Source organism: Capricornis sumatraensis, chromosome 16 (assembly GCF_032405125.1).
Source record: "Capricornis sumatraensis isolate serow.1 chromosome 16, serow.2, whole genome shotgun sequence".
Lineage (NCBI taxonomy): Eukaryota > Metazoa > Chordata > Mammalia > Artiodactyla > Bovidae > Capricornis > Capricornis sumatraensis.
This window is the reverse complement of record NC_091084.1, coordinates 31119058-31261762: the sequence shown is the minus strand read 5'-3', so window position 1 is coordinate 31261762 and position 142705 is coordinate 31119058. Positions and strand designations below refer to the sequence as shown.

Sequence of the window (142705 nt, the reverse complement as noted above, 5' to 3'; positions counted from 1 at the left end):
GTTCACTCAAACTTGGGTCCATCGAGTTGGAGATGCCATCCAGCCATCTCATCCTCTGTCGTCCCCTTCTAACTCCTGCCCTTGAATCCCTCCCAGCATCAGAGTCTTTTCCAATGAGTCAACTCTGCATGAGGTGGTCAAAGTACTGGAGTTTCAGCTTTAGCATCATTCCTTCCAAAGAACACCCAGGACTGATCTTTAGAATGGACTGGTTGGATCTCCTTGCAGTTCAAAGGACTCTCGAGTCTTCAACACCACAGTTCAAAAGCATAAATTCTTTAGCGTTCAGCTTTCTTCACAGTCCAACTCTCACTTCCATACATGACCACTGGAAAAACCATAGCCTTGACTAGACGGACCTTTGTTGGCAAAGTAACGTCTCTGCTTTTGAATATGCTATCTAGGTTGGTTATAACTTTCCTTCCAAGGAGTGAGCGTCTTTTAATTTCATGGCTGCAATCACCATCTGCAGTGATTTTGGAGCCCCCCAAAAAATAAAGTCAGCCACTGTTTCTCCATCTATTTCCCATGAAGTGATGGGACCAGATGCCATGATCTTAGTTTTCTGAATGTTGAGCTTTAAGCAAACTTTCACTCTCCTCTTTCATCAAGAGGCTTTTTAGTTCCTCTTCACTTTCTGCCATAAGGGTGGTGTCATCTGCATATCTGAGGTTATTGATATCTCTCCCGGCAATCTTGATTCCAGCTTGTGCTTCTTCCAGCCCAGTGTTTCTCATTATGTACTCTGCATATAAGTTAAATAAGCAAGAGGACTCTTAATTTCAGTTCAGTCGCTCAGTTGTGTCCAACTCTGCAACCCCATGGACTGCAGCATGCCAGGCTTCCCTTGGCCATCACCAACTCCCAGCTTACTCAAACTCATGTCCATCAAGTTGGTGATGCCACCCAACCATCTCATCCTCTGTCGTACCCTTCTCCTCCTGCCCTCAATCTTTCCCAGCATCTTTTATCAGGGTCTTTTCAAATGAGTCAGTTCTTCACATCAGGTGGCCAAAGTATTGGAGTTTCAGCTTCAGCACCAGTCCTTCCAATGAATATTCAGGACTGATTTCCTTTGTGATTGACTAGTTGGATCTCCTTGCAGGCCAGACCTAATTTCAAGGAAATTGTAAATTCAGTTTTCACTACAATACACTGTGAAGAAATGACAGACAAGCCACCAGCCTTTTCAGAGAATGGGTATGTACAGTCTAGCCTAAGATGAGCCACATAAATATTTCCCCTGATTGCTGGCTTGCATTTGGGTTTACTCAACAGAGATTCACATAGGAAATTAGATGAAAGAGGGAGTTTGTGCTTAGTTGCTCAGTCGTGTCTGACTCTGTGACCCCATGGACTTATAGCCTGCTAGGCTCCTCTGTCCATAGGGATTCTCCAGGCCAGAATACTGGAGTGGGTTGCCATGCCCTCCTCCAGGGGATCTTCCCAACGCAGGGACTGAACCCAGGTCTCACATTGCAGGCGGATTCTTCCCATCTGAACCACCAGAGAAGCCCAAAGAGGGAGTTTGTATTCCTTTAATTTCCACCCTGTAAGATGCCTCAGGGCTTCCCTGGTGGTAAGGATCCTGCTTGCCAATGTAAGAGACAGAAAAGAGTAATTCAATCCCTGGGTCTGGAAGATCCCCTGGAGGAGGGCCTGGCAACCCGCTTCATGGACAGAGGAGCCTGGTGGGCACAGTCCATAGGATCGCAAAGAATCACGCAACTGAAGTGACTTAGCACACACCCATGCAGAAGATGCCTCTAGCCGCTTTGTTCCTCACCTGGAGATCTCTGCAGCTAAGTGTCACTCTGCCTCCATTTTCTGGTCCCCTCCCCTTGGTAGATTTTCCCTACACCCACGGCTTTGTAAATAAGCATGATGAAAATAATTTCCCAAATTTTCCTACTACAAGTGTGCCATCTGTTTCTTGTTGGGACCCAGACAGAATAATTGATACCAGAAGTGGTCCCAGAAAACAGACTCTTAAAATGAGATTCTGGCATTGGGTTATTTATATTTGATGAGCTCAATGATAACCTCCTTAGCAGGGTTGGTGGATGGGCTATTCATGGACGTGGTGGCATCACAGTTTGGATTTTTGTTGGTAGTACCATGGGATTAAGTGCAGGTAAAGGATGAGACAGGAAAATCAAGGGTCTGTGACAATCAGTAATAATACAACCTGCAGACGGGGAGAAAACACTTGCAAGTGACGTGACAAGGGATTAATTTCTACAATATACAAATAGCTCATATGACTCAACAACAGAAAAATAAACCCAACTGAAAAATGGGCAGATGATCTAAGACACTTCTCCAAAGAAAACATACTGATGGCCAAAAAGCACATGAAAAAAAATGCTCAATATTGCGAATTAGAGAAATGCAAATCAAAACTACAATGAGGGTCACCTCTCTCCAGTCAGAATGGCCATCATCGAAAAGTTTACCAACACTAAATGCTGAAGAAGGTATGGAGAAAAAGGAACCTTCCTAACACTGTTGATGGGAATCTAAATTGGTGCAGCCACTATGGAAAACAGTATGGAGGTTCCTTTAACAACTAAAAATAGAGTTACCATAGGATCCTGCAATGCTGATCCGGGGCACATAACCAGAGAAAACTGTAATTAGAAAAGATATATGCACCCCAATGTTCATAGACACACTATTTATAATAGCCAAGACATGGAAGCAACCTAAATATCCATAAAAAGAGGAATGGGTAAAGAATATATGGTATGAATGTGTATATGTGTGTGTGTATGTGTGTGTATGAAATGGACTATTAGCCATAAAAAATGAAATAATGCTATTTGCAGCAACACGGATGGACCTGCCGATTACCGTACTAAGTGAAGCGAGCCAGAGACATATCATATGTTAGCACTTACATGTGGAATCTGAAAAAAGATACAAATGAACTTATTTATAAAACAGAAATAGATCCACAAATATAAAAAATTTATGGTTACCAAAGGGGTAAGAGTGGGGAGGGATAAATTAGCAGGATGGGTTTAACATATACATGCTGCTATATATAAAATAGATTACCAACCAGAGGTCTTAATTCCCAAGAGAGAAATGCTTCCTCCAGAGAACTCATCAGAAGTTCCATTAAACTGGAAATTGAGCCTGCCACACTGGACTTCTGCCTACTTTGGGCTTCTCCTGCTACCCAACCAACAGGCTGCCTTGTGACCCTAATTTGAAAGGGAGAAATTGGGTTGTGATTACACAGAGAGAACAAGGAAGACTTGGTCTGGAATGCAGATCTCCTGGGGCTACTTTTAATATACCATCTGATGTGATAAATGTTAATGGAAAACTACAACAGTCTAGTACAGACTGGATCAGTAATAGTCCAGACTCTTCAGAAGGCTTGGGTCCTTCCACCAGGCAGAGAATCAAGATTATCCAAGATACCTGCAGAGGACGAAGGGCATACGGAATGGGTAGTGGAAGAAGGAAGTTACTGATACCATAGGACCACATGACTAGTTGTAGAAATGAAGATTATAATACTTATGAGTATTTCTTCCTTATTTTATTTTATAATAAAATCTATTAGGTATATATCAACTAGTTATTTTTTTCTCCTCTCATTCTCCTACCATCGAAGGTAAGATTTATTAATAGGTGTCAAAAAGAGTTTTGACCCACTAGAAAGGGCTTGAACTAGCCTGAAAATATAAAGTGACATATAGGAATTTGTATCCTCTTTGGGGAGAGGGTTAGAATGTTTTTGATTTTCTGCTGGACAGTGGAGTATTTAATCAGATGCATAATTTTGCAAATTTTTTAATTTGGAAGCTAAATACGGTTAATCGGAGAAGACAATGGCATGCCACTCCAGCACTCTTGCCTGGAAAATCCCATGGACAGAGGAGCCTGGTAGGCTGCAGTCCATGCTAAGAGTCAGACATGACTGAGCGACTTCCCTTTCACTTTTCACTTTCATGCACTGGAGAAGGAAATGGCAACCCACTCCAGTGTTCTTGCCAGGAGAATCCCAGGGACGGGGGAGCCTGGTGGGCTGCCATCTATGGGGTCGCAGAGAGTCGGACATGACTGAAGTGACTTAGCAGCAAATATGGTTAATAGAAGTGACTGAATGTCATATTAACATGAGATGGTATGTTGTGGTTTGTTTTTTTTTTAAATTGTCCATTTAGCTAATCTGCAACTACCTTTCCTACAATCTCCTGTCTTGTTAAGTTCTGCTTTGGTAGATTTGTGATATACTAACTTGGTTAAGCGCAAATTAAATTTCCCACAATTCCCTTCCCTATTTGGCTCAGAATCAGAGCTGGCCGAAAGAAAATTTGCACAATATTTGGAAGGTGAAGCTGAAGCAGCAGGAATCACAATCTGAAGGTTATCATGGTCAGAGGTGATGAGAGAGGTGCCAGAAAGTTCCAACTTCCCCTTGCTCTTTATTTTTGCCGCACATTCATGCTCTTGCTTCATGCCCAGCTCTTTTTCCTTATTGGTAGCTCTGCTGACCAATAGCAACACCGATCTATTGCCAGACCACTTGGCTGTGAATGCACTAATTTATTCACCCAAACTAGTGATTAAGAGAGTCAATTAGTGATTTTCCCCTAGTTTTTTTTTTTTTTAACATCCTCATTTGGACCATTACTTCCCCAGTCTCTCCTCCAATTATGTAAAACAGTGGCTCTCAAACTTCAGACATCTGAATTACCTGGAGGGCTTATTAAAACCAACTTTCTGAGTCTACCCCCAGAGCTTCTGAGTTTATAGGTCTGTGGTGGGGCCTATACATTTGCATTTCTAACAAGCCTCCAAGTAATGCTGAGGCTTGATGCTGTTGATCCAGGGAACATACGCTGGAAACCACTGGAGTAAAGCCTAATTCCTCTAATAAATTCCTCATTCTATAGTATCCTTTGTAGTTCCACTTCCTCAATTTAACCCTGGCTAATATAGGGCTCTAGACCCTTGAGAGTCCCTTGGACTGCAAGGAGATCCAACCAGTCCATTCTGAAGGAGATCAGCCCTAGGTGTTCTTTGGAAGATATGATGCTAAAGCTGAAACTCCAGTACTTTGGTCACCTCATACAAAGAGTTGACTCAGGAAAAGACTCTGATGCTGGGAGGGCTTGGGGGCAGGAGGAAAAGGGGACGACAGAGGATGAGATGGCTGGATGGCATCACCGACTTGATGGACATGAGTCTGAGTGAACTCTGGGAGTTGGTGATGGACAAGGAGGCCTGGCTTACTGCGATTCATAGGGTCGCAAAGAGTCAGACACGACTGAGCGACTGAACTGAACTGAACTGAGACCATATAAGCTTCCTTTGTAGTACCTCAGTTAGCAAAGAACCTGCCTGCAATGCAGGAGACCCAGATTCGATTCCTGGGTTGGGAGGATCCCCTGGAAAAGGAACTGGCAACCCACTCCAGTATCCTTGCCTGGAGAATCCCATGGACAGAGGAGCCTGGCAGGCTATAGACCATGGGGTCGCAAGAGCTGGATACCACTTAGCAATTAAACTACCAGACCACGTAGGGGAAGAAAAGAAATTAAAGGCTATAAAAATGCAACTGGGGCTTCCCAGGTGGTGCTAGTGGTAAAGAACCCGCTTGCCAATGCAGGAGATGGAAAAGATCGGGTTTGATCCCTGGATCAGAAAGATCCCCTGGAGGAGGGCATGGCAACCCACTCTCGGGAAATCCCATGGACAGAGGAGCCTGGTGGGTGACAGTCCATAACGTCTCACAGAGTTGGACACAACTGAGCGAATTAGCACGCATGCATGCAAACACACAATTAGGAACTTGCCAGTGAGGGCAGTAGAAGAGGACTGCCTTCCAAGACTTCCTGCCAAGACAGAGTAATGGTGATCAAATCTACTCCCTTTCCTAAAGCAGCCAACAATGGACAATATATGAGGCAATAGTTTAAGACACCAGGCAATGAAAGACAGTGAAACCCAAAGATGGAGGTGCCATAACTATTGAATGAACAAACAGGACTTGCAGATAGATGCTACTTCTGCCCATGGCTGCAAAACCTAGGTTTTTCAAAGGTCTCCTTTGCATTATTAAGCCTTTGACCATATGGAGAAAGGCAAGATGAGCCCTGTGATTATGAACACCCAACCTACTGCTTTGAGAATGCTTTCCAGCTGTGATGCAGGGAAAGGAACCCAAGTGGAACCCAGCAAGCTACGTGGGTTGAGAAAACAGAGCTGAGGTTCTGAGAAAAGCAAGCAGATGGAGACTGCAGGACAAAGTGCCACAGAGGAGAGGGCTGCAGAGAAAAAGAACTCCAGAGATGTGCAGAGGATCCCCCTTGAGTCTTTGGCTGAGCATTGATTTACCCAAGCATGCCTGGAAACTACTTGAGACTAGAGAAAGAACCACCCAAAAGGATTAGGGGGGTGTAGTGCCCACAGCTCACCCAGGGTTGGGAATAACCCTAACCTGATTCATGAGGCATTGGATAGAGTACTGAGAAAGGTCTTGCCGTAGTAATGGGGAATCATTAGAGTGCTGGTAAGTCCCCACCAAATGCATCTTAAGGGCTCGCCTGGCAGCTCAGTGGTAAAGAACCTGCCTACAATGCAGGGGACTGGGTTCCATCCCTGGGTCAGGAATATCCCCTGGAGGAGGGCCTGGCAACCCACTCTAGTACTCTTGCCTAGAGAATCCCATGGACAGAGGAGCCTGGCAATAGGGTGACTCAGAGTCAGACATGACTGAAGCAACCAAGCAGCAGCAGCAGCAATGCAGATTAAACAGCAAGAACTGAGACTTCCCTGGTGGCCCATGGCTAAGACTTTGTGCTTCCAGTGCAGGGGACCCAGGTCTGATCCTTGGTCAGGGAACTAGATTCCACATGCCACAGCTAAAGATTCCGCATGCAGCAACGAAGCTCAAAGATCACACATGCTGCAACTAGAACCCAGCACAGTCAAATAAGTAAATATTAAAGTTTTTTAATTAAAAAATAAGACCCCAAAGGATTTAACTTTTTCCAAAATAACTGCTTCCCAGAAAAAAATTCAAGAATATTTATGAGAATATAAAAAAAATCCAGCACCCAAACTAAAATTAATAATGCCTGACAACTAATTAATACCAAGCAAGCATGCAAATCAAAACCACAATAAGATTATCACCTCAACCTGCCAGAATGGCTATCATCAAAAAGAGGACGAATAGCAAGAGTTGGCAAGGATGTGGAGAAAAGGGAACTTTTGTGCACCGTTGGTAGGGTTTTAAATTGATGCAACCACTGTGGAACCAGTATGGCAATTTCCCCCAAAATTAAAATCAGCACTACAATATGATCTAGCAAATTCCCTTCTAGGTATTTATTTACCCAAAGAAAACAAAAACACTAATTCAAGATGATATATACACACCAATGTTCATTGCAACATTATTTATAATAACTAAGGTAAGGAAGCAATCTGAGTGTCCATCCATAGGTGAATGGATAAACATTTGAAATACACATACACACACAATGGATTATTACTCAATCAGAAAAAAGGACATTTACCATTTGCAATAACATGGATGGATCTAGAAGGTATTAGGGGCTTACCTGGTGGCTCAGACAGTAAAGAATCTGCCTGCAATACAGGATACCTGGGTTGAATCCCTGGGTGGGAAAGGTCCCCTGGAAAAGGGAACAGCTCTAGTATTCTTGCCTGGAGAATTCCATGGATAAAGATATAGTCCAGGGGTCACAAAGAGTCAGACAGGACTGAGTGATTAACACTTTCAGAGAGTATTATGCAAAATGAAATAAATCAGACAGAGAAAGACAAATACTGTTTCTCTCATTTACATGTGGAATCTAAAAAATAAAACAAAATGGAAACAGACTAAGATACAGAGAACAAACAGGCGGATGCCAGAGAGGAAGGCAATGGGGGTAGGGGTGAAGGGAATTAAGTGATACAAATCCTTACTTACAAAATAAATAAACCATGGGATGGAATACACAGCATAAGGAGTATGGTCAGTAATATTGTAATAACATTGTATGGGGACAGATGGTTACTAGCCTCACTTTGGTGATCATTTCCTACTGTAAGCGAATGTCAGAATCATGTAGTATACCTAAAGACTAACAATACTGAACATCAACTATATTTTAATTAAAAAAATTAAAAAACACAAAATAAATTCTAGAAAATGCAAGCTCTTAGGGACAAGAAGCAGATTAGTTGTTGCCTGTTGGGGAAAAGGTGGGAAGGAGGGGAGGATTATAAAGATATGCAAGGCAACATTGAGAGATAGATGTGTTCAGTATTTTGATTGTGATGATGGCTTCACAGGTATATACTTGTTAAAATATTAAATTACAGACTCTAAATATGTGTAGTTTATTGTAGGTCAATTGTGCCTTAGTAAAGCTCTTTAAAAAAAAAAAATAGAGCATGCAGAAAGAAGCAGAAGGCCTTAAGGGAAGATTTGAAGGAGTCATATGTGGTCCTAGGGCACAGAAAACTGAAGACCAAGACCTGGGTTTGACTGCAAGAATCCTAGAACCACAGGATCCACTGCAGTGCACAGCCTACCAGGCTTCTTGTGTTACACAGCACTGACGGGGAGGGAGGAGCCCTCTGAGATGTGGGATGGGGCATTTGGACATACATAAACCAGGCTCCAAAATCACTGCAGATGGTGATTGCAGCCGTGAAATTAAAAGACACTTACTCCTTGAAAGTTATGACCAACCTAGACAGCTTATTGAAAAGCAGAGACATTACTTTGTCAATAAAGGTCTGTCTAGTCAAGGCTATGGATTTTCCAGTGGTCATGTATGGATGTGAGAGTTGGACTGTGAAGAAAGCTGAGCACTGAAGAATTGATGCTTTTGAACTGTGGTGTTGGAGAAGACTCCTGAGAGTCCCTTGGACTGCAAGGAGATCCAACCAGTCCATTCTAAAGGAGATCAGTCCTGGGTGTTCATTGGTGGGACTGATGTTGAAGCTAAAACTCCAATACTTTGGCTACCGGATGTGGAGAGCTGACTCATTTGAGAAGACGCTGATCCTGGGAAAGATTGAGGGCAGGAGAAGAAGGGGACAACAGAGGATGAGATGGTTGGATGGTATCACTGACTCAATGGACATGGGTTTGGTTGAACTCTGGGAGTTGGTGATGGACAGAGGCCTGGTGTGCTGCAGTTCATGGGGTCACAAAGAGTTGGACACAACTGAGCGACTAAACTGAACTGAAACCAGGCTAAAATTTTTGAACCTTCTCCATTCTTTAAGAATGGGCTATATATAGTGACTCCCTTACAAAGAGGACAATGTGGAAAGGAGAGAAGGAAAGAATCACTTAACAGCAGAGAAATCGGACAAACATAACTCAGCCAGGTGATTCCGGTCAAGACCAACAGTAAAGAGCCATGTTGACCGTATACCCTTGAAATGATGCAATGTGAACAGCACTTTTCCTCTTCCTCCCCCAAACCCACAATTCCAACATAAACTATGAGAAAAACACCAGACACTCCAACTTGAGGGACATTCTAAAAATGTTCCTGGCCAGTACTGACCAGTACTCCTTGAAACTATCAAGGGCATCAAAAACAAGCAAAGTCTGAGAAATTGTCATAGCCAAGAGGAGCCTAAGGAGGTGTGACAATTAAATGAAAGGTAGGATTCTGGAATAAAGAAGTAAGGGAAATAAAGCGTAAGCGAAAGACTGAGGAAATCTGAATAAAGCACGGACTTTAGGTACCAATAATATATCAGTGTTGGTTCATCACTTGTGACCAATGTACCAGCAAATGTACATTATTAGTTATATGGGAGGAAGCGGGGGAGTATGCCTGTGTTTTTTAGATAATACAGGTCCTTGCCTTTTGTCTGTACTCACCAGCCATCCCTGTGCACTCAGATGAACCACCAGCACAAGGCTGCTGCCTTTAAACTAGAGAGAGACTCTGAGGTTAAGAGGATATTGTGACTATAATGGAAGAGAAATACGTCTCTCGTGGCAGTCAGCTGCCACAGAGCCCCACGTGCTAGTGGAGAGCCACCTTGGGATTGTCCTCACAACTTTCTGCTCCCCGTCCTTATTTCTAGATATGTCAGGGCTCAAGGGAGTTTCCTTGGCCTCCTGGTTAACCTGTCTTTTGGGTTCCATGCAGCAGGCTTGGAAACCTTGTATAATAACAGCCCAGCCAGGAGACCAAAGAACCCAGAAGCAGTGGCAGAGACATCAGCGGGTTATTAGATTGGGGATCTTACACTTTTGAAGCAAAAGGTCCTGGAGTGACACCCACTTTGTGTACAGTAGGTGGGAGCTAGCTGCTGCTGCTGCTGCTGCTGCTGCTAAGTCGCTTCAGTCGTGTCCGACTCTGTGCGACCCCAGAGACGGCAGCCCACCAGGCTCCCCCGTCCCTGGGATTCTCCAGGCAAGAACACTGGAGTGGGTTGCCATTTCCTTCTCCAATGCGTGAAAGTGAAAGTGAAAGTGAAGTCGCTCAGCCGTGTCCGACTCTTAGCGACCTCATGGACTGCAGCCTACCAGGCTTCTCCGTCCATGGGATTTTCCAGGCAAGAGTACTGGAGTGGGGTGCCATTGCCTTCTCCGGGGGAGCTAGCTAGACCTTCACAACTCAGGGGAGACGGAGGCTATCGTTTATAGGGGAAATTGCCGTAAGGTTGGCTCACCGTTTACCAGGGAAACCAGCGGCTGGGGCAGGGGGCAAGCATGTTGATAGTTACTGATTAAGCCCTGTAATTAAGAGGATTGGATAGTCACGTGAGTGAAGCAGGGTCTGGTCAAGCAGGAGATGTACAGACAGCAGGAAAACAGCCATCTTGAGTGGCCTGACCATACATGGCCCTAGATAGTTAAGATGCATAAGGAATAATTTCCATGAACCCACACTCTTGCATCTTTCCATACAGAGAAAAGCACTATGATCAATTGTTATCTTTAAATGTTTGACTGCACGTTTCTTTGTTTCAGGAAAATCTCCTATATATCCTGCTTCCTCTCTTACCTCTTCGGAGCAGTTCCTCCAAACTATCTGAGAGGCTATGGTCCTCAACAAGGTCCCCTAGCAAAACACAATTTACAACTTTTAGATTGTACATTTTTCTTCATTTGACGTGATTTTGTTACTTTATAACTATGTTTCTGATAACTTACAGGAGGTTTACACCAACTGCCACTTTGTTTACTGATTGCAGTGAGACTCAGGATTCACTCCTGGTCTCACTCAGCACCCTGGAAGACTCTGCCTTGATAGGATGGTGGAATCACCTGCTGAGAGACAGCATCCTGTAGGACTGGGCGCCATTCTGCGAGATACAGTGTATGCCTAAACTGCTGCTAATATATGGGGCCGTTTCCCCATAGGCAAGATGCACGGGTCCAAGAACCAAGAGCTGGAGATGAGAATGGCCCCTTTCAGGACTTCCCTGGTGGTCCAGTGGGGTTAAGACTCCACGCTTCTAATGCAGGGGGTTCCAGTTCAACCCCCGGTTGGAGAACTAAGATCTCACATTCCACAAGGCCAAAAAAAGGAAAGGAACCTTGTCCAGAAACATCCTGTCAGAGGTTAAACATCCTGTCTGAGAGCAGAGAATGGAAGGTGTAAGGAGGCAGCTAAGATTACCTTGGTCTTGGGGTCAGCTACAGAGATGGGAATGTAGCAGCCACATTTGATGAACTCTAACTGTTTCTTTTTCTTACCTTATCTGAAGAACGCCAGTGCTTTCAGCTGGAAGCGTAACTAACTGGTATCACCCCAAGATGATACAGTAGCTGATGGGACTTTATGAGTCCTTTGTGTTGGGGAAACAAAATTTTCCTGTGAACAAAGGTCTAGAGTAGATGCTGAGGGTCAAAGGGGTAGACTGTGCCATTTATCTTTTGTTTGCCCCTCCAGACCCCCCTGTCACCCCACCCCACATCCCCTTCGCCCTGACCTCTGACCCAGGAGGCTGATCTGTATGGTCCACATCCTGTGTCTTCAGCATGCTGGCAGAGCCCAACAGGAGATCAGAGAGAGAGAGACAGAAAATAGAGTGTGGTCAGGTTACTTATTCCCTCTCCTTGAGCTGGCCGTGTCCCTCAACCAATGACCATGACTTCTCTCACCACAGCCTTGAAGCACAGCTCTCCTCCAACCACTCCCAGCCTCATGATGGCCATGCCTGGCTGCTCCTAAACTTGGGTTACTGCCCTATCCTTGTGGTTCCCCAATACCCACGTCTGTTTTTGTAAATAAACCCTCCTCAAATTATCCTATTTTGAATGTGCCATCTGTTTCCTGTTGGGAGACAGACTGATGCAGTGGGATTTATGTCACGATTACTCCGCTAACAGTTTTGTGTTTGAACGTCAACTTGTGGTGTCCTGGCATTTTCTGGCCTTAAATGGGAGCTGTGTTGAGCCCCTAGAACTGTCTGAGCCCTGGCAGGCAAAAGGGTGAAATAAGACAATGAAATCACCTACCACAGTGCCTGGTGCAGACTCAATAAATGCTGGAAGAATCACCCTCCCCACTGCACCAGCCTCTGCACTGCAAACAAGAATAGTGGGGTTTGACATCTTGTGTGCCTGTCATGCATGTCAGTGATTTCAGTAGAGAGGGTTAAACCAGAGAGATTTTGCTCCAAATAACTATTTTATTAAAGTCCTGCTCAATTCTTAAATGTTGATACACCACAAAAGGCAAGAAGGAAACATATCTAATTTAAGATGTTTGGAAATAAACAATCGAACTCTAGGCAGGGCTCACCTAGTTGGGGGCAGCAGGGGTGCGTTTCCTGCCAAGTCAATGACACGTAAACCCAGGGCCTCTCTACAACTCTACGCCTAGTTTTGCACTCATAACTTGATTCCTTTTCTTAAAGGAGAAGTCCAAATTGTTTAGGCTTAAGGAGTCCAGGTTGTTTAAGGTGCCGTGATACCTGGGGACCCACGCTGCTGGGAAGTTATTACATTTGGGCTCCTTTCTGGGACAGGTGGAATGAGGGAGACTGAGAGGCCAGCTCACAGCCACTGGAAGTCACTCATTCTGGATGAACACAGACAAACCAAGGGCCGTGGGCAGATGTGAGCTGTGCTCAGGGACAGTGGTTCAGCTGCAGCTGTGACAGGAGAGCTCTTGGTCTCAGCTTCACCTACAGTCAAGACACCTGAATGTGTGAGACTGTAGACACTTCCCTACCTTCTCGGGGCAGGCTGTGCAACCACAAGCAGACACTTTTCAGAGCATGGGCATTATTCGACTTCCAAGTGAGAACGAGTTCCTCACCGTGGCCATCACCACCTCTAACCCATGCTGCTTCCCTTTACCGCATGAGAACTGTCCTCTACTACAAGCGGGCTCATTGCCTCCAAAGCCTAACCTTCTGTGAATCCTTTGACCCTGAAATTCCATGTGGAGGAATTTATTCTGAGGAAATACTACTACTGTTTATAATGAAATCAGTATAAAGGCATTCTCTCTTGCATTGTCTGTAATAGGAAAAAAGAATAAACTTCAATGTTTACGTTTATTCAGTGTCTGATGATAAAGCATTGATTAACTCATGGTCCATCCATATAATAGAATGTGGTGAGGCTGTTAACATTACACGGAAGTGTTAATAGAATACATAATAATATGAAATGATAAATACATTGTGGTGGACAGACCCTAGGCGGGACCTCATGAATCCTACCCTGTGACTTCCTGTAGCCAACAGAATGTGACAAAGATGAAGGGGGTTTGCATTTGTAATTAATGTCCTAAATGAGTTGATTTTGAAGTACAGCGTGTGTGCATGCTCAGTGGTGTCTGATTCTACGACCCCATGGACTCTAACCCGCCAGGCTCCTCTGTCCATGGAATTTTCTAGGCAAGAATACTGGAGTAGGGTGCCATTTCCTGCTCCAGGAGATCTTCCCAACCGTGGGATCAAGCTCGCGACTCTGTGTCTCCTGCATTCGCAGGTGGATTCTTTACCACTGAGCCACCTGGGGTACAGTAAGTCCCCTTTATATGAATGAGTTCCTTCCTGAAAGGATGTTTGTAAGTCTAATTTGTTCATAAGGCCAATAAAGTTAGCCTGACACAATTGGCTATATTGTACTGTACTGTAATAGGTTTATAATTCTTTTCACACATATAATACATTAAAAACAAACCAAAAAATGAAGAAAACATTTTTAATCTTGCAGTACAGTACCTCGAAAATTTCAGCAGGACCAGCTACATCACTGCTGATGCTGTGCTTGCTTCCAGACATCCTGGGCTTGAAATAAAGATACTGCATTGCTGTACTCTCTGCAGTACTGCTCAGTAAAGCATGCAAACGCACAGCCACTTGTAGATGTTGCACGCACATGACATAATACCCCAGACAGGTGAACTAACATGTGCTTGGACATGTGAGTGCATGTTCGCATGTTTGAAAATTCATAACTTGAAGGTTCATAGGGAGGAGACTTACTATAGTCAAAGGGAAATTACTGTGGCTGGGTGAGGCTGACTTAATCCGTTGAAAGGCTCTGAAAGAGGATCTAGGCTGTCTCAAGGTCAAAGACTCTCTCTAGTGCTGGTTCTGAAGCTTCCATACTGTGGCAAGCTGAGTGTCACCCAAACTGATGACCAGCAAAAGACAGACTGTACAAGCATAAAGAGATGAATTCAGCCAACAATCTGAATAAACTGAGAAAGGACTGTTTCTCCACTTGAGCCTCTGTTTAGATCATAGCCCCTGCCGACACCTGAGCTCTCGACAGATAACGCAGGTAAGCTGTGCCCAAACTTATGACCTACAGAAACTATGAGATAATGTGTATTGTTTTAAGCCACTAAGTTTGTGGTGGTTTATTACACAGGAGTAGAAAACTAATACAGATGATGTGTTGTTACATGAAAAAAAAGCACGTTATAATATGTATAGCGTGATCCCATTTTGATTTAGAAAATGAGATGTTGACATCTGCTTAGGAAAAACCCTGAAAGAACAAATGCCAAAATATTGGCCCAAGATGGTCGTCTTAGAGCATATGTCCATTTTGTTTATTTAAATGCTTCTAAATTTCCCACAGTGAACATGTAAGAAGTTATTTTTAAAGAGAAGAATATCAGTAAATGAGATTAATATTTTTCATTACTTTTTTAAAATGGAAGGGCTTCCTTGGTGCCTAAGACTCTGCACTCCTGATACAGAAGGCCCTGATTTAATCCCTGGTCAGGGAACTAGATCCCACATGCTGCAACAAAATGTTCACATACCGCAAATAAAACTATCCTGCATGCTGCAACCAAACCCAGGGCAGCCAAATAAATAAAAAAAATTTTTAATAAATAAAAATGGAATCCTAGACAATGGAGTTAAAAAGAAAAATCTAGACTTCTGTTTCTGAAAATATAAAAAAACCTCCCAAAACAATTGCCTAAAATTTTGGATAAAATGTAACAAAGATCCTTTTTCTTTACTGAGAGAGAGCTGACCTATAGCATTATATTAGTTTCAGGCATACAGCGTAATGAATCTATATACATATGTATATATATAGAGAGGAACGATCATCAGAGTAAGTCTAGGTAACCCTAGAATCTTCTAGGTAACACGTAGATACAATTTTTTTTTCTTGTGATGAAAGCTTCTGAGATCTACGCTGTTAGCAGCTTTCAAATATACAGTATTATAAACTATGATCACTATACCATACATTACGTCTCTATGACTTATTTTACAACTGGGAGTTTGTACTTTTTTACTCCTTACGTTCGTTTTGCCCGCTGCCCACCCCCTCACCTCTCAAAACCAACAAGCTATCCTCTGAGTATAAGGAAAAGCTTAGATTTTTTTCTTCCTGGGTATTTGTCTTCTCTGTGTCCCTTTTACCTTCACAGAAAACACTTCAGTTCTGACACTTCTGGCCAACAAATGTGTGGAGCAAACCTCTATGACACTCAGTTCAGTTCAGTTCAGTCGCTCAGTCGTGTCTGACTCTTTGTGACCCCATGAATCGCAGCACGCCAGGCCTCCCTGTCCATCACCAACTCCCGGAGTTCACTCAAACTCACGTCCATCGAGTTGGTGATGCCATCCAGCCATCTCATCCTCTGTCGTCCCCTTCTCCTCCTGCCCCCAAGCCCTCCCAGCATCAGAGTCTTTTCCAATGAGTCAACTCTTCGCGTGAAGTGGCCAAAGTATTGGAGTTTCAGCTTTAGCATCGTATCTTCCAAAGAACACCCAGGACTGATCTCCTTTAGAATGGACTGGTTGGATCTCCTTGCAGTCCAAGGGGCTCTCAAGAGTCTTCTCCAACACCACAGTTCAAAAGCATCAATTCTTCGGCACTCAGCTTTGTCCTACAATTTAACTCAGTTCTGACACTAGCCACAAATAGCATCAGGTCCCACAGCCTAAGGGCTCAGTTCCACAAGACCGCCCCACCATCACACACACACACACACACACACAGTCTCTTCAGATGCCAGTGCTTCTGACTAACTGGCATTGATCTGAAGTTCAACGATCCCCCTTCTTGGGTTTAATTAATTTGCTAAAGAACCTCTCAGTGTGCATATGTTCACCAACTGGAAGCTCTCCAAGCTCTGTATGTACTATTGGGATTTTATGGAGGCATCCTGACATAGGCATGATCAATTATTAACTTCATTTCAAGCCCCTGCCTCCTCTCTGGAAGATGAGGGTGGGGCTGAAAATTCCAAGCTTCTCATCATTGGTTGGTCTTTCTGATGACCAGCCGCCATCCAGGAGCCTCCAGGAGCCCGTTCTGGAGGCACTTCAGTAGAACAAAACATGCTTCTAGTTCTCATATCACTTAGAAAATTATCCTGCAAGGTAGTCAATAATACCCAAGGGCTGTGAAGTAGAAAGACGGAGCTGAGTCCTCACCTAGATCCATAATCCTCAGAGAGTTACAGCCTCAATGGAAAGGTGATCTAGGGAAGCAAATCTTCCCTAGCCCAGGAAAATAGCAAAAAAGGATGTCTCAGCTTGGGTTCTGGGTAGAAAATAAAATTCTCCTGTTTAGAATTTCTAAACATAGGTCTGTGTTTCCTGTTTGGGGCTTGAGTTGATGCTGCCTTCATGATTATTTAAATAGGATCCAGCAACAGGACAAGAGAATAATATTAAAGAAAAAAAAAAAAACTTTTCATAGTGAGTGATACTGTTGGGGTTCCTAAAAGAAGCAATCACAAAGTAACTCTGGAATATCATGCTCTCAACTCAGATCACCTGGAATCCCAAAGGATAAAGCCCCACTGAACATGAGCTTGCAACTCAGACTTATAAAAAAGAAAGAAAAGAGAAAGGAAGAGAGAGGGGGTGGGGGAGAGGGGAGGGAGGGAGGAAAAGAGAAAGGGAAAGAAAGAAAGGAAAAAAGAAAGGAAGGGGAAATAAGCCATCATAATGAAAGACTCAGCAGACTTAACCTCAGAATTAGAGTCTTAAGCATCTGAGATGTTATATGAAGACTAAAGATATTATACAATAGATATCATTAAAATGTCTAGATGTATGTAAGGCATTGAAAGCATAAGAAAAGAATAAAATACTATGAGTAGATGTAAAAGAACCAAATAGAATTTCCAGAAATGAAAAAAATAGCTGAAATATACAATTCAGTAAATAGGCTAAACACCAGATTCAATACAAATGAAGAGAAAAATAGTGAATTGGGAAACTGGTCTGAGAATATTACCCAGAGGAAGAAGAAGAAATAGAAATTACAAAAAAGAGGTTAAGTGACACAAAGAATATGATGAGAAGGTCTACCATTTGTCTAACAGGAATTTCAAAAGAGAAGGGATAGGCATTATTGAGAGATAACAGTTGATAATTTTTCAGAATTAATGAAACATACACCTCTTCAGGTTTCGTAAGAATAGTGATACTTCTAAGCTCTGCTACCTGTGTTTTGTCCATCTTTGTTAATGTACTTAAATCTTTTTTTTTTTCTTTTTTGGAACAAGATCAAATAGAAACAGAAATTTTAATTAGTTAATTTTAAAATAAATTAAATGAAAAGGTGAATGTAAAGTTTCACAGAGGAAGGACACCTGGATCAGGCTGGGCTGGGATAGGCATCAGTTAGTGCCGTTTCACTTGTAAATGGCATAAAAATCCATTTAGAACTGTCTCAAGGGACTTCCCTGGAGAAGGCAATGGCACCCCACTCCAGTACTCCTGCCTGGAAAATCCCATGGACAGAGGAGCCTGGTATGCTGCAGTCCATGGGGTCACTGAGGGTCAGACACGACTGAGCGACTTCACTTTCTCTTTTCACTTTCTTGCATTGGAGAAGGAAATGGCAACCCACTCCACTGTTCTTGCCTGAAGAATCCCAGGGACGGGGGAGCCTGGTGAGCTGCTGTCTATGGAGTCACACAGAGTCAGACACGACTGAAGTGACTTAGCAGCAGCAGCAGCAGCAGCAGCAGCAGTAAGGGACTTCGCTGGTGGTCCAGTAGTTAAGAATCTGCCTTGCAATGCAGGGGATGCGAGTTTGATCCCTGGTAGAGAAGGCAGTGGCACCCCACTCCAGTACTCTTGCCTGGAAAATCCCATGGACGGAGGAGCCTGGTAGGCTGCAGTCCATGGGGTCACTGAGGGTCAGACACGACTGAGCAACTTCACTTTCACTTTTCACTTTCACGCATTGGAGAAGGAAATGGCAACCCACTCCAGTGTTCTTGCCTGGAGAATCCCAGGGACGGCAGAGCCTGGTCTATGGGGTCGCACAGAGTCGGACACGACTGAAGCGACTTAGCAGCAGCAGCAGCAGCAGCAGGGGAACTAAGATCCCACATGCTGTGGAGCAACTAAGCCCACGCGCCACAACTACTGAGGCAGAGCGCCACAACGGGAGAGGCCAGCCTGCCCGCTGCAATGAAAACCCCACAAGGCAACGAAGATCCTGCGTGCCGCAACCAAGCCCTGGTGCAGCTAAATAATTTTAAACTGTCTTAAGAAACCATGGGCGGGGCTTCCCTGGTGGTCCAGTGGTTAAGAATCCACCTTGCAATGCAGGGGACGTCGGTTGGATCCCTGGCCTGGGAAGATCCCGCATGCCGAGGAGCAACTATTAACAAGCCTGTGCACCGCAGTTATTAAGCCTGCGCTCTAGAGCCCGCAGGCTGCCGTTACTGAGCCCCTGTGCCCTGGAGCCTATGCTCTGCAAGAGAAGCCACCGCAGTGAGAAGCCTTCACACCACAACCAGAGTAGCCCCTACTCTCCGCAACTAGAGAAAGCCTCAGCACAGCAACAAGGACCCGATGTAGTCAAAAGTAAACAAATAACCAAAATAATTTAAAATATTTATTAAAAAAAAAGAAAGAAACAAGGGGCAATGATCACTAACGTTACTGAAAATATAATGAGTAGGGTTGCCTTTAGGCATAGCATGGTGCAGGTTTCAACCACACATTCAAGCTTTGCTTTTCCCAAAACTTCAGCTCTGCTCTTCTGCACGCTGGCTTCATTCTCAGGCTCTGTGCCTGAGAACAGAGTCTCCCCCCATATGAGAATACAGTCTTCCTCTTTTTTGTTCACAGTTTAATTCCCAACACTTAGAATAATAGTATTTAGCACATAATAGATACTCCAAAAATATTTGTAGGAGTAAGAGGAAGAGAAGGCAGAAGCAGGAATATCAGCATACTTTCTGATAGGAAAAAGAAAAAGGAGACTCTACCAGATATGTTTTAGAGAAACTGCAGACCAATGGAGACAAACAGATGATTTTAAATCCCCTGACAGATTACCTACACAGGAAAACAATTCATAGCAGCCTTCTTGACAGCAGAACAGAAGACGGAAGTCAGAGGCATGCTACATTCGAAGTGGTGACAAAACCCTAGAACTCACCCTAGAGTTCAAACTCCCCTAAAATCCGCTCGAGAGGGCTCCAGTTGGCTCTTGCTGCATAGCAAACCTCTCCATAACATAGTGGCTTAAGGCAACCTCCCCTGGGTATTCGCTCACGGTTCTGTAATTTGACAGAGCAGGGACAGCTCATTTTACATTGTGTGTGGCGTTGGCTACGGTGGCCCATCTGAGACTGGAAGAAACGAGGCCACTTCACTCACACTCATGGCCCTCAGCGGAAGGGATGGGGAAGGGATGTCCCCTTGTCGTCGTTCATCCTCCAGGCTCCCTCTCTCTTTCAGTGGGGCAACTGCGCTTAGCTTCATGGTGGTCGGACCCCAACTGGGTAAAAGTGGAATCAGTCAGTCTTCTTATGACCTAAGGCTGGACCTGGCACGGTGTCACTTCCACATTCTACTGATCAAGGCAAGTCACAAGGCCAGCCCACATTTAAGGGCAGGGGAAATAAACTCCATCTCCTTGGGAGGAGTGACATGGCCATCACAGGGGTGGGCAGAACTGTTGGTGGCCACCTTTGCTAACAATCCAACACAAGGAGTGAAAGTGAAATAAAGACCTTTTCAGATGAAGGCTGAAAACACTTCACCATAACATCACCGGGTTAGGGCTGCCAATATGTTTATTTTAAGAGAAAGGAAATGGAACTCAGAAGGTGTGAGATGTAAAAAAGCAGTGAAGAGCAACAACACGGGCCTACTGCATTGCACAGGGAACTATACTCAATGTCTTGTAATAACCTGTAACAGAAAAGTATCTGAAAAAGAAAAAAATTATATATATATATATGTAACTGAATCCCTTCGGTGTACACTTGAAACTAACACATTAAAAATTAACTACACTTAAATTTTTTTTAAAAAGCAATGAAGAGAAAATACACTCTTGTAAACATGTGGGTAAATGGATATAAGCACCAGCTGTGGAAAACTGCAACTGTGATGGCAGCGAGTTGGAGGCGTGAAAACTAAGGCAGACCCACAATGCTGGATGGTGCTAGGGAAGGTGGAGGAGGTGATCAAAGTATTCCAAGTGCCCTTCCCCCATCAGGGGACAGTCATGTTCCTAATTAACTAGAACCAGTGTACATGTGAAAAGAAGGGGAGAGGAGCCCTAAAGAGTAGGAATGAAACCTACAATTTCCAAGAAAATGAATGAAAAAAGGAAGGAATAAAAGTAGAAAAAAATTACAAAAGAGGCTCTGATTTCCCTGATGGTCCAGTGGTTAAGAATCTGCCTACCAATGCAGGGAGCACAGGTTCTATCCCTGGTTGGTGAACTAAGGTCCTGCCTACCGAGTGGTGCAGCCAAAAAATAAAACAAATAAAAAAATTTGAAAAGGCTCACTAGATTAGATTGATATAGGAAACAAGAGAAAAATGAAAAAGAAAACCCATGAGAAAATTGAGGAGCACAAAATAAGACGGTAAAAATAAGTCCAAGTAATGACAATACTTAAACTTGTAAATTAAAGGACACAGATTCTCAGATTAGATCTATGCATTAATATGGCTGAAACTGAGAAACATACAAGCACCAAAGAAAAAAGAAAAAAAAAGCAATGAATTGCTAAATGACACAGTACAATACCCTCCATACATAGTACATAAGATTTTAAAACATGCAAAGCAGTAGGGGGTTTTCCTCAAACAATTAAACACAGAATTACCATATGATCCAACAATTCCATTTTTGTGTATGTCCCCAAAAGAACTGAAAGCAAGTACTTGAACAGATACTCATATACCTGTGTTCAGTTGCATTATTCACAGTTGCCAAAAGGTGGAAACAACCCAAATGTCCATCGAGGAATGAATAAACAAAGCTTGGCTGATATATGCAATGGAATTTACTCAGCCTTTAAAAGGAAAGAAATTGACACATGCTACAACATATGGGAACCTTGAAGATGCTATGCTAGGTGAGATAAATCAGACACAAAAGGAAAAATATTATATGATTCTCTTCACACCAAGAACCAGTAAGTCATTGTGATAGAAAGTCAGATGATGGTTTCCAGAAGCTGTGGGGGAGGAGGGAATAGGAAGCTTATTGACTGATGGACACAGAGTTTCAGTTTTGGAAGATTAAGTATTCCTAGAGCTGGACAGTGGTGATGTTACCCAACAATGGGAACGTACTTAGTGCCACTGAACCGTGCAATAAACCATGGTGAAAATGTTCAATGGGAAATGTTATTTTATGTGTTTTACCACAGTGAAAAGTAACATGCAAAGCTAATACTACATGTAGTTTGTCGATACATACAGCAAAAGTATGAAGGCGTGCATGAGAATAGGACACTGCAAATTCAGAGGAGCAGCAATGCCTGGGAGAGTCAGGAATGCAAGCAGGGACCTGTTTCAGCTCTAAATACAAAGAAGAAAATAAGGCAAAATCAGGTGGTAGGCATTCGCGTGTTTCTTGCCATTACACTCTCAACTTTTCAATACTCTGAGTTTCTCGTAAGCTGAAGTACAGGGTACCAGGTATGCCTGCTAAGGAGGAGTCATGATTCAGCCCTGTCTGGCCCACACAGACCCTTCGCCTCTTTGGAGACTCAGACCTAGGAATTAACTCCTCCCTCCTCGGGTCCAGAGCAGCCTCCACTGATTTGCCACGTGTAGAGCAGAGCCTGGAAATTTTTAATTGATGTATAATTGATTTGCAACATTGTGCCAATCTCTACTGTACAGCAAATGACTCCTAGACATAGATACATTCTTTTATATTCTTTCCTATAAATCCCAGGAGACTGGCTATAGTTCCCTGTGCTATACAGTAGGACCTTGTTTACTCATTCTAAATGCAGTAGTTTGCATCTACCAACCTTAAATTCCCCATCCATCCCTCTTCCTACCCCTCGCCCCCTTGGCAACCACATGTCTGATCTCTATGTCTGTGAGTCTTGTTTGTTTTGTAGACAGGTTCATTTGTGGTATATTTTAGAATCCACATGTAAGTGATATCATATGGTATTTGGCTTTCTCTTTCTGACTTATTTCACTTACTGTAATAATCTCTAGGTCCATCCATGTTGCTGCAAATGGCATTATTTTGTTCTTTTTTTATAGCTGGGTGGTATTCCATTGTGTGTGTATATATATATATATATATATGTATATACACCCCATCTTCTTTATCCATTCATCAGACATTTAGGTTTCCATATCTTGGCTATTGTGAGTAGTGCTGCTATGAACTTAGGGTGCATGTATCTTTTTGATTATAGTTTTGACCAGGTATATGCCCAGGAGTGGGATTGCTGAGTCATATGGTAATTCTATTTTTAGTTTTCTGAGGGCTCTCCATACAGTTCTCCATAGTGGCTGCACCAAATTGTATTCCCCCTGAAGCTGTAGGAGAGCTCCCTTTCTCCAACACCCTCCCCAGCATTTGTTACTCATAGACTTTTTGATGAAGGCCATTCTGACCAGTGTGAGATAGCTTTGATTTGCATTTCTCTAATAATTAGTGATGTTGAGCATCTTTTCCTGTGCCTAATGGCCATCCACGTGTCTTCCTTTGTAGAGCCTAGAACTCTCACTGTCAGAATATCCTTCCAGGCCCATCCTCTCCAAGCTGACCAAACCACATCCTTCTTGCAGGAATCCCCAGGAGTGGAGGGGCAGAGAGACAACCTGAGGAATGCAGCTATTAACAAGCCATGAGCCTGGACTGTGAGTGCCGCAGGAGGCCGTCTGCGGGGAATCCTGAAGCCTTCCAGTCCAGGGTCTCCATTGCCCCATGCTGGGCTGCAGGCCGCTGTGGGTGGCTGGCTCTGAGCAGCCTCCCTGCCACCCTTCACTCTACCCAGATTTCGAGGCCCCCAGAACAGCCCTCTTTTGTTGCCTGAAGATTGGCCTTTGCTTGTTCAACTGCCGGTTATTCTTGGCACGATGCTCACTCAGCTAGGCACCTGCTGGCCTACTGCCCACTGCAGGTCTGTGTCATACAAAGCTCAGAGCTGAAAGATCTGGAAGGACAGCCTCATGGGGAGTGGCTGACAAGATCTTCCAGGGGAGGGTGGGGCCTGAAGGAACCTTAACCTTACCTTCCCTCGAGCCCTCGGGGACCCTCATCCGCATGGTGTGAAGCCTGCAGGGGGCCTCGAAGAGAACAGTCCCGCTCCCGCCCCTCCACTGCTGGGATGGACTCAACTAGGGCATCTCCACTCACTAACAGCAGACGCTGCCCTTGGCTGACTCTGTACCTGAAAACACATCACGTCTGATTTTTACAACACGCCTGCAGGAGAGATAATAGTGCCACTTCACAAATGAGGACGCTGAGACTCAGAATGGTCACCTGACTTGCCCATACAGGGGAGCCTGTGTGTGACTGAGACCCCCACTCAGAGGCAGACTTGGCTCCGTGACCCTGGGGGGCCGGAGTGGGGTCGCGGGTCACGTGCCCTACACGTGCCAGCAGCACGGATGGAGGAAGACGTGTGGGTGGTGACAGACGGCGGCAGGAGTCTCAGGGCTGTGCCGGCTGGCATGTCAGAGGCAAGCTTGCCCTTTCATTTGTTTTTTTAACTACTTCTCACCACAACAGAAACTGCTGATCTGCAGGTGTGCAGCTATTCTGAGAGAATGAACTGGCTGATGCTCCAGTCCATGGAAGACTCAGGTCCTGCCCGCTCACCCTGCCCCTCCCCAGGAGGTCCCCCCGGCTGGCTCTTCAGGCCCCTGCTGGACCGTCCAGCCTGCGGCCACCGCCGACCCTCCCCCTCCTATCCAAATGGGCCAAATCCAGCTGACTGATGGCCTCTGAAATTTTCAAATGATTTTACTGTGAATTAAGATGCAAAGTGAGAACGTCCATAAAACACAAACGACAGTGAACAGATCACGTAAACCAAACACCTTGTCGTGGGTCATGAAATAGAACATCGCCAGCACCCCCAGAGCTGCAAGCATCGCTTTCCATCTGTAGTCACACACCACCATGGCTTCACTGCTCGTGGGGAAGCCAGGAGCTGTTGACACGAGGACGCAGGGAGTCTGGGGTTCGGTTCCAAGACTGTGCGGACAGTGTGCTGAGATTGGTCCTATTTGGACTGATCTGCCCCGAGCGACTTCACTTTCACTTTTCACTTTCATGCATTGGAGAAGGGAATGGCAACCCCCTCCAGTATTCTTGCCTGGAGAATCCCAGGGACGGCGGAGCCTAGTGAGCTGCCATCTGTGGGGTTGCACAGAGTCGGACATGACTGAAGCGACTTAGCAGCAGCAGCAGCAGCAGCCCCTCCACACAGACCTGGACTGAGGTTAGACCAGGCAGGCGGCAGCACTGCCACCCTGCCGGGCCAGGAGGGCACTGCGCTAGGAATGAGGGAGAAAGTACTGACCGGAAGGCCTTGGAAAAGGACCTGCCAGAGCTGGAGTCAGCCAGAAGGGACAGAAATCTGAACAGCAGCAGCTTAAACAACTAAGCGTTTTGTTTTTTTTCTCGTCTGAGGGGAGCCCAGGGCTGTGAAGGCTTCACGGGTGGCTCATACGGTACAGAATCTGCCTGCTGTGCGGGAGACCCTGGTTCAATTCCTGGGTGGGGAAGGTCCCCTGGAGTAGGAAATGGCAACACACTCCACTATTCTTGCCTGAAGAATTCCATGGACAGAGGAGCCTGGTGGGTTACAACCCGTGAAGGCTCAAAGAGCTGGACACAATTGAGTGACTAAACCACATGCACAAGGCTGTGTGACTCACGGCACAACCCAGGGCCCAGGTTCTCCATCTTTCTGCTCTGCCATCTGTAGCCCCTGGTTTTCGGCCTTGTGTTCATTGCCTTGTGGTTGCAAGGTGGCTTCTGCAGATCCAAGCACTCCATCTGTGCTAAGGGCAGGAAGGAACGGGAAGGGCAGAGGGCCAAAAGCAAAGCTGGCTGAGTCTCTCTCCTCTGAAGGAGGTTCCCAGGAGCCTCTTCCAGTGGCTTTCACTCGCGTGTCAGAACTGGGTCCCCAGTCACCCCTCACTGCAGGGGAGCCTGGGAAATCAACCTCTTCAAAAAAGCTGGTCACATCGCTACCCTGAGAAGAGTGCAGAAGGGAACCAGTATTTCTTCCTCGAAGAAATACTCTGGGACCAAGGCAAGGAGAACCCTCCTCCCCCTCCCACTCATCCCCCACCCCTGCCAGCTGCCTTCCAAGAATGCGGGTCCAGCAGCACTTTTACTGCGTGAGGGAGCAAGTTTGGGCCAGAGTTGGCTTACTGAGAGGGCTCAGAGAGTCCTGGGCTGCCTCTTGGGGTCCCCCTCTCAGTCCTTCCCCCACATAGCCTGCCACTTCACTGCAAAACCAAAGCTGAATAAATATTTTAAACTATTATCTTTCCCACCAGGGATGCATCTGCTCGTAAGTGTGCTAAGAAGGACTGGACAGACAAGTTAAGTGGTGAGACCTGGCTGAGAACATCTAAGAAGGTCAGAGCACAGAGGGCAGTGAGGATCTGCATCCCTGTGGGCTGAGAGCTGAACCAGATCCAGGAAAAGAATGAACAGAGCATCATGTTTATCAGCCATCCAAAGTCACTCTGTAGATTTTTTCCAAGCATGACAATATTACTTTTCCTTTTTGATTTGCAAGAGACCTTTACGTATTGAGGATCTCAGTCCTCATGTATTAAGAGTATCTCACTATAAAGGGCTTCCCAGGTGGCACAGTGGTAAAGAATCCACCTGCCAATGCAAGAGACACAAGAGATGTGGATTTGGTATCTGGGTCGGGAAGATCTCCTGGAGTAGGAAATGGTGACCCACTCCAGTATTCTTGCCAGGAAAATCCCATGGACAGAGCAACCTGGTGGGCTATGGTTCAAGGGGTCGCAGTCGGACATGAGCGTGCACACACACACATTACATTACACAGTAAAGGGCAACACATGACTTGGAGTCAGCATCCAGGGTGACCCATTCAACAGTGGGGCTCTGGACACCGTGGGGAAAAGGGAATCCTATAGTGGGCTCAGGTTGCCTTCTTCCTACTCCTCACTTACACACAGGCTTGCACTTCTAGAGGTACAGTCAGAATTTGGGACATCGAGACATTTAAAAATTGGAATATTTCATGTAACATATGGATCTCCATCTTATGATCTTATGTTGAGAAATTGGAAGATCTAGCAAACCAGGACCCCACATTCCCCTACACTAGCCAGCAGCAGAGACCCCAGTTACACAGGAATGTGTTTCCTGGGGACTTCCCTGGTGGTCCAGCGGTTAAGAATTCGCCTTGCAATGCAGGGGACACGGGTTCGATTCCTGGTTGGGGAACTAAGATCCCAGCTGCCACAGAGCAACTAAGCCAGCACACTGTAACTGCTGAGTCCGCGTGCCATAACTAGAGATTCTGGGCACTACAGTGAAAGACCCTGCATGATGCAAAGATTTCGAGTGCCACCACTAAGACCATCACAGCCAAAGTAATTAATTAATTAATCAAATTTAAAAAAGGAATGTGCTTTCTGGTCACCCCAGCCCCACCAAGCATCTTGCCCCTTGCATAGTTAGAGTTCCTTAGTCTCAACTACATCCCATAATTGTGTCCCGGAATTTGAGTCTGCAACCCCTTGTGGCTAGCAAAGCCTTCAGGTGATACACAGATGACCTGGAATGGCAGGGAGCCACTCAGGAGCCCACAGCCTTGAATGGCTTCAATCAGGGGCTCCTGGGGCCCAGTTCTGCTTGAAATCCTCTCTCATGGAGATTTACAAACATTGCTAATACCCTTAATTACAGAGCCTGGGAGGGAGAAAGGGTATGTGGCTTGAGTTGATCACCTGGGAGCCTGTGAATTTTGCTAATACTGGGCAGTGGCCCTGGAACGCCAGGCCAGGCAGGGAGACGGCCAGTCCTCTGGGCACCGTGGGATTCCCTGTTCTCACTGGGAGAGACGGCCAGTCCTCTGGGCACTGTGAGAGTCCCTGTTCTCATGGGGAGAGGAAGCCGCCACAGTGGTTGAGGTGAGAACAAGAGGTTGGGCACCCTGGGTGGACAAAGGCAGTCACAGACAGCTGCCACAGGCTGGTGCCAGGCCCAGATGCACCCTCCACACCCTTTCTGCAAAAATCGCTGTCATGTGCAGAAATGCAGAAACGTGCAAAGTCTGAGGGCACTCAGGAGTGCCCCCACCGCGTGTGTGCAGTCTCAGCCCCAGCCCCAACCATGTACATCTTTCAGGCAGCTGAGGATTTTAAAAAAGACGTGTTTTGATCTACAGGTGGCTGTGGTTTGAGCGGGTGGGGGAGGGGACTTGAGGCTCCCTCGTCTCGCTCCAGGCCTTGCTCTGGGAGGAGGGGCAGTGCTGTGTTGCGCAGGCTGGTGGCTGAGCTACAAAGAAGCTAGTGCCAGGGTGTTCTGCCCCCCTCCTCTCCTCCTACCAGAGTGCAGCCCCTGCCCCCAGTCTCAGTGCTGTCTTGCCTGCTCCCATGGTCCTCTGGGGCCTCTCCTGCCCCAGGTATGGCCCAGAGCAGGGCCTGGCCCAGGATGCATGAGCATCCGGGTCGATGTGATCCAGCCCCCAGAGCACAGATTAGCACCCCTTTCCTGGGAGCCCAGGCACACAGTAACACGATCTGAGAGGAGGGGCTAAGTCACTGGCGCTCCTGGAGCCAGGAGGGGCCTGGCCCTGGGGCTCTAGGCCCTCCAGGCCCAGGCAGGAGGCTGGCTCAGCTGTCCTGGGGCCCACAGCCCCAAATCGCCTAGAACTATCAGGTCATCGTCTGAGAGGTGGGACTCAGTCTCCCACCCTCCTGCCTAGAGAAGTCTTGACACTCAAACCGACAACAGATTGAGAGGCTGGCCATGTGCGTCCTCACCTGGGGCCCGTAAGGGACTTCATAGCAATGCTGAACATAGCTCTTCTCCTGGAGCTCACAGAGATGCTCCTGTTCTTAACCCCAAAATCCAGCTCTAGGGACTTCCTTGGTGGTCCAGTGGCTAAGATTGACCCATGCAGGATCCCAGTACAGGGGGCCCAGGTTTGACCCCTGGTCAGGGAACTAGATCCCAAATGCCACAGCTAAGAGTTCGCATGCCCCAGCGAAAGATTCCACATGTCACATCTAAGACCCAGCACAGCCAAAAAAAAAAAAGGCCAGCTCTAAGGCCAAGGTGTCAATGCGGTCCCTGGACTGGAGCCGGGATGGGCTTCACCTCAGCCCAGAGGCCCTGCCCCAGCCCCGCCCTGGGAGGTCTCAGCAAGGGGGTTGTGGGGCAGCATGGGGAGGGGTGCCCATGTGGGTGCAGGAAGTCAGTTCTGCAGCATGCCCTTCATCGTCTCGGGACCTCAGAGAGGAGGAGAGCCTCCATCACCCAAGGAGTCCCTGGGGGAGGAGCGCTCAGGCATCACCGATTGCCACCCTCTGTCCTGCATTCCCGGGCCACATCAGGGCGCCCACCCCGTTCACCGGGTTGACCCCGCACTCACCCGCAGTCCCCGGCCATCTGCCACTAGTGAAACTCCACAAAGCGCCCACCGGGCACAACGAAACGGTGCCTTGAGTAGGTCAGCAAGAACTGCTCGGGGTGGCTGAAGACCTCTGGCTTCACCTGGAGTCAGGAGAGAGGACACAGGCACCCTGGGCCCGTGTGGAGCAGAGGCTGGAGGCCCTGCAGCCTGGGCTTGGGCTCTGGCTCTGGCGCTGCTCAGCCGTGTGGCCTTGGTCCAGGCCTGGGCCGTGGGGAGTCTGGTCTGCTGGCCCCCATGTGGCGGCCTCTAGAATCCCAGCAAAAGCAATGGTGTGCAGGAGCCTGGACCCCCTCAGCCTGGCATCCCAGTGCTCACCACACAGCAGCCAATATTAGCAGCCAGCTGGTGGGAGTTTCCTCTGGCTCCCAGTGCCCCCCGAATCTCTGTAGCCACCGTGAAGCCAGGCCCAGAGGCTCAGGGTCCCCAGTTCTGGCCCATGTATGGATGAAACCCCAACAGCTTTCTCCAGTGAGGCGGGTGTGGATGGGCATACTCGGGGAGAGCGTGAGGGCGCCAGAACAGGGCTCGCTGCTCTACATCAGGTGTTTTCTGTTCATCCCCTCCCAGCCCTACACACGTGAGGGGGTTCAGTGGGAGAGAGGTCAGCCTGTCAGAGATTTGGAGGGGAGCAGAGGAAGGGGCCGGAGAAGGCAATGGCACCCCACTTCAGTACTCTTGCCTGAAAAATCCCATGGACGGAGGAGCCTGGTAGGCTGCAGTCCATGAGGTCGCTAAGAGTTGGACATGACTGAGCAACTTCACTTTCACTTTTCACTTTCATGCATTGGAGAAGGAAATGGCAACTCACTCCAGTGTTCTTGCCTGGAGGATCCCAGGGACAGGGGAGCCTGGTGGGCTGCCGTCCATGGGGTCTCACAGAGTCGGACATGACTAAAGTGACTTAGCAGCAGCAGCAGCAGCAGCAGCAGCAGAGGAAGGGGCTGAGGTTTTCCCCTTTGGGTGGGGGCTGCTGAGGAAGCAGCCCAAGCTGGCACATGCATGACCCTGGAGCACTACTCTGAGCAGTGGGTGCCAGGGCACTGGGGCCGGGCTGGAGGACAGGAGCTATGCAGCCCTGGGCAAACGGCCGCCCTCTCTGAACCTCAGACAAAGGGGAGAAAGTGTATAACAGACAGTGCTGAGCACAGGCCTGGGCCAGAATCAGAGGGAGCAATTATGGCTCCTGAGCAGAGGCCTGGCCCGAGGAGCTCAGGCAAGAGGGAGCCCAGCAGGGAGTGAACAGTCACCGTGGGGTGTGAAGGGCAGGACAGGGCAGCTGGGGGTGGAGGATGAGCTCGGTTTGCCTAGGGGAAGCAGGGAGGGCTTCAGCGAGGAGATGAGGGGTTAGAAGTAGATTGCCCTCCTCCTGCTCAGTTCTTTGTAGAAAGTTTCTGTAGGGTCCGAGGAGGGGCCCTGGTTACTCTTTCTAAACCCAGTGCCACCAGGAGAATGATTCCCAGGCTGTGAAATACTGAAATTTACAGAAACTGAGCTAGGTCACCCTGAAAGCTGTCCTGTGAGATGAGGAGAAAGGTGATTGGTTCAAATATGGCCTTCGGCGTCAAAGGTTGGAAAGTTTAACGCATTTACCACACTCCTCTGGGCTGGCTGCTTGTCTGACCTGGATGATGTGGATAAGGCTCTGAAATACCTAGAGGTGAGGAGGCAGCAGGGTGGGCTGCTACACCAGGGCAGGACCACCTGCTCGCTCCCAGACTCTGACCTGTGACCTCTGGCAAGTGGCAGCCACACACCCCAACTCCACCCAGTGCCTTAGCCTGCAGGCCCTACTTCGGCCACAAGGAAGCGGCTGTGAGCCAAGAAGAGAAGGCCCAGGAGGGGTCACCTGGCTTTAGGAGGGCCCAGCCTCTTGGCTCCCTGTCCAGCCCCCACCCACAGTCATGATAATGTCTGGAACTTTCTAGGACAGCCGGATCCTCACCTACCAGTATGGAATCCCGACCTCTCTCCAGAAGACAGGCCAGCAATGGGACTTCCCCAATGCCTGGGCCCCCCTGCAGGACCTGGTTATCAGAGGTAAGGAGGCAGGAATGGGGCCTACCCCACCTCAACCCCACGAGGGTAGAGGCTCGGCCTCCCTGGCACTGGGAAGGTGAGAACAAAGGACACAGAGGCCTTTCTCTAGCTTCTCTGCTCTCTCAGCCTCCCAGCAAACGGCTACTCCTGCCCCCACCTGTTGGGGGAAACAACCCTCCGCTCTCCTTAAGCCAACCTAGATTAAGAGCAGCTTGGCTTCTGGTTCCAGGAAGGAGGTCTTAGCACCTGGACCTCTTTCCCTCAATGAGGAGAATAAGGTTCGGGACTCTGCTTCCCCTGGGATGGGGGCTCTGGCGATTTAAGGTCCTGCCTGGGAAATGAAATCCCATAAGCTACCTGCCCCAGCCAAAAAAAAAAAAAAAAGAACATACAGATGGCCAAGTGGCACGAGAAAAGATGCTCAACATCACTGATTATTAGAGAAATGTGAATCAAAACTACAATAAGATATTACCTCACACCAGCCAGAATGGCCATCCTCAAAAACCCTACAAATGCTGGAGCGGGTGTATGGAGGTTCCTTAGGAAATTTAAAAAAACAGCTATCATATGACCCTGCAATCTCACTGCTGGGCATATATCCAGAGAAAAACATGGTTCAAAAGGATACATGCTCCCCAATGTTCACTGCAGTGCTGTTTACAATAGCTAAGACATGGAAGCAACCTAAGTGTCCATCCACAGATGCATGGATAAAGAAGATGTTGTACATGCGTACAACGGAATATTACTTAACAGTAAAAAGGGACGAGATTGGGTCATTCGTAATGATGTGGATGAACACTGAGTCTGTCATACAGAGTAAAGTCAGAAAGAGAAAAACAAGTATCATGCATTAATACATATACATGGAATCTAGAAAAATGGTACTAATGAACCTATCGGCAAGGCAGGTATAGAGACGCAGACACAGAGAATGATCTTGTGGACACAGGGAGGGAAGGAGAAGACGGGACAAATAGAGAGTAGCGTTGACATATATACACTACCATGTGTAAAACAGAGAGCTGGAGGGGAGCTGCTGTATACCCAGGGAGCTCAGCTCTGTGATGACCTAGAGGGGTGGGATCGGGGCTGGGCAGGAGGGAGGGAGGCTCTAGAGAGAAGGGATATATATGAGGTGAAACACAACACTGTAAAGCAATTATACTCCAATTTTTAATAAATAGATAAAATAGATAACCAACAGGGACCTACTGTATATCATGGGAACTCTGCTAAGTACTCCGTAATAACCTAAATGGGAAAAGAGCTTGAAGAAAGAATAGATAACTGAATCAATTTGCTGTACACCTGAAACTAATACAACATTGTTAATCAACTGTAATCCAATATAAAATAAAAATTAAATAAAAAACAGAAAAAGACTTAAAAAAAAAAGCCTTGTATGGGAAGGTCCTCAGGGTTCTCCCGCCCAGAGCGAGATGGGAAGTTAATTGTCAGGCTTTGCAAAGCCGGTGCCCAGCACATCCAGGGGCAGTGGCGGCACCTGGTGGTCATCCTTGGGCACTGCAGGGCTCAGCCGCTGGCCAGAGCAGCTTCTCCCTGTAAGGGGCTCCCGTTTCTTGCTTCCCTAGAGGCCTGGCGTTGGGGGCTGGGGAAGGGCTTGACCTTAAAGCTCATCCTCTTGTCCTCAGTATGACATTAGCAACGGTGGACAGCCAGGTGGTGGAGGGGAGTATGAAGTTCAGGTGAGTGGGCCACGTCCTCCAGGGAGCTTCAGGGCTCTGCTGTCCCCATAACTGGCCATGATCGCCCCTCTCTGGGCCTCAGTTTCTTCTGTGGAGGCTGGATCCCAGGGAGGAGCCCGACTGGTGCTCCCTGGTACCCCTGGGGCTGGTGGGCCCGTGTCTCTAGGTGGGGATCCCACAACCCATAAGAGGACTTGGGGGCCTGGCCCAGGGGTCTTGCCCCATGGACCTTACCTTTCTCCAGGAGGGGTTTGGCTGGACCAATGGTGTGGCCCTGATGTTGCTGGACCGCTATGGGGACCGGCTGAGCTCAGGGGCCCAGACCACTTTCCTGGCTCCCCACTGCCTCACAGCCGCCCTCCTGCTCAGCCTCCTGCCACAGTGACGGGCCTTCAGGTCCCCATCTGGCTGCAGCTCCTGCCGATTCAACCTCCACACGCGTCTCTACCTTCTCCTGTGCCTTGATCCTTTATCCCTGGAGAGCCCTCCCCCTCCCAGCCCCTCCCCCATCCCAGTCCTTGGTCACAGCAGAGTGGGGGCAGGGCAAGGACCCGGGGGTCATGGTTGGGCCCTGGGTCCCTCCTGGGACATTTAATAGGCTGGAGATGCTGCACCGTGGATCAGACCTAGTCTCTCTCCTTCCCCACGAGCCCCAACCCACGCCGCTCACAACCAGGCCTCCCAAACACATAGTCCAAATGCTTTATTGTTCTGCTGAGATGCTTGCAAATGCTTAAAATCACCCAGCCTGGGGTCCCTGAAACCAGGGGCCACAAGTCCTAAGAAGTGGAATCAGAACAGTGTCAAACACTGCCCTCCTAAACTAGCCCTTCAAGGGAGTTCAAATTTGAAAGCATTAGTCTAGATCACTTTATGTCTTTAGAGATTTCTTAAAGTAGAGCAATCAGCCAGCAGTTGTTTTATCAGCTGAATGAACTCAGGGAAAGAAAGGAAGACTACTGTCATCCCAGGATTACAAAGGGTAAAATCAAAGCTGAGCCTCCTAGAAGCAACATACGCTTAACACCAAGGGAGGGAAATAGCCTTCACTGAAATAAACTAGGCAGTCACTCCACACGCACACATACAGATAACAATAACAAGCCATGGTTGGAGGGCATGGGGAAAGGGAGACAGTCTCCCGATTTGCTGTTGCTGCTGCTAAGTCACCAGTCGTGTCCGACTCTCAGCGACCCCATGGACTGTAGCCTACCAGGCTCCTCCATCCATGGGGTTCTCCAGGCAAGAGTGCTGGAGTGGGGTGCCATTGCCTTCTCTTATCCTAAATGTCCATTTCCCAACAACAACAACAAAAATTATGAGACATGCAAAGACACAAGTATCGCACATGCGCACAAAGCAGAGAAGAGAAATTGCCTGTAAGAGGGAACAGATGTAGATTTAAAAGTGAAAACGTCAAAGTGACCACTGTAAACATGTTCAAGGAGGTAAAATACTTAAAGAGGCAAAGTATAGGACTCCTCTGGTGGTCTAGTGGTTAAGAATCTGCTTGCCAGTGCAGGGGACATGGGTTGGATCCCAGACCTGGGAAGATCCCATGAGCCGTGGGGCAAATAAGCCCGTGCACCGCAAGCACTGAAGCCTGTATGCTCTAGAGCCAGCAAGAGGAGCCGCTGCCGGGAGAGGCCCTCACCCCGCAAGTGGAGAGCCGCCCCCTCTCTCCATGGCTGGAGAAAGCCGTGCGCAGCAATGAAGACCCAGCGTGGCCAAAAATACAATTAATCAATTAATTTAATTTAAAAAAGATAACATCCATGTTGATGTTTGACAGAAAACAGTAAAGTTCGGTAAAGCAATTATCCTTCAATTAAAAAATAATTTTTAAAAAAGGTTAACATCCAGACTCCTTTACATGTTTTTTAAAAAGAAGTACATGATAGTGTTGCACCAAACAAAGAATATAGAGAAATTATTAAAAAACAAAAACAAGGGTTTCCTGTTTTTAGTTCAGCACATAAGGAACTTGAATGTCATCACTGTTTTAACAACACTGAAAATTAACAGCTCTCAGATCTGTCAGAGATTGAAGTAACAGGGCAAGTTGATAGCCTCCAAATCAGAGAGACAAGTGGATACAGAGAATCACAACTTACTAGAGCAAAACCTTGGCAAGTCAAAACTTTTATAGGAGTAACTATTAGGTTTCTTAGGTACACCATGTCCAGGCTTCAACAAAAAATTACAAAGCATACTAAAAGAAACAAGAAAAACCAGTTTGAAGAAACAGAGAAAGCACCAGAATCAGATTCAGATATAACAAGGATGTAGAAAATCCCATGGATGGAGGAGCCTGGTGGGCTGCAGTCCCTGGGGTGGCTAAGAGTCTGGCACGACTGAGCGACTTCACTTTTACTTTTCACTTTCACACATTGGAGAAGGAAATGGCAACCCACTCCAGTGTTCTTGCCTGGAGAATCCCAAGGACGGGGGAGCCTGGTGGGCTGCCGTCTCTGGGGTCGCACAGAGTCGGACACGACTGAAGTGACTTAGCAGCAACCTTTAAATCAGTAGACATTGAGTAAATTATCCTCCATAAGGTAATTACTCTCAGTTAGTTGAAGGCCTTAATAGAAAAATGACCGACCTCCTCAGAAAAAGAGAGAATTCCACCATCAGAGAGTCTGTAGACTTGAACTGTGCCTCCTCCCTGGGTCTCCAGCCTGCTGGCCTATGTTGGAGATTTTGGACTTGCCAGCCTCCCTCATCGTGTAAGCAAATTCCTTAAAATAAACTCTTTCTCTCCCTCTCTCAAATCTCCCTGTTTTCTTTTCTTCGTTTTGGTTTGTTTGTTTTTCTGGAGAACCTTAATACAGCCCAAGAACAAGGGCTCCAGTGGTGAACTCTACCATACGTTTAAAGAATTAACACCAATCTTTTCTCACGCTCTTCCAAAAACAGAAGAGGAAAAAACACTTCCTAACTCCTTCTATGACGCCTAAGCCAAATAAAGATATCACAAGAAAACTATGATCCAATATCCTTTATGCACATGATGAAAATACCCTCAACAAAATACTAGCAAACCAAATCCAACAGCATATTTAAAGGATTATTCATCATTGCAAGTGAGATTTACCCCAAGAATGCAAGGGTGCTTCAACATAAGAATCTTAATCAATGTAACACCGATAGAACATTAATAGTATGTGTAACATTAATAGTTGTTTAGTCACTAAGTGGTGTCCGACTCTTTGCAATGCCATGGACTTGCATGTAGCCCTCCAGGCTCCTCTGTCCCCGGAATTTCCCAGGCAAGAATGCTGGAATGGACTGCCATTTCCTCCTCCAGGAGATCTTCCTGACCCAGGGATCCAAACTGTGTCTCCTGCAATGGCAGGCAGATTCTTTACCCCTGAGCCACCAGAGAAAAAACACCTAAAAACTAGAAATAGAAGGAAATTTCCTCAGTATAATATAGGGAATTTATGAAAAACCCACATCTGGCAGCATACTCGTGGTGAAAGACTGAAAACTTTCCCCTAAAAGCAGAGAACAAGACAAAGATGTTCACTTTCACCGCTGCCATCCGACACTATTCCAGAGTTCTAACCAGAGTAAAGGGGGGGGGGGGCGGGGGAGGAACAGAAGTCACTCAAATTGGAAAGGAAGAATATTCTATTCACAAGTGATGTGATTCTACATATAGAAAATCCCAAAGGATCCATAGGAAAGCTACTCGATCTAATAAGCAGATTCAATAAAGCTGCAGGGTACGAGATAACACACAAAAACCAATTGAGTTTCTATTCATTTGCAAAGAATAAACTGAAAAAGAAACTTGAAAAGGAATCCCATTAAAAATAGCATCTAAAAGAATAAAATACTCAGGAATAAGTTTATCCAAGGAGATGAAAGACCTGTATACCGAACACTAAGAAACATTGCTGAATCTAAGTAAGATCTACGTGGATACAGAAGCATCCTGTGTCTGGGAGTAAGGAGGCTTAGTATCGTTAAGATATCCTGAATACCTAATGGGATCTACAGATACAACACAATTCCTATCAAAATTCCAATAGCCTTTTCTGCAGGAATGGACAAGGCGATCTTCTAATTCATATGGAATTGAAAGACACCCTAAATAACTGAAACCATCTTGAAAAAGAAGAACACGGTCAGAGAACTAACACTTTCTGATTTCAAAGCTTACTACAAATATTTTAAGGTCAAAAAAGTTGACTAAACATTTCTCCAAAGAAGATAAACAAACAGCCTATAAGCACATAAAAAATGCTCAGCATCAGTAATCATTAGGGAAACACAAATCAAAACCACAATGAGACATAACCGTACACCCCTTAGGGTGGCTATTACAAAGAGCAAACAAACAGAAAGTAACAAGCGCTGGGAGCGTGTGCAGGAAGTGGAGCCATCCTGCCTCGGGGGTGGGAAGATATAAAATCCACTTGCTGTGGGAAACAAGCTGCTGCTGCTGCTGTCGCTTCAGTCGTGTCCGACTCTGTGCCACTCCATAGACGGCAGCCCACCAGGCTCCGCTGTCCCTGGGATTCTCCAGGCAAGAACACTGCAGTGGGTTGCCATTTCCTTCTCCAATGCATGAAAGTGAAAAGTGAACGTGAAGTTGCTCAGTCGTCTCCAACTCTCAGCGACCCCATGGACGGCAGCCTGACCTCTCCTCAAATATTAAACATAGATTGACTGTATGATCCAGCAACTCCACTGTTAGATAGATGCATACTCAAAAGAACTGAAAGCAGGGACAGGAGCAGATACTTGCATGCTTGTGTTCATAGCAGCATTAGTCACAGAGCCAAACAGTAAAAGTAAACCAAGTGTCCGATGACAGACAAATGGTTAAAGAAAATGTGGTCTACAAAGGAACTTATCTATGAAACAGAAACAGACTCACAGACGTAGAGAACTGACTTTCAGTTGCCAAGGGGGAGGAGAGATGGGGGAGGATGGACTGGGCATTTGGGATTAGCAGCTGCAAACTATTACACATAGAACGGAGGAATAAGCTCCTACTGTATAGCACAGAAAAGTACATTCAATATCCTGTGATAAACCAAATGGAAAAAAATAAGAAAAAAAATGTGTTTATGTGTATAACTGACTCACTTTGCTGTATAGCAGAAATTAATACAACATTGTAAATCAACTTCAATAAAGTAAATGTTTAAAATATATACTCATCTCTACTTTTTTGTTGCTGTTTGTTTTTGCTTTGGTGGCCCTGCTAGGCTTGCAGGATCTTAATTCCCCAACGAGGGATCGAACCCAGGCCTGTGGACAGTGAAAGCTCAAGTCTTAACCGCTGGATTGCCAGGGAATTCCCCCAAAACGCACTCATCTCTAAAAGAAAATGTGGTCTAAACATACAATGAAATGTTATTCAGCTTATAAAAAAAGGAAGGAAATCCAGATACATGCGACAACATAGACTGACTTTGAAAACGTGCTAATGAAATGGCAAATACTGTATGATGCCATTTACACGAAGTATCAAGAGCAGGCAAATTCAGAGACAGAGAGGGGAATAGCGGTTTCCAGGGGTGGTGGGAAGAGAGGATTGAGGAGTGACTGCTTAAATGCTATAAAGTGTGTGTTTGGGATGATAAAAACAAAAAGGCTTGGAAATAAATAATGGTGATAGTTGCCAGACATCATGAATGTAATATAAATCCAACTGTGCGCTTAAAAACGGTTAAAATGGCTTGTATTTATACTGTGTCTATTTAATGACAAGAAAAAACTTTCAAGGAAGGAAAGAAGGAAGCAAGGGCGGAAGGGGGCATACAGCATCTGGAAGCTGGGGTGCCAGGAAGGAGGTGGGCGAACCCGCAGAGCAGAGGATCGCCGGGGTGGGAGGGATGGGGCGCTGGCAAGGGTGAGCACAGGCCTGGCCACCCCGTCTGGGGGCGGACACCGAGCAGGCACCACAGCTCTGGGCAGCGAGCCCGAGTCGCAAAGGCAAGGCCGTATGAGCACTAAACTCAGGCGGTGCCGGCTGGCAGCACCACCTTCCCACCCCACCTGACCCCCCATCATTTCAGGCCTGAGGCAGGGGTCCTGGGTTGGGCTGCCGCCTCCTCACCTGCCCCTTCCCACCCCTGCCCCTCAACCCCCTGCCCTGGTGCCGAGGGGGGGAGCTTCCTACAGCAAATCAAATCCTGCTGCCTCAGCTCATGGGCTTCTCTGCCAGCTCCCTCACTGGAACCCGCTGCCTCCTTGGCTTTGGCAAAGGTTCCTGACAGGCTGGTGCCAACATGTCCCTCCAGCCTTGCGTCGCTTCCCTCCCCGGCACCAACCCCAGGTCTCTCTGGCCAGGCTGAGCTTCTTATAGCTGCCCTGCCACTGCCAACACCAGAACGGTCTCCAGTCCATCCCCTTGGCAAACTCCTATGTCGTCTTCAACACCCGCAGCAAATGTTCCGAGTATGGTAGGTCTTCCTCCCGTCTGTGCTCCCACAGCCTTCCTGGTAGATCATTGCAAGGGTCCTGGGCTTTCACACTGTACCTGGGACAGACTCTTGAGCCCTTCTGTTTGAAATGTTAAAGGAAATGGTAACCCCCTGAGGTGGGAGCCTTGGGGCCATGTAAGGGACTGGCATCTGGGTCACAGATGTGTGGCCGAATTTTGTCCCATCTCCCTACACTCACCCTGCCTCTGTGGAAAGGGCCTGAGCAGGAGGCCCCAGTTGAGGCTGAGAAACAGAAGGGGAGGAAAAAGACAAAGTCAGGGGGCAGGGGCGGCCCCTGAGAGCAGGAGCAGCGAGCGGTCTGCGCGGTCCAGCTCCGCGTGGCCACGCCTAGACCTGGACTTTGGTTGCCCCGGGTTGTCGGGCGAGGCGAGCAGGCTGCGCCCCGGCTAGCAGGAGGCACCTGGCGCTCCCGTTTGGCCGCAGCCACAGTGTCATGCAGGGGAGGACCTGGGGGCTGTGTCTGCTGCTCCTGCTGGGGTTGGGGCTGGGGTCCCAGGAGGGCCTGCCCCCACCCTGTGAAAGGTAGGAGCGGAGAAGGCAGCTGGGGTTGCAGCCGTAAGGAGAGCTCAAGCATCGGGGTCAGCCGTCCAGAGAGGAGGGAAGGGAAGGAGATCAGGTCTCAGGCTCTGTGCTGGGCACTGACCCCCAGCGCTGGGAAAAGATGGGGCGGCCTGTGGGCGGCTGGACACAGGCCAGGAGCCTGCCACCCAGGGAGCGTTCCCTCCCTCCGCCCTCCCTTCTAGCTGCTCCTTGAACTGTGCAGGCCTGTTCTCAGGGTTGTTCTGGGAAACTTTTTGCTCAATTTCCCTGCCTTGGATGTGAGAGTGGGAGTAAGGACCTGCAAGGAGCTCCTGGGTTTGACCTCTGACCTCCATGACCAAACCTCTTTCCAGAGCCACAGTTTCCATCTCCAAATAGCAGGGATGAGTGACCTCATCCTGCTTCTGGGACTCACAGGGCAGCCACTCTCCCTTCATCATGGGTTTATTGAGTTCTTGCTATGCCTCCTGGGTTGCAGCAGTGAAGTAGAAAATGAGGTCCATGAAGGTTATTATTAAGGTTATTATTATATAACAAGTGAGAGAAGTAATAATAGAAGTTCACTGGTGATGGGTGTTGTCTCTAAGTTGTGTCTGACTTTTGTGACCCCATGGACTATAGCCCATCAGACTCTTCTGTCTGTGAGATTTTCCAGGCAAGAATACAGGAGTGGATTGCCATGCCCTTCTCCAGGGGATCTTCCCGACCCAGAGATCGAACCCATGTCTCCTGCATTGGCAGGCAGGTTCTTTACCCCTGGGCCACCGGGGGAGTCCATATCTTCCACTAGTACTCACCAAATGTTTATACTCATGGTTGCAGTTTAATATACACATGAAGCGTGGCCAGCCAGATGCCTTGGCATCCATGAATTTTTACTGGGGATCAGTTACAGGGATGCAGTGTATCCTCAGGGTGACCCTAGTTACTCATTCTCCAGGTTTCTAAAGGTCAAAATGATAATGGGTGGCCCTCAGCCCCCACCTTAAATCACATTAATAGGATGAAATATCTGGCATGGTCTAAGGTCCCAGTAAACAAAAATGTATCAAGTAGGGCCCCAGGAGCTTAGAAGTTATCTCTTAGGCATGTATCAGACTGTCTTTGAAATGTACAGGGTATGAACACAATCTGCTATGTCAACTGTTTACTGCACAAACAACATATTGTATAACAAAGAATTTGTCCAGTCTTTGTCCTGAGTTCCTGGAATACAACTCTTAAGATCTTGGAAATTTCCCAAGTGATAGGAGTGTCTTTGGTATTCAGGTTAAGCTCAAATAGCTTTTGTGAGTGAGGTGACTCATGGTGAGTCCCTAGATGGGTCATGCTAATAAGATGATGAAAGTAGGATAGGTCGTGTTAGAAGATGAAGTGCTTAGAGGGTTGGGGCTTTGGGGTACCTGATACCAGCCTGACCTCCTGACTTCTGGAGAAGGAAGGGGGCAGAAGATTGGATTTAATCACATAGTTGATGATTTAATCAATTGTACCTATGCAATGGAGCTTCCCAGGTGGCACTAGGGGTAAAGAACCCACTTGCCAATGCAGGAGACATAAGAAACACAGGTTTGACCCCTGGGTTGGAAAGATCTCCTGGAGGAGGGCACAGCAACCCACTCCAGGATTCTTGCCTGGAGAATCCCCTGGACAGAGGAGCCTGGAGGGCTACGGTCCATAGGGTCGCAGAGTCAGACGTGACTGAAGCGACCTAGCACACGTCCAGGCATGCACCTATGCAATGAAACCCCAAGAAAAACTCCGGACACCAAAGTTCAGTGCAGCCTCATTTTGGTTGATATTTTAATGTGCCAGGAGGTTGAAGTGTCCTGATTCTATGGGGAGAGAACACAGAAGCTCTGTGCTCAGGACTCTCCCAGACCTTGTCCTGTATGTGTCTTCGTTTGGCCAGTCCTGACTTGTACCCTTATGAGAATTATACTGCAATCATAATATAGTGCTTTCCTGAGTTCTGTGAACCGTTCTTGTAAATCACTAAAACTTTAATTCTAGCAAATTCTCATGGGAACCCCTGAACTTGTAGCCAGTGGTCAGAAGTAGTGGAAACTTCAAGACCCCTAAAGTCATAACAGGTGCTGGGAGTGCAGGCAATCTTGTTGGGGGCTATCGTTTTGACCTGGGGGTGGCATCCAAGCTAACTCTTGGTGACAGAATTTTATTGCAATATTGTAATTTTTGTCAGAACATGTGTGATTTGCTAGGATGATACTGTCTCACTAAAACACGTGGTTTGGAAAGTGCAAGATGAAAGGGCAAGGAATGAGCATCTTTTCATTCCTGGATGGCCACAGGGTCACCCATGTGTTCAGAATAGCAGTTTTGTTGTGATCAGTTACTGGAGGTAAAAGTTACCAATGGAAGTTAGAGCTGATGGATCCAACTCTTGGGGTATTAGCTGACCAAATGCATAAGAAAGTTCAAAATAAGAGGAAAAAAATAAAAAATAGAATTTCTTGGTTATTGTCATCTAGAATAGCAAAAATGAAAGTGAGAGATAAGCCAAACTAAGATTCTGGTCAGTCCTAAATACAGTCTCTGGTCTCAGGGCCTCTGCTAACAGGACGTGTTGGGGAAGGTCCTGCTTCTTGCTGCCCTGATGTGCAGCCACTAGCCCCAGAGCCGTTTCCTAAGGAAAAAATTATTCTGAAACAACAAATAATGAAGAAAATGAGATTGATTCCCAAGAGAATGTATAGACAGAGGACAGAGCCAGTGGTCTCGTCCCAGCAGGAGAGGCATCCTGAAACAGTTATTAAGAATGGGGTGAGGACTTCCTGGTGGTCCAGTGGTTAAGAATCCACCTACCAATGCAGGGAACACAGGTTTGATCCCTGGTCCGGGAAGATCCCACATGCTACAGAGCAGCTAAGCCTGTGAGCCTTAGTTACTGAGCCGGAGAGCCCTACAGCCCATGCTCTGAAACGAGCACCAAAGACCCAGCATAGCCAAAAATAAGTAAATAAATAAAAAATTTTAAAGATGGGGTGAATAAGAAATTCCTTGGCAGTACAGTAGTTAGGATCTGCACTTTCAGTGTCAAGGGCACAGGTTCGAGCCCTGGTGGGAGAACTAAGATCCTGCAAGCCCTGCTGCATGACCAAAAAAAAAAAAAAAAAAAAAAGGAGTAAATAAAGCAAACATTTATGGGAGCAAAACAAAAGAGGAAGAAAAGAGGGAGAGTCAAAGGACTGATTTCTTTTCAAGAAACGGGATGAATAAAGCAGCCATGGGCATGCACGCTAAGTGGCTTCGTTCGTGTCTGACTCTTCGTGTCCCCATGGACTGTGGATAGGGTCAAAAGAAAGGTTTTCATGCAGCATTCTTCGAGGTTGACTGAACCAATGGGAACCCCTGCAGGTCATCCAAAATGAAAAGGCCTGAGAAAAATCTATTCACCCTACTTGGGAGCAACTTGGGAGCAAGACATAGGCAGCAACACGAAGCCTGACCTCCAATCTGCTGGGGCAATGGTGCCAAAATATAATCAAGATAAAGGTTGATGGTTGGGTCCGGATCCCTTAGCTCTGTCCCACACTGGAGACCCAAAACCGGATACATAGCAGTGGGCAAAATGGTCAGAGGGTAGAGGAGGCCCCTGGACTCTGTGACATAGGAACCCCACGCACTGAGGTACCAAAAGCCACTGGTGAGGACCTAAAAGAGGCTACAGTCAGATTAAGAGGATATAGAAATGCAAGAGTTGATGGGATGAAGGTGAAAGGTAATATTAAAAAAATGGAATGTTTAAACAGGCTTTATGTCAAAGGATTGTTTCTCCTTTGCCTAAATGTTTTATGGAAATGAATGTCATGATTGATGAGGAACGCTTACCCTCCCTGGTACTCAAAACCCAAACCTTGCTGAAGTTCTAAGTGGTGCACAGTGAGGGATGCAAGGGTTGGTGCAACCAAGATGAAAGTTTGAATGAAAATTGGTGCTTGAACAGTTCTATTGGGAAGTGACTGCATCTATTTTCCCTGAATGTATTACGGGAATGGATATTGTGCCTGACTGGGGGATGTTTCCACTGTCTAGTATTACAAAGCAGAAGACATGTAAAGCCATGCCTCAAGCAATATTAACTGACTGTTCCAAATGAGAACCAATAAGATTGCCTGAGTCCACACAGATTGTAGCCTTCTTCTGCGGAGCACAGACTGGGACTTAGAGGAAAAGTCTTTGGGGACCTCCCAGCTGAGACTTTGGACTAAAGAATTTCTGGTAACTGGAGAGGCAGGTACTAGTTTGCTATCAGATATTAACTGAAGCTTTCCCTATGACTGAAGGTCAAAAGATAATCTTGAAACCTGAAATGCCCATATTATATTGGGTGATACTGGAAAATGCTCTAAGGTGGAAGGAGAGGCCTAGAGGAGTTCCATAAGAAAATGGAAATGGTTTATGCAGGACCATGCTCCGGGGGAATAGAGAGTTACTCAGCGTATTTAAGAGCAGGCAGACTCTTTTCCCCTAGGGATGATGCTGAAACCACCTAAGGAACTACCAAATTCAGCTGTCACCTGGGCAAGTGCCCTATGAACAGCTCCTGATTGACTGACAATGAATTGCTTGGTTTATGGATGGCAGTTCCAAGGTGAACATACAACATACTGTTTGAAAGACTACCACTCTTATCAAAGAAGACAAAATCAAATCAGCTCGGTGGGCTGAGTTACATACCGTTTGTCGCTGTGTTTGGGTTTTTGCCTACTCTCAGTCAGGGACAGATGGCCTGGCCATATGGTCAAGACAGAAGGGCAATGATGCCCTTTTGTGGCATGGTCCTATGGAAACACTATGGGGATTTGAGTAGTGCATTAAAATAGAACACATTGATGTCTATGAATCAATATAAAGCCAAACATAGGGGCTTTCTTCATTCACTTCTTCCATCACTGCAAGGGAAGTGAAAGTGTTAGTCACTCAGCTGTGGCTGACTCTCTATGATCTTATGGACTGTAGTCTGCCAGGTTCCTCTGTCCAAGGGATTTCCCAGGCAAGAATACTGGAGTGGATTGCCATTTCCTTCTCCAGGGTATCTTCCCGACCCAGGGATCGAACCCAGGTCTCCTGCATTGCAGGTGTACTCTTTACCATCTGAGCCACTAGGGGAAGCCCCACTGCAAGGAAAACAGCTTGCAATTCAGCCCATGGGGCTGGCTTGTTCTTATGTTTTCCAAAGATCTCCATCAGGCAGTTAGGGTGCAGTGGCTTTCCAACCAAGATACTGTCTGTCCACTTGGAACTGCCATCAGTAAATGACCAAGTTTTTGCTTGGTCAATAAAAAGCTATTCACGGAGCACCTCCTGGTGGCTTCTCTGTTGCTTCCCCAGTCAGCCCTGCAGGAAGTGAGGCCACCTGCCCTTGAACACAGAAAGTACCTCCTTACATTCCCCCAGCAGCCTGCTCCTGCGGAAACCATTTCCATCGTTAAGGAACTCCCGGGGCATTGCCTTCTTTATCAGAGCGTTTCTGACATCACCCAAGGCATTATGGGTATTTCATGGTTTCAAGAATGTTTTGTGTTTTTCAATCACAGAGGATGTTTCCATCAATATCCAATAGCAAGCTAGTAATCCTCTCCCATATGGTGTGTATCGTACACTGCATCTGGAAATTTCCTGGTTTAAACTTTTCATTGCAGTCACTGAGTACAATCCACAGGGTTTTGCCACAAGCTCTTCTAGTTGGGTCCACATGGAGCCACTGAACAGAGAGCTGGTCCACCCCACAATCGCTGATCAAAGCGCCACTGAGCAGCGCTCTGGGCTCCTCGCCAGCCCCCCAGCCCAGTGAGAACAGATCCGAGCCCCTTCTGCTTCTCCCCTCTGAATCCCTGATCGGCTGACCTCTCTCCCACTAAAACCACCTCACATGTGTAGAGCTGGGAGAGGATGAACAGGAAACTCCTGGTGTGGACACGCTCTGAGCTACAGCGCCCTCCCTCCTCTTGTCCACCTGGCTTTCCATACCGTTTCAAACTAACCAATGAGCTGGGCTCAGGCAGCTGTTTAGGTCCTTTCCTGCACAAGGACCCTCCGCGTTCTCTCAGCCCTAACGTCACCACCACCCACAAACCCCTACCACACACATGCACAGGCACACACGTGCACAGGCACACACATGCACAGGCACACACGTGCACGTGCCCTGGCACACACACAGTTCTCGCCCCTCCCAGTCAACACGCCCCAGACTTCTCCCCTGTTGGTGGTGACCCACCCTACTCCCCTCCCCGACTCTCCCTGCAGCCAGATTTACTGCCACGGGGAGCTCCTGCGGCGAGTTCAGATGGCCAGACTCTACCAGGATGATAAGCAGTTTGTGGACATGCCACTGTCCTCGGCTCCAGCTGAGAACCCTGGGGGCCCCGCCTTCTCCTGAACCTTCCACCAAAAGGCAGGGGGCAAGACCAGGCAGGCAGGGGTACCTGATCAGGGAAGGCTCCCTGGGGTCCCGCTGACCCCTCCTGCTGCCTGTCCCCCAGACCAAGTCCTGAGGCACTTCCACGAGCTGGCCCAGGCCTACAACCTCAGCATCCCCCGGCAGGAGCTGCAAGTGTTTGTCCAAGAACACTCCTGGGCTGTGGGGCAGGAGCTGCAGCCCTGGACGCCCGAGGACTGGAGAGACAGGTACAACCCTGCACACGGAACAGGAGAAGGGCCTTCGCTCAGGGCTGCCACCCTCAACCCTGTGGGCCCCGTGGTCTTTCAGCCCCCAGTTTCTGCAGAAGATCTTGGACCCCAAGCTGCGAGCCTGGGCAGGGAAGCTGCACCAACTCTGGAAGAAGCTGGGAAAGAAGGTATCAGTGCCCTGGACCTGGCAGAGGGAGATGGAGGTGGGGAACGGGTGAGCCGCCTAGGGCCCTTCCTGTTCCCTCTACGCCCTCACCTGTGTAGAGCTGGGAAGGGATGAACAGAAAACACCTGATGTGGACCCAGCAAGACACTGGGACCTATTTCCTGAGAACGCAGTCCTTGAACAGGACTCTCCAAAAAGAAACTTCTGAGAGGGAGGAGGGCAACATCTACTTCTAACTCCTCACCTCCTCCCTGAAGCCCTCCCAGCCTCCCCCAGGCAAACCGAGCTCATCCTCTACCCCCAGCTGCCCCGTCCTGCCCTTCACACCCCACGGTGACTGTTCACTCCCCTGCTGGGCTCCCTCTTGCCTGATCTCCTCGGGCCAAGCCTCTGCTCAGGAACCACAATTGCTCCCTCTGATTCTGGCCCAGGCCTGTGCTCAGCACGGTCTGTTACGCACTTTCTCCCCTTTGTCTGAGGCTCAGAGAGGGCAGCCGTTTGCCTAAGGCTGCACAGCTCCTGTCCTCCAGCCCGGCCCCAGGACCCAGGCACCCACTGCACAGAACGGTGCTCCAGGGTCATGCATGTGCCGGCTTGGGCTGCTTCCTCAGCAGCCCCCACCCAAAGGGGAAAACCTCAGCCCCTTCCTCTGCTCCCCTCCAAATCTCTGTCAGACTGACCTCTCTCCCACTAAACCCCCTCACGTGTGTTGGGCTGGGAGGGGATGAACAGAACAGCGCTCCCACGCTCTCCCCGGGCACGCCCATCCACGCCCACCTCACTGGAGAAAGCTGTCGAGGGCCAGAACTGGGGGCCCTGAGCCTCTGGGCCTGGCTTCATGGTGGCCACAGAGATTCAGGGGGCACTGGGAGCCAGAGGAAACTCCCACCAGCTGGCTGCTAATACTGGCTGCTGTGTGGTGAGCACTGGGATGCTGGGCTGAGGGGGTCCAGGCTCCTGCACACCATTGCTCTTGCTGGGATTCTAGAGGCCGCCATGTGGGGGTCAGCAGACTAGACTCCCCATGGCCCAGGCCTGGACCAAGGCCACACGGCTGAGCAGCGCCAGAGCCAGAGCCCAAGCCCAGGCTGCAGGGCCACCAGCCAGTATGGAAAGCCACATGGGCCCAGGGTGCCCATGTCCTCTCTCCTGACTCCAGGTGAAGCCAGAGGTCTTCAGCCACCCCGAGCAGTTCTCGCTGATCTACTCAAGACACCCCTTCATTGTGCCCGGTGGGCGCTTTGTGGAATTCTACTACTGGTGAGCAGCCAGGGGTTGTGGGAGGGTGAGGGGTGGGGAGGGGAGCCCAGTGCCAGCAAGACATCTTGAGGGGGCTGGGTGCCCTGGCCTGGCCCAGGTGTGCGGGGCAGAGGGTGGTGTGAGCAATGCCTGAGCTGTCTGTCCCCCTGCCAGGGACTCCTACTGGGTGATGGAGGGTCTGCTCCTCTCTGAGATGCCCGAGACAGTGAAGGGCATGCTGCAGAACTTCCTGGACCTGGTGCAGACGTGAGGCGGGGTGGGCATCCAGCCAGGGTGGGGGGAGCAGATGCCGTGGGCCTGGGGCGGGTTTGCCTCGGCTCTGGCAGCCAGGTGGGCCGGTCAGCAGGCCTCCTCTCGGTAGATACGGACACGTCCCCAATGGGGCCCGCGTGTATTACCTGCAGCGGAGCCAGCCCCCGCTCCTGACCCTCATGATGGACCGCTACGTGGCCCACACCAACGACACCACCTTTCTACGGTGGGCACCCCTCCTGGTGCTGCCCTGTACCCGCCTTCCTGAGACCCCCCGGGGCGGGGCTGGGTCTGGGCTGGTGCGGGGCGCCTGGACGGAGAGAGTGCCCGGCTTCACACCAGGGACCACACTGAGACCCTGGCCTCGGAGCTGGACTTTTGGACTAAGAACAGGAGCATCTCTGTGAGTTCCAGGGGAAAGAGCTACAGCCTGAATCGCTATGAAGTCCCTTACAGGGGCCCCAGGTGAGGACCCACCTGGCCAGCCTCTCAACCTGTTGTGTGTTCCCTCTGGTTTGAGTGTCAGGACTTCCCTGGGCAGGAGGGTGGGGGACTGAGTCCCACCTCTCAGATGGTGAGCTGATAGCCCTGGGCAGTCTGGGGCCCCAGGATGGCTGAGCCAGCATGGCTGGGCCCCCTACGCGGGCATGGAGGGCCTAGAGCCGCAGTGCCGGGCTCCCCACTCTCCTCTCACCAGGCCAGAGTCTTACAGCAAAGACACAGAGCTGGCCGCCACCTTGCCGGAAGGTGAGCAGCAGGAAGGGAGGGGCTGAGCATGGGCCTGGGCAGTGCGTCAGGCCCCGGCCTCCCGTCTGCCGCTGCCCTGGCCTCACAGGGAACTGGGACGCTCTGCTGGCCGAGCTCAAGGCCGGGGCCAAGTCCGGCTGGGACTTCTCCTCACGCTGGCTCGTGGGAGGCTCGAACCCCAGTTCACTCAGCAGCATCCGAACCAGCAAGCTGGTGCCGGTTGACCTCAAAGCCTTCCTGTGCCAGGCGGAGGGGCTCATGAGCAACTTCTACTCCAGACTGGGTACGCATGCCCACAGGGAAGGGAAGAAGGGTGCTAGCCCAGCTTGGGTCCCTGCCTCGGCCTTGGCAGTGGAGCTGCAAGGAGGACCATGAGGGGAGGACCTCCAGCTCCCTGGCCTCACCCCACACCCCCAAAGCAGCCGTGTCCCTCCCTTTCTCACTGCAAGGATCTAGGAGGGGACACCCTACCCCACAGATCCAAACCCCTCTGTCCCCTCTCCCTGCCCTTTGACCCCTCAGAGACAGGGGAATCCACACAGCCGGCTGGTGTCCCTGTGAGGACAAACCTTGGGACAGGCTTGTGCAGGGCCTGGGAGCTGCTCAGGACCATGTGCTCAGGGAAGTCCTGGTGCTAGAGGCATGAAATGCAGTGGGCTCTGCTCCACATCAGCATAGCCCCTTGGTGCTCAGGACCTCTGAGCCCGAGGGAGGACAACAGGGGGTCAAACTAGACCCCCTGGGAGGCGGGGGGCCCTGTGGCTTAGCCTAAAGGCAGTGTTGCCCGAGGGAATGACTCTGAAGCAGCAAAGTACAGAAATCTGCGAGGCGAGCACATGGCTGCCCTGAAGGATGTGCTGTGGGATGAGGACAAAGGGGCCTGGTTTGACTATGATCTTGAGAATGAGAAGAAGAATCTGGAGTTTTACCCATCCAACTTTGCTCCTCTCTGGGCCGGCTGCTTCTCTGACCCAGACGATGTGGATAAAGCTCTGAAATACCTGGAGGTGAGGCATACCTGGAGCACGGTGGGCTGCTACAGGAGGGGCAGGACCACCTGCTTGCTCCCTGACCTGTGACCTCTGGTAAGTGGCAGCCTCACACCCCAACTCCACCCAGCGCCTTAGCCTGCAGGCCCCAAGTCGGCCACACGGGGGCGGCTGTGAGCCAAGAAGAGAAGGCCCAGGAGGGATCACCTGGCTTTAGGAGGGCCCAGCCTCTTGGCTCCCTGTCCAGCCCCCACTCACAGTCATGATGTCTGGAACCTTCTAGGACAGCCGGATCCTCACCTACCAGTATGGAATCCCGACCTCTCTCCAGAAGACAGGCCAGCAATGGGACTTCCCCAATGCCTGGGCCCCCCTGCAGGACCTGGTCATCAGAGGTAGGGAGGCAGGGATGGGGCCTACCCCACCTCAACCCCACGAGGGTAGAGGCTCGGCCTCCCTGGCACTGGGGAGGCGAGAACAAAGGACGCAGAGGCCTTTCTGTAGCTTCTCTGCTCTCTCAGCCTCCCAGCAAACGGCTACTCCTGCCCCCACCTGTTGGGGGAACCAACTCTCCGCTCTCCTTAGGCCAACCTAGATTAAGAGCAGCTTGGCTTCTGGTTCCAGGAAGGAGGTCTTAGCACCTGGGCCTCTTTCCCTCATTGAGGAGAATAAGGTTCGGGATTCTGCTACCCCTGGGATGGGGGCTCTGGAGATTCAGGGTCTTGCCATGGGTGGGGTCTAGGTCTGGCCAAGTCTCCTTCAGCCAAAGCCCAGGAAGGAGCTTTCCAGCTGGCCCAGAATTGGATCCGAACCAACTTTGATGTCTACTCCAAAAAGTCAGCCATGTATGAGAAGGTGAGCTGGCCATAAGCCCAGTCCCTGGGGTTCTCCTGCCCAGGGTGAGATGGGGAATTGTCAGGCTTTGCAAAGCCAGTGCCCAGCACATCCAGGGGCAGTGGCGGCACCTGGTGGTCATCCTTGGGCACTGTAGGGCTCAGCCGCTGGCCAGAGCAGCTTCTCCCTGTAAGGGGCTCCCGTTTCTTGCTTCCCTAGAGGCCTGGCGTTGGGGGCTGAGGCAGAGCTTGACCTTAAAGCTCATCCTCTTGTCCTCAGTATGACATCAGCAACGGTGGACAGCCAGGTGGTGGAGGGGAGTATGAAGTTCAGGTGAGTGGGCCACGTCCTCCAGGGAGCTTCAGGGCTCTGCTGTCCCCATAACTGGCCATGATCGCCCCTCTCTGGGCCTCAGTTTCTTCTGTGGAGGCTGGATCCCAGGGAGGAGCCCGACTGGTGCTCCCTGGTACCCCTGGGGCTGGTGGGCCCGTGTCTCTAGGTGGGGATCCCACAACCCATAAGAGGACTTGGGGGCCTGGCCCAGGGGTCTTGCCCCATGGACCTTACCTTTCTCCAGGAGGGGTTTGGCTGGACCAATGGTGTGGCCCTGATGTTGCTGGACCGCTATGGGGACCGGCTGAGCTCAGGGGCCCAGACCACTTTCCTGGGCCCCACTGCCTCACAGCCGCCCTCCTGCTCAGCCTCCTGCCACAGTGACGGGCCTTCAGGTCCCCATCTGGCTGCAGCTCCTGCCGATTCAACCTCTACACGCATCCCTACCTTCTCCTGTGCCTCGATCCTTTATCCCTGGAGAGCCCTCCCCCTCCCAGTCTCTCCCCCAGCCCAGTCCTTGGTCACAGCAGAGTGGGGGCAGGGCAAGGACCCGGGGGTCATGGTTGGGCCCTGGGTCCCTCCTGGGACATTTAATAGGCTGGAGATGCTGCACCGTGGATCAGACCTAGTCTCTCTCCTTCCCCATGAGCCCCAACCCCACGCCGCTCACAACCAGGCCTCCCAAACACATAGTCCAAATGCTTTATTGTTCTGCTGAGATGCTTGCAAATACTGAAAAACATCCAGCCCAGGCCTGGCAACCATGGTCCAGGGCTGGGAAGGGGGACAGGGAGGTGGGCTTAGTGTTAAGGCGCAAAGGGCTGAGCCCAGACACCTGGAGGCCTGGGCCTCTGCTCTTCATTTCATCCCCATTCTGAGGGGAGGGCAACCAGACCCTCGGGCTCCCCCTCCTGCTCAAGACTTCCTCCAGGGAGCATCTGAACAGCCCTCTGTCCATCAGAAACTCAGCCATATACCAGAACCCGGAGGACGGCCTTTCTAGCTCCTTCTCCCATCCGATGGCCCCTCCCCTGGCCTCCAGTTTCCGGCTTCGTCCCTTCTGGCTCTAAGCAAGGCACGAGTGGAAGGGGAGGGCTGGACGGGGGAGCCAGCAGGCTGTGTATCAGGGCCTGGAGACACAGGCAGGGGGGCAGGGTGAAGGTAGTCCCTCCCCCCATCCCCAGCAGGAGATGCCCAAGGGCCTGGGCTGGAGAGATGATGGCACGTACCCTCAGATGGGCCCACAGCTGAAGCAGTGGGCTGAGCCACAGAGCCATGGCAATTAGTATGTAACCATGGCGATGAAGCAGTCACTATGGTGACTGTGGTGGTGGGTCTGAAAAATGGGGCTGGGCTGGGACCTCAAGGATGACACTCAGTCTCTGCTCCTTGAGCAAAAATCATAAAAAATACAAACGCGGCACAAGAATGGGACAGAGCAGGGTTTGGGAATTACACCGCCTGAGCTGTTACCCCACTCTGGATACGGCGCTACTCAGCCCTCAAGGCCCCTGCAACGGGGGCTGAGGCAAGAGGGGATCTTTGGCAGATTCTGGTACCATAACGTGTCCTTTAGAAAAGAGAACACAGGGAGTGCAGGTGCCGGGGGGGCCCCCTCTGTGACGGCGCCTCAGCCTGGGTGGGCCCCGGGGCAGGACCCTAACAGGCTATCGCAAGTTCTGGGCTCCCAGGAGGCGGCAAAGCCCCCTCCTCAACTTTTATCTCCTGGCTGGTTTTTCAGGGGGGGTCAGAGCTCAGAAACCCACAGGGCGAGCTCCTTCCAGAACATTACAGAGTCTCTTCTTGTACAAAAGCCCCAGTCGTGCTCCGCCCTCCAGGGCCTCTGGGAGCCCAGGGTGCAACTCCCTGGCTGGAGGCAGGTGGGGCAGCAGGCGGCTGGGCATGGCTCCTGGGTCCAGGGGGCCCCATTCAGTCAGTTCATGAACTGAGTGTAGCCTTCTGCCCCCGTGACAATGACGTCCATCCAGATGCGCATTGCCTCTGCAGAGGGGGCCACCATGTAGTACAGCCGGTCGTGCGTCTTCACGCAGAAGGTGAGGGCTGGGTTCGGGCTCTGCGGAGGGAGAGAGCAAACTCTGAGCCAGGGCCCACCGCCGAAGCTCAGCCCGAAGCATCTCACACCCGCCTGGCCATCCACCCTTCTCTGCCTCCAGGACGCCCTGAGTCTTCCATAGGCCTGGAGCCCAGTCCCCACCATCCCAGGCTGGGATGTCCCCTCCTCACATCTGGGGCAGTCCACAGACCTCAGCAGGGCCATACCCTGCCAGGCAAGGACACCGTTCCTTGGCGCTCTTGGGCACAAAGAGGGTATCAAAAGAATCAGATGCAAAGGGATGACCAGAGTCCCCTCCCAGTAAGAAAGGAACAGATGGAAAGAGCTGCGAGCGGGGTGCTGGCCCCAGGCCCCCAGTGGAGCAGAGACGAGGACTGGAGCAGGCGTCGTGGGCCTGGCGGGATGGAGGCAAACGGCCCCAGCCTCCCGCAGCCCCTGTCCATAAAGTCCTCCCACCCAGACCTCATCTCGGAGGGCACCCACTCCCCCTTTAGCCTCCCCACCGCATGGCCCGCCCCCATGGAGGGAGACGGCCTGCTGGCATCTCAGGGCCGCGAGGCCAGCGAGCCCCCTCAAGCTCACAGGGGCTCCCTGCTCTCTGCCCCCGCTGCACTCCACACTCCGGCCGGTGGGGAGGGGAGGGACTTAGGGGAGAGTCAAGGAAGGGTCAGGGGCCGGGGGGGCCAGGAGGCGTTAATACGCGGTAGTTCTGGTTAGAGGTGTGTGGGGAGGGGTACCTCAGTCACCATAGTGAAGCTCAGAAACCTCTTCTGGGAGAGGGAGAGAGGAAGAGAAAGTTTACAAGAGAATGAGAAAGGGGTCCAAGCCTCTGAAGTGGGCAGGCTGGAGGCCTCTCCCCAGAGCTGGCCCTCACCTTGGCGGCACTGCGCAGGTGGTCATAGTACACCTCCTCGATGGCCTGGAAGTAAATGACCCCCTTCAGCTTCGTCTCGTGCTTGTCTGCAAAGGAAGACGGGCTGGGCTCAGGAGGCCTGTGGTGCTTTAGGTCAAGCTCAGCAGACACGGAACGTCCCACCCAGGAAGTGGGGTGACTCCCAGGACTCCGAAACAGAGCCCAGATTCTGTATCAGTGTTCAGCCTTGCCCAGGATGACAGAGAAGGCAAATCAGAACTCCACTGAGATACCACTGCTCACCTATCAGAGCAGCAAAAATAAACACAAAACACGGCACACTGGTGACACTTCTGGGGGCAGACGGGCAGTATAATCAACCTGACGGGGGGCATAAATTGGTGAGCCTCTCGGAATGACTCGGCTTCTTCGACCAGAGTTAGAAAGGTGTTTGCCCTTTGAGCCAATTTCAGCACTTGGAAAATTTATCTTACACCTGTACCTCTCTCTCTGGGAAAGTCACTCAGTCGTGTCCGACTCTTTGCGACCCCACGGACTATACAGTCCATGGGATTCTCCAGGCCAGAATACTGGAGTGGGTAGCCTTTCCCTTCTCCAGGGGATCTAACTCAGGGATCAAACCCAGGTCTCCTGCATTACAGGGGGATTCTTTACCAGCTGAGTCACAAGGGAAGCCCAAGAATATTGGAGTGGGTAGCCTATCCCTTCTCCAGGGCGTCTTCCCAACCCAGGAACTGAACCGGGGTCTCCGGCATTGCAGGCGGATTCTTTACCAACTAAGCTATCGGGGAAGCCCCACACATGTACAAAAGAAAACATTTACCAGATTCACCGTGGCAGTAATTATAGTCATAAAAGGTTAGAAACAACCCGAGTGTCCATCAAGGGGAGGCGGCTGAGCACAGTGTGCCATGTGATGAAATACACCTAGCTATTCAACAGAATAACGAGAATCTGATATGCACATTTAGAAATAAATCTGCAAATACTTCCTTGGCGGTCCAGTGTGAAGAGTCTGTGCTCGCAACGCAGGGAGCCCAGTTTCGATCCCTGTGGGGAACAAGATTCCCCACGCCGCAATTAAGACCCAGTGAAGCCAGATAAATATTTAAAAAACAAACAACACACTTCAAATAATCCATGACCAAAGATAAAGTTTTTAGATAAATTAGAAAAAATATTTTTTAAAAATCTATAAAATACATCTGGATATCAACTTCTAGACATTGATGTATTTGAGAGGGAAAGACCTCTAAGATAACACAGCAGGAAAACAAGGAGTGTGTTGGGTGCTACCTTTTGTGTAAGAAAAATGTTAGTCACTCACTCATGTCCAACTCTTTGCAACCCCATTGACTGTAGCCTGCCAGGCTCCACTGTCCATGGGATTCTCCAGGCAAGGGTACTGGAGTGGGTTGCCAGTCCTTTCTCCAGGGGATCTCCCCAACCCAGGGATCAAGCCCAGGTGTCCCGAATTGCAGGCAGATTCTTTACCATCTGAGTCACCAGGGAAGCCCCAAGAATATTGCAGTGGGTTGCCATTCCCTTCTCCAGGGGATCTTCACGACCCAGGAAAAGGGTAAGAATACATGTTTGCATATGTTTATATTCCCTTAAAGAAACTCTAGAAGGACACACAAGAGATTAATAAATGTAGTTACTTGTAGTCAGAGGGGGTGTAATTCTCAATTTAAGCCTTTTACGTGTTTTGAGTTTTGAACGACATGAATGCATTTATCTATTCAACTCAAACAGTAAAAACATGGAAGGCAGCATACAGCATCTGGAGGCCGGGGTGCCAGGAAGGAGGTGGGTAAACCCGCAGAGCAGAGGACCGCTGGGGTGGGAGGGACGGGGCGCTGGCAAGGGCGAGCACAGGCCTGGCCACCCTGTCTGGGGGCGGACACCGAGCAGGCACCACAGCTCTGGGCAGCGAGCCCGAGTCACTAAACTCAGGTGGCAGCACCACCCTCCCCCAATCCCATCATTTCAGGCCTGAGGCAGGGGTCCTGGGTCGGGCTGCCATCTCCTCACCCGCCCCGTACCACCCCTGCCCCTCAACCCCCTGCCCTGGTGCCGAGGGGGCAGTTTCCTACAGCAAATCAAATCCTGCTGCCTCAGCTCACGGGCTTCTCTGCCAGCTCCCTCACTGGAACCTGCTGCCTCCTTGGCTTTGGCAAAGGTCCCTGACAGGCCGGTGCCAACACGTCCCTCCAGCCTTGCCTCGCTTCCCTCCCCCGCACCAACCCCGGGTCTCTCTGGCCAGGCTGAGCTTCTCGCGGGCCCTTATCAATCCACTCTGCTGACACCGGAATGGCCTCCAACACGTTCCCTTAGCAAACTGCTAAGTCACCTTCAGCACCTGTTGCGAACGTCACCACTGCGGCGCCCAGCTGTGCTCCCCGTGCCCCCGCAGCACGGGTGCTCCTCCGCGCAGAACTTACGGTGCTGAATCTGAACCTTCCTTCAGGAGACTTCCCTTCCCTGGTGATCTAGTGCCTAAGACTCTGAGCTTCCCATGCAGGGGCCCCAGGTTTGGTCCCTGGTCGAGGAAATAAGATCCCACATGCTATAACTAAAAAATTCTGCACGCTGCAACCAAGACCCGGCACAGTCAAATAAGTAAACATTAAAATTCTGAAAGAGATGGGAATACCAGACCACCTGACCTGCCTCTTGAGAAACCTGTCTGCAGGTCAGGAAGCAACAGTTAGAACTAGACATGGAACAACAGACTGGTTCCAAATAGGAAAAGCAGTACGTCAAGGCTGTATATTGTCACCTTGCTTGTTTAACTTATGTGCAGAGTGCATCTTGAGAAACGCTGGGCTGGAGGAAGCACAAGCTGGAATCAAGACTGCCGGGAGAAGTATCAATAACCCCAGAAATGCAGATGACACCACCCTTATGGTAGAAAGGGAAAAAGAACTAAAGAACCTCTTTAGTTCTTTAGTGAAAAGTGAAAGAGGAGAGTGAAAAAGTTGGCTTAAAGCTCAACATTCAGAAAACTAAGATCATGGCATCCAGTCCCATCACCTCATGGCAAATAGATGGGGAAACAATGGAAACAGTGGCTGTCTTTATTTTTTCTGGGCTCCAAAATCACTGCAGATGGTGACTGCAGCCATGAAATTAAAAGACGCTTACTCCTTGGAAGGAAAGTTATGACCAACCTAAAAACCATATTAAAAAGCAGAGACCTTACTTAGCCAACAAAGGTGTGTCTAGTCAAGGCTACAGTTTTTCCAGCAGTCATGGTTATGAGAGTTGGACTATAAGGAAAGCTGAGCGCCAAAGAACTGATGCTTTTGAACTGTGGTGTTGGAGCAGATTCTTGAGAGTCCCTTGGACTGCAAGGAGATCCAACCAGTCCATCCTAAAGGAGATCAGTCCTGGGTGTTCATTGCAAGGACTGATGTTGAAGCTGAAACTCCAATACTTTGGCCACCTGATGTGAAGAGCTGACTCATTTGAAGAGACCCTGATGCTGGGAAAGATTGAGGACAGGAGGAGAAGGGGACGACAGAGGATGAGATGGTTGGATGGCATCACCAACTTGATGGACATGGGTTTGGGTGGACTCCAGGAGTTGGTGATGGACAGGAAGGCCTGGTGTGCTGCGGTTCATGGGGTCGCAAAGAGTCGGACATGGCTGAGTGACTGAACTGAACTGAATATCTTAATGACCTGGATAACCACAATGGTGTGGTCACTCACCTAGAGCAGACATCCTAGAGCGTGAAGTCAAGTGGGCCTTAGGAAGCATTACTACAAACAAAGCTAGTGGAAGTGATGGAATTCCAGTTGAGCTATTTAAAATTCTCAAAGATGATGCTGTTAAAGTGCTGCACTCAATATGCCAGCAAATTTTGAAAACTCAGCAGTGGCCACAGGATTGGACAAGGTCTTCATTACAATCCTAAAGAAGGGCAATGCCAAAGAATGTTCAAACTACTGCACAACTGTACTTATTTCACATGCCAGTACAGTAATGCTCAAAATCCTTCAAGCTAGGCTTCAGCAGTATGTGAACCAAGAACTTTCAGATGTAAAAGCTGGGTTTGGAAAAGGCAGAGGAACCAGATATCAAATTGCCAATATTCGCTGGATCATAGAGAAAGCTAGGGAATTCCAGAAAAGCTTCTGCTTCATTGACTACCCTAGAGCCTTTGACTGTGTGGATCCCAGCAAACTGTGGGAAATTCTTAAGGAAATGGGAATAGCAGACCACCTTGCCTGTCTCCTGAGGAACCTGTATGCAGATGAAGAAGTGCCAGAACCAGACATGGAGCAATGGACTGGCTCAAAATTGGGAAAGGAGTATGACAAGGCTGTATATTGTCACACTGCTTATTTACCTTATATGCAGAATACGTAAGGCAAAATGTGAGGCTGGTTGAATCACATGCTGGAATCAAGACTGCTGGGAGGAATACCCACAACCTCAAATACGTAGATGATACCACCCTAATGGCAGAAAGTGAAGAGGAACTAAAGAGCCTCTTGCTGAAGGTGCAAGGAGAGAGTGAAAAAGCTGGCTTAAAACAACGTTCAGGGCTTCCCTGGTGGCTCAGTGGTGAAGAATCCGCCTGCCAGCACTGGAAACATGGGTTCGATCCCTGGTCTGGGAAGATTTCACATGCCGCAGAGCAACTAAACCCTTGGACCACAACTGACTAGAGCCTGCGCTCTGGCGCCTGGGAGCCACGACTACTGAAGCCGGGAGCTCTAGAGTCCATGCTCCACAAGAGAAGTCACCACAATAAGTCCGTGCAGCTTCTAGCAGCCCCTGCTCACTGCCATCAACGGAAAGCCCGCACAGCACTGAAGACCCAGCACGAAAATAAATAAATTCATAAAAATTTAAAAAACCCTCAACATTCAAAAAGCTAAGATTACGGCATCCGGTCCCATCACTTCATGGCAAACAGACAGAGAGAAAGTGGAAACAATGACAGATTTTATTTTCTTGGGCTCCGAAATCACTGCAGATGGTGACTGCAGCCAGGAAATTAAAAGATGCTTGCTCCTTGGAAGAAAAGTTATGGCAAACCTAGACAGCATATTAAAAAGCAGAGACATCACTTTGCCAACAAAGGTCTATATAGTCCAGGAGTCATGTACGGGTGTGAGAGTTGGACCATAAAGAAGGCTGAGTGCTGAAGAACTGATGCTTTTGAATTGTGGTGTTGGGGCAAGACTCTTGAGAGTCCCTTGGACAGCAAGGAGATCAAACCAGTCAGTCCTAAAGAAAATCAACCCTGAATGCTCATTGGAAGGACTGATGCTGAAGCTAAAACTCCCAATTCTTTATCAACCTGATGCAAAGAGCCGACTCACTGAAAAAGACCCTGATGCTAGGAAAGACTGAAGGCAATAGGAGAAGAGGGCGGCAGAGGATGAGAAGGTTAGATAACATCACTGACTCAATGGACATGAATTTGAGCAAACTCCAGGAGATAGTGAAAGACAGAGAAGCCTCGCATGCTGCAGTCCACGGGGTCACAAAGAGTCAGACACAACTTAGTGACTGAACAACAGCAATAAAGCATTAATGAACCCTCCTTTATCTGTTCAGAGGTCAAGCTCCTCCAATCTGGACTGCTATGCACCGAGCAGGTCCTCAATCAATGTAGAATAAACGAGTTCAAGGAACTGGGATCCAAAGAAGTCAGAGCCCACGATTTAGGGGGGAAGAAAGCACAGACACACATCCACTTAGCTGTGTGACTTGGGTATGATTAGGGTTTCAAGGGAACACCTACAGGTCACCAGAGGTCACGGGCGTTAAGCGAGAGGACACACTCCCAGGGTTCAGCACAGTGTCTGGCACAATACACGTGGATCTGTCATGACATCATTATGCCCAGCGCTGACGTCACATGGCAGAGGGCCCTGTGTGACGCAGGAGTTACCCAGAGGAGGGCAGGAACCACTCCCAGTGAGGTAGGGCTTCACAGAGGTGCTTTCTGATGTGGACCCTGTAGAAGGAAGGAGTTTCACGGAGGAGGAGGGAGCAGGATCCAGGAAGGCCAGGGAGAACGGCAGCATTCTGTTCTCTCCTGGCTCTTCCTTCACTGGAAATAGTAACACATTCCTGCCTCCGCTTCCTCGCCGCCTACCTATCCTCGATGGATTGTGTGCAATCTGGCTCCCGCCCAGCACACAGTGGAAACCGTTCTCTCATCAAGATCCAATTGTTGAATCGAACGGCCTTTGGGTGCACATTACCCTTGGCCTTTCTGCAGTGTCCATCATCACCATAATGTCTCAATTTCTTCCGTAAATTATATTTTTTTATTCCATGACAGCCCCTGCTGGCAGGCACACATCCACTCCTCTGCCTTCTCCATTTCTGCCCTGCCCTCCCCTCCCCGGTTGGTTTCATAGACATGAAGGAAGGTCACACATGCCAAGCGCCAGCTCAGCACCTGGCCTGTGACTTCCCGCCTCCTGCACCCTGCTTTACTGCAGCCTCCTTTTCCTTCTCCCTCACAAGGGTGGCCCTGCCCTGGGGTGCAGCTCTGTCTCTCCCTCTTCTCTGAAGTCTAACTGTCCAAGCTCAGTCTTAGCTCTGCCTCTCAGCTGCTGAGACACCTTAGGCAAGTTACTTAGCCTCTCTGTGCTTAATTTTCCTCATCTGCAAAACAGGTGTAAAACTTGTGCTTCCTTCACAAGATTATGATGATGATTAAATGAGATTAAATGAGATGATACATGCGGAAGGCTGAGCACAGCATCTGGCCATACACGTGTGCAGTAAGTATGATCTGCTACCATCATCATTATTATTAGTCCAACAGCTTCGACTTTCACTCTGCCTCTAACCCTGACCCTTCTCATAACCTTAGATGCCCCAGGGGCACTTCAACCTCAACGTGCCTAAGATGGAGTTGTCCTCCCAGGCCTGACAAAGTCCATTTCCAGCCTAGGTGGAAACATGGGGACACCCGTAAGCCTCCCCTCACCCAGGGCCCAGGTGGGCGGGGAGGGCTTCCTGGAAGAGATGGCATTTGTCTGGGGACCAGTTCAGTGGGGGAAGCCAGGTGCTCCAGGCTGCAGGACTCCAGCACCACACACTTCTGGCCCTTTCCCTCTTGGCGCTGAGCAGGACGGCTCTCCTGGCTTTGTGGTTGGGTGGGGCTGGGTGACTGGCTGAACAGGCCCGCTAGTGACTTGGGGACAGACTCCAGCTGGGGAATTTAACCCAGTGCAAACCCAATCACATTTCTCTTTACCCTCTGCCACTGCAGCCAGCAGCGTTCCAGAAAGGCATGCTCTGAAGCAGAGAAAGAATCGACACAGGGCAGACCCCCACCAACCCATGACGAACATGGATACAGATCAGGAGTAAGAAGAACTTTGGTTCTGAGCTCCTGAGATCTTAGGATGGGGTTGTTTCTGCAGCACAGCCCAGCCTGTCCTGATGAGGCTATGATATAACATTCTAGCCTCCAAGTGGGAACTGTCCAGAGGGAACTCCAGGGCTGGGAAACCAAGCTGGAGGCTGGGTGCAGAGTGCTGAGAGAGCAGGACAGCTGGGGAGTGCTGCCCCCAGGCATGCTCAGCTGCTTATCTCAGAGTCTCTGTGGGAACTTGCCCAAGAGGGATCCACAGGACTCCATGCACACACAGCATCTGGGGTGCCCTATAGCACCCCCATCATTCTTTGTTCACTGTTTGTGTCCCAGCAACAGGCTCCAGGGGAGAGGGTTGTGGCCCCCTTGCTTATCATCAGAGCCTAAGATACTTCCTGGGACTTACTAGATGCTCAGTAATACTGCTGGAAAAAAAAATGAATGGTTGAACAAATCAAACGAGGTGAGCCTTGTACATTATCAGAGAAAGGAGAACAAGACCCAGCTCAAGGCCCTGGCCCCCACTTGGAAGCTTCTGGGTGACAGAGCCCAGGGGTCCTAGCTCTGGGGCAGTCTAGGGGCAACTCACCCACGTAATAGGAAAGGGTGCGCTTGAGCCGGTCAAAGACAAACCAGCGCTTCTTCCATGACTTGATCTTGCCGCCCATCTTGACCAAGTAGCCACGGCAGACCTGGTGGGAGGCAGGGGTGAGGCAGGACCCAAATGCACAGCCCCCTAAACCTTCTTCTCTGAGCAGCAATGTCAGCCCATCACCTGCGCCTATATTCACAGCGGGGCTGTCCCTAGCATCTCTTCAAGCCAGCATGCCTGTCCCGGGACAGAGACCACTGGTATTAGGGCAGGAGCTGAGGCCACTCTTCCAAGGACCCAGGAGGCTCTTCTGACCGTGGGGTCCCCACCAAGCCCCCCAGAGCTCCACATGCCTGTACCTTGCTGCTGAGCACCACGTGCAGACAGGTATCCACACCGTGGCCTGACGACTCGATGTGGGTCTTCAGGTCAAAGTCTTCCTTCCGGATTGGCAGGTAACGGGTCAGGGGTCGTGCCTGGGGACAGAGAGCAGGATGAGTCGGGGCTGTTCCCTCCCTTGTCATTCCCTTTCCCAGGCCCCTCGGCTTCAGTCCTGAACCCCTACTCTGTCACTCTGGTTTCATGGGGCTTTGGCCCAAGCAGGGACCTGGTGCGCCTGTGCTGACTCCAGCCAGGCCTGGGCAAACTGCTGAAAGGCGCTATGCCTCAGTTTCCCAGACACAGCCGCCCCTGTCCTGTCCCTGCCCCTCCTGTCCTGAATGCAACAAAGCAAAAGAATGTGGTCTTGGAAGAAAAGCCCAGTACGAAGCCTGGCCTTCCCAGGGGGGCCTTTGTTTGGGTCCTCATGTGTAAACAAGGGCTTTGAACTAGACCATCTCTGAGGTCTGTTCCACCTCAAAATTTCTGATTCTTATCTAGAATTTTCAGTCAACAGGAATTTTTTTCCTACTCTTCATTTCTAGGAAGAATGTTAGAATGCTATGAAAAGGAAATACCATAGATTATTTAAAGAAGAAACAAAATGTTCAACTTTCTGGAGGTGCCCGGAAATGATGAGCCGACTCCACCGGCTTTCTCAAAGCTGGTGGCCTCTGCAGCCCCACCTGAGCCCCAGGGCAGGGGGTAGAGAAGTTGAGTCCCTGAGAGACCAGAGACAGGAAACGGGAACTTAGGCATACAACGATTCCAAGCACCGAGGCGAAACTCCCAGAGTTTCTCATCATTTCTGAATTCTCAAATCAGACAATCTAACCCTTAGAATTTATGTCGCTGCACCATTAGGAAATCAAGGAGCTGCGATCACTGGTCACTGTGGGGTAGGACCCCCCACCCCTGGGGAGGCCCATGGAGACCCCACAGGAAGGGATGGGCCTGTCTGAGTCTCACGGGCTCTCCCGCGGGCCCAGGATCTGGGCCTGGAAATGCAGGTAGATTTTCCTGCCTAACCTAACTTCTCCTTCTGCCTTCAACTCTTCTGCTCAAGGCTCCCAGGTAATGAAACACACCCGGGCTGGATTCTGTGTAAGGATGGGGTTCTGGTCCCAGGGAGAAGCTGCTACAATTCTCTTTTGGAGACATAAACCACAAGTCAGGGTGAGTTCAGCCGCTGGCAGTGGGGCCGAGAGCCGAAAGGTCTGGTGCAGTGAGGCCAGGACAGACACCAAACACTCGGCGCAGGAGGGCACGGGGATGCAGGAAGGGACATGGGGCAGACCCACGAGGCCCCGGAGAGAGGCCGAGGGGAGACCCTGATCTGGACACAGCTCCCACCTCTGGAAGGCCTGCGCAGACCCTCATCTCTACAGGGTGGCCTGCCACACCCCCACAACCCGATACACACACACACACACACAGACACACACAGACACACACACAGACACAGACACACACACAGTCACAGACACACACACAGTCACAGACACACACACAGAGACACAGACACACACAGACACACACAGAGACACACACAGTCACAGACACACATACACACAGACATACACACACAGACACACACACACAGACACACACACACACACATACCGGCCTGAACAGACCCTAGTGGGTTCTGTTCTTTAGGGCCAAGCAAGTCGCAGGTAGAATCCTGCTTGGGCAAAACTTCCTGGAGAGAACAGGCTCCACCGCCCAGCATGGGTACCCTGGGCTATCCAGACCCCTCCACAGCCCCACCCCAACCCCACACCCACTCACCTGCGAGAACTGCTTCTCCCGCATCTTGACCTCCTTCTCCACGAGCTGCTGCCTCCGGGCGCTCTCGCTCTGCAGCCTTCGTTCAACCTGCTCCCGCCGCCTCCGCTCCTCCTCCAGGGCCTGCCGCCTCAGCTCCATCTCACGTTCCTGCACCCAAGGCTGGGGCTCAGTGCCCACGGCTGCCCTCTTAACTCCAAGCCCCCAACACCCCTCCTTGGGCCGGGCCAGAGCTACAGGAGACACCCACCTCAGAGGGCAGCCTGGTTAGAGGGGCCGTATACTCCAAGCCCACCCTCCTCTCCAGGGACAGTGCTGACAAGAGTAAATGCTTTAAAGTGAGACCACCCTGCCTTCAAACCCTGGTTCTACCACCACTGTGAGCGCCGGGCCCCGCCAAACTCCCTAAGCCTCTATAAGATGCGGCCAAGAGTGCCTACTCCTTTGGACTGTAGGGAAAACTAAATGCAATCGTGTAGGTAAATGTCCATCACTGATGCTGGCAGGATGGCAGCACTCAATTAAAGAAAAAGGGGAGGGGCTTTTAAAATCTGTATCTGAATTCCTAGGACATGGGTTATTGAAACAACTTTTTCTGACATCGAATGGATTCAGCAATCCTGCCCTAATCACTAAGTGAAGGCCCTCTGAAACTCCAAACATTCACAGTTGACCTTCAAATTTTATGGAAAAAAAAAGAACTTATGAAAGCCATTATCAAAAGATTTTAAGTCATTAAAACAAATCATTAAATACAGAGCACATAGGTGATGTTGTATGTCTTCAATACCGGTAACAACCTTCACATGACTAACTCCCATCTACCATTTCTTCCCAGCTCAGAATTTAGAGAAATCTCCTTTTTCTCCTTTTGCCAAGAGATGTTTGCAAATGTGCCCTCCTTTCAAGGGAGTTTAAGATAAAGAGGCTTTCTTTCCCGGTTGGTCTCCTGCTCCCAGGGCCCCACTCTCCTCTCCAGACACAGAGAGAGCCCCGGATAGTAGAGACCGAACGTCTTCAGGATTCTTTATTCAGCCTCCTCCCTGGGCACGGTTTCCCCAGCCTGGCTGTGTCCCAGCCCAGGTCCACCGGCAGGGACTGTGACGTGCCTGCAGCCAACACCTCTGCTCTGGCTTGGATATCTGCCTTCTCTCTGTCCTCATCCTTCAAGCCCCAATTCCCAACCATCTCCAAAAGGAGTGACCTGGCACTCAGGTAGACAGGCATCAAAATTTTCTTGGTGGCCAAAGGTCCCCAGAAGCGAACAAAGACTGGAAGTTCCCGTGCAGGAAATTCACAGCTGGACAATGGTTACCGTGCTCCTCCCCTTTTCCTAAGGGCTGTGAAACTTGTCATCTTGCCAAGCCTCCTGATCCCCAACTTGAGGAACCTAGGCTTGGAAAACACTCTCTTCCTCAGGGACTGTGGCGAGAACAATGTGGGGAAGAGGCCTTGGGAGGGGCGGAGGCCCCCAGCGGGCAGAGGGCAGCCCCAGGGCCCAGGTCTGCCTCACCCTCGACTCCATCAGTCGGCTCTTCTCAGCGTGAGCTTCTTTCAGCATCTTCTCCATTTCCTCAATCTTCCCCATGTCCAGGCCGCTGGCACTGGGGAGGGAAGCGGGGGAAGAGGCAGCTGGTAGAGGTGGAGGCCCCGGCGTGGGGAGGACAGAGGCCACACCCATCAGCAGCCGGGCCGGTACCTGGACATGTTGTCGGGGGAGCAGACAGAGTTGCCCCCCGTGGAGATGCTGGTCTCCATGCTGTCGGAGCTCTCCAGGCTCAGCGTGTCGTAGGCGTGCTCACCCTCCTCACCTCTCTCCCGCGAGGCCGGCAGGTGGTGCAGGATGGAGTGGTGCATGAGCGGCGGGAAACCCGCAGGCCCGGTGGGAAAGGGCGCCGCCCCGTGCAGGGCGTCCCACTGGCACTGCGCCTCAGCCGCTGCCTTCTGCTTCAGCTCCGCCAGCCGCCGCCGCTGTTCCTCGATCACCTGCTGTCCTGCGTGTGTGTGGGGGGGGATGGGGGATGTCACGGTGGGCACCCCACCCAGCCAGGGAGGACACCAGCAGCGCTACAGACAGAGGGAGGCAGCGAGCGGGGATAGGTAACACGGAGCAGCCCCCTTGCCCCCCACCAGCTCCCCGAAGCCCCCGCAGCTCTGGGTCCAGCTGCCCTGGCTTCATCGCCCGCACAACTGACCACAGCCGTGCAGTCTGGCTTCAGCATCCTCACCGCATGCTGAGTCCACACGGGGCCCCAAACCTGCCCAGGGGGCGCCCTGGTGGCATGATGGCCCAGTGGCTCCAGCTCACAACCCAGGCCTGAACAGGTGGGCAGGGCGCATGCTCCCAACCCTGCTGCTGGGGGGAGGAAGGGGTGCCGGCAGCCCGAGCACCCTCATCAGTGCACACCCCGCGGCAATGCAGAAGCAGGAGCGCGCAGGAAAGGAGGGAGGGGAGAGAGGCGGAACTCCGCTGCGGCAGGAGAGCTCACAAGGCCAACCCGACACCCCAGCCCAGCTCAGCCTGGGGGTCTTGCCCGCGGGCAGAGGGGGCCTGGGCAGAATCCATCATGCGGAGGTCCGGGCAGGGGTCGCCCGGCCAAAGCAATGCCCTCAGTGACCAACGCTCTACCTGCTGGGTCGTCAGTTGGGAGGGGCTCGGCAGGAAGCGACTCGACTGGAGTGGGGGGCCCCCCGGGCAGAGGGCAGGGCAGAGACACAGAGGGGATGAGAGGAGAGAGAGGCACAGACATGGGCTTTCGAAACAACCAAAATGCACACGAGCAACCGGCACTCCTGGGTGTTCCCGCGAACTAACATGTTAGGGAAGCACTCCTGGAGGTCGTCAAGTCCAATCCCCTGCCTCCAGACAGGGCAATGTCTAGTTCTACTCAGGTCAACAAGCACTCCCCTTACTTGCTGGGCTCTCTAGAAAACATGCCACAGCCTGGCTACCCTGAGTCCCCTGCCCCTTAGCCTTTGGATAAACCTCCAGGAGTCTTTCTTCTTTAGGTCTCTAATCCAGATCCCTTTTGCTCCCCATGTAAAGGGAACATATCCTGGGAAGGGTGTGGGCGTGGATAAGCTAGGGTGACAGGGTGTGGCGGATGTCCAGGGGCCCTGGGACAGCAAGTGGGCTGGCGTGGCGGCCACTCACCCTTCTGCTGCAGGGCCAGCTGGCGCTTGGTCTCGATGTCCTGCAATGTGGCTGCCAGGTTGCGAGGAAGGCTGCTGGTGCCGTTCTGGGCGAGCAGGGTGCTCTGTGGGCGGCGGGGGGCGGGGGGCGGGGCGGCAGAGGAAACGGGGCACTGGGACCTGAGGCTCAGAAGACACCCGCCCACCCACAAGGCTTCGTGGATGGCTGTGGTCCCTCCCCAGTGTGGCCATCTCCAAACCCATCCCCCAACCACCACCACCACCACACGCAGCCCACCCACTGTTCTCAGACCTTGGGTGAGGGGCTTCGGCCCAAGGTAGCCACGCTGAGCTGGGAGGAGGAGGAAGACGAGCCAGAGGAGGAGGGGAGTGGCCCACTGCGGGTGCGGGGCAGGGGGCTGGTGGCCTCGCTGTCCATCTTGGAGCGGTAAACCTGGAGGGGCGAGGTGGCATCTGCTAACGGACCTCCGGCTCCCCCACTGGGCATCACTCCCATGGCACCGAGCGGGCTGGGATCCAAGGTGCCCAGCACCAGGCCCCTGAGGCCTCGGTCTCTCGCTGACCACAGCACTGAGCCTCCGGGGCCAGCCCAGTGAGCAGACGTTCCTGGCGGCTGCCAAGCCTCCTTTCCAGGCTGTTCCTCCTTGGGGCCAACCCCGCATGGTAGAAAGGACTGTAAATCAACCCACATGAGGAGTTCACACCGACAGGCTGAGTTCTAAAGGAGGCCGCCTGGAGGCCAAGGCTCCCTCTGGTCCCAGCTCTGCCAACTAACGGTGTAGGTGACCTTGGGCCACGCACCTCCCCACTCTGGGCCTCGGCCTCCTTATCTGCAGAAGGAGGGGGCAGGGCTAGGCTAAATAACTGCCAGCCTCTCGGCAGTCTTTGGAGTCAGGAACCCTGACTCTCCGTGTTGCCCCTGCCACTTCCTAGCTGTGCGGCCTTGGAGAGATTACTTATCTGCTGTGGGCCCAAGTGCTTGATCTGTGAAATGAGAGTTCTCGTTATCTACCTCAAAGGCCTGTGGTAGAGATTACGTGAATCAAAACATGTAAAAACCTCAACCCAGCTGGGCACAAAATAGAAGGGCCATGCCAACACCTTCTAAAGGGAACGTGGAATTTCAGCTGAGACCGGTCTTCGAGGTGCCATGTCTTCACTCTAGGAACAAATCTTGAGTGGGCGGGGGCAGGGGATTGATCAGGCACCGTGGCCGGTCACTGGAGTGGAACCTGGGGCAGAAGACTGCCTGAACACCCTGCCCCACACCACGGTCAGCAGCTTGCTTGGGGCTCCAGTAGACCCCTCATGGCGACTCTGAGTCCGGGGTATGAACTCAAGGCCGTCATCTGAGAGTCTCTGACCCACTCTCTCCTGCCTCCGAGAGTCATCCCTGGGGACACCAGGAGAACAAAGACTGGCGACTCTCCCAGGACACACAAGTGCCAGGGGCAACAGGCTCAGGAGCGTGTGAGGACTGGGCGAGAAGCTCCGGGGTGAGAGCTGCCTAGGACAGAGTGAGCGTGCTGAGTGCCGCACAGGCCCTGCCGCTCGCCGAGCTCCCTTCCGTCGGACCATCCAGCGCATCACCCTCGGATTCGGGAGGCTGGCCCTCCGTGCCCCAAGGGCCAGGACGGCCGCCCTCGAGGGGACCCTCACTTCCCTCTCGGGGTCCAGAGGCCCCTGCTGCACCGGCTGGATTAATCCCCCATCATCTGTGCGGCTGAAGGGTCTGAAGGAGGTACCCAGAGCTGAGAGGAGCAGGGCTGGGCAGTGAGGGAGGGGTTACCTGCAGCTGGCGGGAAGCTTTGGCGGGCAGAGGCGGGGGGGAGGAGCGAGGGGAGGCGGCAGCGGGGCCCGTCCCCAGCCCGGCCATCAGCTCCTGGTACCACTGCTCTAAGTCTACTGCGGGGAGCAGCAGCTTCTCCATCTGGAGGGGGGACGGGGGAGGAGGACGGGGGGACGGGGTTGGGGAGCAAGGACGGAGAGGAAAAGGTCAGGAAATCAAGAAACGAGGGGAGCGGAGAGAGGAGGAGGAGGGAGGAAAGGGCAAAGAAAGGGCCAGGTCGGAGGAAGGGTAAAGGCAGGCCATTATGGGGAGACAGGAAGGCAAGGGAAATGGGGAGGATGGGAGAAAGGAGAGCACAAAGAGAAGAAAACACAGTGAGAAACCGTTGCCACGAACGTGCTGAAGGCAAAGAGAAACGGGGCACAGCTCCCAGACCACAGACACGGACTACGCCAACCACGAGGCCAGCCAGCCGCAGCCCGCCCGGCACACAGCGCGCCCCTGGGGCTGGCCGAGGGCGGAGACACCACTGCGTGGGGGGCAAGCACACACAGAGCCACACCGCGAGTGGGCTGCACGGGCGGCAGGGACACAGACCACCAACCTGGGGCGAAGGCGTGACAGAAGCGAAGGAGGAGGAAGAGGGCAGCGCGGGAGGAAGGCAGGTGGTGGGAATCAGGTCCTGGGAGGCAGGGGCCCAGGGAGGCAGGCCCAGCGCAGGGGCCGTGGGCACTGGCGAGGTGCCCCACATCGCCTTTAGCTGCTCAAGCGTCACGTACTTGGGGGAAGGCCGGATGCGGGAGGGAATACAAGAGGTTAATGGGACTGGAACCCAAGAGGTGGCCCTGCCCAAGGGTAGGATTCAAGCACGGAGCCAAGGAGGCCTGCAGAGCCCGGGAAACCCAGGGTCTTCTCAGCAGGAGACCCTTACACTGGAGCGGAAGGCCTTCCCTCCTCGAGCCCTCAGGAGCTGAGAAAGCAAGAGAGGGAACCGCTCCCAACTCCCCTTATGCCAGCGGCCCTTCTCCGTCACTGCTGAAAACAGACCCTGCTGCCCACCCCCTGCCCCACACCCTGGGGAAACACAGGGCACCCGCAAGCAGGCCCGTGGGCACAGGTGGGCTCACTCGGTGGCTGGTACCTCACTGTCGGGCAGGGGCTGAGCGAGTGCGCTGGGGGAAGTGGCAGAAGCATGGGGGTCCAAGCGGGAGCTCAGGTGGAGAACCTCTGCCAGGCTCACATACTCCTAGGGCGCCCAGTGCGAGGGGAGGGACGGGCAGAGAACAGGTTAACAGGACTCCGCCAGGCACCAGACACCAGACACCACACTTCATGCCAAAGAGCCAACACTCCATTCCACACAAATCCAAGGCAGGGGTGGGGAGCTCACTGTGGCCACAGAGGGCTGTCAGGGGGGTTGGGGGGAGGGCAGAAAAGGGCAGGCAGAACTATCTGAAGTCTTTTTTTTTTTTTTTGGCCACACTGCACAGCTTGTGGGATATTAGTTCCCTGACCAAGCATTGAACCCACAGCCTCAGTAGCAAGAGTCCTGACCACTGGGACTTCCAGAGAAGGCTCTTCTTGACCTCCACTTATGAGGCTGCCCTGGCATCCAGGCCCCAGTGGGCCCCCTGATTACCCATTCCTGGGTTTGCCCTGGACGAGGGGTAGATGAAGAAGTCACGAGCCCACCGGGGATCAGGACCCAGCTCCCAGAGAACCCTTCTGTCTCCAACACCTTGGGCATCCCCAGTGGGGCACACACATGCACTACTGAGCACCAGCCACACCATCCCCATGGGTCCTCTGGAGGCACCACGAGGGCCTGAGCAAGGTGGACCCTGAGAAAGAGACCTGAGCAGGGAGCAGTTACAAGCCCAGGCAGATAAACAGGCCCACTGTGCAAAGGCTAGGACTTGGAAAGATGCTCACAAGGTAGATCATGGGTTAGAAAGACACACACTGCCGTATTCCCTGAGCATATCCTTAGAATCCTGAGTTTATCCAGGTCTGGGGAGCACAGCAGGCACCCAAAATGCATGTGAAATCAAAGCCCAGGATCCTAAGCCTGCCCCACCCAGGGGAGCCCACCCTGGTCTAGCTCCAGAGGCAGACTGTCCTCCAGGGGTCACAGAACAGGAAAATGAGCTGGAAGGTCCAGTGTGTTGTGGCAACTGATGAATGGCATGCTGAACATGTGCAAACTGATGCTCTGATTTTTGCATGAGCTGCCCAGGCACCTATGGAACCACAAACTCTGGCCAAAGGATTACTGCCATGTGCCCTTCAGTGTGGCCAGTGGGAGGAGTCGCGGGCAGAAGCTCATCAAGCAGGCAGACAGGCAGTGAGCTGTGATTACCTCTTGTGCTTTGAGGCAGAGCTGAGTGGAAGCAGGTGGGATTAAGGGAACAGAGGAGGCCCCAGCCTGAGAAGACTCTGGGAAGGGGCCCAGAGCTGCCGTCCCCAGCCCCACCTCTGAGGACTCGGAGATGAGCAGGTCAGCCTACAGAGAGGGTACGGGTGAGGGGCCTCGCCCCTCACACTCAGCCCAGCCACCCTACCTGAGGCCTAACTTGCTTGTGCAATGAGGCGGAAAGCCAGGCATGAGGTGGGACCTCACACGCCAGGCGTGCAAAGACTCAGGGAAGAAAGGCTGAAGGAGCCTCAATGCCCACATCTGAGCCCACAGCCCAGCTCTAGACAGAAGCCCAGGGAGCTCCAAGATCAGGACCCCGAGATCCATACACTTCCCCTCAACTTGGGTCTGCCCGGCCCCATCCTGAGCTGCCATCTTCCCCACCCACAGCTCCTGAATCCCCCAGATATATGCAGTCACCCAAAACGGTAAGATCAGCAGGCTCCTGGGAGCCAGAGAGGTAGATGAAAAGGAGCAGCTGGCGGCCATGGAGGATCCGATCCCAGACCTCAGAGCCATTCCTGCTGCATCTCTCCAGCTCAGGAAAACGTCCCCACACTAGACCTCAGCCCCTGGGGCGAAGGTGCCACATGTTTCTCCAGAGCCTCCCAGGAGACCCGTGGGCTCATGAGGCTGGGGCTGACCCAACCACATTACCTCTTTGAGGGTGGGCGTGGTCTTCGGGAAAGGCCGGCCGCCTGTGAGCGAGTGGTATCTTCTTTCCAGCATAGCCAGTTTCTCCTTCTCCTGCAAGTCCAAAGCGGCAGAATCAGGAGTGGGAATGAAGCAAGGAGCCCCAAATAAAGGGGGATCCCACACGACTGGCCAGTCTCCACCCAGCACCCTGCACTCACCTCCCACTCCCCCAGCCCCGCACCGGCCCTCCTCCCCCCTCACTCCCAGTCTGACAGGGCTACCTTCTGCAGCAGCTGCAGGGCGGCATTCTTATCCCGGGCTAGGCGTTCAGACTCCTGCACAGCCTGGGACCGGATCTGCCCAGCCTGACTGTCCAGGACCACCAGGCGCTCCTGGAGAGGATGGGAACAATGGGTGAGGCAGCCCAAGGTGAGGCCTGGCTGTCTCTCCTGCCCAGAGGCCCTGGGCTTGGGTGAAGGGAATCAACCAGCACTTCCGCTCAGCCACTCACCCCCAGAAAACGCAGGCTGCTGTGGTCAGCTCCTCCTCTTACCGGCCACCAGGCATACCGGCCAGAACTAAAGTTCCCAAACCCCTCATCCCCCGGCCCCCAGAGTCAACAGGTCCTGAATCCTGGAGATGCTGAATGGTCCTGCACCCGACCCCAAGCCCCCAACCCACTGCCACCACACCAAGCCAGGCCCCCTGCTTTCCTGGCCTCAACTTTTTTCACCAGCCCGTTTCCACTCTCTTACCTTTCTGATCCACCCCACAAACAGCTTCCTATAATGGCCTTTGAGGTTCATTCGTTTGTTTGTCTGAATTTTCTAGCCTTTTTGGAATGTGTGTTAGTTGCTCAGTCGTGTCCAACTCTGCGACCCCATGGACCATAGCCCACCAGGCTCCTCTGTCCATAGAATTCTCCAGGCAAGAATACTGGAGTGGGTTGCCATTCCCTTCTCCAAGTGATCTTCCTGACCCAGGGATCGAACCTGTGTTTCCTGCCTTGTAGGCAGATTCTTTACATCTGAATCACCAGGAAAGCCCAGAATGTATATTACGTGAATAATTTTCTTTAAATCCATGAATAAGGGTAGATCAGTTTTCTCAAAATCTTTCAGCGACTTCTCACTAATCACAGGATAAAGCAAAAACCCCTCGGCCAGCACTCAAGGGCTCCTGGACCTGGACCTGCTTTCCAGCCTCCCTCCCACCCTGAGCCCTTGGCATGCCCGCAGCTTGGCCCTGTTGTACCATTGGCGGTTCAGGTGTCCACTCCCAGGCCGGCCTTATACAGTGCCTTTTTCCAGGAATGCTGCCCTGTCTTCTCCACCCATTGGGAGCTTACTTCTCCAAGACCAGACCTAACGCTGTCTTCTCTCCAACATCTCCCCTGATTATCCCTCAATTTCTTTGCCCCTTGCTCTATGCTCAAATTATTCCATATCACCATTTGCCTTGGATTACTGTTGCTGCTGCTGCTAAGTCACTTCAGTCGTATCCGACTCTGTGTGACCCCATAGATGGCAGCCCACCACGCTCCCCCGTCCCTGGGATTCTCCAGGCAAGAACACTGGAGTGGGTTGCCATTTCCTTCTCCAATGCATGAAAGTGAAAAGTGAAAGGGGAGTCGCTCAGTCGTGCCCGACTCTTCGCGACCCCATGGACTGCAGCCTATACCGGTGAACATGTATCTCTCATCACCACCATCCCACCCTAGCTGTCTGATCCAAGGACAAAGTCAGTGTCTTTTCTGTCTCCATATCCCCAACAGGGCTTACTGTAGTGCCTGGCTCAACAATCTTGTGCCAAGGGAATGAAAAGATATTAAGTGAGAGAGAAGGATGGGGGCTAGTAGAAATGAGCTGTGTTTATCCCAGGAGGCCTTCCTGAAAGAGGAGGCCTTAAACTAGCACCATGAAGAGCAAGACATAGGAGAGAAAGGAGGGAAAAAGGGAGCTGTACTAAATCTGGGGTCAGTCCAAGCAGACTGAAGCAGACCAAGTGGTAATGGGGCAAGATCTGCCATTTACTGAGAACCTGTCAGGACCGAAAAACACTGGTAAATGCTTTGCATGTGTTACTTCACTTAACTCTCTTATGAGGCAGGTGCCCTTATGCTCATTTCACTGATAGGTAAATGCATTTGTAAAGCAGAGCAGCTCAGGGAGAGAAACAAGGGATCTGGACTCAGGGGGAAGTTCAGTGACTCCCCCACTTTCCACCAAACTCAGACTAGCCATCAAGCCCCACTTTTTGACACCCTTCCCCCAGTCTCACTGCATTCACCTCCCACCTACCCTCTCCAGCCTGGCAAAGTGCACATGTACACAAACACACCTGGGCCCCCCGAGCCCGTCTCCTCACCCACATCTTCCTAACTCTTGCTTAACACATCCTCATCCATCACCCTGTCCAGGTCTGGCTGAGATCAGGAGTCGATTTTATAGCAACTAAAGCACCAGACTTGACCAAGACAGTTGCGATACCCAAGCCCCTTGTTTCACAGCTCAGCTGAACCAGGGCTGAGCTGTGACTGGAACCCAAGTGATGCCTTTCTAGGACCCCGGGCTGGCTCTAATATCCAGATCTCAGGTCTGTGTCCCAGCACTTCAGCATCCGACGAGAGCGCTCCACAAGCGGTAGCTCCTCCTCAGCCCCTTCCTCCTCGTCCTCCATCTCCATCTCTCATTTCCCGGCCCAGCCAGTGCCCAGCTCCGAATGTGAGCCCCATCCACCTTCCACGGGAGGGGGTGAGGGGGCGCGTGTCTGAGCTTCTGAACAACGGCTACTGTTGTTTCCTGAGTGCTTACTATGATCACCACATCCTATGCTGTTTCCACATACATCATCTCCTTTAATGCTCACAAGAGCCTGTTATTCTTCCTGCTTTACAGAGGATGAGACCGAGGCTCAGCCAGGTGAGGTCAAGCCGGCAGTGCCCGGGATGCGGCGGGCGCACCTTCCTCTTGGCGATGCTGCGGAGCAGTTCGGCCTTGCTCCGGAGCAGCCCCTGGCCCGCCAGCTCGCGCTCCTCCTCCACGCGGCTCTCCCGTTCCAGCTGCTGGAACTCCAAGTCCTCGAAGAGCTTCGTCTCCGTCTCCAGGGCCTCGGCCTCCTTGAATGACAGTGACAAAGGGGGTCGGGTGGTGCTCACGATCCCACTCTGCGCCTGGAAGGCCAGGCCACAGAGGCGAGAGATCTGGGGGCTGGACCCGGGGAAACGGAGGAGGGGCCCTGCCCCCACCCTGTCTTCTTTCCTCCGCTCGGCCCTGCCGCTTTCCCGGGCAGCGCGGCCTGCAGCAGCAGAAAGGAGAACCTCCATCCCCAAACCCCCATCCTTCCCTGTCCCCTCCAAGCCACAGCACCGACCCTGGCGTCCGGCAGGTACTGCAGGGCCCGGGCGCTCCCGGCCCACCGCTCCTCTCTTCCGGGCGGGCGGCCCTCGGGGGCGGGGAGGGGGGCTGGTGAAACTGACCCTTCTCAGCTGCTCCTGTAACTGTTCCCGCACTGACTCGGGGCAGTTATCGAGCTGCGTCTGGAGCTCGGCGTAGAGCGCCTGGCGGGCCTCCAGGTGCCTCCGTCCCGCGGCCAGCTCCGCCCTCTCCTGGTCGCCGGAGGCGGAGGGGGCGGGCACAGGGGAGAAACAGAACACACACTCCTCAACTCCGGCCCTGGGCCGCAACGGCGCGGGGCGGGGCGGGGCGGGGCGCGGGGCGAGCGGGCGGGAGCAGAGAAGGCGGGGTGGGGTGGGGGGGAGCAGCAGGATCGGAAGAGGAGACAGCCAAGAGGAGGAGGTGCAGACTGGGGAAGGCAAGGAGCCGGGGTGCGAGACCGGACTCAGGTGCAGGCGACGGTGTCCGAAGCAAGGGTGTGGGTCCGGGCAGAAATGTTGGTCTCTTGGAGTCCCCTAAACTAGAGAGGTTTGGCGAGGGGTGGGTCCTACGAAGAGGCCCTCTGTTTTCTCTCCAAACCGCTCAAAGCCAAAGCTGGTTCCACATCACAAACCTGGAGCCTTCAGCTCCTGCCCCTCCCCTTCTCCCACTTGCCCAGAGACCAAAATTTAGCCCTGGAAAAAAGGGGTAGAATTGGTGAGGGTTAAATCCAGGGGTTGGGTGTGAATTGCGAGCCGAGGATGTTAAAGCTACGGCAGTGCAGCGAAGGGGACCCCAACCCAACCCCCTTAGCCTCCCCCACTCCTGCCCAGGGTGGGGGTGGGGTGCTGGCTCTGCAGCCTGAACTTCAGCAGGATGAGGGTTGCAATTAGTTCGGCCGTCGCCATGGTAATAGGAGCCCCAGGAGTGGGTACAGAGAGGAGGTGGATGGCTCTGTCTGGGGTGAGATGACACCTCTGAGGGCGGGAAGGGGGATGAGGGGAGGGGCTGGTGAGTCACCCCCTCCGAAGGACAGGCAGAGGAGAGACTGTGATCACGGATTCCAAAGCCAGAGTGGGGCCATGGGCTGGGGCTGGGGCTGGGGCTGGGGCTGGGGCTGGGGCTGGGGCTGGGAGCGGGGGCGGGGGCGGGGGCGGGGGTGTGTGTGGGGGTCAGCTAAGGGAACCTTCTCCATTGCTGCCACCGTGGCTACCACCATCTCCAACACCACCACCACCTCAAATAACTGGGCCCAGAGAGAAGGCAAAGTCCACACCTCCAGGCAATGCCAGGGCAATGAGAAATGAGGCTAGCAGGTTCCTGCTAAAATGCTGAGCATCACCACAGAGTCCTCCTGTTTCCTCTACCCACCCCTCTGATCCATGAGGTTCCCATCCCCATCCAGAAGAGGGGGACATGATCAGGCCAGTTTCTGAGATCCAAGCACTTCCCCAGGCTTGGACTCAGCCTACGATGCCCTATAGGGAAGAGGCCTACCCCTTCTTCCCACCCTCTGGTTGGAGTATCTGCAGTTGGGAAGCCCCAGAGGAAAACTCAGAAGGGTAGCCACTGGGTGGCAGAGAGCCTCCCCGGCCATGGCACCACCACTGACCTCCTTACCCCTCTGCTCAGGAGGGAAGACAGACGATGGCTGGAACGCAGCCTGCCTTCCTCTGTGCAGGAAACTGCCAACAGGCCATGGAGGCCACACCCTGGCTTTTCCAACTGAGAGGAGGTCTTCAGGCTGAGAGGCTCCTCAGCCAAGCCAGCCTCCCCCAGTCTTGGACCCCTCCTGCCAATGCCCCCTTGAGAAAATTCAGCTGCACCCGCTGTCCGTTCCTTTCTGATCAAAACCCTGGGGTCCCACACCAAGAAAGGAAGGAGGGAACATTAGATGGGAGAGGCCAAGGGCACACAGGTGCCCATGGAGTTAGTGCAAAAGCAGGCACGGCTCAGCCCTGCCTGGGTGGGTGGCACTGGCAGTTAGGGGCATGCGGAGAGCCCAGGACAGTGATTAGAGAGGGCGTTAGTGCAGGCCTGGTTGGTAAGCATGGAGTTAATTTGGCACAGAATTTGGGAGTGTGGTTTTGGGGGCCAGAGCCAAAGCTCAAAAAATAAAAAAATTAAAAAAGGATGGGAGGGTCAACGAATTTTTAAGAGCTTCAAAATTGAGGGGCAGGAGGAAGACACTCTCCAAAAAATCCAGAAGGAAAATTAATTCTTGGAAAAATACTGTCAAGTCCAGAAAGTGGTGGCCCCTCTCCACTTCGGAGCTTTTGGCACGTTGTTGGACATCTTGGGAGTGGCTGGCACGGCCCCTGTGGGATGGAGCGGCCCCTGCAGGCTGGCAGGAAATCTGAAAGGGGCAGGGTCAGGAGCTGGGACCCCCTGGGATGGGAGGCTGCAGATCCTGAAGGCTCAGGGGAAGCAGAGACTCGAGGGCCCTCTCCCAAAGTTCACGTCCTGAGTCCCAGAGCCCTGCTTGGAGGGGATGTCCTCCAATGTGGGGACTGGACCTGAATCACTCCCCAGCACCGGTCCCCTGAGCAGTGCTCACCACCCAAGGGGCTTCGACACTTCCAAGAAGGGGCACGGAGGGCCCAGAACGGCAGGCACCCAGGCACCCAGAGGGAGAACAGAAACCCAGGCAGAGGAGACCCCAGACACCAGCCCAGACCCTGGCAGCACCCTCCACGCTGGTACTTTCCACTGAAGACAAGGCCCCCTGCCCCTGTGGGATGGACAATGAGGTAAGGGGTAAAGAGCCCCTCTCCTCCTCTCCCAGGCCGCTGGCGCCCGGCATGGAGCCAGGCCAGGTTGTGGGTTACCTTGTCCCTCTCCTTCTGGATGCTCGTCTCCAAGGTCACCAGCTTCTCCTGCAGCTGGTCCACCGCCTTCTGCTCTTTCTGCAGCAGCGCCCGCTCGGCCTCCCTCTCCCCCTGCAGCAGCGCCCGCTCCATTTCAGCCTGCAGGCCACAGCAGGGTCCATGTCAAGGCCACTCAGGGCAGCTCAGGCCATGCTTGGGGTGATCACCGAGCCTGGGAGGAGTCCCGCCCAGGGCCCTTGCTCTCACCTCTCGGGCCGACTCCTGCAGCTGCTGCTCCAGCTCCTTCACCCGGACTTTGAGCTGCTCTACTCGCCCCAGCACCTGAGCCCGCTCCTCTTCCAGGGCCAGCACCTCTCCCTGGAGCTTGGCGCCGGGGGCATCCTCGTGCTGAAGGGGAGGGGGGCCGTCAGCTTGGGGGAGCCTAGAGCCTCCCAGGACGAGACTAAGAAAATGGATCGCTGTGTCTCAGGACACTGAGAAGGAGCAGCTGGACTGAGAGGAGGAAATTCCCCTCCCTAGAAGGAGAGCAACACGGCTCGGCTACAGCGAATAACGACTCAACACTGAGAGCCAGGCCTGGGTGGGGCCCGAGGAAAGGTAGGTCATAAAGCCTATTTATGGCTTGGGAGACTCATCAGCACCTGCCACTCTTCCTTGCCTCCTCATTTCTACACCTTGCAGCCCTGGGTGTCCCCGACTTCCGCTACTGCCCCCTCGCAGGGCCTTAGTACCCACCGCGTGCCTGCCTCCTCGGCCCCCAGCCCCCAGCTACAGACCAGGCGCTCCAGCCCCCCGCTGGGTCCCACCTCCTGCTGGGTGCTCTCAGTGCTGCTGCACTCCTCCTTGAGATTCTCCTCGTCCGAGCGCTCCACACTCTCCCACAGGCGCTGGGCGGCGCCTCCAGGCTCCTCGCTGCCGCGCCCCAGGGCCCCAGTGCCCACCGCGAGGCCTCGTGAGGGCCTCCGGCCGGCCAGGGCCAAGGCTGCGGCCGCCTCCCCTATGCTGGGCAGCTCCCCAGCCTCAGGTCCCCCGTCAGCCCGGCTGTACTCGGCGCACAGGTTCAGGATGGTCTCCAGGCGCTGGCGTTCCTGGGAGGGCAGACAGAGCAGGGCATGAGCGGACGGTCCTGGGGCCAGGAGGCTGCCCAGAACCAAGCTCGGCATCTTGTCAGGAGCTTGGATGCGGTTGCTAGGAGCTCAGACTCAGAATCAAATCAGGAGAGACCTGGCCCCAACGTCTGGGGAGGCTGATGGAGGGAGGGCGGGTGCCCCCGAGGCAGGCGAGGGGAACCAGGCTGTGTGCCCCCTGCCCAGGTGACCAGCAGCTCCTGCCTTCCTGTCTCCCTTCTCATTCTGCCCCAAGGTGGGTTTACAGGGACACACTCAGGAGCGCACGCTGGTGAGCACGTTCTCACTAAAGACCATGGTGAGAAAACAGACAAACACTTCAGGTGTTCGTGCTGACACGGATACACGTTGATCCAAAGACACCGGGACCCACAGAGACACCCCAGCACAGCAGCACTGACACACAAGGACACAGCATGAGCCCCGGCCTGCAGCAACAGGCAGGCGCACACAGAGACACCAGCCCTGACACGCACGGACGCACACTGGCACACACTCACATGGATAAGCACAGGCTAGCACACAGACAGGTGGGCGCCCACACAGATGCGGCTGGAACGCAGACGCGGGGGCCCACAGGGGCCTGGCACGGTGCACACAGCGAGGCGCTCAGTGCACGCACACCCTGCCGCGGCCCTACTCCCGTCTCAGCTCCCCGCCACCTCCTGGCAGCTCTCGGCTCCCTGCCAGCACGGGGGGCTGCTGCCCGGGTCCCTGGCCCAGCCACTCCATCTGCCCCGTCCCTGTACAAAGCCCACCCAGACACCTCCCAGGGCCCTTGGAGGTGAAGACGGGACAGTACAGGCACGCCCCGTCTCCCACTCATTACACCCCAGACTTGGCGCCTCCCCCAGGCTCCCTTGACTCCCTGGCATCCCACCACCTCTGGTGTCTCTCACCACGGTTTGGTCAGGACCCCCTGAGACACTTACCCAGCTTCCCTCCTGCTGCTTGCCCAGTTCCATGGCACGAAAACCAGGAACCGAGTCTCAGCACCCAGGAGGCTGGGCCAGCGCCCCCGCCCCTGCCCCAGGACACAGATAAGCAGCCTGGTTGGGGTGGGAGGAGCAGGGCAGGCAGCCTCCAGATTTAAAGTGGCAGGTGGGGCAGGTCAGGGCTGGTGAGGCACCTGGGGGTGGGGTGGCGCGGTGGCGGGAAGGCTGAGTGGAGTTGAAGGAGGCTGGGCCCACCACTGCCTGCGCCAGGCTCATTGTCCCCCTTCCAGGATGAGACCCCAGGGCGGGTCTAGCATTCTCGTCTAGGCCAAGGCCAAAACATAGAAGATACGGCCATGGAAGAGACTGGGGGGCCCTGCCTCATCCTTCCCCGACGCCACCCCCCCAACACACACACCGTCCCACACCCTCACCTCACCCAAAGCTGTCCCAGCCTCTTTCTTCCAAAAGGGCTCCAGACAAACCTCCTCTGTTCTGACTCTCCTCCTTAAACCAATCCTTGGGTCCCAGGGCCCCAGGGACCCTGCCCTCCTGCTCACAAGGGAGAGAGGGCAGGAGCTATTTCCCTGTGCATCTGCTCCAGGGTACAGACGACAGCCAGAGCCCCCATGCTCCCTGTGCTATCTGGGGAATCCCAGCCCCCAGCCAGCTCAGATGCCATCTCCAGGACAGCTGCCCAGAGCCACACCCAGCCCCCAAATACACCCATGCATGCATGTGTGCGCGCACACACACACACACACACACACACACACACAATTACTATCACACAGACTGGCCACGGATCAGCCAGGGCTGCCTATCGTGTTTTCTGCTTCTCCCCCCATCTCCAGATCCTGCATAGGCCAAGGTGAGCAGCTCCCACCCACTGAGAGAGGCCAAAGAGAAACAAATGGCAGCCCACTCCAGTATTTTTGCCTGGAAAATTCCACAGACAGGTAGTCTGGCAGGCTACAGTCCATGGGGTCATAAAGAGTTGGACACAACTGAGCGACAAAATGACCACAACAACAAAGGGAAGCAAGAAAGAAGGACCAGAGGCTTTTTTAAAGAAAAGCCTGGAGAAGACAGGAGAGAAAGACAGGAGGTATGGGTTCCAAGTCCAGTTCTGCCAGGATGTGCTGTGTGACCTTGAACAAATCTACTCCCCTCTCTGGACTCAAACTTCTAATCATTAAACCCTGCGTTCTCAAACTGAGAGGTACAAAGCTTCATCCTAAACATGGTGTGTTTTCCTAGAGCTTCCCTGTATTCCAATAAATCACATGAAACGTTAACTTATACATGAAAACAAACACTGTGTTACAGAATAAATGAAAAGTTAGCATGCATTTGAAGTAAGGCCTTAGAGACTTCAAAGGAAGTTCAGGGGACCAAAGCTTTGGCATCCAGGTCACTGCGCTGTATCCTGGAAGTGGAGAAGCCTGGGAAGCCCAGGCTCTGTCCACATGCCCCTCCCTCCTTGCCAGCCGGCCCGCCCACACTCTGGCAGAGCCCCTGTCGTGATGCCTACAGCCTCCCTGGCACGCGCTCACCAGCCTCTCCATCTCCTGCTCCCGAAGCCGCTCTTGGCGCTGCCGCCGATGGTACTCCAGGAGGTCATCCTCATTGTCACTGATCTCCGTGATGCTGTTTTTCCGCTCCCGGGTGACAGGCACGCGCAGGTCCCCGCTGGAGAGCTTCCTCTGGGCTCGGGGGCTCTGGCGGGGTGAAGCCCCAGTCAAGGAGCCCAGACTGTAAGCCGGGCTCAGCCTGCCGCTGAAGCTGCCCTTGCGGGGTGCTAGGGACTCTCCGAGTGTGGGCGAGGGGCTCCGTGTCCTACGGCCCCGGGCCCCCAGCGTCAGGGAGAAGTCCTCTGGTGAAGCCCCGTGGGCTGCCCAGCGCCGGGGGCGGGGGCTCTCTGCCACTTCCCTGGTTAGTTTGGGATCTGGGGCGGTCCGGGGGGGCACAGGGGAGAGAGCCCTGCGGGACAAAGATGGGCTCAAGGGAGGCAGTTCTCTCATGCTGTCCAGGCCCCGCCGGCCTAGGCGGGGGCTCTCTGGAGGCTGCAGGGTGCGTGTGGCTGAGCCATCCGAAAATGTTCGGCCCACCAGCTGGCGTGAGGGGCTGGTGGTCAATACCCGCTCAGCGCCTGGCAGCTCCCGGAAAGGGCTGGGAGGGCGGTCCTGGAGCGTGCCAATCTTGTTTCGGGGAGCAGGGACTGGCGGCTGGAACTTGGGGCTGCCAGGAATGCTGGTGGGCGGGCCCCGGGCACCTGAAGCCGGGTATTCACTCAGGCTGATCGCCACCACGGGCAGCTGCCCACCCGGCTGTGGGCTCTCTGTGGCTCTGCGGGCTTCGGCCAGAACAGTGGCTGCAGGACTGTCTGTCAGCAGACCTCGGAGACCAGGGCTGGGAGGCCTCTCGTGACCCCCCTTCCTGCCCAGCCGAGGGCTCTCAGAGGGGCGAGCGCCGCTCGGTCGGGACTGCGGGGGCTGCAGGGCCAGATGGTAGCTGGAGGACCGGGCGGGCACCAGCGGGGGCAGGGAAGGTGCTGGTTCCTGCCCACTCGGTGAGTGGCTGGCACAGCTCCCACTACTGGCTGGCGAGGAGAGTGGAGAGAAGGCCGGAGAAGTGTTCTCATAGCTGGAGCCCACAGACATGGCACCCGGGCTGGTTGGGGGGGACAGCAGGTAGCGCCCGCCATTGGCCATTGGTGAGAGTGGGGACGTTGCGGCAGGCTTCTTGCCAGCAGCTCCAGGCTCCTCTAGCACCAGTGAGTCCATGATTTCCTGCAAGTCCTTCTCAATAGAGCTCACCAGGGAACTGTGGCTGCCACAGGCAGAGGGTCCCCGGGTTGCATGCTGTGGGGTGTGGTTCCCATTCACCAGGCTTTCTGATTCTGTGAAGGGAATGCAAACAGCCTCAGGCCCCATCTTCACCTCCTGGGCCCTAGGGAGCTTTATATACAAAAGAGCCAGCGCCCCCCACCTCCTGCGAGCAGGACGGGACTGCCAAGGCCCTGGAAGAGCAGCCCGAAGGCCCTGGAAGAGCAGCCCCTGCACCACCTTCCCCAAATCGCCTGCCCTTGGTTCTGCCTTCTCTAAAAGAAGAGGGCTCTTCCGGCTCTAACATTTTATGACTTAGGACAGAGCTGGCAACAGTGCCAGGCACTTTTAGGTTCCTCCCCGTCTTGGTTTCCCCAGCCTCCTTGACCTCTCCCTCAGAAAGGCAGGCACGCATTCTGCAAAGAGCAGCGGGGCATGCTAGGGAGCGGGCCAGAAGTTCCAGGGGGTCCCCGTTTATTAGGACATTAGCGCCTCCCAACACGCAGTGGAGACCCAGGAAAACACACACACACACACACACACACAGCCTCCAGGACTGGGTGACGGTATGTGCGGCAGCACTTTATCCAATCAGAGGCAAGGGAGGGGCCTGGCCCTGAAGGCCAGTTCCTGGAAGCCAGGCTGGCCAGCAACTAGATGCAGCTCAGGGCCTCCAATTAGACCATTAAGCCACACCAGCAAGAGCCTGCTTTTGCCCTGCCCCAGCCCTCGTCAACCAACCAGGAGTCTCTGGAACCACTGCCCCAAACAGCTGAGGGAGTGGCATGACAATCTAAAGTAAGGTAAAGCCACCCAGGGAGTGGACTGGGAACCCAAGCTTCTGAGCCCCCAAGGGCCTAGTATACAGGAGGCAGAGGAGAAGGGAAAGCCTCCGCAAGCCTGAGTCTGGTCCAAAATTATGGGGGCTGTGTGGGACCAAGGAAGAGGAGTTGCCATGGATACTGGTGATCCCAGTGACCACCCATCTTTCCTCATACCCCCAGGCAATCCACTGAAACCACTGATGCCAGCCCACTAGATGTCCCTAACACACATGCCCACCTGTCCCAGCACCACGATGATCCCTGTCACCCCACAGCCATCTGAATGCCTGTGCAAAGTCTGGGGTGGCAGGCCTATGGGCAGCCTTCTGGTCTGCACCCCACCCCCAAGGCAGCTGGGCTGAGTGGGGGGCTGTGCTGGTTCCTTGGGACAATCACCAACTCTCCTCTAGGGATCAATAATTCACACACAAAGTGCAGCTGCTCCACTGAGTCATCAGCTGGCATGGCATGGCATGGCCTGGGGGTGGGGCAGAGCCCAAAGATACGATCACAAGCAGGTGGGAAACCCCCCCCCAGAGCTTACAGCATCTCAGTCTGATGCTTCCTTCTGCCCCCTCAGGCCGCCCTCAAGGGTGAGGATCCCTGGTGGTGACATATGAGGGTTAGGGTCCCAGACACTGAGGTGACACCGTCCAGGGCAGTGGGACACAGGCTGGCAGAGGCCCCCCCCCCCATCCCTCAGGCACATGATTCTCCTCAGTTCCAGCCAAGCAGAACTTCTTGGATCTCTCCCCGTGGCCAGACTGCCTGGCACTCTCCCGCAGCGGCCCATGGCAGGTGGCAGGAAGCCCAGATCATGGCTATTGTCTCGCCCCGACACTACAAGTGTGGCTGGAGTGGGCAAGGGGGAGGACTGTCCACAGGGTGCCACCAAACCAGCCACCTGCCCCAACTGGATACCTACCTGGGCCAGGACCGTAGGGGGGGCCAGGGGCCCGGCCCCCTGCCGGGATCATGCTCTTCATCCACTTGGCTTCAGCTGGGTGATTAAAGCGGAGGAAGGTGGACTGACCCAGGCACAACATGCAGCCTGCAGAGAGAGCACACGCTCAGAGGGGCAGGGCAGGGCTGAGGCAGCCTTTAGCCCACAGCACCTGCAGGCTCACCCAGGCTCCGAAGAGCCATCCCCACCTGCACTCCCAGCGGCCACATGGTCCACCCCTGACTCAGCCCGTGTCTGAGGCCCCAGCCTGGCTCCACAGCACACAGCCGAATGGAAAGAGCACTGGCTTCTAAGTCCCAGTCCTAAATTTTCTTCATTACCACCTGTGAGATCTTTGGGGAAGGTCACTTCACCTCCCTGAGTCTAATTCTCTCAGCAGAAAAATGAGAACAATACCACTGACTTGCAGAGTTAAGAGACAGTGTATGTCAGTGCTCTGTCAATGGAGAAGGTTCTCCAGAGAACACAGACCCTCACATGCCCCCACCCAACATGGACTCATGATCCATCTATCTGCCACTTGGGTGGAAGGGTCAGTTCAAGAGGCGGCAACTTCTAGGATCACAAACAAACTCTGAGATAGGAAATGGGGAAACACACCATGGATCCGTCAGATGCACCGGCCACCCTTTCTGACCATCGAGAGAGACTGCTACCCTCTCTCCCTCTGTCGAAGCATTCTGCGGCCTGACATTGTCCAGCTCCGTGGACTCTCCTGCAGTGTAGCCAAGCCTAGGCCAATGGGCCCAGCCTCAGCCAAGCACATTCCCAGGCAGTAGACACAAGCCCAGTCCTGCCCAGGAAGTGCGAGTGCGTGGAAGGGGGAGGGCATAGGGGAGTCAGAAAACATAGCCAGGGGCACTGGGAGCATGCATGGCAACAGGTGTGCCCACAGCACCTAACCCTGTCTGGCAGAGTTCCTCTTCCCGCCACACCAGGGGCTGGAGCGCTTCTGCCTAAGATGCTCTGTTGGGAGAAGCCAGAGACCTGGAGCTCTCTACCACCCACCCTTCCAATCTGTCCACATCCTTGGCCCCTGGCCCCAGGCTCCTGTCTACAATCTGCTGCCACTTGGCACCCCAAGCTTCATGCCAGTCTGAGCTAAGACTGGCAGGGAATTCTACATTCCTGGACCCTGAGACAGTTCAACTCAGGCAGGCCACTGGGGCATGGGGCATCCCGGGCCATGTGGGGTACCTTGGCGGGCTCCCACACTGAGAAGCTCAGCAGTCTGTCAGGGGGATCCTAGGTATTGCCATGGATGGGGGTCTAGCAGGCTGAGAAGCCCACAGCAGATAACATGGTAGACAAAACCGCCCACTTCACTGGTATACCCACAGGCCCTCCCAGGCGGGCGGGCACAAACAATTCTAAAGGCTGATGGGTGGTTAGGAAAGGAGGGAGCCTTCCCTGCCAAGCCACCAATCAGAGGAGCTGATCACAGAGTAATTATAACCGGAATAAATATTAGCCAGCCACACCGTCCACCTAATTACAACCACAGCTGTTTCAGACAGAACCCTGCCATTCCCATCCCCCTCCTTCCAGCCATTTAACAAGCTAATTAATGATGAGTTCGCAGGGTCTAGACAGACCCACTCAACCCTGGGTTGACTAGGGGTGGGTGGGGGCAGAGTGGGGCAGCTCAGGAGCCTGACCACACAGTCCAGACTGGGAAGGACTGGGGAGTCTGGGTGGATTCCAGCCCATCAGTGCCAGGCCCACCCAAGGAGGCTGTAGGCAGGTAGGGACCCTAAGCTCTGGCTCCTCTAGCTGTGAGTCCCCTGTCTCTCCTCTGCCCCTCACCCTCCTCTATACAAGGGGTGTGGCCATGCTGCCTGCCGGGCTATAAATAGGTGATGCCAGGCAGCAGAGCTGGATCTGTATTAATAGAGCAGGCAGCAGGGCAGCAGGACTGATGGTAGCCCAGCTCCTGCCCAAATTAACTTTCTATTTGCATTCAGGGGCCCCAGGCATTACCCCTACTCTTGTCCCGTTTCCCCAGGGGCCTGGTCAGCCTGTTTCTGGGAAGAAACCTTCTCTCTGCTCACTCCTGCCCTGCACTGCCAAAGGTCAGCCCACACAGGAAACCCCAGAAGCCCTCCTCATCCAGGCAAAGTTGCGTTCCTGTCCCCCCTCCGCAAAGGGGCTCAGGGCCCAGCTGCGTCCAGGTGGGTAAAGGGGCTGCACATCTAGAGGGGAAGAAACCTGGCCAAGGAGAGGGTGGGTCCTTTCTCTGAGAGATGCACCCTGCACACAAATACACCTACACACTCAGAAACACACAGACGCACTCAGAGACAGCAGACAGGCTCACACACTCAGAGCGACAGTCAACTGCCCTGCTGGCCACACAAACAGAATGAACTGGCCAAAAGGAGGCTGGGTGTGGGGAAGACCAGAGAAAGGGCCTGGGCCCCTTCCATCAGAGACCCCTCTTCGTGGTAAGACAGGCTCCCCTAGTCCTAACCAGGAACCCTCTACCCCATGGAGAGGCAGGTCCCACGGAGGCGACCACCGAGCGCGGGGTTGGGAAAGATGAAGCCTGCCCCGCTGAGGAGTGGCCCCGATCCCAGACGCCCCACTTGGATATGTTCAGGGCTCGCTCTCTCTCTGTCTCTCTCTGTCTCTCTCTCTCTCTCTCTCTCACACACACACACACACACACACCCGAGTCTCGCAGCCTCAGGCTCCCAAAGTGGGGCTGGGGACCCGATCCCCCTCCTGGCATGCCTCCCCACCCCCTCGACGCCCCTCCCCGCCCGAGCTGCTCCTCGCCGGGCTGCCGGGGCTGCGGCGGCCGGGGGGCTGAGGACTCACCACCGAATTCGGACCTCCGCACGGCTCGCCCCCGCTAGCCCCGGCCCTGCAGGTCCCCGGCCCGCCCCGGGCCTTTGAGGGGGCGGGCCGACCTCCCGCCGCCGGCCGCCGGCTCGGAGCGGCGAGGCAGCGAGGCGGCGAGCAGCCACCAATGCCCGGGGAGGGGCGGGCCGGCCACCGGCGGCGGGGGAAGGGAGCCAGGAGGGAGGGACAAAGGAGAGGAGGAGGGGAAGAGGAAGTGATGGAGCCGCGGAGGGGAGCGGGATGGAGGGCGCGGGGCGGGGCGCGGCGGGGCACGCGCCCGCGGAGCCCGCCGGGGTCCCGCAGCCCGGGGCAGGGGCAGGAGTGCGGCGGGGAGGGAGCGTTCGCGAGAGAGGACAGAGAGAAGGAAAGGGGAGGGACAGACCCAGAGGCCAGAGCGTGAGGAGCCAGGAGGCAGAAGTGAGGAGATGCGGGGGTCTCACTGAGAGCCCGAGGCGCCGGGAAGGGGCCAGGCCAGCCCCCAGGTCAGCGTGGGCAGGCTGGCCTCGGCTCCACGTATTAGAGAGACGTCTCAAGCCAGTCAATCCCAAAGGAAATCAACCATGAATGAATATTCAGTGGCAGGACTGATGCTGAAGCTCCAGTACTCTGGCCACCTGATGTGAAGAGCTGACTCCCTGGAAAAGACCCCGATGCTGGGAAAGGCTGTGGGCAGGAGGAGAAGGAGGGGACAGAGTATGAGATGGTTGGATGGCATCATCGACTGGATGGACATGAGTTTGAGCAGACTCCCGGAGATAGTGAAGGACAGGGAATTTTGGCGTGCTGCAGACCGAGGGGTCACGGTCGGACACGACTGAGCGACTGAACAACAATATATTAGAGAGAAGAGTGAAAGTCCCAGGAATCCAGCCAGGTCACTGGGTCCAGCTCTGGCCCTCAGTCTGCCACTGTGACAAGTGGGAGTTCAGGCCGAGGCTGTGCTCTGGGAACAGTCTTGAGTCTAGCTCCTGTCTCTACCCTATACACCTCTTCCTCTGCCCCACTCCCATCCCCGACCCCCACTCCCCACACTGTCAGCAGTTCACCTCACCTAATGACCCAAACTGGACCCAGGCACTGCCTCTTCCAAGCCAGCCCATTTCCTTGGGTTCCAGAAGCCAACTCACCCCTTCCCAGCCACAACCAAGTGTGCAAAGAGCTCACCCACCCCAAGGAGGTACCTATCCATCTGGAAAGAGTGCCACCCACCCCTGGAGCCCCTGGGACCATGCTGAGGTTCTGGGCCAGGCAAGTAACCACCACCCAGCCTCAGTCCCAGAAAATTCCTCACATTCCAGGACCTGGCCTCTGGACACCAGAACCTTAAGGGACATGCTGTGTTCTCTCAGATGTCCTCTGTACACTCAAAGCTCATACACCCCCACACATTTTCTCTCAAATACACACCAACACCTGCTCAGCCAGACACCACTCAACTGTGCACGCTCTGTCTGAATCACACAGAACACCCCAGTTAATGTGTCTCATACACGTTTATTCTGCAGCACACAACCCCTCAGGCACCAGTCCTTCTCTTGGTTCCACACTCACTCAGGCATACCCTTCCACTCAGTCTTGGAGAGACTCTGAAATCAAAAGTCCACCTCCTGGGACTTGCCTGGGGTCAATCCCTGGTCAGGGAACTGTATTCCACATGCAGCAACTAAAACCTGGAGTAGCCACATAGATAAATATTTTAAAAATACTTTTATTTGTTTGACTGCACCAGGTGTTAGTTGCAGCACACCAGATCTAGGTCCCTGACCAGGGATCACACCCCAGACCCCTACACTGGGAGCAGAGAGTTTTAGCCACCAGACTACGAGGGAAGTCCCAATAAAGAAATATTTTTAAAAAGCCATTTCCTTCCATAACTTAAAAAAAAGTCAACGTCCTTAGAGAAACAATCAAACAATTTTTCAACCCTCGCTGAACACCTACCCACGCTGCCATACTACATGCACACTCACGCACGCATGCACGCACATGCACGCACACACTCACGTGCACAGGCAGTTCATTCCCCTTCTGAAGGAAAAAGGAAAACCATATAGGGTCAAATGCAAAATAGGGGGAGGCTTAAAAAAAACCTCCTCAGGAAATGTGATTCATCGGTCTGGAAACTGTGACGGCCAGCTGGACAGACCCAGACAGACACAGAGGACACTGCCAGGGGGAAACAGGGCAGGAGGCAGGCACACAGAAGTGGGGAGCTAGGAGCTTTTGCTTTTTCTCTCCCTCCTTTGAGCTTTATTAGTTGAGATCTTTATCAGTCTCATCACAGAGGACAGTCTGTGGGAGGCTTCCCTCCTATTTCACGGAAGGACTAACTGACAGCTGGGTGGAAGAGGAAGCGGTTCATCGTTCTGGATCCCAGAGGGAGGCAGCTGTATTACTCAGGAATCCTGGCTCCCAGAAGCCCCTACCCACCAGCAAGGGGCCTGGGGAGCGAAGGAGACTCGGAGGAGGCTCAGAGGCAGGAGTTGGCAGTGAATGGCTCTGAGAGGGTAGGGGACCTTCTGTCTAGACAGCCTGGGCCCCACGCTGCGTGGCTTTCTGGGTCCTTCCCTACTGGGTCCCCTCCCGGATCTTTCATGTGGTCTGGCACTGTGGTCTCAGGGTGGGGCAGCCTTGACCCAGATTGAGATTCCTCCTCATTTCCTTGGTCGTCTTCCCAGCTCTGTAGAGAGAGGGCCGCCTGGGATGTCCCAAGGTACCTGGGGACAAGACTGGAAGCAGGATCTTCCTGGTTCCCTCCTGTCAGGGCCCCATGGCCAGAGCTTTCACTCAAGTTGGCGTTGGCATCTGTTTTCTGCCTGCTTCCCCCCCACCCCGCCCCTGGCCCAGACATATTCCTGCTCAAAGAGCCTGTCACTGCCACCCTGCTCGTTATGACGTGTGCCTCTCCAAGTTGCCTATGGCTGGGCACAGTGCCCAGAATGATGCAGCCAGGGGTTGGCCCAGCCAGAGAGGCTCCTTGTTATTTCTAGGGCAGTCCTCTGGTTTTTCAGAGGGCTGCCCCCCACCCCCCGACCAAGGCTGGCTCAGGGAACAAGACAGGGAAAATGGTTCTCTTGCACATATGCCCACAGATAGGCCAGTGGTCAGTGAGTTCTCCTATCTTCACGGAGCACACCCGTGGACAGTTTGGTACCACCAGCCCTGAGTTTACCCTGCCTCCCACTTGAACACTCTGATCCATAAACACAGGGAAAGACACAAACACAGAGATACACAAATCCAGAGTCACAAACACATCCGGAGATACATAAACACACTCCAGTTACACAGTTACAGAGATAGCACTTGCACCCCCGAGCCACCCAGTTTCCAGGGAAACGCACTCCCAAGAATGTCCGGAGTGGGGCCAGGCAGGGCTGGGCTTGGTGCCTTGCTCCAGAGATGAGACAAGGAAACCCTCAGCTCCTGGAGCCCAGGGGAGGGGTAGTGCTGGGGAGAAGAACACCCGTTCCTTTGTGCCTCTGCCTACCCCTCCCCAGGCTGCCAGGCTTCAGAGACAGGCTACCCTAGACAAGGCGGCTATGGGGTGGGAGGCAGGGAAAGGGAAGGGGGTTTAGGGTCAGGAGAGAGTGGGAGGGTACATACTTGGCAGGGTGGGCTTCTGGCTGGGGAAGAGTTGAGGGTCACTTGGGCCACAGGAAATGCCTGAGAATTCCATCTCAGCCCAGGCCCTCCCTCTTCCCACGAAGCTAAGTGCTGCCCTGGAAAGACTGGGCGGAAGAGACCTGCAGAGCATGGGTTCCTCCACCCTGCTCACAACACACAAGGGCAGAGCGTTCTTGCCCAGGAACATGAGGGATTTGGGGGTGGGCTCTTTCTCCAGCCTTCTCTGAACTCTGCCCCTGCCTCTCCTTGCTGCTCTGCTGTCTCACTCTCATGTACCCAAATCTTGGGGAAGATGCTGTCTTTGAAATGGAAGAGGACAGTCTGCAGCCAGATGGCAGCACAGCCAAAGCGCCAGTTTGTGGGGGGGAGGGGTGGAGTCAGATAAGAGGGAGAGATAACAGGCTCTCTGGAAGAGACGAGGGTCTGTTTGCTGCTGCTGATGGAGTCAGCTGTCCCCTCATATCACACACCCCAGGGCAGGTCTTCTGGGTCAGCCTTGAAGGAAGAGACCCCAAGGGGTGTGAAGAGTAGGAGAGAGGGAAACAGTGGAGTGAGTGGGATTTCCACTACCAAGGAGCTTCTTGCCAGTAAGAGGTGTGAGTGTGCTTGGTGGCTCAGACATGTATGACTCTTTGCGACCCTGTGGACTGTAGCCCAGCAAGCTTCTCCATGCATGGGATTTCTCAGGCAAGAATACTAGAATGGGCTGCCATTTCCTCCTCCAGGGGATCTTCCTGACCCAGGGATGGAACCCACGTCTCCAGTGTCTCTTGCATTGGCAGGCAGATATTCGTTACCATTGAGCCATCTGGGAAGCCCAGTAAGAGGTAAGAGTCCCCAGAAAACACTGCCAGGACATTGGTCCTCCTACTTAGAGCCAGGCTTAGCCCAAAGCTCCCGTCCTTTATGGCCACCCAAGCCCACTTTTCACATCCCCCTAATATGATGCTTCACTGTATACACTGATGCCCAGGGCAAATACACCTGGTCTATCAGAGTGCTACCTGGGCCAAGCCCTTCCTTACCTGCCTCGTCACCATAGTAACTGGAGGCCCAGTTTTTAGAGCTCTTGTATACCACACAGAGACCTGTTCCTTTGGGAAACAGGGTGGTAAAGACATTCCTGACCCAGATGCTGTTGTCAACAGTGTTTTAATAGGAGTGAGCATGTCCTCGGATTTTTTTGCCCTTGTCCCATCCCCATTGTCCTGCTCTTCCAACCTCAATGGCTTTTTAGAACACCTCCCTCTTGACATTGTGGAACCATGCCGTTGTTCCCCTTGTTGCTCCTCCAGCTCTTCTCGCCTAACAACCATCAGCAACTGCTGCACAGCTCCCCGTGTCCTCCAGAGCAGGCAGTGGAACCTCTTCTCTCTCTTCCCACTACGGTGTGAGAGGTAGGGTGGGACGACCAGAGAAAAGCCGGTCTAGATGCTGGTGGGGGTTTTGAAACGCACCTGATCCAGATGCACCTGAGCACCCCACCCCCAACTTGGCCACTCAGGCAGTTACCATGGCAACCAAAACAGCAGGCTTCCCCTGCACCTGTCACGCACAAGCTTTTAAACAGAGGCTCCCTGGCTTCAGAGCTGTCAGACCTTACCCTGAGTGAGCCGAGTGGGCTGCCGGACCAGGAGCCCATCAATAGTGCAGGCATTGCCGCAGGGGTAGAGGGTGAGGGTGCCCCGCAGGTTCTCGATGTAGCAGTGCTCTGGAGCCAGGCCTGGGCCCTGCAGTGAGATGTCCCTGGCTGCAGAGCCAATCACGGTCCTCCCTGAAGACAGGAGGCAACTGTCAGAGTCCGGTCCAGGCTGCAGAGGCAGGGAGGGGCTGGGAGGGCCACGGTGGGACTCGACTGCCACCTCCTACTCTGGGTAGAATCACCGCCTGCCCCATGGGGCCCCTGAGTCTGGTGGAGACAGTGAGGGGTATAAGCCCTTCTCGGCCCCAGAAACAGGAAGGCCCAGAGGACACCGAGGATCCGCAAACTTAGTAGGAGCTTCTTATGCAGAAGTCCCTCAGTCCCTCCAGGCTCTCCTCCCCAGGACCTTTCTCTCCTTCCCTATCCTCCCCCATCTTTTCTTCCAGCTCTCCCTCCCCACTCCTCTCCCTTCCTTCTGCCACCTGCAACCCTTGCCCTCCTCACACACCCTCTCTCCTGGCCCCTGGAGGGAGAGAGCTCCTGGACTGGTATTTGGAGAATGTGGGGAATGTAGTGCAGCCAGGAGAGGAGACAGGAAGGGCAGAAGCTGCAAGGTGGAGGGGGCTGTGCCAGGGCCTAACTCGGAGGTCTGCCCCATGCCCATCTTGCCCATCTCTCCAGCTCCACCAGCACCTTCTCCCTGGCTAGACATGGCCCTGGAGCAAAGCCCCCTTTCTTCTTGGCCACACTGGTTGCCAAGAGCCATGAGCTCTCCTATTTCAGGGCTCTCCTCCTGATTTCTAAGCTGATCTTTAAGCCTGGTCATGGAGCCAGAATTAGTCTGGGGAGGCACAGACAAGGGAAGCAAGCTAGGGGGTGGGGGTGGGGTGGGGTGGGCATTGTGACATGGCCTCCTATTTGGGGGAGGTGAACACTGCCAGCAGGTAGCAAGAGGGGCCCCCGCATGCCTGGATTTCCAAGCAGGAATGTCTGTAAGGATGGAGGGGTGGCAAGTGGGATGCACCCCAGACTCACCTTCCTCCAGTGGCAGAAGGGTAATGGCTGTGCTGAGCCGCCCGCTGCCCAGGCTCACCAGATGGGGTTTGTCCGTCTGCACTTTCAGCCCTTTGCCTGTTTCGATCAGGTCCAAGGGTCCTTTCTGCAGGTGGTGGAGGTAGGGGATGAGCATCATGAGAGAGTCCAGGCTGGCACCTTACCACCCTAGTCCCAGTCACATCAGCACTCTCTCCAGCACCTGGCCTCTCTAAAGGGCTCTGTAGGTATTGAAAGGTTTAGCACAAAATCTTGTGCAGAGCAGTATTCCGTTAAATTGTAATTAGACCTGAATCTAGGCCACTAACTCGTCCCACTGGATTTATCTCAAGTCTTGGTTTAACTGCCCCTTTTGTCTATTAGGACAGAAACAAGGAGAAAGTAAGGAGAACTGGGAGGTGCTTGCTAAGAGTTGAGGGGGAGGTTGCTATAGAGGGGACCAATCAAGACTTATCCCTGTAGACTTGTCCATGGCAATCCACTTGGCCACGGCTTGCCCCTGTTAAACTGAATTACAAGAGAGGGCAGGGCAGAAGCAGATAAACAGCTCCAAGTTAATCTGTAAACCACTTCCTGACTTTCAAAGGGTATTTTCTGGGTGAACCAATTAACCTAATTCAGCTAAAGACTTAGCTGTGGGGACCTGGGAATGAGCATGGAGGTAGTGTGGCTCTCATTCTTGAGCTGGGACCACAGGGAGGGAGAGGAGCTGACCTGTCCCCACCAGACCTCCCTCTTGCCCCATGGCCCCGACCTTTCTCACCTGCACCAGGCCCGGGGTCTTACATCCAGGGCCCACCTGGTTCCTATTGAGAGTGTCCATGTTCCTGGGGCCCCAGAGCTCCTGTGGACACAGCAGAAAACAGGTGAGGCAGGGATGCCAGAGCAGAAAGGGGCAAGGAGTGGGTTCTGTGGCAGTGTTCTCAGGGCGGGGGCAATGGCACCGTGGCTCGCAGCAAGCTCCTGCTGAGGAGACCTGGAGGCAGTTCAGGAGCTTGGAGGTCGATGGGGGCCGTGGAGGGGGGAAGGGGGGCAGTGCCACGTCTTCAGCCACAACACAGGTCAGTGTGGATGCTACCCCACCACACCAGCCCTGACCCCTCCCCTGAAAAGTCCTATAGGGCCCAGACCATATGCTGGTCTCTCTTGCCTCTGACAGCCGGGACCCAGGCCTTGGCAGTTGAGGACCCTCGGGCATCTGAAGCCTCAAGAAGGTGGGGAAAATCTACCTTAGAGAGGAAAGCTAGCTCAAGACGGCCCCTCCAGGGACACTGGTAGACAGGGGACCCCAGGCAGGTGGCAGGGCTGAGTGGTCACTCTCTTCCACAGCCTCTCCCCTTTTCTTTCCCCAGGGGTCTCAGAAGGATGTTTTCTTAAAGGAGACATGAGGGGGAAATGCCACGATTCCTGCCATCTCTGTCTCAATTCCTGCATCCTCTCCTCCCCAGAAAGCATCTTAACCACCCCCCTCCACAATCAGGAAAAATAAAAAATAAAAACCCCCAGTGGTGACTAACACTGAGAATATAGGACTCTTGGGTTCTCAACCTAATTTGGTACTGTAGGGAGCTGAGGTCCTTAGAACCAGAGGTAAAATAGACTCCAGAGCTCCAGAGCCTTCCCCTCCGTGGATCACAGTTTTGGTACCTGAGAACTGTGAGGAAGGAGCTTTGTGTACTAATATGTGCCTACGTGCCCATCCCTTGGCGAGCTCACTGAGGTGAGAAACTTCCTATTGACTGCTGAAATGTTACTGGGGAAGCTGAAGACAGTGTGACCAAAGGGAGAGAGGGAGACCCAGGAAGGCAGGATTCCCTTCCACTTTCTCTTCCAGCCATCTTCTAAGAGACTGGGAGAGGAAGTGGGGGCAGGAGCCAGCACTCCAAGGAGTGTCTGACCCTGGCAGTGGGGCCCAAAGGCCTTAGCAATAGCGTTACTAATTTTACCCTCCCAGCTTCCACCCTTCCGGACCTGGACTGCATCGTCTCCGTCACCATTTCCACCCAAGCTGGAGGAAGAGAAGCTGGAACAGGGCCTGAGGCCCACCCCAAGTCTGCCTGGGAAGAGGGAAGGCAAAGGCCGTTAACCTACACCAAGGCTCAAGCCGGCCTGGCACCTCCCCAGGAGATCTGGCCAGGGGGAGGAATTTCCAGGGACAAAGATGGCTGTACTGCTTCTTTCAGCTCAGGGAAGTCCTTCAGCTTTCTGAGGGAGGAGAGGCAAGAGAGTGGGTTAGGGATATAAGTGTATATAAGAGAGGGTAAGAAAAAACAGTGAACAATGGTGAAGGAAAGGCATCACTGGGTAACAGAAAGAGCTTTAGACTGGGATGCAAGAGCCTTAAATTCTAATTTTGACTTTCTTATTTATTAGCTGAGAGACCTTGGACATGTTATTTAACTTCTCTGAGTGTCAATTCGTTCCCTATAAAACTGGAACAATGATTTATATTTAAAAAGAAGATTGTCTGGATTACTGCTTGCCTGGGGCCAGGTGTGGAATGGGTGAACCCATTAGACCTGTCAGAGGGACCATCTAATGGGCTATAAATGGGCAGATTTGGGGGGCATGATAGAAACGTTCTAAAACTTGTGATGATGGTTTGCCCAGATCTGTAAATACATTAAAAATCATTGAATGTATACTTAAGTGAATTTATGGTATGAACATCATACCTCAATAAAACTACTAGTTGTTTTTTTTTAAGATGAATGTCTTAGAGATTCAGAAAGTGAAAGCTGCTCAGTCCTGTTGGACTCTTTGCAACCCAATGGACTATACAGTCAATGGAATTCTCCAGGCAAGAATACTGGAGTGGGTGAAGTGAAGTGAAATGAGGTCACTCAGTCGTGTCCCACGACTCTTTGCGACCCCATAGACTGTAGCCTACCAGGCTTCTCCATCCACTGGATTTTCCAGGCAAGAGTACTGGGGTGGGTTGCCATTTCCTTCTCCAGGGGGTCTTCCCGACCCAGGGATGGAACCCAGGTCTCCAGCATCGCATGCGGATTCCTTATCAGCTGAGCCACAAGGAAAGCCCTAGAGATTCAGGTATTATATCAAATGACACTCTGTGAAGTGCAAAGCACTGTAAATATGCCAATTACTAGTACGAGCTTCCTGAACTTAAGTCACTTCACTTTTCTGGGCTTCAGTTTCTTCATCTGTCAAGTTTGTCATCATCACTCTGTGAGGGAGCAATGAGTGTGTTCATTTGTTTACACCAAGGATTTCAAGTGGCGATAAAGCCTGTAAAGGAATGAGGTTGATGGGGGGAAAAGAGTGATTGGAGGAGAGGAGAGAAGAGAATAAGGTGAAAGAACAGGAAGAGATAAGGAGAGAGGTGTAGGGAGAGACGGAGAAGATAAGAAAAGATGTAGAGACAGGGAGGCGCGAGGCCGTGGCTTCAGGTCCGAAACTCAATCCAGGTGGAGTGGAGATACACCAGACCAAGGCGTTCCAGCCCGCGGCCGGTGCTCTGACCCAAGGGCTGCACCGCGGCCCGGAGAGCCGCCACCGGGGGGCGCCCTCTCTTTCCGCAGCTCCCCGGCGGGGAGAGCCAAGCAGGCTGCGCCGGGGCGCCCCCCAGCGGCCCCAGCGGCCGACCTGCTTCCTTCCCACCGGGCTGCCCACTGCCCCGGGGCTGTAATTATACCCAGCCGACTCACCCCTCCGGCCTCCGCCGCTGTCCTGGGAAACCCCGCCCGCCCGCTGCCAAAAAAAGGCCCCTGCGGTGCGTGTCCGGCTCTCTGGGAGGAGGGCCTGGGGAAGCGCCGCCGTCAGCCCCGGCTCTTGGTAGGGGTCTCCCACTGCGAGCTGAGACGTCCAAGCGCCTCCTGGGGCGCAAGGTGGCAGAGGCCTGGGTGTCTAGAGAGTCCCTTGTAGACGAGGCCGGGGCTCCGGCAGGTGACCCCGCGCCGGGCCCTGCGGCCTCCCGGCCCAGCACGAACGCCCGGGCATCCAGGCCACCGGGGATCCCCTGCCCTACCTGGACCCCAGCTCTCTGACCGCGTGGGGCTCCCAGAGTCACCGCTTCAGAGGACTCGCTCGGTCCCTTAACGAGGGGCGCGGGAGGCCCTGGCGAGCGACTGGAAAGGTCCAGAACCAACAGGGATTGGAGGAAGTCCAGCCTCCAAATCGGGCCCCAGAAGAAAGGCCGGAGGCCGGCCCAGGAGCGAGAACGGTCCCCTGCAGCCCGGGCGTCGCACGGCCCAAGAGCGAAGCCGAGTTGGGATCCTTTCGGCGCGCGTCTGCCTTAGAGCAAGGGCCGCTGGCAGAGGAAGGGGCTGGGAAGGGAAGGAAACTGAGGCCGGGAGCCCAGCGGGCGCGGAGCTGGAGCCGGGCAGGGGCCGGACGTAGGGGAAAGGACGCAGAGAACTTGACAGTCGCTCAGTCGTGTCCGATTCTGCGATCCCATGGACTGTAGCCCGTCAGGCTCCTCTGTCTACAGGACTTTCCAGGCAAGAATACTGGAGTGGGTTTCCATTTCTTCCTCCAGGGGATCTTCCCGACCCGGGATCGAACCCGCGTCTCTTACATCTCTTGAATTGGCAGGCAGGTTCTTTACCACTAGCGCCACCTGGGAAGCCCTCAGAGAACTTTAGGAGATGGAAAATCGGGGGTCTGCGGAGGGGTGGGACGGGAGGGAAGATTAAGGGTTTGGAGAGAAAAATAAAAGAGGGAGACTGAAGAGTGAGGGAAAAGGAGGGCTGCGGAGAGAAGACTGAGGGCAGAGGGTGGGGAGGAGGGGAAGAAGGTGGGAAGCAGGATGGAGTCCAGGGGACGCAGGGGAGGCGGAGCGGGGGAGAGACAGGGACCGGGAAGGAGAACGACTGGGGGACGAAGGAGATGGGGGAGACTGGGGACAGACGAGTGCTCAAGGTAAGGGGGTGACGGTCCGGGGGAGCAGTCGAAGGTACTCAGGGCCTTGGAGGAGGAGACCGGCGTGGGGACGGGAGGTGAGGCTCTGGAGTGAAAGGAGTCCGGAGGGCTGGCCTGGGGACCCAGCTCTGGACAGAGACTGTAGGCGGGCAGCCGGGGCTGGAGCAAGCGGTGGGACGAGGCGCGAGTGTAGTTTGGGGCTGTGATTTTATCTGTGTGCGGAGTGGAGGTGGGGTGCCTCCGCACGGAGGGCTCCCTGCTGCCCCTCGCCGCTCTCCCCAGGGCCGCCAGGTGGGACAAGGCCTCAGTGTTGCGCCGCCCCGCCCGCCGCTGACGCCGGACAAGCGGCCTTTCTTTGGCCGGGCCGGGAGAAGGGGCCGCTTGTTTGCGCGGGCCGGGAAAGGCGCGGCCCCCAGACACCGCCGGCTCCCCGCGGGCGGCTGCGGGAGGGGGCCGCGCGCGTAGCATTCGTGTGTGCGGACTGAGTGTGTGATGGGCGTGAGCGGCAGGTGGGTGTGTGAATCGCGGGCTGCGTGGGCGCGGGGGCCGCAGGTGTGGATGTGGGCTTCCTGCGAGGGCGGCGGGTGCTTGGCGTGCGTACGGAGTGGGTAGAGGTCTAGGTGTGTGTTGGGCCCCACACGTGTCACGGCGGAGAGACGGGCGTGTCCGCGTGGCGTGCGCGGTGGGAAGGGTGCGTGGGTAATGCCGGGTGGGGCGCTGAGTGTGTCTGCGCGTGGGATGCCTGACGTGGTGGGGGAGGTTGTGTTTGTGTGTAACCGGCCCGATGAGTCAGTCCCCGGAGCCTCCGGGACGGCTGAGCTAACGGGCCCAGAATGCAGCTCCGCCCCGGCGCCCTGGGTCCCCCGCCGGCCCAGTCTCCGCTCGCGCGCGCCTCGGCGGAAGCGTCCGTGGAAGCCTCGGCAACCCCGCGGCCCCTCCCAGTCCCCCACCGCCCCCGCCCGCGCGCTTCCCCTTCCCCGAGGAGCCCGGATGACCTGGCTCAGCCGGGGTACGGGGGAACTCCGCAAGGGATTCGAATCTGGACTATGCGGGCGTGGCAAGGGCCAGAGACTCACGGCTCCCACGGTCCCCCCTCCAGCCTCCGGGACCCCTAAAGACGCGGGGCCCTGGCAGGGCCCAAGAGGCCCCAGATGTGCCACCCATCCCCTGAACACACCCAGAGGTCCCTTCCGGACAGCACTGCCTCCGAGCCCGACTCCGCATCCCTTTCCTGTCCCATCAAGGCGGCCCAGCCCGGGACGGGAGCTGAGATGCCCCCAGGGGACCCCGCTGTCCTGGCGCAGGGCTCTCAGTCCTTCTGTCGGCGGGAGAAGGGAGGTGTGGGGAGCAGGCGGACGAGACCCCACGAGTGTGGCCCAGTCGCCCGCAGGAAAGTCCTGGGACAAGGATCCGCGTTCCCCCCGGGGCGGCGGGCGGCGGTGAGGGGGTGGGGGGGCGGAGCGCAAGCGCTCCCTCTGGCGGCGGCGCCGGCAGCGGCTCGGGAGGGCAGGAGCAAGCCGCTCCCGGGAGAGCAGCGGAGCCCGCTCAGCACAAAGACCCCGTGTCCCTACACACTCACCTGCGGCGCCCCTCTTCCCCGACAGGCTTCTTCCGGGATCTTCCAGCCCAGAGCTGGTCTGAGGGCTCTCGCCAGGTCCCCGGGACTTCCTCTTATCCCGTCCCAGCCGCGCAGCGAGCGGGACCCGCAGGCGTAGCGGGAGGGAGCGCCTTCACCTCGAGGGGAGAGGGGCACACCGGGTCTTTCGCCCAGCTCGGCAGCCGCGGCCCCAGGCTTCGAAGGACACTCTTGCTTTTCCCTGGAAACCCGCTGAGTAGGAGGAGAGCAAGTGGGTCCCGCCTTCCTACCCACCCCCCGCCCCGCTAGTCCCCGCCCCCGTTCCCCCGTCCCGTCCGCCTGGCCAGCCAGAGGAGACGCCCTTGTGGGACCGGAGCCCAAGGTCCCCCCACCCAGCCTTTCCCATAGCAGCACCTCCCCCCACGCCTGCACAGCGCGCGCTTTGTTCATCTCTGCAGCTGGGCTCTCCACCACCACCACCGAGTGCGCACCCCTGGCCCCACTCGCCCTCCCCTCCGGACTCTCCTGGACCACCCTCCACCCCTAGGCCTTAAGGCTCTTCTGAGGGTGTTTTCCCTTTTTTCTCTAGTCCGCCCCCTACTCTTTTTTTTCACTTTAGACGCCTGAATCCTCCATCAGCTCCTAGTGAACTTCATGGTCGCAGCCGTACAACATATTCTTAACATCTCCGAATATCTGCTGAAGGTATCCAGGCCTATCTACCCTCTGTCGCCCCTTCTCCTCATCCTACTCAAGCCCCTCCGCCAGGATGAGCTGTAAATGGAGTTAATAACCGTCCAGATAGGGGCGTTGCTAAAGATACGTATAAAAAAGGCATGGTAAAATGCGACGCAAACTGTAGAGCATAGGAAAACCAAATGGAATTATCATCTTGCCCCCGTGTCACTCCACCCCCACCACAACGCCTGGGATTACAGTTGGGAGGCAAACTGGTGCTCAAACTGGTTGAGCACAGCATCCTGTAGCAGTTTGGGTCTCCGTAGGAGTAAGGGTTTAATAAGGAAGAAGTGGGTGGGGAGGACCTGAAAATCTTAGAGAAGCCTGGCAACTGACCCTGGGAGAAAGTCATTCTCCTTTTCAACCACCACCCGAAATCCAAGCTGACAGCCGATCCTTACCTTGTAAAGCCAGCTCTTGCCCCAGGAGACTGATGGAGGACCTAGGGATATGAACTCAGCTAGACTGGACCTTTTAAACCTGCACTGGAGGGACCCCTGAGACTCTTCCTTCCTGAAGGATACGAAGCAGAAAGCCCCCAAGGCTGTGACATTCCAGTGAGCAGAGGACAGCAGAAAATAGTTTGTCCTCTTTGGGTGGACAAATCTTGTTCTGACTCAGTGCTTTTACTGTGCACCCTCCCTGTTTAACCCAGGAACAGCAGGAGGCTGAACTGCAGGAACCTTTGGTCACTCATTGACAGGGCCAGCACTAGCAGGGGACCCTCCCCACGGCCAGCTAGAGGCTGGAACCAACGGGACTAGAAGCAAGAAGGGGTGGTTGGCTCTTTGCAGCTACCTGCTATAGCTAACAGAGGTCAAACTATCAGGCTTCAGCATGTGCCATGGGTATCAGGAAGCCCCAGGATCTTTCCGGGGGTGGGGGAGCAGTGTTGAGAGTGGAAGGCTCTTATTCTTTCTTCATACCGTTTGAGGATCATAAAAGCATTTTAACTCTGACCATCTTTCATGAAGCAGATCACAACAGTAATTTTCAGGCTATTCTGTTAAATAAAAAGAAAAGGAAACAAACCCCAAACTTGTTGTATCTTATGTGCCAAGACCCAGCATTTGAGGGAAGAGGCTCAGATTGGGGTGCCTCACAGACTTTTCACTTAATTGTGCTTCATAAATCCAACTCTTCTTTACTGTCTTGGTCAGGAGGAATTTGGGGGAATAATCAAGCCTGCCACGGAGGCAGCTGATGCTAAAGCAAGGGGTGAAATATCACCCAACTGCTGTCCCCCCAGCCCAGCAGTCTGCTGAGCCCATGACAAACGCTCTGTGCAGTATGTCCTTGCTCCCGCTGTGTTGGGGCCCTGGGTTCCCACAGTTAGAGCACTCAAGGGACTTCAGACCTACCATCACCCCCGCCACCCCCACCCCGCTGCACATCTGGAGCCCATCAAAAAGACTCCGTGCTCTCGCAGAGTTACGCAAGAGGTCGAGCAGCTGGAAGCTCAGAAAGGGGGAGGAAGAGAGAAGAAAGCAGAAAACAGCTTTCCAACCATGCTTCAGACTTTCCGAGGTGGAAGCAGGGGGAGAGGGCAAAGGCTGGGTGTGGAAGGAAGAGTGGATTTTTGAAGGCCCTCTGCACTTGGTTATGAATGTCAGGAGTGGATTTCCACACCCACCCTGTCCTAGCCACAGCACATTTCCCAGCTGTCCCTCCTCTCAAATTGTACTCCCTCCAGCCTCAGAAAGAGGTGATTAGTGCTCATTACAGCAAGCAGTCCCTGTGGATACACACCCTACCCCAGGAAGCTATCCCTTTTGGTGTCTCTGGATCCTGAACTCAGGCATCATTAGTGTAGGTGTGGCACCAATGATGCCAAGTAACTAACTCCTCACTGCATCCAACTTGGGGAGAAACTTCAAACCTTTCTTCAGTTGCTGAAAAGAGCAGAAGCTCTCTTCTCAGCCTGTTTTTGAAATTATGCAATCCGCATTTCTATTCACAGTTAAGATACTTCCAAGCTGAGTGGAAATTTTGCGTAGGATGGAAGACTAGACTTGTCTACCTTCTGTGGCTCTGGACCTTCCTATGAGCAGAAATGAACAAGGATTCATTCCGGCAAAAAATGGGAAACAAGACCTATTTCCATTTCTCTCAGGGCGTTGAATTTGTAACACTTCTTTCCCAAACAGCACATCAACCTGATCACAGAATTACACCTATGGGAACTTCCCATAACCCCTGCCCTATGAACAGCAAGGCAAAAAACTTTCCTTTCTGGCCTGCGGGGGTAGGGGATAGGGGAGCGGCCTAAGTAAGCTTCTAAAAACTGCCTGGTTGCTTGACCTCTTGTGTTTAGAGGAGACAACAGCTCAGTTTGGAAAAGTAGTCTAAACTTCCTAAAGACTTGTCTCCTCATCAATCACTAACTCCCTAGGGTGAGAGGTGAAACTGACTCTTACAGAGATGTTGTCTGCTCTTGGGTTAGGAGCAGTACACAGCAGCCAACCTACTTGTGGATTTTCCAGGAGTTTCAGAGCAGCTCTACAGCTTCAGGTATATTTACCAAACGGCAAAAAGATGGAATGGCAAGAAAGGATGGTTGCAATGAGTTGTGCATAATACAGGGGAGTCAATTCTGCATTTTTGCTTCCTTAATTCCTTTAAAACCTACCAGACCAAAGCCCTCACCCTTAAGAGACCCACACTGAGTATCCCTGGTTGCAGTTGATGTGTGTCTGCTTTAGCAAGAAAGCTACACTTTTAAGGAGGTACAGCTGTTGCTTCCAGCTCAGTTTCAATCTTCTTGAGGATGGGAACTTTCTATTTTCTTCTCTTCCTCCAATGAGCCCTGCAGATATAAACTTTTTTTTTTTTGATCTTAGCTCACCAACCAGAGATCGAACCTGCAGCCTCTGCAGTGGAAGGGCAGTCTTAACCACCGGACTGCCAAAAAAGTCCCATATAACTTTTTAAAAAGCTATTCTGTATCGACTCTGGAAATCTCTGAGAGGCTACCTAGTGTGTATGATGTTAACTGAGGGCAATGTTTCCTGCAGCAGTGCATGGGCTGATTGATTTGGGGTTTGATACTGAGTAGACCAATGACAGACCTTTTCTTAAAAGGAACTCACTTCCCTCCCTACCTCCTCTATGTGGAATTAATTAACCCAGAGCAGGAACCACAAACCTCCTACATCAAACAGAATGCTCAGTCAGATCTAATTATTTTGTTAGTCTCCCTCACAAGCAGCCAACAAAAAGTCCACTTGACACCATGGAGGTATCAGCTGCCAGAGGGTGTGGTGTGGGTTTGGTGTGCTTCATTTCACTGGATTAACGTTACAGCCTCAGGGAGCCAAGCTACACTTTAGCAACATTAGACAAGATACTTGCTAGTTCTAAGGAAAAAATATTCAAAATCTTTCCTCTCACCATTAAAATAAAAACTTATTCATTCCAGAAACTTATTACTCATCAGAGATTTGCCTTCCAATTTGGTGACAATTTAATAGTTTTTAAATTTAAATAGAGAGTAAGGAAGCAGCCTGTTCTGAGGCATTTTCCAAGGCATTCATCACTCATCACTTACTTCTTACCACTGTTTGTCTAATGGAGAAGAGGATGCACCAAAATATCACCACCTATGGTTACTCCTTCAAGATGAAGCTTCATTTCTCTGATTCTACAACTGCCCCTGACAAAATGAGGATCAAAAGCCCATAGTGCCATCAAATTCAAAAGCTACACTGTCAGGAGTACATGTGTATGTGTTCTCAAATGTAGAAAGTACACAAGGAGGTACAATACTTGTTACAGGGAGAAAAGGTAATGAATACTCTTAGAGATTATTTCCTCTTAAAAGAAACATATCATTAATTTTTAATCTTAGATCCCATTACATCATTCTGAATCAGCAATACACCAAAGTATGAGGGTCAACAGTCTAAAAAACATTCATTTTATAATACTTTATTTGATTAAAGAATCTGTCTTCTTTGTGTACACTGGAATGTTATATTCCCTATGTATTTTACAGGGTTACAAAATGTCTCTCATTTTAAATATTACCGCAAAAGTAATTTCAGAAAAAAAAGTTTTTGTGAAACTAAATCTCACTTTTAAAAAATCATATGGACAAGCAACTCTCCAACAAAACTGAATTAATAAGATTCCTTGTCTACATAACTACATGACAGATTTCTTGTCCCAGTCCCCTTCCTCAAAAAACCTTATGTGGAAACCAAGCTAGAGATAAGGATTCTTCCCTGATGCGATTAAGGGGAAGGGAAAGGCCAGCAATTTCTTTGGCAAACAATTCCATCCATGGCCATCTGTGTGTGCCTGCTTTGCTTGCAGTACAGTACACTCTTTGCAGGGAAGGCCAAATGTTGTTCAGAGTGGGAGTGGTACTCTCCAACCAGCTGAAAGTGCAGGAGGTCGTCTACTGTCATCTGTCTCTTCCTCCGCCTGTGGCTGCAGCCTGGCAACAACTCTACCAATCCCCAGGGCAACAATGGGTTAAAAGCAAACGCTAGGCTAGCTGATGCAGTCTTCTCCACTGAAGAAATAATGGATGAGGGGGGCGCTGAGAAACAAACCACTACACGATGATACTCATCAGAAAAGACGTACGGGAGAAAAAGGAAGGGTTTCAGAGATGGGAAGGACAGGCTGCTGAAAAAAATGTTGAGGAGGCTAGAAAGGAGTATTATCAGCAATTCCTATATAGCAATATAATCAGCTGCATCTTGAAAAGCTAAAGACCCGGTGGTGAGACTGGAGTCTCCCTGACAGTTTAGGACCCACGGGATTGGCACAAAGACTCCCTGAGGGTTCAGCCTCCAAAATCATAACCTTATTTCAGACGGAAAGGAAAAAACTGATGACATTTAGAGAACATTCAGGAAGAGGGAGGTGGTGAATCTCAGGAATGTGAATGGATTACAAAGACCACGAGCGATCATGTATTAGCTGAAGCACCCAAAATGTGGAGGATCGAAGGCTGGGTGGCACCAGTAGCAAACATGATCACCTGCGGTGTGAAATCCACAACTGGACAGGACCATTCTCCTCCCGGACACCTTGAAGTTGGGGGGCTAAGCCATCTGAAAGCTGTTTCTCAGCTGTCTTTATTATTGACACAATAGGATTCACAGTAGTGTTCTAAAGCAGAGTGACAAGCCTGAAAGGAAAACAGCTTGGCAAAGGAATGGAGGGATGAATAGATATAGGAAAACAACAAGACAACCTTATCTTTTAATGTGCAGACCTCATACCTCTCAAGCAGTTCACTTGTATAGTCCAAAAATCGAGGTTGGATTAGATCAACCTGTTACGGGAGTGCCAAATACAATGCCTATATGCAGATGATCCCAGGGCTTGATTGGATATACAAAAGAAAAAAACTGAAGGTAAAGTGTGAAAGATTAAAATCTTCCGCAGAGAATACTTTTTAAAAACAAAGTATGAAATATAATATATTTAAGGATTCAAATAAAAGAACAACTTAGGCAAAGGGAGAGAATGTTTAACTGGGGGCATTCTCTGGAGAGCTTGCTTTCCTGCTGGCCAGTAAATCTGCCAAAGAAATCAGCAGCCTTTCCCTTTATGGTGTGTCATTGCTTTGCCAAAGAACGTCTCTGTGACACTGAAACACTGAGGGTGAGTTGAGGGTCCTTGCGCTCAGAGAATCGTGCACTGTGTTTGAAAAAAAAAGGGTCTCCAATGGCTTGTGGGTTTGGAAAAAACTCTTCAGCCACTGTTGGCTTCTTCTTTATTTGAAAATTTTCCTTTTCGGTTCCTTCTTCTTGGTATTACAGAATTTCATACTTATCCACTAGGAAAGTGGTCTCTGTGGAAAACCTTACAGGGCTGTTTCCATCTACCTGGGTCACTTTGGTAACCTAGGAAAACAAACAAGGAGTAAGGTAAAGCAGAAGAACAGCGGGTCTTCAAGGTGCTGGCTAAATTCTCAGTACAGAACAGATTAAATGCACTAAAGCAACATTAAAAGTTTAACTCAGAAATACTAAAAAAGTTCAATTCACAACTGTAGCTCACAGCATCACTCTTCCCCATCAACATAATTAATCTGTTCTTTGACAGAAAAGATAACTCTTGGGATAACAAGTAGAATGGTATTAAGTAAAAGGTCCAGAGCAAGCGGCCACTGCCCAGGCCCTGCCCTATAAAACCCATTAGGTCACAGACATTCTATAAGGATGACCAATTAACATTCTGACCCAAAAGGCAATATTCAGCATTACTTGTTAAAAGTGCTCTCAAAGTCTCTCTAAGCTACTCTATCATACTTATTTTCTAGATATGGCTGGGTTGTTCCAAAGAGATTTCTTTTTATTAATAATAATAAACATCCAGTTTAATGAATTACCAGTAACAATGGTGCCTGTAATGGCACCAACACAAAACTTGAAGCACTGACTCACATTTTCTAATGAAGTTCTGATAGAGCAATTTATACTGTCCTGTTCTTCAAATGGTCCCTAACAGGAAAATGTCTCGGGTTCAACAATGTGCTCCAATACTGATGGGGTTGAGCCAATAACTGAGTGGGGGCAGGGGAGAGAGAAAACTGACAGAGGAAATTATAACTTCCTAAGCACTTAGAGGAGAGACAGAGACCATCTGGAAAGGTAAGAGTGCAAATCAACAAGTCAGAGGGGAAGATGACAATATAAACTCAGTGCTTGTAATGCAATTTCAAAAACTAAAAAAACAAGGAGCTAAAAATAATGACCTAAACAGTTTACAGGGAATTCCCTGGCAGTCCTGTGGTTAGGATTTGGCACTTTCACTGGCATGGGCCTGGGTTCAATCCCTGGTTGAGAAACTAAGATCATGTAAGCCATGTGGTACAGCCTAAACAAATAAATAAGGAACAGTTCACAGATTTCCACTGTTTTGTTCACCTAAAGGACAGAGTTTACAGCAGAAATGGCTTATAATGAATGATCCATATTAATGATGGGAAGCAGTCTTTGGGTTCAAATCAAGTGACAATACTACAAAAGGGATTATAAGTCATGTGCTGAATGCTCTGGTAAATGGATTCTAAGATACATGAGATTATTGAAAACACAGGCAACTAAGAGATATGACTCCTGCACAACCCATAATACTTTTATACATAGTCACATTCAATTTCTTTATCTGATCTAGAGAAAAAAACCTGAAATAAAGCAGGTGAAGAATTTGACCAAGACTGTGGCTCAGCATTAAAGAATCTGCCTGTAATGCAGGAGACTAGGGTTTGATCCCTGGGTCGGGAAGATCCCGTGGAGGAGGGCAAGGCAACCCACTCCAGTATTCTTGCCTGGAGAATCCCATGGACAGAGGAGCCTGGTTGGCTACAGTCCAAAGGGCTGCAAAGAGTCGAACATGACTGGAGCAACTGAGAACGCACGCAATACAATGAGACAGCAATGGAATCCATGGGGGACATCATTTTTTCTGATTTTCTGCTCTGTCTATGAAGTCATATTGCCTATTAAACATCTGTTCTACCACCTTCCCCGTGTAAGATTTCTATTAAAAGGGAATACCTGTATGTTACAGTAATTTTTTTTGGAGATGAAGGAGACTTGAACAGGGAAGAAGTCATTGGGCTGCCCAGCAATGCTGAACTCAAGGCTGCCACTCTTATTTTTGGCATCAATCACTGGCAGGCACCACTCCAAGGTATTTCGTCGACTGTCATGTCGATACTCGCCATCAATCTCACCAATCACTGGAGCGCCAACACCAGATCTGCCACAAGAAACACCCATGTCAAGTTAGTTGTCCAGAGTTAGAAAAACTCTGCCAAGGAAAACCAGCCCCAAATATGTTTATGCTTCTCAAATTCTTCCTGCTTTTATACAGTCCTAGAAAAAATTAGACTCCCTAATAACCTCAAGGACCCTTACACTGGCTAAGGGTTTCACTCATCCCTTCTGTAGGTCCAGATATATACAACCATAAGTAACTGGCACACAGTCATGAGGTGTTCCAACTTATGGACTAGATCTGGAGCTGGCAGGGGACTGAGACTGACAAATGTGTGAAGTGGGATATATTTCAAAAAATCCTGCACTGATGCTTTGCTGCACTGTCAAGAAGGAATTTTAATATAGTGTTGTTCTCTTTATAGATGCCAATGGGGGGAAAAACAGGTTGATAATAACAGTGGGGGAGAACTTAAAATGCCTACGGTTATTTAGAATGGAAATGAATTTGGACCTCTGAGAATGTTTTCAAAAGATTTCAGAATGTTTTAAAACTTACTGTAGTTGATGCCAGTGATTTGATTTACAATCCAGGAAATCAACTTTTATTTGGCAAGTGAAAGAACAATTGCCCCTGGGCAAACGTGAGCATGATGGGAAAGAGAGATACACAGTTGTCCTAAATCTGCAGGAGAACCAGGGCTAGTTAGGATGTATTTCACACCCGCACACATGGCTGACAGGCAGTGTCACCTACTCCGACACATTCTAAATTTACCACCTTTTAATTCACCAGTGACATCCAATGTTTGCATTAGGGCTTGGTAAATAAGGGAGACCAGAAAAACTTTGATAAAGGGTGAGATAACACAATTAACTCTTTTATGGTCCCAGTTGTATATATGTTTCTTCCCTTTCCCCTTGTTCTCATTCTGGTTCTGAGCTCTAATTTGATCAGTTCTAGACAAAAGGGTAAAGTGCTGTCCAAGGGTCTCTTCTGGAGACTGTTGCAAAATTGAACTAAGACACAGGAAACCACCATAACCACAATTATAGGGTAGATGGAGAGGCCTAAAACTTGTGGCATCCTAAAAATAGTCTAGCAAAATAAATCTTGACAAAATAAAACCCACACCTGTCACCAAGGCCCAAGTCTCAGGATGGTTCAAGGCAGACATCTATTGTTCTGAAGTAACAACCAAGCTGTGAAGAATTAAGATGATCAGCCCATTAAAGGGGACACTGGTAATAAATCATGTTTTAAAAAATGGAAATAAGAATGACTAAAACCAGACCTGGCCATGGCAGGACCTGAATCAAACTATAAATTAATTTTAATTCAAGTTAATTTAAAATTAATTTGAATAAACCTGCATATTAAATTAGAACTATTTTCTCTAATAATAACTGAGCAATTTAATAGTAAATACACACTAAGAATATACTTACTAGGTATTCATTATTAAGCCCTGTATTTAATCATGGGGATGCTGAGAGGCAAAGGAGAGGAGCAGGGATTCAATGGTGAAATAATAATAGTTCAGTCACTAGAAATGCTAGTGTGGAGATAAAGTTTTCTAGGTGATCCTAGAAAGTATGCCATTTAAGCATACATCAAAACTTACTGGAACTAAACTTCTCGGGGTGATGGATTTTTGTTATTTTAATTGTGATCATGGTTTCACAGGTGCATATAGGTCAAAACTTATCCAATTGTACAATTTAAACATACGTAGTTTATTGCATGTCAACCATACTTCAATGAAGTTGTCAGAAAATTTCCTGAAACTAATGCAAATATCTTGTTTCACCAAGAATAGTACCCTGAAATCACTCTCATCTTTAGCTGGTAACTTAGCAAAGAAGGTGAATAAAGAATTCAGTCTGACAGACTCAATTTCTTATTTAAGAGTTGCAAAACAAAACAGAGAACTGGCTCCTCCTTCTGGAAACCTTCATTACTACAGGAACAAACTGAAGACCAACATCTGAAAACACAGCTTTAGAACTACAACCAGCTTTGTATGTTTGGCTTTAAAGTCAGTAATATGCACTCCTTCAAAAGTATACAGTTGGATACATTTTGACATTACATTGCAATGTAAGTACATTACAATCAAGTCACAGAATATCTCCATCATCTCCAAAGCTTCCTTGTGCTCCTCTGCAGTCAAATGCCTGATTTCTGTCCCAAGAGTATTACCTTTTCAGAATATCTTATACATGGAATCATACAGTTAGTATGCAGTCTTTTGTACCAGGCTTCTTTCACAACTGGCCTTTGTATCTTATATATCTTAGCATGGACAGTCAGCTAAGTGTTGCCTCCAAAACGGAGTTCTAAAAGACTAGTTCTATAAGCTCACTATAGAAAAAGTGATTATATGGGGAACTTACGGGAGTGGAATGGTGATAATCACATCATTCAGTTCTAAATTATCTTCTTGTAGCTCATATTCTATGTTGACATCACAACCATTTCCACTTTCTGAGGGCCAGCAATTAACTGAAGACAAAAGCAAAGCAAGTATACTAGAACATTAGGAAAAGAATGAAGCAAAGTTAAGACTGCAAATCAAAACCGATGCCAGCAAGCCTTAAAACATTCTAATGTAAACTATTAGAAACAATGGTTTCAAAATTAAAGATATTAAAAATTAAATCTAATCATTAAAATACAGTCCATTTTAAAAGGTCATTTTGCCAAAAAGAATTATGGCAATAAGGACAAGTCAGGGCTATTTCTAATTTTCAGTGCAGACTAGCTTAGTAGGACTGGCCAGAGGCACTTACTTGTCAGTGGAATTAAAGATTCCTCTGTGGTCTGTAGTCTCCACTTTAGCACCCCTACATCACTGTTGACTGGAAATGACTTCTCTGGATTCTTCAAACCAATTAGAGATTCTGCAGTGAAAAGTTTTTTATCCACATTTGGATGGGTCTGAAATGAGAAAGGAAAGAAAATTTCTGAGGTTCAGACATGACAAGACAGGAAATAAGTTCCTTTTGGTCTTACATGGCCCATAATCTAAACATCTAAAATAGGGTGCGTAAAAAAATTCCAATTATTTTTTATTTTGAAGAAAGATTTCCCTTCTTCAAAGACTGTGTTTTAAAAAATGTTGACTGCACTGGGTCTTCATTGTGGTGAGCAGGCTTAGCAACCCCACAGCATATGGGATCTTAGTTCCCCCACCAGGGATTGAACCCACATCCCCTGCACTGGAAGGTGGAATCTTAACTACTGAACTACCAGGGAGGTCCCTGAAAGACTTTTAAAGGTTTAAGACATTTTAAAAATAGCAATAAAGTAATTTTTACTCTAAACTATTTTGTTTGTAAGTAACAAGTTAGTAATTTTGTAACTGAAAAAGTTAAAAGACCATCAGCCAAGTCCTTTACAAAAATACTTTAGGGGGAGCAGCCTCATGGTGAGGCCAAGCTTGCCAAATAGAAGAGAAGGGTCAAAGTTTGATCCCCCATCTTTGTCACACAGTAGTCCTCATCTTACACTAACGAAGGAAAGGGAAAAGCTCTGTGCAAAGTTTACCTGCAATTTTGTGTAGAGAGCTAAAGTTGTTCAAACTCAGGCCAAATAAGATGGACCAATCTTTTTTAAAGAAGTCATATTAGGGGAAAAAAGGAAAAAGAAGAAACTTTTGCATTGATGACTACATACACTTCACGAGCCAGCAATGCTACTGTCAAATAATATAAGCACTACTTCCAAAAGACAATTGTGTGTTGGTTATGCTTTTCAACTGTGGTGTTGGAAAAGACTCTTGAGAGTCCCTTGAACTGCAAGGAGATCCAACCAGTCATTCCTAAAGGAAATTAGTCCTGAATATTCACTGGAAGGACTGATGCTGAAACTCCAATACTTTGGCCACCTGATGCGAAGAGTGACTCATCTGAAAAGACCCTGATGCTGGGAAAGACTGAAGGCAGGAGGAGAAGGGGATGACAGAGGGTGAGATGGTTGGATGGCATCACTGACTTGATGGACATGAGTTTGGGCAAGTTCAGGGAGTTGGTGATGAACAGGGAAGCCTGGCATGCTGCAGTCCATGGAGTCCCAAAGAATCGAACATGACTGAGCTGAACTGAACTTAACTATGAGGCAGGGAAAAAAGTAGACAAAATCATCTTCTTCTCTGAAAAGGCCTGGTTCTTGTGACAAGAGATGTAAGATCAACTATCTAAATAAAATATAACAATCTTCCTTGGTGGTCCAGTGGTTAAGACTCCCCACTTCTAATGAAGAGGAGGTGGGTTTGATACCTGGTCAGGGAACTAAGATCCCATACTCCACACAGCACAACCAAAAATTTTTAAAAATAAAATAAGACAGGACTTCCTGTGGCTCAATGGTAAAGAATCCACCTTGCCAATGCAGGTGACCAATCCCTGATTCGGGAAGATCCCACATGCCACGAAGCAACTAAGCCTGTGAGCTACAACTATTGATCCTGTGCACCAAAACTATTGAGCCTATTTCCTAGAGCCTGGAAGCTTCAACCACTGAACCCCGTGGACCTAGAGCCTGTACTCTGAAACAAAAGAAGCCACTGCAATGAGAAGCCTGGACACCACAGCTAGAGAGCAGCCTATGCAGCAACAGAGACTCACCCAAACCATCAATACGTGAAATTTTCGAAAATAAGTAAATAAAATGTACCAAGAACAACCGTTATAAAGGTTTCTTAGAAAGAAGCCACATAGGTGGAACATACTTATTTTTAAGAATTCTATGTACGTTTCGAATATACCATTAGATACTGCCCTTCAGCTAATAAAACAAGCACTGGCAGTTTATAGAGCAGCAGTTAATAAAATACCTGCCCATTAAGTTTTAAAACTTGTTGTTTCTTTAACTATACTTCAAGCAAAATCTTAAATGAATTTACTTTTGCATAATAGTAACAGATAAGCATCTCTTTGTACCTCTGTATGAAATCATTTATTAGATTTCAAAATGACCTTTCACTCAATTTCAATATTAAAAGGTCATACTAATACAGCTGCTGTCAATCACTAACAACGGGCTTGGGAAGGCATTTGACTCAAGGCATCCACTGTAGATAACAGATTAACTTTTTTCCTATGCATTTAGAATGGTACTGCTGCTGCTCCTGCTAAGTCGCTTCAGTTGTGTCCGACTCTGTGCGACCCCATAGACGGCAGCCCACCAGGCTCCTCTGTCCCTGGGATTAGTTACATAAAATAAATAATCATCTGTGTTCTATGGTTCATACAGGAACTCCAGCTGCACAAGACTGTGCTAAGTAGACAACAGCCTTGATAATCCCTTATTAAAAGCCTCTATGCACCTGTAGCTGTACTCCTTTCTTGTCTTCATTTTCCACATGAAGACGAATTCGGCCAAATTTGTCATCTGAGATCCTAAGCATGATCATGCCGTGCAGCTCCATGTTCTGTAACCCTCCATCTCGGCCACAGGTTAATGTGATCTTCTCCTCAATCTTCATGTGCACACTGTAGAGAAAGAAAAATAAATTTGTTCAGAAAGGTAAAAACCAGAATTCCCTTTCTCTGGGGATGTTGATTAGCCATCAGCAACTTATTTTAAGGTGTTGCAGCCATAGGTATCAAAATTTATAGCGTTAAACAAACTATTACATTTTGTTAAAAATTTGTTTTTTATTGCTTTGGGTCTTCCTTGCTGTATGCCAAACTATTACATTTAGAATGGACAAAAAGCAAGGTCCTGCTGTATAGCACAGGGAACTCTATCTAATCTCCCAGGATAAACCATAATGGAAAAGATTTCCTGTATATATATATGCATAACTGAGTCGCTCTGCTGTACAACAGAAATGAATACAACACTGTAAATCAACTACATTTCAACTTTTCAAAAAGGAAAAGAATACTTTATCACTATAGAAAATAAAATAAAGCATTATATCCTTTGGTTTAGCAATTCTTCATTGTACAGGTAAGTCTGCAGCTGTGTAAAACAATGTATGTTATTCACTGAAAAACTGTTTGCAATAGCAAAAGTTTAGAAATAAATGTCCATCACCAGGAGGACGACTTAAATACATAAAAGTATGTCGACAAAATGAATACTGGGCAATTGCAAGAAAAAGAGGAACAACTGACCAAGTTTTTTATTTGAAAATAATGTCAAAAATTAAAAAATCAGGGACTTTTCTGGTGGTCCAGTGGTTAAGATGCTGCACTTTCACTATAGAGTGGGTGAGTTCAATCCCTGGTCAGGGAACTAAGTTTTCACACTTTGCATGGTGTGGCCAAAAAAGAAAAAAAAAGATTAAAATGATAACAGGAATATATGCATACTCCTTTTAATCTGTTGCTAATATTTTATCCCATTTGTTTGATCATTCCAATACTCTATGTAACTATATTTTACTTTTTCTTCTGAATCATTTACATGCAGATCATATACATCATGGCCCCTTATCCCTAAACATTTTTCAGAATATACTTTGTGAGAATACGATATTCTCTCACATAACCACAGGTCTGTTATTAACTTCATAAATTTATCAGTTCAGTTCAGTTGCTCAGTCATGTCCAACTCTTGGCAACTCCATGGACTGCAGCACGCCAGGCTTCCCTGTCCAACACCAACTCCTGGAGCTTGCTCAAACTCATGTCCATTGAGTTGGTGATGCCATCCAACCATCTCATCCTCTGTTGTCCACTTCTCCTCCTGCCTTTAATCTTTCCCAGCACCAGGGTCTTTTCAAATGAGTCACTTCTTCGCATCAGGTGGCCTAAGTATTGGAGTTTCAGCTTCAGCATCAGTCCTTTCAATGAATATTCAGGACTGATTTCCTTTAGGATTGACTGGTTGGATCTCCTTGCAGTCCAAGGGACTCTCAAGAGTCTTCTCCAACACCACAGTTCAAAAGCATCAGTTCTTCAGTGCTCAGCTTTCTTTACAGTCCAACTCTCACATCCACACATGACCACTGGAAAAACCATAGCTTTGACTAGACATTCCTTTGTCGGCAAAGTAATGTCTCTGCTTTTTAATATACTGTCTAGATTGGTCATAGCTTTTCTTCCAAGGAGCAAGCGTCTTTCATTTCATGGCTGCAGTCACCATCTGCAGTGATCTCGAAGCCCCAAAAATTAAAGTCTGTCACTGTTCCCATCATTTACCCATCTATTTGCCATGAAGTGATGGGACCGGATGCCATGATCTTGGTTTTTTGAATGTTGTGTTTTAAGCCACTCTCCTCTTTCACTTTCATCAAGAGGCTCTTTAGTTCTTCTTCGCTTTCTGCCTTAAGGGTGGTATCATCTGCATATCTGTTATTGATGTTTCTCCCAGCAATTAATTGATTTTTCACTTAACTGAAGACAAAAATTTCCTTATAACACCCAAAAAAGATATCCTTTTCATCATAGGGGATTGGAATGCAAAAGTAGGAAGTTCAGAGAAACCTGGAGTAACAGGCAAATTTGTCCTTGGAGTACAAAATGAAGCAGGGAAAAGGCTAACAGAGTTTTGCGAAGAGAACACACTGGTCAGAGCAAACACTCTCTCTTCCAACAACACAAGAGAAGACTCTACACATGGACATCACCAGATGGTCAATACCGAAATCAGATTGATTACATTCTTTGAAGCCAAAGATGGAGAAGCTTTATACAGTCAATAAAAACAAGACTGGCAGCTGACTGTGGCTCCAATCATGAACTCCTTATTGCCAAATTCATACTTAAATTGAAGAAAGTAGGGGAAACCACTAGACCATTCAGGCATGACCTAAATAAAATCCCTTATGATTACACAGTGGAAGTGACAAATAGATTCAAGGGATTAGATCCGATAGACAGAGTGCCTGAAGAACTGTGGACAGAGGTTCGTGACACTGTACAGCAGGTAGGGATCAAGACCATCCCTAAAGAAAAAGAAATTCAAAAAGGCAAAATGGTTGTCTGAGGAGGCCTTACTAATAGCTGTGAAAAGAACAAAAGCTAAAGGCAAAAGAGAAAAGGAAAGCTATACCCATTTGAATGAAGAGTTCCAAAGAATAGCAAGTAGAGTTAGGAAAGCCTTCCTCCATGATCAGTGCAAAGGAATAGAGGAAAACAACAGAATGGGAAAGACTAGAGATCTCTTCAAGAAAATCAGAGGTACCAAGGAAACATTTCATGCAAAGATGGGTAAAATAAAGGACAGAAATGGTATGGACCTAACAGAAGCAGAAGATATTAAGAAGAGATAGCAAGAATACACAGAAGAACTATACAAAAAAGATCTTCAGGACCCAGATAACCACGATGGTATGATCACTCACCTAGAACCAGACATCCTGGAATATGAAGTCAAGTGGGCCTTAGGAAGCATCATTACAAGCAAAGCTAGTGGAGGTGATGGAATTCCAGTTGAGCTATTTCAAACCCTAAAAGGTGATGCTGTCAAAGAGCTGCACTCAATATGCCAGCAAATTTGGAAAACTCAGCAGTGGCCACAGGACTGGAAAAGATCTATTCTCATTCCAATCCCAAAGAAAGGCAATGCCAAAGAATGTTCAAACTACCACACAACTGCACTCATCTCACACACTAGCAAAGTAATGCTCAAAATTCTCCAAGCCAGGCTTCAACAATATGTGAACCAGGAACTTCCAGATGTTCAAGCTGGATTTAGAAAAGGCAAATTGCCAACATCCGTTGGATCATAGAAAAGGCAAGAGAATACCAGAAAAAATCTACTTCTGCTTTATTGATTATGCCAAAGCCTTTGACTGTGTACATCATAACAAACTGGAAAATTCTTCAAAAGATGGGATACCGGACCTCTTTACCTGCCTCATAAGAAATCTGTATGTAGGTCAAGAAGCAACAGTTAGAACCAGATATCAAACAACAAACTGGTTACAAACAGGGAAAGGAGTACATCAAGGCTGGCTATTGTCACCCTGCTTATTTAACTTCTATGCAGAGTACATCATGAGAGACACTGGGTTGGAAGAAGCACAAGGTGAAATCAAGATTGCCAGGAGAAATATCAATAACCTCAGATACGCAGATAACACTACCCTTATGGCAGAAAGTGAAGAAGAACTAAAGAGCCTCTAGATGAAAGTGAAAGAGGAGAGTGAAAAAGCTGGCTTAAAACTCAACATTCAGAAAACTAAGATCATGGCATCTGGCCCCATCACTTCATGGCACATAGATGGGTAAACGAAGGAAACAGTGGGCTCCAACATCACTGCAGATGGTGACTGCAGCCATGAAATTAAGAGATGCTTACTCCTTGGAAGGAAAGTTATGACCAACTTGGACAGCGTATTAAAAAGAGACATAACTTTGCTGAAAAGGTCCATCTAGTCAAAGCTATGGTTTTTCCAGTAGTCGTGTATGGATGTGAGAGTTGAACTGTAAAGAAAGCTGAGTGCCAAAGAATTGATGCTTTTGAACTCTGGTGTTGGAGAAGAGTCTTGAGAGTCCCCTGGACTGCAAGGAGATCCAACCAGTCAATCCTAAAGGAAATCAGTCCTGAATATTCACTGGTAGGACTGATGCTGAAGCTGAAACTCCAATATTTAGGCCACCTGATGCGAAGAAGTGACTCATTTGAAAAGACCCTGATGCTGGGAAAGATTGAAGGCAGGAGAAGTGGACGACAGAGGATGAAATGGTTGGATGGCATTACTGATTCAATGGATATAAGTCTGAGTAAATTCCGGGAGTTGGTGATAGACAGGGAGCCCTGGCATGCTACAGTCCATGGGGTCACAAAGAATAGGACACGACTGAGTGACTGAACTGCAGTGAAAAAAGCAAGTGGAAAATGTGTTAAGTACACCACCACTTATGTATAACAAGAGAAAAACAGAAATTATACCATATTTTTATTCATCTATACATACATTATCTCTCTTGGAAGATATACACAAAAACTATTTAATGCTAGTTGTATCTGAAGAGAGAACCTTGAATGGCTGGGTGGGAAGAAGTTTTAGTGCAACATCCCATTATCTCTCTTGGAAGATATATACAAAAACTATTTAATGCTAGTTGTATCTGAAGAGAGAACCTTGAATGGCTGGGTGGGAAGAAGTTTTAGTGCAACATCCTTTGAACCTTTTGAATTCTGAACTACATGAATGTATAATCTAGTTTTTAAAATAAATAAAATAAAAGGTACTGCTGCTATGGGCCATTATTAAGTACAATCTATCCATATTCCTCACTAAAGCAGCTTTTAGCTGGGTGAACTTCAGTGGTTTAAAAAACTATGCTGGCGTCCTACTTTATTCTATTCCAACCTCTAAGTCTTCCCAGAAACAAAATCATGAGACTCAAGACCACAGAGACATATATCTGAAGACAATGCATGGTATCATTTACCTTCATAAGCATTTGCTCCATGCTCAAGTATTCCAACATTCAGAAAAGAGCTTCAAGCTCTCTCAAGTACATGATAGTCTCCAACATCTTATTAAAATAGTGTCAAACCTGTCTCCTTCAGAGCAACCACTAGGAATAACACAGGAGCTTTATTGATTTGAAAGATTTATCCCAACAAAACCCTGTTCATTTCATATAAAATAAGACACACAATATACTCCTCTTTGAAGCACACTTGATAGAGGTATCCTCCCAGACTCATCTTTCACTTGACCTCAAAATCATCAGTAACAGTAGAAAGCCTGGGCTTCAAGACAAGAAATCTGAGTCATGAAAATGTGAACTTGATAACTACCACTTAAAAATGTTACCAACCAGTACCATAGTCCTGAGATAAGAGACAAATCAAAATATTCTATACTGGCTTTAAATACTTAAAAAGCAAAAATAACACATTAATTTGCTACTAAAGATATTTATAATTTTTGTCCTAATTAAAGAAAGACATGCCAAAATACAGTACAGAGCTAATCACTGTTCTAGTACTCAAAGTTCATTTTAAGAGACAAAGTATAAACTAAGCATGAAGAAAAGTTATTTTTTGTTTAATTTAACCACCACAGAGTTGATAGAAAGGTTAAGTTCTAAACAGAAAATAGATGGCTAAGAGTCCCCAGCCATGGTTCGAAGAGGGCAGAGGGGGAATATCTCATGTTAATACCTAAAATTTTACTGAAGTGTAGCTGATTTACAATGTTGTGTTTAATGTCTACTGTACAGCAAAGTGACTCAGTTATACATATTTATTTTTTTCATATTCCTTTCCATTATGGTTTATCACAGGATATTGAATGTAGTTCCCTGTGTGATAATATACAGTAGAACCCTACTGTTTAGAATATACTCTTAAGTCTTTGAAATCTGGAAAAATTAAAAAACACAAAAAGAATTTATAAAGTATTGAGATAAAAAAATTTTTAACACCATGTGGTCTGTTCCTACTGAAAAAGTTACCACTTACCTCTCCATATTAATGGGTGGAGCATGCACTTTGGTTGCTTCAGAGGTACGCTTGCCCATATTGGAGGATATGATATTTTCACCTTCAGATTTCAATTTGTCAACGAAGTTATCTACTTCCTTTCCTTTGGCTCCCAGTTTCAGAGCTTTGCTAGGGCCTGAAGGTCTAAGTGGAAGAATGCAAAAATAAGAAAAAATTCACACATGATTTAAAGTTAAAAACTAATTAATAATTCCCTATCACTAAAGCTTTCCCTAAAGCTGCTCTTTAAGAGAAATGTGAATACCTCAAGGGAAAAACTACAGTTTCCTAGTGTTTAGTGGACCACTAAACTATTTCTTGTTTGAACTGGCAGCTGGATCACTAGTAACATGTAAGTTTCAGAGATTCTCTGTTGGTCCAGTTGTTAGGATTCTGTGCTTCTACTGCAGGGCACAGGTTCACTCCCTGGTTGGGGAACTAAGATCTTGCATGCTATAGGGGCATGACCAGAAAACAAACAAACAAAAGAACCACATAAGCTTCAAGTATCCGAAGACCAAAGGTATACTTTGATAAGCATGTATGAGCTGAGGAAAACTTTGTACCTTCTGTCCAGATAAATATACTTATGTACAAACAAACTTTTTCATATAATTTTAGGTAGTTTAGATTCTCCCTGAAATCCATTTATGAACATTAGATTAAAAGTATGTGTCCCTTAAACAGTTAAATAACTCTTCTTCCAATACAAGGCAACTCTCATAGGAAATTGAGCTTCACGGTAAAATGTGTAAAAGAACTCTCTTTCACATGAAAGGAAAAACACCACAATCAGATTTCTCTCTTATCCCCATATTATCAATATGCAGCCAAATTCAGTATTACAACTTACTTTATCAAGGCACTCCTTATTTTGCCTAGAAATCAGATATTGCTCTGAGATACACACATATAAGCCTTCATCTGCCATTCTAGAACTGTATTCTAGGTGATTACACTAGATTATACCTGGCTGGTGCAGGTGCCACTTTTGGTTTATCAGTATCAATGATGGTCTCTGTGATCATAGAAGTTGTGCTGCCTCCAGACACTGTGGAGCTTCCAAAGCCCCCAAATCCTGGTGCTTTTTTGCCCTGTCTCTCTGCATCTCTTCGGGCCTGCTGTAATTCTTTTGCTTTACGCCGCATCTCAGCCTTGGCTTCACGCTCTTGAGTCTACGAAAAGAGACATACTTGGATGCAGCTTTGAGTTCAGACCAAACTAGTAAATAAAAACAGGAAAGTCAGACAGAGAAGCCTGAAGAAAGACACAAACCAGCAGTCTCAAAGAAGACCCTGTTTACCTCTCTGACTGCTCTGAACACCTTCTCCTCATGGGAATCCATTTCTGTGAAGGTTCTGATCTGTGCCAGGTTAACATTCTCCCGGTATCCCAAGGCAACAATTTCATCAAATGCAAAAATCAAATCAAAACAGTGCTCAGATATTTCATTCTCTTCTAAGGCTCGGCAATATTCAGGAATCTAATCACGAGGAACAATGGAAAAGAAATATTTAGAATGTATCAGCAGTTATGTTTTCCCACTCTTATCCTGTAAAATACATAAATTTCAATATGCCTGAATCGCTTTACTAGCTCCTTCCACTACTCTTTAAGCAAGTCTTTGGCATAAGCCTTTGTATGTGTGTGGCTACATCAACAAGTCTCACCGAAAGAATAGTCTCTAAAAATATGGCCAAACAAGTGTCAGAACCACAAGGGCAGGTTATAGCTACTGCTAGAGAACTGGGAAACAAAAGAGCAATGTTCATACTCTCCTTTGTAATATTTACAGTCTTAGGATATCCAGTAAAAGGAGATGTGACGTAAGATGCTGGGACGGGGACTAGGTGCATAGAACACGCAAAATGATAAGCATCAGCTGCTTTGGGGAAAAAATAGTTTCACACAAAAAACTTAAAATTCAAAAACCTTAACCAAATATTACAGGACTCTTACCACTCTTGAGAAGAGCCTTAGGGTCTCCAGATCTTCTAATATGTTGCTGTTTTTGGTAGTGATCAGTACCATGTACAATTTCTCCATAGGCTGATAAACATATCTGACACTCTCTGTTTCCACAAATGTATGTTGTTTTCCAGTGTTCATGAGCTTTGGAAAAGCTGCTAACAAGCCCTCAATCCGAGTTCGAGTCATCTCTACAAACTGTCGAGAAACAATAGCTTTTCCTGCTTTTGTACAGACCGCTGCTGCCAACAGCACCTGCAAGGAACATGTAAATAAGTACTAATCATTTTTTTAACATGTGTTTTCTCAACATCCTCAGATCTGTAGAATGCCACACTCAGTTAGTGATATAACTACTACTAGAATGCTGACTTTCAGACTCTACTTCATTGCCTTTTAATTATACTATGTCATTCATAAGATAAAGGTGAAGTAGAGGAAAATGAAGCTATTACTCCTGTTTTTCAATAACACATCTAGAGAAAAACTTAGTAAAGAAATAATTTTTTCTAAGTCTACACACATTATTAATGGGTCCCCTGTGACTCAAAACTGGGCTGCTCTCTGCTTTGGCAGACCCATAAATAGCTTAAACTTATTCAAGGAAAAACAGAAATTTCTACAGAGGTCTGATCAGGCAGGCTGAATACTTATACAAGGCCCCAAAACTTTCCTTTCATTTTTACCTAAAATATCTAGTGAGTCTAAATTTATCTTCTGCTCTTAGATTAACCCACACTAACTTACCTCCAGACACACAAACAATCTGTAAAATGAAAAACTAAGTGGCTCAATGTTTCACACAGGTTTTGACAGTGGGCAATGATCAAGACCAATAGCCTTTTTTTCCAGAGTCTGGCATTTCGTTAAACAAAACAAAGCACCAAAGAAGATATGACCAAATGTCATTAGCAGAGTAGTAAGAAAATTAAGTTTAGTGTTAATAGTCTCTTCATTGCAGGAACCCAGAAGTTTATAAGGACAAGTAACAGAAAGACTATTTACACATATTGGAAGCCTCAATACTAGGATACAACTTCTGAAATATTAACATTCTATTGGTCAGGTTCCTCAGTTTTACAGAAATCTTTCTTCTACAGGTGAGCAGCTGGAAAAAAAAAACAAGTTAGTCAATTTGAGTAGATATTCTTTTAGTTTCAAAACATCAGTATAGTTTTATAGTGATTACAGGAGAACATAATGTCCTTATCCATCAAGAATAGGTCATCAAGGTATTTGAGAGATAATTACCATCACACTTATGTCCAAGCAGCTAGGTAAAAACAATTTATAGTGAAAAAGTGTTTGATCTATATCTTGTACAAATAACTTTCTTCTACCAAACAGATCTTTATTTTTACTGATTGATATACTTCCCATGAACACTGCAAATTTTCTCACATGAAATCTCAAGAATAAATCCTATCAACAACTGCAAGTTTAGAAAGAAACACATTTAAGAGAGTAATACAATTTTACGCTCCTGAGTCTACCAATTCTATGTTGAAACTTACCTTAATTATGCTGGCATAAAGTTATATAGTATAGAATTCAAAAGTTGGTTTTTTTTTTTAAAGTAGTTCTACTTCATAAATAAATACATTCAGTAAGAATCTTGCTTTGTAAATTATATTCTTTTAAAACTATGTGTGCTCAGTTGCTCAGTTGTGCCCGACTCTTTGCAACCCCAGGAACTCCAGTCCACCAGGCTCCTCTGTCCATGGGAATTCTCTAGACAAGAATACTGGAGTGTCTCCCACATTGCAGGCACATTCTTTACTCTCTGAGCCACCAGGGAAGCCCAAGAATACTGGAGCGGATAGCTTATCCCTTCTCCAGGGGATCTTCCCCACCCAGGAATCGAACCAGGATTTTCTGCATTACAGGTGGATTCTTTACCAGCTGAGATAACAGGGAAGCCCCTAAAAGAGCCTCTGTATGTCAAAAATATATTTTTGTATTTTATAAATATATTTTTATATCTTATATTTAAAAATACAAGATGATATTTTAGATATATGGAAAAATATAGAGTATAAAAATTACAGTTGATTACTTTAAAAGTGGTAAATAAGCTTGCTTAAAAGTCCCAGAACAGTCATCTTTCCCCAAAATACTTATAATTTTTAAAAATAAGTAAATAGTTTTGTACTTAAGAAATGTATCATTCACCATCACAACTACTTGGGAGGCTGCTGTTACCACCCAGGCAAGAGGCAAGAAAATATACTGAGGGGAGTAAAAGATCCCCAAAATAGAATAAAAATGCAACAAGGTTATGATCTATTCTTTTCAAAAGAAATCTTCCACTCCATGTCTTTATTATTTTGTTGCTGTTGTTGCTATAGAATTTTTTTAAATTCAGCTTTATTGAGGCAGAATTAACATATAAAGTTCTAAGGTATTTTAAGTGTATATGGTGATTTCACATCTTTATTTTTTTCTTCCAGTTTAACTGAAATATAATTGACATACAGCACTGAAAGTTTAAGGTGTATAGCATAATGATTTGACTTAATATAAATCACAAGTTTGGTGAACATCCATCATCTCATATAGGAACAACATTAAAGAAACATAAAAAAGGGAATTCCCTCATGGTCCAATGGTTAGAACTCTGCACTTTCACTACGAAGTACCCAAGTTCGATCCCTACTCGGGGAACTATGATCCTGTAAGCTGGCTGGCATGGCTAAAAAGAAATAGAAAAAAACTTTTTTCCCTCGTGATATTATTCTTTTAACAACTTTCATATATATATGATACAGCACTGTTAGTTATATTGATCATATTGTACACCACATGTCTAGTACGTACTTAGCTTATAACTGGAAGTTTGCACTTTTTTGACTACCTTCATCCCATCTCCCTTCCCCCTCAAGTCCCTGTCACTGGTGACCACAAATCTGATCTCTTTTCTATGAGTTTATTTTTTTAACAATAAGATTAAATTTATTTATTTTTAATTAGAGGATAATTGCTTTATAATATTGTATCGGCTATTTTTAAAGTATAACTGACCTACAACATTATGTTGGTTTTTGGTATACAACATAGTTATTCCGTATTTCTATACATTTTAAAACATTCACCATGATAACCTAGTCACCATCTGTTACCATACAAAAATATTACATAATTATAGACTATATTCCCCACATTGTCCCCATTCATGTTTTTAATAGTGTGAAATAAAGATTTCTTCAAAAAAGGGCAAGGACTCCTATAATTCTTGGTACATACGTGTGCTTAGTCGTTCAGTTATGTCCGACTCTTTACAACCCCATGGACTGTAGCCCCCAGGCTCCTCTGTCCACAGGGATTCTCCAGGCAAGAATACTGGAGTGGGTTGCCATTTCCTCCTCAGGGGATCTTCCTGACCCAGGGATAGAACCCAGCTCTCCCGCACTGCAGGCAGATTCTTTACTATCTGAGCCACCAGGGAAGCCCAAGAACATCCCCTTCTTCAGGGGATATTCCTGACCCAGGAATTGAACTGGGGTCTCCTGCATTGTAGGCGGATTCTTCACCAGCTGAGCTACCAGGGAAGCCTTGGTACACACATAGTAATACCTTAATCTTCAAGGAGAAGAAACTGACCTAAAATTATCACCAAGCAAGAGACTTAGACTTGTTTAGAAGAATAAAACCAAATATACTCAAAAATTTGCTTTCACATTAATTTTTATCATGAGGTTCATGTTTCAACCATCTGCATATTTCTGGCAGAAAAAGAAAAAAGAAAAGGTAGTTGCTGCTTTAGTTTATGAGTGATAAGCAGGTATGTCTTTGTATGTGTCATATTTGACACATATATCCAAATAAAGTAAGATTTCTGCCCCAATAGGAGCCCTCATAAAAGAGCTGTCACATAAAAATTTGTACACATGTTCATAGCAGCATTATTCAAAATACCTAATACATAATAAAAAGTGAAAACTAGGAATTCCCTAGCAGTCCAGTGGTTAGGATTTGGCACTTTCACTGCCATGACCCATGTTCAATCCCTGGTAAGGGAACTAAGATCCTGGAAGTCACAAGGCAGGGCCAAAAAAACTAAAAATCTGTGTATTTAAATAAGTAAACAAACAGTGAAAACCCAAATATCCACCAACCTATGACTGGATAAACAGAATGTGGTACATCCATACAATGGCATATTATTTAGCTTTAAGAAGGAATGAAGAATATGCTATAGTATGGATGAACTTTGAAAATATTACACTAAATGAAAGAAACCAGATACAAAAGGCAACATCTCACATGATTCCATTTACATGAAACATCCAGAATAAACAAATTCAGAGAGAGAAAGTAGATGAGTGGGACCAGGGGCTGGGAAAGGGGAAATAGAAAGTGAAAGTGAAGTCGCTCAGTCGTGTACGACACTTTGAGACCTCATAGACTGTAGCCTACCCGGCTCCTCTGTCCATGGGATTTTCCAGGCAATAGTAATGGAGTGGATTGCCATTTCCTTCTCCAGGGGATCTTCCCAACCCAGGGCTCAAACCCAGGTCTCCAACATTGTAGACGGACGCTTTACCGTCTGAGCCACCAGGGAAGTCCATGAATAAAAAAGGAATGGAGGGCAAACCCATCGATTAAAAGAGACTTAAGAGACATGTCAACCAATCACAATGTATAATCTTATTTGAATCCTGATTCAAACAATTGTTTAAAAAAATTATATGACAAATGGGAAAATATGAACAGTGAACGAACAGCTAATGACATTAAGAAATTATTGATAAATTTAAGGTATGATATATCCATTAAAAGTATTTTAATATAAATTTATTTATTTTAATTGGAGGCTAATTACTCGTTAAAAGTATTTTTTAGACATGGAATATTTATTTAAAAAAAAGAGTTGTATAGATTCAAATTCTTCTACAGTCTTTCATATTAAAGATTTTCTCTCAATCACTTTACGTTGAACATCTAAATGAATTGTGTAGGGTAGATTTTATCCTTAATCTCAAACTGATAGTTTTACATGTACTAATAAAATGCCATCTGATTTATAAATTATCCGGAGGATCAGAACTCACAATTTCATGTATTGGATGTCAGTAATGATTTTTTTTTCTTTTTCTGTACTATGTGGTTTGCGGGATCTTAAAATAGTTTGCCAACCAGGGACTGAACCTGGGCTCTTGGCAGTGAAAGCCCAGAGTCCCAGCCACTGGACTGCTAGGGAATTCCCAATAAATATTTCTTTTAAAATCAATCGCTCTACTGTAATACAAATGGGTTTTTATGACTCATAATACAGTTTCCAAAAGTATCAATATGATATATGTATTCAAAAAGTGCTAAATATTAAAAATTGTATGTAAAAGTTCTAGGAAACCGTAATTCAAAAAGCACACCTAGTGACGATGATGCCTGTGAGGAATTTGGATAAATTGTTTCATGAACATAAGAACAGAAAAAAAATGAATTATTTTTCAATTTAAAAATCAACAGTATATTTAAGTAAATTATTAAATACTTTAAGAACATATGTAAATTTATAAATACTTTAAATATTTGTGCTACAGTCCTAAAAGTTTATATACTCCAAAAAGGTTTCCTTAATATTCTCATCAGGAAAATGAAGAATTTCCTTATATTTGAGATGATCTCACATTGGTTTTTTCTTTTCCCAAAGACTATGTGAATTAGAAATAGTGTTCTAAATTTGCAAAGAATCAAGTTAACATACCAGGAAAGTTAAATGACTGGAACTGAGAAGATCTGGATCCTAGTTTTTGTTTTATTTACTATCTGTCTGATTTAAGTTATGTTTGAACCTCTCAGCCTCAGTTTCCTCCTTTAGAAAATGGAGCATCATCGGACAATCTCACAAGTTATTATGAGGACCAAATGAGTATAACAAAACTGTAAGCCAAAGCACTTATACCACAACACTTATATACAAATTATACCACATATACTCACAATGTAAAGCAGCATCATTATTAATAATAAACTTGCCAAGAAATGCATCTTATTAAAACCTTTGTCATTTCAAAGCAATGGATTTTTACCTTTATGGATTTGGCAATATTTTAACAGATTAAAAATGGACACACACTCCCTAAAAAAATTTTATGTTTAATGTCAGAAAATTCATAGATCCTCTAGAGTAGTAATCCTCAAATGATCCATAGAGAAATCACTTTATGCAGTGAGAAATATTACTAATAACTGGGAGCATATTATAAATACTTACAAAGGCCCTCCTCACCAAAAGAAGGCTGAGAATCACAGTCTTAGGAAGTATGATTCCCCCACCCGAGAATTTTACAATATTTTGATGAATAAAATAAGCCACAGTAGAAATACTAAGCACAGCACAATTTAAACACTTGAAGTTAAAAATCTACCCAGAGAAAGGATTGCTCAGACCAAACCTTCAGACTTATATATAAATGCTGTTTAACTACAAAGCCCATATTTAATATATCTAATAACAGTAACTCTATTAGAAACAATGTTTATAGGCTTCAGGGTACTTCTCAGGCAGCTAGAATTCAAAACACCTCCATACCATATGGATAAGAGTTTAGGTAAAAATTAACATCAAGGCAACGTTAAAGGGAAAAAGAAATTAAAGACAACCTGTGACCAGAAAGGTGTATGCTATGGAGGCGGGCAATCCTTTCACTTTGCTTTATCAATTGGGCATGGTCAAAGGCTAACTACAGGTACTGGCAATCTCCATTCTGGCTGTATTAGTATAAGAATTAACTAAATAATTATAAGGCAGCAGCAGCCTAGCAGGGATAAGACACAAACTAGGCAGAATGTGTAAAGTAATGCACTATGGGAATTCAGAGGAAGAAGAGATTACTTCTAGCTCACAAGATCATGAAGATTTGATGGAAGAAACACTGCTTAAATTATGCTTTGATCAATCAGGAAATTTGAGTATGTAAAGATGAAAGAACCGTAGGGTAAAATAGTAGGTCCTCTCTTATGAGTCATTCCATTATTCAGACACAAGCAAATAAGGCTCCCAATGTAGGACCAAAGTGCCCAAGACTAAGTACGACTGTCAACTTCAAAACACCCAAGACATCACAATCACAGTTCCCACAAAGTTGACATAGATTTCTATTCATTATTATTCATGTTAACACAGCAGTTAATAATTTGGTTGGGAGGTATGGTCAACAAGATAAATTTAACCTATTCTAAATCAACATTCGTCTTCTTAAATGCCTTGAAATAATTTTCTCTTCATATCAATGTTTACCAATTATTAAAATACAGTATAGACTAAAAGGCAGGTTAATTTTTCCTACTGTAATTTGACCTGATTTTCTTTGGAAAACAGTGAATAAGTATAATTCTCTATACAGTTATTTTACTTGTTTTTTACATTTTTGGAAAAGAGCATTTAGACCAAAAACAAACTTTCAAGAGTCCTTGCGTTTGTTTTTTTTTTAAATATTTATTTGCCTGTGCCAGGTCTTAGCTGACAAGGGATTTTTTAAAAATTTTCCTTACAGCATGCTAGATCTTAGTTTCAACATGTGGGTTCTAGTTCCCAGACTAGGGATCGAACCCAGGCTCCCTGCATCCGGAGCACAGAGTTTTAGCTCTGGGCCCAGAGTTATGGATCTCCTCAGGATTGTTTTAAAAAATAAAGTTCCCCAATAGGTTAAACTTTGTTAGACAACTTTTCTCTTAACATACTTAAAATACTTTGAATATATTATCATTTGTTTTTAGATTAAATAACAACACTCTCCTATCCAAGTTCCTTGAGTAAAGAAAGCTGGAGAATTAGATTTCTGTTCTGCCTCTACCACTAATTGTATTACATTAGATGTCACTTAATCGCTTCTTGAAATACACCTAAAATAGAGGTTGAAGTGAAGTGTCCAACTTTTTGCGACCCCATGGACTGCAGCCTGCAAGGCTTCTCTGTCCATGGAATTTTCCAGGCCAGAATACTGGAGTGGGTAGCCATTCCTTTCTCCAGGAATTGAAAACCCAAACTGTTCCCAAACCCAGGGATTGAATCCAGGTCTCCCGCATTGCAGGTGGATTCTTTGCCTTCTGAGCCACCAGGGAAGCCCAAAATAGAGGTTAGTTTATGTAAAAGTGCTTTTGCATCTCTATGATACTGTAACTCTAAGCATTTGAAAACTATAGCAACAGAAAATTTGCAATGCTTCCATTTCACACCCACTGCTCCAGTGATAACTACTTTGGAACCATGTTTTGCATTAATATTAAGCTGCTGAAAGGCAAACTGCCTAACCAAAACAAATCATATGTATGTTTATAGTATATGTGTGTCAGACAGCTGCCATATCATCCCTTCATCTCCACTAGCTATAGAGGTCCAAAAATAACAGGAAAAATACGAACAATTTCCTAAAGAAAAAAGTCAAAGACTTCCTCGAACCTCTAAATGCTTCAGTATTCCTCACTTCCACAATTAGTCAGTAACTCTGTTCTTTGTAATTCACTGTAATGATGATCTCTATATAATTCATGATCATATTATGGCTAGTTTCTACAACTGTCATAGAGGATCATTTTGTCTTTCTTGCTTGCATGAAGTGATTACAGATAATATCAAATCGGGGGAGATTACAATAAAACACAGAGCACCAAACAAAGCCAAAACTAGAAGTTACTCAGTGAAGAGTTTTAAGCTCATCACCAAGTTCCTGTTTTAAAACAAAAAACTTGTAGTAGAGTATAAAAATAAAAGGACATTGTTCTCAGTTTCTGCAGTGTACTTTCTATTTGGAGAATAAACAAGATGGCAAATCAACAGAAACTCAATACCCCCTAATTGGGAATTAGTTATTTCTGTGTAGGATTTCAGTGCCCCCTGTCCCAGCCTCCAATCTCAGCCATAGAAATCCAAATCTAGCTTTCTAGTAACTAATGATTCTTGGGAACTGAACATACTGTGATCACTGATATTTAATGAGATCACTACAATAAACTTACTCACTCCCCATACTTAGTAAATAAGAAAAGAATAGCACTCTGTAGATAAGCAAAGACTTCACAGATTCGGGCTACAATGAGACTTAATATCAAGTTCATTCAAATATAAATTTATTAAGGAAAAAAACTGACTATAATGATACCTGACAAATGTTAAGAAAATAAGACATGTTCTCATAAATTTGATGAAAACTAGAAAAAAGATTTTAAAAAAAGATTTTTTTTGTACTTGATTTTATAACAAAGTCATCATAAATCATTATTTTTTTCCATTTGTTCATTTTATTTCTCTACGAGGACTTTGCAGTGTAGGACATTTTGCACCAAGTTCAGTCACTAAAACTAAAGGAAATTTACTATTTAAAAACCAACATTTACATACTGATATCTACAATTTATTTTAAAGTGCATTTATATATATATATATATTTATTTATTTGGCTATATGAGCTCTTAATTGCAGCATGTGGGATCTAGTTCCCTCACCAAGGATCAAACCCGGGCCCCCTGCATTGGGAGCATGGAGTCTTAGCCACTGGACCACCAGTGAAGCCCCTAAAATGCACTAAAAAAAAGATGACCACAGGATGGGTGAATAATTAGATGTGTGATAAAGCAAAAATAGTGAAATGTTAATTACAGACTAGCTGGTGATTACATGGGTGTTCATTGTAAAGCTCTCAACTTTCTTACATGTTTGAAAATTTTATTATAGATCAACTTTTAGAACTCTGGATACAGCTTTTAGATTCAAGAAATCTTTGCAAAATGTTACCCTATTTGGACATTTCTTTGTCCAGGGATCTCTTTGTAAAGGAACGGAACCCATAAATATTACACAGAAAAATACTTAATAATGCCTTAAGACTCAACAGAGCAGAATGTACTGAGCTAAGTTGTTCTCCAGAGTACACAAATCTGTAGGTATCTGGATCACGCCAAGTTCCAAATAATTCAGAACTATAGGCATATTTAAATGTGACACAACCATATGTATATGCAGTGTCCAAATAACATGCAAAATTTATGTTTTTATGTTTACCACGTAACACCTAGGGCCCTATGGATCCTCTGGTTATTGATGAATTAAAAATACTACTAGGGAAAAAAGCACCACGACGTTCCCAAACTTTTCAACAAACAAGGTTTTTGTTAAGATTATCTACATTTGGTTTATATAATAAAGCCTTTAATTTTGCTTTTAATGTTATTGAAATGCACTACATGTACATCCAAGATGTAAAAAGAAAGTAGTTTTAAAATCACTACCCGAATACTAAGCCTCCTAGTGGAAATGAAGAAAGGAGTTTTTGGAAATTTTATGTCCAACATAAAAGTTTTATGAGACAAACCTGCTTGATGCAATTTATATGCCTGAAGCTGAAAAAAACTGTTAAGTGATTTAAAGTCCAAGCCTGAATCTCCTCACCAAGTTTTCATCTAAAAATGTTGTGAACAGAACTTAGTATAACTGGCACCAAATTATATTGTCATCTATGAAGTGCGTAGGAAGATGTTTTAAATCAAATTATTAATCTAGTGACAAAAAGAGAAATAAGTACATCCTTCAAAGATTAAAGGACATGAAGTGCACTTTAAAAATTATTCGCTTGTTTGGAACCAAAAAACTTCTCCTACTTCATAAATATTCACAAATCGTAGTGATGAAGCCAGATGTAGTGGAGTGAGCACTATGTTTTGTTTCATCTCTCACAAACATTAATTTTAACCTTCTCTACTACAGATGAGATGGGGTTAGAAAATGGCAACCCGTTCCAGCATTCTTGCCTGGACAGAGGAACCTGGTAGTCCATGTGATCCCCAAAGAGTCAACTCAGCCACTAAACCACCACCACCACAGATGAGAACACGAAGATAATTCAACTGAAGGCAAGTAACAGGTCCCAAAGAATAAATCCCTCTCACTCCTGTGAGACATCTGATTACGGTATGCCACATCCACACTTCACCTGAACTATAAGCTCCTTGAAGACAGAAAACCTGTGTTCTCCATGACTGGCTCGCATCTTCCCAATGCTCTATACACAGAGTATACCCAATCACACCAACAAATGGACACACCTAAGATCTACAGAAGCGGGTAGCAGGTTTCTGGGTTAGCTGGGTCCTAACAATTAGTGCCATATCACTGTCAGAAGTTACTCCTTCCCGTTCTGTGCCTCCCTATCCACTTGCCTCTATTTCTCCTTTTCGAACAAATTAAAGAAAAAGTCCTCAACACTAATGATTTAGATTTCAAACATCCACGGCCTACGGAACACCGGGGATGAGAGGTGAGTTGATTACAGAACGAAGTAAATCCCTGACAGAAGCCCAGCTTGGGGCGCCGAGGCACCCACTGAACCTGCTGGACACCAGAGGCCAGGTCCGCAGCGTGGGGTCCAAGACCCATCACTAACAGGTAGGTTCTTGCAGAGCAAAAACCCCGAGCCCGCTTTAGGGCCCGGATCCCGGCAGAGGTGGGTGCCTAGCTGATGGCGGGGGAGGGGTGTGGGCGCGACCCTAGAGGGACTGCAGTCAGGTCCCTCGGATCTCCTGGGGAGTCGATCACAGGGTGGAGAAGCCCCCAGAGCCCCGAGGAAGTGTTCGGCTCCCGGCCCTTGGGGCGGGGCTCCTCCAGCCCCAGCACAGGCCGGTAGCAGGAAGAACGGTCGAGCAAGGCCGGACGCGGGAGTTGAGCCCGGCTCGAGTCTTACCATGGTGACGGCGGTGGTGGGGCGCACCCGCGCGCTCCGGCTCCACTGCGGCTAGGGCTGGGGTCGGGGGAAGGGGAGGACCGACCGCTCCGGACCTGCAGCCCCCCTGACAGGAGCGCCGCCGACTCGCCTCTTACCAAGATGGCGTCCTCGAGCCACGTCTCCAACCGGAAACGGCGCGGGTCAAAGGGCGGGGGGCGGGGCGCCGTGAGGAGGAGAGACTGTGGGCGACGGCTTGCAACGCAGATTGTGCTAGGGATGCCTGGGGGCTCGACCTCCAACGTGGAACCGTAGGCTTCTCTTCCCTTCCATGTTCGTCAGCGCTTTTGGTTAACTTGCGACATCTCTTGCAGTTCATAAAGCTCTCAAAGAGACCGTATCATTTGATATACACGATAACTGGTGTTCATAAGGGACTAGTAGCCAGAATATACAAAGAACTTTTAAAATTCAACAATGGAAAGACAACTAATCCGATTTTTAAATGGCTAAAATAGCCATTTCTCTAAAAAAGGTATATAAATGACCGGTAGGCATGTAAAAAGATGCTCAACATCTTTAATCTTTAGAGAACCCCACTTCACATCCGTTAGGATGGTTGTAATAATAAGTGTTGATGAGAATATGGGAAAATTAAACCCTTATACACTGCTGGTGGAGGCATGAACTAGTGCTGCTGCTTTGGGAAACAGTTTGGCAGTTCCTCAAAAAATTAAACATAGTGTTACTGTGGGATCCAGCAATACCACTCCTAGGTATATATCCAAGAGAATTAAAAGCACATATCCAAAGAATTCACCTGTCAATGCAGGGGACATGGGTTTGATCCCATAGGGCAACTACACCCTGTGCTCCGGAATAAGAGAAACACTGCAATGAGAAGCCTGGGCACCTCAACAAAGAGTAGCCCCTCCTTTCCAAAACTAGAGAAAGCCCACTCACAGCAGCAATGAACACCCAGCACAACCAAAAAAAGGTATATTCCACACACAAATTTGTATTCTAATGTTCATACAAGCATTATTCATAATAGTAAAGAATGGAGACAGTCCAACTGTCCCATCAATTGATGAGTGAATAACAAAATGTAGTATATCTACTCAATGGAACAAAAAGGAATAAAGTAATGACATATGGCACAACATGGATGAACCTAGAAAATATTATGTTAAGTGAAAAATGCCAGTTATAAAAAACCACATCTTACATGACCCAGTTTATATAAATTGTTCAGAACATACAAATACATACAGACAGAAAGTAGGGCTGCAAGGGACTGGAGGAGGAGGGAAACAGAGAATGAGATTTGGTTTTTGTTCTTTTTTTTGGCTGCGCCTAGAGGCATTGGCAACCCACTCCAGTGTTCTTGCCTGGAGAATCCCAGGGACGGGGGAGCCTGGTAGGCTGCCATCCATGGGGTCGCACAGAGTCGGACATGACTGAAGCGACTTAGCAGCAGCAGCAGCAGAGGCATGGGGGATCTTAGCTCCCACACCAGGGATAGAACCTGTGTCCCCTGCTTTGGAAGCATGGAGTCTTAACCACTGGACTGCCAGAGAAGTCCCAAGGTTTGCTTTTTAGAGTGATGATAATTTTCTACAATTAGATAGAAGTGGACACAATTTTGTGAATACACTAAACACCACTGAATTGTACACCTTCAAAGGTGATTGTTATGGTAAATTATATCTTTAAAAAAAATGTGTAGAAAGCAGGGCAGTTACTGTGTTTATGTCTATTTTGTAAGTGAAGAAAATGACAAGTTTAAGAAACTACCTAAAGTTCCAGTTCTATAAAAGAAACAAGGTTCAAATCTGGCTTTCTGATTGTACTGGTGTTCTTCCCTGACAAATGTCACACTTTACAGAATATAGGTGATTCAGGGGTACTTCCCTATATTATTTTACCCCATGTTAGTAGCTTAACTCTTTATTCATTATTGCTACAATAATTTTATTGGGTGTTTATTTTGTTATCAGATACTTTACACACATTATCTCTAAGCCTTGTAAACAACAATCCCGATAAGGACGCTAAGGATCAAAGAAGTTAAGCATCTGTCCCAATTCATACAGCAAGCAAGTGGTAGAGCCAGGATTCAAACTCAGTTTTTCTCATTATGTCACCCTGCCTCTCTATATCTCCTGTGTATTTCTTAATGTTTACTGAACACTTAAAATGTACCAGGCTTACTTCAAAATCTTCACACAGATTATCTCACTTAATCCTCACAAGAATTCTCTGAGATATGTACCATTTAATACCTCCCTTTGGCAAGTGGGGAAACCAAGGTACCGAAAAGGATGTTTTACCACAGATCTCAGGACTAGAAAGTAGCCAAGCCAGGATTCCAACAAAGGGTGCTCATCTGCACAGCCTGCACCCTTGAATACTGCATCTTAGAATTCTCACTCTTACTCATTTCAATTCCATTTCCAATGGCTTTCTAGTAGAATCTTCACAAAACAAACACTTTTCAACTTTAAATGTCTGGAAGGGTATATCAGTTCAGTTCAGTTCAGTCACTCAGTCGTGGCCAACTCTTTGAGACCCCATGAACCGCAGTACGCCAGGCTACCCTGTCCATAACCAGCTCCTGGAGATTACCCAAACCCATGTCCATTGAGTTGGTAATGCCATCCAACTATCTCATCCTCTGTCGTCCCCTTCTCTTCCTGCCCTCAATCCTTCCCAGCATCAAGGTCTTTTCAAATGAGTCAGCTCTTCGCATCAGGTGGCCAAAGTATTGGAGCTTCAGCTTCAACATCAGTCCTTCCAATGAACACCCAGAACTGATCTCCTTTAGGAATGACTGGTTGGATCTCCTTGCAGTCCAAGGGACTCTCAAGAGTCTTCTCCAACACCACAGTTCAAAATCATCAATTCTTTGGCGCTCAGATTTCTTCACAGTCCAACTCTCACATCCATACATGACCACTGGAAAAAATATAGCTTTGACTAGACAGACCTTTGTTGACAAAGTAATGTCTCTGCTTTTTAATATGCTTTCTAGGTTGGTCATAACTTCCCTTCCACGGAGTAAGCGTCTTTTAATTTCATGGCTGCAGTCACCATCTGCAGTGATTTTGGAGCCCCTAAAAATAAAGTCAGCCACTGTTTCCCCATCTATTTGCCATGAAGCGATGGGACCTGATGCCATGATCTTAGTTTTCTGGATATGGAGCTTTAAGCCAACTTTTTCACTCTGCTCTTTCACGTTCATCAAGAGGCTCTTTAGTTCTTCTTCAATTTCTGCCATAAGGGTGGTGTCATCTGCATATCTGAGGTTATTGATATTTCTCCAGGCAATCCTGATTCCAGCTTGTGCTTCATCTAACTGGGCATTTTGCATGATGTACTGTGCATATACGTTAAATAAGCAGGGTGATAATATACAGCCTTGACGTACTCCTTTTCCTATTTGGAACCAGTCTGTTGTTCCATGTTCAGTTCTAACTCTTGCTTCCTGACCTGCATATAGGTTTCTCAAGAGGCAGGTCAGGTGGTCTGGTATTCCCATCTCTTTCAGAATTTTCCACAGTTTATTGTGATCCACACAGCCAAAGGCTTTGGCATAGTCAATAAAGCAGAAATAGATTTTTTTTCTGGAACTCTCTTGCTTCTTCAATGATCCAGCAGATGTTGGCAATTTGATCTCTGGTTCTTCTGCCTTTTCTAAAACCAACTTGAACATCTGGAAGTTCACGGTTCATGTATTGCTGAAGCCTGGCTTGGAGAATTCTGAGCATTTCTTTACCAGTGTGTGAGATGAGTGCAATTGTGCGGTAGTTTGAGCATTCTTTGGCATTGCCTTTCTCGGGGATTGGAATGAAAATTATATCAAACAGTAATCTTTAGTTAAAAGCACAAAATTTTTTTTTAAAGATGAGCACATTCTTTAAAAAAATTTATTTTATTGAAATATAGTTGACAGACGATGTTGTTTTAATTTCTGGTATACAACAAAATGACACAGATATGCATATATACTCTTTTTCATATTCTTTTCCATTATGGTTTATTACAGGACATTGAATATAGGTCCCTGTGTTACAGAGTATACTTTGCTGTTTCTCCATTCTATATAAAATAGTTTGCATCTGCTAATCCCAGACTCCCAATTCACCCCTTCTCCACCCTCCTTCCCCTTGGCAACCACAAGTCTTTTCTCTATGTCTGTGAGTCTAAAAAGGTGAACAAATTCTTAATTTAAAAAAGTAAAAATTCTTCCTAGAATTATTGCTTTAAATGGGAACTTTCAGGGGCCTTTAATATAGACCACTGATGTTCACAAAAATCAATAGATGCTGGTTCTTTGAAAATATGAAATTAGCTGAAACTGCAGAATAGAAGCACCTGTGTAAGCATGCTTCCTGAAGAGCACCTCAGAGGCAGTATATCACAATGATTAAAAGCAGAGACTTGGGAATTAGACTGACCCATTTTCACCCTTACTGCTTGGGTGACTTCAGGCAAGTTTTTTTACTTCTCCTAAACTTCAATTACTAATTTATATTTTGGCAGTAACACTTACCTCATAAAGTTATGAAGTTAGAGAACTTCTTAATAAATAAGATTATCTACTCTAAGTGTTCCTATGTATTAAGTGTTCCTATGTATTAAGTGCTCAACAAGACATACCCATTATTGTTAGCCATAACATGACAAAATATTTTTTTGTTTTGCAGTTCCCTTCTTAACCAGAAGTGTCTCAGAAGAGGTGTCTCTGGTTTTCCTTTTCAAAGGAAAATCACTTTTTGCTTTCCTCTGGCAGGTTTTCATGAACAAGTTTCCAAAATTCTTTTACTTTGTTTCTCTCCCTCTGACTCCCCAAATTAACTATGTCTGTAATTTTAAAATACTTGTTCCTTATATTTTCATTCACTCATTCCTTCATTCATCCACTCAATCAGCATTTTGAAAGAACCTAATCAAAAAAGCAAGAGAGTTCCAGAAAAACATCTATTTCTGCTTTATTGACTATGCCAAAGCCTTTGACTGTGTGGATCACAATAAACTGTGGAAAATTCTGAAAGAGATGGGAATACCAGACCACCTGACCTGCCTCTTGAGAAACCTATACGCAGGTTAGGAAGCAACAGTTAGAACTGGACATGGAACAACAGACTGGTTCCAAATAGGAAAAGGAGTACGTCAAGGCTGTATATTGTCACCCTGCTTATTTAACTTATATGCAGAGCACATCATGAGAAATGCTGGGCTGGATGAAGCACAAGCTGGAATCAAGATTGCCTGGAGAAATATCAATAACCTCAGATATGCAGATGACACCACGCTTATGGCAGAAAGTGAAGAGGACCTAAAAAGCCTCTTGATGAAAGTGAAAGAAGACAGTGAAAAGGTTGGTTTAAAGCTCAACATTCAGAAAACTAAGATCATGGCATCTGGTCCTATCACTTCATGGGAAATAGATGGGGAAACAATGGAAACAGTGGCTGTCTTTATTTTGGGAGGCCCCCAAATCACTGCAGATGGTGACTGCAGCCATGAAATTAAAAGACACTTACTCCTTGGAAGGAAAGTTATGACCAACCTAGAAAGCATATTCAAAATCAGAGACATTTCTTTGCCAACAAAGGTCCGTCTAGTCAAGGCTATGGTTTTTCCAGTGGTCATGTATGGATGTGAGAGTTGGACTGTGAAGAAATCTGAGCGCCAAAGAATTGATGCTTTTGAACTGTGGTGTTGGAGAAGACTCTTGAGAGTCCCTTGGACTGCAAGGAGATCCAACCAGTCCATTCTAAAGGAGATCAGTCCTGGGTGTTCATTGGAAGGACTGATGCTGAAGCTGAAACTCCAATACTCTGGCCACCTGATGAGAAAAGTTGACTCATTGGAAAAGACTCTGATGCTGGGAAGGATTGAGGGCAGGAGGAGAAGGGGACGACAGAGGATGAGATGGCTGGATGGCATCACCTACTCGATGAACATGGGTTTGGGTGAACTCCGGGAGTTGGTGATGGACAGAGAGGCTTGGCATGCTGCAATTCATGGGGTCGCAAAGAGTTGGACACTACTGAGCGACTGAACTGACTGAACTGACTCCTTGGAAGAAAAGTTATGACCAAGCTAGGGAGCATATTAAATAGCTGAGACATTACTTTGTCAACAAAGGTCTGTCTAGTCAAGGCTATGGTTTTTCCAGTAGTCATGTATGGATGGGAGAAGGCAATGGCAACTCACTCCAGTATTCTTGCCTGGAAATCTCATGGATGGATGAGCCTGGTAGGCTGCAGTCCACGGGGTTGTGAAGAGTCGGACACAACTGAGCAACTTCACTTTCACTTTTCACTTTCATGCATTGGAGAAGGAAATGGCAACCCATCCCAGTGTTCTTACCTGGAGAATCCCAGGGACGGTGGAGCCTGGTGGGCTGCCGCCTATGGGGTCGCACGGCGTCGGACATGACTGAAGCGACTTAGCAGCAGCAGCAGCAGCACATATGGATGTGAGAGTTGGACTATAAAGAAAGCTGAGTTCCGAAGAATTGATGCTTTTGAACTGTGGTGTTGGAGAAGACTCTTGAGAGTCCCTTGGACTGCAAGGAGATCCAACCAGTCCATCCTGAAGGAGATCAGTCCTGGGTGTTCATTGGCAGGACTGATGTTGAAGCTGAAACTCCAATACTTTGGCCACCTGATGCGAAGAGCTGACTCATTGAAAAAGACCCTGATGCTGGGAAAGATTGAAGCCAGGAAGGAAAGGGGACGACAGAGGATGAGATGGTTGGATGGCATTACCGACTCAATGGACATGAGTTTGGGTAAACTCCAGGAGGTGGTGATGGACAGGGAGGCCTGGTGTGCTGCGGTTCATGGGGTGGCAAAGAGTCGGACACGGCTGAGCGACTGAACTGACTAAACTGAATCCAGGCAATGCACTGATGCTATGAAAAGCTTAAAAAGTAATTGGACACAGACCCTGCCCTAATGAAGTCCAGTCTTCTTGAGATAAAAATGCAAGAGAATTAGTTAAATCTCAGATAAATTAGTTGAATCTCAGATAAGTAATAATTTGTTAGTACTGAAAGTAGTCCAATGCAATGGGAAACAATGGAGCGAAAGAAAGGACTATAATGTAATATAAAGGCTATAAAAGGTCGTACAAAGTGTCGTGGGAATTTAAGCAAACTTCCGAGTTAGCCTAAAGTCTGTCTGGACTGATTTAGTAGGAATTGCAGCCCAGTGATCCTTGATCTGGGAGGAAAATACACACCTTATTTCCGGATGGGAAGGCTAACTCTAGACGAACCGAAATTCATCCGTCAGCTTTGCCGCTCCCCGACGCTAGATGCCGCCACAGACGTATTTTTTGAAACTAGCCAAGATCTGAGCCCCTCTGGATCTTTGAGCCTTCGCTGGAAGAGACAGAACGCGCTGCGGTGGAGAGGATCTCACGAGAGTGGTGGGAAGTCTCGCGATTTTTTCCTTTTTTTTTTTTTCTTAGCAACTGATAACAGGCCAGTTGCTCCGAGTAGAAGCCGTGGCTCTCTTCCAAGAAGAAGTGGCCAGGCCTCAGGTTGGAGTGAAACCCCAGTCCTCGGCTGGGGTTCTTTCCATATAGACGAGACGGATTCAGAGGGGCTACAGGTAATTCGTGCTCTTTCTCCTTCCCAAGAGGAATACGAAGGACTCCCGTTCCCTCTTCCCAACCTCCTGCACCTTTTCCCGTCTTCTTGACAAATATTCTCTCTCCTCTTCCTTCACGCCCTCGCCAATCTTTGTTTCCTTTACTCCCCGACAAACTTAAGTGGGATCCGACCTACAAGACGAGGGTGGGGTTAAGGGTGATGGCTTTCAGGATTATTGGATGGGACCAAGACAAGAGCCGAGATTACCCCCGCTTTGCGGAACGCCTCTTCCCACCCACCGCCCCCCGCCCCAGGTAACCCGAGAGACAGAACTTTTTCTAGAACCTCCACAGCCTCCCCTGAGAAACGCCGGCAGCATTGGGACACTGACCGAACCCGAGGAGAGAGCCATTATCTACAGAGGGATTCTGTATTGCCCTCGAGCGCCTATCTTAGCAGTTTTGGGTACCTGCTGCAGACACTGGCTGTCGTTTCTCTCCTCGTTTCCCTGGTTCCCCAGGCAGCCTGCCAGCAGTCCCTAAATAAGAGGTGCAGCTAAGTGACTTAACTGTGTGACCTGGGGCCAAGAAGCGTCAAGGAAAGTTTGAATGGGGCGTAAAGTGGAAGTGGAAGTGTTAGTCGCTCAGTCGTCTCCGACTCTTTGCGACCCCATGGACTGTAGCCCGCCTGACTTCTCTGTCCATGGGATTCTCCAGGCAAGAATACTGGAGTGGGTTG

General features: G+C 49.2%; 4 protein-coding genes across 8 annotated transcripts in view; 2 read left to right on the top strand and 2 right to left on the bottom strand.

The window, feature by feature from the left end:
* The first annotated feature begins 40003 nt into the window (after nucleotides 1-40003).
* Nucleotides 40004-51732, top strand: TREH (trehalase). The gene is given in 16 exon segments (XM_068988696.1): nucleotides 40004-40092; nucleotides 46384-46478; nucleotides 46614-46764; nucleotides 46847-46934; nucleotides 48093-48193; nucleotides 48347-48439; nucleotides 48555-48671; nucleotides 48788-48910; nucleotides 49143-49192; nucleotides 49281-49475; nucleotides 49982-50199; nucleotides 50465-50576; nucleotides 50924-51036; nucleotides 51295-51348; nucleotides 51593-51680; nucleotides 51683-51732. Coding segments are annotated over 16 exon segments (1737 nt in total).
* Nucleotides 51733-52089: 357 nt separating this feature from the next.
* On the bottom strand, nucleotides 52090-95300 carry PHLDB1 (pleckstrin homology like domain family B member 1). 5 transcript variants are annotated; one of them, XM_068988326.1, is made up of 22 exons: nucleotides 95216-95300; nucleotides 94435-94558; nucleotides 93361-93531; nucleotides 85248-85373; nucleotides 82227-83572; nucleotides 79415-79696; nucleotides 78855-78995; nucleotides 78609-78746; nucleotides 75369-75524; nucleotides 72688-72798; nucleotides 72428-72517; nucleotides 69355-69495; nucleotides 67858-67998; nucleotides 67567-67669; nucleotides 66112-66406; nucleotides 65926-66016; nucleotides 64416-64562; nucleotides 62606-62722; nucleotides 62244-62346; nucleotides 54297-54382; nucleotides 54160-54192; nucleotides 52090-53422 (listed from the first exon to the last, which is right to left on the bottom strand). In XM_068988326.1, the coding sequence occupies exons 1-22, from the start codon at nucleotides 95273-95275 to the stop codon at nucleotides 53282-53284; spliced, it is 4143 nt and encodes a 1380-aa protein (XP_068844427.1). In that variant the 5' UTR covers nucleotides 95276-95300; the 3' UTR covers nucleotides 52090-53281. The 5 variants fall into 5 exon arrangements, with proteins under 5 accessions (XP_068844427.1, XP_068844426.1, XP_068844428.1 ...); XM_068988325.1 differs by lacking the exons at nucleotides 54160-54192; nucleotides 69355-69495 and adding an exon at nucleotides 75885-76013; XM_068988327.1 differs by lacking the exons at nucleotides 54160-54192; nucleotides 69355-69495.
* Nucleotides 95301-105509: 10209 nt separating this feature from the next.
* On the bottom strand, nucleotides 105510-134518 carry ARCN1 (archain 1). The gene is made up of 10 exons (XM_068987948.1): nucleotides 134377-134518; nucleotides 122690-122953; nucleotides 122034-122213; nucleotides 121700-121905; nucleotides 120710-120874; nucleotides 114660-114825; nucleotides 112123-112270; nucleotides 111727-111835; nucleotides 109168-109372; nucleotides 105510-107508 (listed from the first exon to the last, which is right to left on the bottom strand). The coding sequence occupies exons 1-10, from the start codon at nucleotides 134377-134379 to the stop codon at nucleotides 107419-107421; spliced, it is 1536 nt and encodes a 511-aa protein (XP_068844049.1). The 5' UTR covers nucleotides 134380-134518; the 3' UTR covers nucleotides 105510-107418.
* Nucleotides 134519-141860: 7342 nt separating this feature from the next.
* The window catches only part of IFT46 (intraflagellar transport 46), a 14417-nt gene continuing 13572 nt past the window's right edge, over nucleotides 141861-142705 (top strand). The window contains exon 1 of the mRNA XM_068988894.1: nucleotides 141861-141986. The gene's annotated coding sequence lies outside the window, so the exon portion shown is untranslated. The remainder of the gene's footprint in view (nucleotides 141987-142705) is intronic.

What these genes read in the sequence shown, in the direction of transcription:
- PHLDB1 (XM_068988326.1), bottom strand. Translation starts at nt 95,275, where the DNA reads ATGGACACTCTCAATAGGAACCAGGTGGGCCCTGGATGTAAGACCCCG. An exon ending in TGCAGGAGTCGGCCCGAGAG is followed by an intron (nt 78,747 to 78,854) that starts GTGAGAGCAAGG and finishes TGTGGCCTGCAG; the next exon opens with GCTGAAATGGAGCGGGCGCT. An exon ending in CCCTGCAGCTGCTGCAGAAG is followed by an intron (nt 72,518 to 72,687) that starts GTAGCCCTGTCA and finishes TTGGACTTGCAG; the next exon opens with GAGAAGGAGAAACTGGCTAT.
- ARCN1 (XM_068987948.1), bottom strand. An exon ending in CCACCCATTAATATGGAGAG is followed by an intron (nt 114,826 to 120,709) that starts GTAAGTGGTAAC and finishes CTTTCTCTACAG; the next exon opens with TGTGCACATGAAGATTGAGG. An exon ending in ATCTTTAATTCCACTGACAA is followed by an intron (nt 111,836 to 112,122) that starts GTAAGTGCCTCT and finishes TTTTGTCTTCAG; the next exon opens with TTAATTGCTGGCCCTCAGAA.